The 144,179-nt window shown below is 40.2% G+C and overlaps 1 protein-coding gene across 1 annotated transcript; it reads left to right on the top strand.

The window, feature by feature from the left end:
- Positions 1-24,435: 24,435 nt before the first annotated feature.
- On the top strand, positions 24,436-99,206 carry pcdh1a (protocadherin 1a; the record flags this gene model as incomplete). The annotated part of the gene is made up of 4 exons (XM_080040409.1): positions 24,436-25,245; positions 25,881-28,067; positions 80,071-80,290; positions 98,821-99,206. Exons 1-4 carry the CDS (start codon positions 24,451-24,453, stop codon positions 99,204-99,206), a joined length of 3,588 nt encoding a protein of 1,195 aa, XP_079896535.1. The 5' UTR covers positions 24,436-24,450.
- Between the last annotated feature and the right edge of the window lie 44,973 nt (positions 99,207-144,179).

The following is a 144,179-nucleotide window of genomic DNA, read 5'->3' as shown; positions in this document are numbered from 1 at the left end:
AGCTAGGGTTTTGACACCTTGCCAGGCATCTCTTGGCTTACCCTCCAGCTTGTTATTAGAAAAAAACCTTAACAGTCTTAGTAGGGACAACCATTGCCTCACATAAAGTTATGTAGTCAGTTACCACATCAGTAGCCTCCTCTAGTCTGTTGCCCTGCGTGAGCACCTGCCAATCAGTGCACTCGAAGCAGGCCTGAAGAGTCTCGATTGCAGCAGAATCCCGCTTTTTCACCTGCTTCTTTATATCATATGAGTAGTTTTGCAGATGATGGCAATTCTTGCTATTTTTTATACACATTAGTATTTTCAAATTGGCCACCCATTTGTCTGATTCACCTTTAAAAAATATGCTTTGCCAATAATCTGATATACAGTCACAGAAACATATCTGTTTCTGTTTCTGTTTCTTATACTAAAATATAATTATTTGTTTGATGTGATATGCAAAGTAACTTGTCACGCATGCAAAATAAGAATGAAATAGTGTGATGTATCGCTGCATAACTTGTCCTAATCATAATCCGATTTCAAGAGTATCATTGGGCAATGATACGTGATATGCACATTTCAAACAGCTCCTCTGGTGTCACCATCCATCCAAAGTTTGACTTGTATTCTAATTTGTCGTGTCATTTATCAAACCCCTCCCCCCATGGATCCAGTGAACTATCAAATATGATACACATATTAGCTTCTTTTCCTGAGAGGAGGCACATTTTGGATGCATGCCTTTCAGCGAAGGTATTTTTATGACATGCATATACATTTAGCAGCATTTCTGTCTGAAAGCAAGGAGACTGAGATTAAATTCTTGGTTTTATCCTGTGGAACGTTGCAAAAGATTTTGTGTCTTTGAACGTTGGTTTTAATAAGCAGGATAAGATACTGTGTGGTTAAGCTTATGTATGGTTGGCCAGTTGGGGGCTTAACACAATAACAAGGGAAAATCCAAGTTATTTTATTGTTATACGTTATATGTCATATCTGAAGCAGTCTTTGGCAATGATATTATTAGTTCTCATGCTCCCACCATCAATGCTTTTCAAAATGTTAAGAACATTACTCAAGTGGCAAAGGGAATCTAGAACATAACTCATAACCAATCAAAGTTTACATAAAGGAATACAAATCACCAACATAAAACAGAATACATACATACTGTAAATTAGAAGAGAATACTGTGGTAGACAAGTTAGTATACTGCAAGTTGTGAAGCTATGAACAAGTATATGAAGAGATGTACAAACAGATCTATTCACTTTAGCTTCTCACGTCAAACTCTTCACCAACTCCAAATACATATATCTGGGTCTTCAACTGCTTAATGGTTCCGGAGCTAGTCACTCGTCTGTTTTGTGCTGAGTAGGTACAATAGCATAAAGTGGGTCTGTTTATCAAAGGTTTTCTGCCAACAGCCTCCTACTGTGGCTGGAAACAACATTGATGAGACCTGTGAGACTGAACCAAACTACGGATATGTTGGCTGGAAAACCAAAACAATGAGCTATAATAGGTCATAAAATGCATATAAAAGGGGAATGGCAGAGATGGGCGATAATTCTCTAGGTTGGTCTCTGAGAGCAACTTATTTACCGCTGTATTTCATTTCACATTAAGATTGTCCCAGTTTTACTTTAGCCCAGACATATATCACATGTTTTTATAGATTCCTTTCAAACCAAAAGTGATGCAGGCTACGTAGAAACAATAAAAGGACCCTTTAGGGATTCGCTAACAACAATGCCTGACAAAGATGCCACGTTGTCCAAAAGCCGTTTTACTGAATAAAGCTGGCAATATACTGTATAGCCTGGCTCCGCCCACCTACCTACTTCTGCTCAAATTTCATTTTCCCTTCGGTAGTCAGTCTGGGGGTGCGGTGAATTTCTCAGTTTTCTCAGGAAAATCTACAGACGTCCAATCAGCGAACAGAGCGAGTGGCTGAGAATGATGACGTCGAAGTCGCGCTCCAGTTTCAGTTGAATGCTGTTCCTTTATACTCGGAGCTCGGAGATTTCCGACTAGGTAGTTCCGAGTTCCGACCTGTCTGTGTTCCAGTGCATCTGCTCGCGAAAGTATGGACGCCGAAAACCTTTCTCGTCCAAATAACTAAACGTCAGGCTCTAGCAAGTTACCGTTGCCAGGTACCGGTAGATCCATAGACCACAATATGTAGTGAAGTTGGAAATTTACGAGTTCCCTGTTCAACTGGAACGCACCGTCAGAAGCCGGCTCTTGACACACGTGACGACCAAACGTTATGCGATTGGTTGGCTAATCCAGAGTGGCACTGGAGTGGCCAATAGTTTTAAACTTCAACAGACACCCGCCTCCAAATGAGTGAACATTTGCCAATTACAGCACTTCCAGACCTTCTGTACAAATGAAATGCAGTATGATGGTCTGGTTGGACCAGGCTAGGCAATATATACAGGAAAGAAACAAAAGGGACAGCAAAACAAAGAGTGTGATTGGGGAGGCATTGAATTTGTGGAAGCAAATAATGAACAAGACTAGAAGAGCGAACAAGGAGAAGTGAGCAAGGAATCGTTGATGTTTTCAACTTGCAGGGCAGTTCATTAAAAATGTATTAGAAATGTTCCAGCTACAACAAACCTCCCTTTATCTTTTTCTGGGCTGTGCCATTCCCCCGTTTGTTTATGGTAGAGTGACCACAATTTTTACTCTATAGCATTCACAGTGTAGACATGCCCACTTTTCACTGCACATATCTGCTAACACTATAAGCTGTTGCACTTTATTCAGAAATAATTCCCTAAGTCCTCCTGGCAAAATTGCAACCAGTAGTTACACAAACGGCCAGGATCTACAATTTAATGCTTCATCTGCATTCATAAATTCATTAAAAGGCATAACTAAATGAGTCATCTTAAGTAAGCTGACAGCAACAATTAAGAGATTTGGCCTAATATAATACACCGTTCACTACTCCATTTTCTATACCATAAATTATAAGACTGTTAAGTAAACTTACAGCTCGCGTTAAGAATATTTATGACGTGACATGAAACTACTTTGTTCATTATGGAAGACTTACGGACTAGAAATCATTAAAAAAAGTGCTACTTCAGCTAGTTCTAGTTATTTTAGCCATTTATCCATCCTTCCTGTGCTGAACCCTCAGAATTACGGAGAAGACAACACACATTTCATGCCACACTACCTCTATTTCACATTCTCTGGCCTGCTTGTCTGTTAGTGTTATGTGTTGTCTCTTTGTTGGAGTTGGTGATTTAAGGCTGATTTACTTATTAGACTGGTACGTCTGAGGGAAGCCGTCTCTGATCTTTTAACCTGAGCAAGTTTGCAACCTGACAATCTCAAAACCCCCTGACCATTCTGTAGTATTAGAATGAAGCCCAAAGGAAATCTAGCCTTTGCTTTCCAGCCCCACTGGCTTTTTAGTGCATTCAACCTGAGTCTCATGGTTTTTGTATTAGATGTATTTGCACAGAGAATAGTATTACATATTTAATAATTTTGTAATCATAAGGTATGCAGCACTTAATTTTACATTTGTTTCTTAAATAAGAAAAACAGACCTATCTATTTATTTAATACGCATATGTAGAGTCCAATTCGACACAAAAAATTATCAAATTACAAATTACTCCACTTTTTAATAGTGCATTACTGGCATACTTTGAAATGTTTAAGCATTTTACCCTAACAAAGCAGAAAATTAATGATTTAGCAAGTCGTTCTTGAAGAAAAGTTAAAGGTGCTGTAAGCGGAATGGTTCTTTTAGCTAACTTCCTGTCAGTTACTGCAGTTAGCAGTCCCCTCGCTCGTCCCTACGTCACCACATTAATGCACTGCGGTCTTCAAGCAGCGAGTTATCTAGCATCATCTCAGATCCATAAGTGTGATAAAACATGATAAAAACCATCAAAACAGACATTGAAAAGGATTTTTACCTGCTCCGCCATTGTAGGCGCATAAACATTCACCCATATGTCGCTCTGGCGTGCACCAGCAGTGAGACCATGAGTGAGACGGGTGTCAATTTGTAGCGTTCTCTCTTGTGATTGGATATTAATTTTGTGATCCCCGAAAAGTTTATTCGCCGATTACATGCAGAGCAGCTGACTGAGAGATCGGCTTTATGAAACACGCACATTATGTAAGTGATCAGTGTATGAATAAAGAGCGATTTAAAACTATAATAATAATAACTATTATATTAACATAAATAAACCGCTTACTTCACCTTTTAAGTTAAAAATCGTATTAATACATGCATATTATTTTTATTTTATTAGCATAACCATATTTTAACCTGGTAAGTACAACGGAAATATGTAGTCCATTAACAGAGCGCGACCTGCCAGGGCAATGGCAGATCATTAACAAACAATTGCAATACAATAATACATTCAATAAAATATTGGGTTTAGAAGAATGACTGAACGAGAACAATGAGACACCGAAAGGAACTTGCATAATTTTAACAACTGCAGATTGCTACGGTTGAACTCAATTTGGATTTCTCTTCACTTCTGTGTACAGAAATATAAACTATAATGATCCTGCAGCAGTTGTACACTTTCCCCCGTTTTTCATAGAAACAATTGTGCTTACATTGTACATATTTATGGAGACAGTGTCCATGCTTCAGGCTTCTGAGAGGGCATTTCTCATATGAGCAGATGACTGACATCTCAAAGCCTCTGATGCTGAGAGACACACCGTCCACTCCTGTCGTCCACTACTGCTTAAGCACTGTAGAGCCCACAGATAATGATACAAGATGTTTTTAATAATGTGTGGCTGGAAAATGAAGTGATTTGGCTAACTATTTTAGATGCCTGCACACATATAGCACTTATTATATTAGAAGCAACATTCAGTCAGTTGGAACCGGGGATTAACACCCTTTGGGTAACACCAGTAAGGTGCAAACAAATGACTAAAGTTTGTTTGTATTCAATTGATTTAGGTTTATGTTTAACAATGTTTACCATGTAGTACAAAAGTCCTAAAAAAACATGTTATATACCGATTAATTTTCATTTAAACCTCACCTATTATGCAAAATACACTTTTTCATTGTTTTTCAACTTTTATATGGGTCCCTGTTTTGACTGGAGACTCCCAAAGTATGAGAAGAAACAACCCTCTCTCTTTTGCTGCACCTTTCTGAATACCTTCGTTCAAACAACCTGTTCAGATTTTTCCCCATATGATGTCACAAGTGGAGAAGCCACGCACAATCTAACTGGCAGTTAGTTTCAAACTGGCAGTTAGATTCAGGGCGAATCAAAGCATACTGGGATTTTTTGGAAAGTTGGGCTTAAAGCGACAGGCACTAAAACGGAGCGTTCCAGAGTGAGGCTTGAAGGAGGAGATTCAGTAATTGCACTGTGATAAATATGAAGGGTTTTATGGACACTACACTCTCCCTTTCTAGTAGAAACCCAAATTACAATTTTGAACCTGAAAATGAGCATAATATGTAATATAATATGTAAAAAGTTCATCGTTTTTGGTACATTCATTATCCGCAGTCCTAATAATGGCTTTAAAACACATTAACTCTTACTTAAATTTCAAGTCCTTAGCAGGTTATGGTAGAGTTAACAGATATAACAAGGGATTTTTTACTGTATGTCTGTAGCTTGAGTCAGCAGAAAGAAACGCAACAGACTTTGCACTACTGAGCTGCACATTACAGCCTAAATGGTAAGGCTTGACTAGTATTCTGCTTTAAAAAATATATAAAGGTGTGCCATACTTATATAAGGGCAGGACTGTCCATTCCTGAGATACAATGTAGAGGAGTGAGTGAGAGACTTCCCAAAGGATGGTCAAAGAAAGATTTATGTTTCAAACAAGCCCATTTAGAGCAGTGAAGCAGTGTTTCCCCTTGTCTGATGTGAATTCTCTCTAGGGTATGTTCTATAGATAAGAGTACATTTTCTGCTTCAGTGCCAGTTGAACTGTAGTTGAACTAGTTTAATTTGAGCATACAGAATCTCAAATCAAATAAACAAACAAACAGTCTAAAAATCTTTTCTTGCTAAAAGTGTAGCTTCATAACGATTAAATCTATTTAATGGACTCTAACTCTGCAACATCATTTATTATAGCATGACGAGATTTTGTCTTAGAATTGCTCCTCTAGAATGTTCTAGACAGTCAAAAAAGAATTATAATTGAACCTGAATTTCTAAATAAGTGGTATTACATTTTAAATGAATAGTTTATATGTTATTATTTTATTTCACATCACGTTGTCAAGTATTCCTTAAGGAAAAGCCTTACCCCAGTACGTAAAAATGAAAGAAATCCCAATGGTAAGTCTAATTAAAATTTGGAGGCCAGATGTTTTGCCTTCTCTCTTTTCCCTAACGTATTCTATTGGCAGCCTCTAGCTTCTGTATTTTTCAAGAAGCTATTTGGATGCACAATAAAGCAAGACAAACTTCTTTCATTTTCAGCCAGTGGATATTCCCGTATAGATGTCATTTGCTGAATGTTTTTCATTCAGAATGCCCTGTAAGACCACAAGGGTATACACTATTAAAGGCCTTCCCTCATATTATTTTTCCGCTTTATTGCCACTATGGTCAGCACAAGTAAAAACACTGAATTTGTGTCTCTTCTTTTGGATGCCTGCCATATTGGCTCCCATTGAGGAGAGAGAAACAACTGACACAAGATAGCACACCAAGGCTTTTGTTCCTCAAGCTATGGGATTTAGGGGGAGAGCTGCAGCTATTATGTTTCACCTTTTCGCAAACATAAAGATTTGATTATGTTCAGCACTTTAAAGCTGAGGTTTCTCTTCCATTTTGAAAAAGCACAAGAACACTGCACAGATGCTACATTAAATAGCACCTACAGTTAACTTCCTCCCATCAGTCCCCATAGTCATCAAAGCTTTTCATAACAGAGTTCCTTTATTAGACTCTGAACATTACCTCTCATGGTGACACCAGAGTGAGTAAAATCTATTCATTCATAGTTACTTTCCATGTAAAGTCAAAATGCAAATACATTGTTCCACCACAGACTGTATCTTACCTCCCTAGTAATATACAATATATATTATCCAAAAAGTTCCACTTCATGTACAGAATCAGATTGTGTACAATATAATGGAAATGCCTGATGAAGTATACAATCCAATACAACATTATTGTAAACCATATAAATTCTCACAGAGTTTATTCACTACCTCTCTTACACAAAACAATAGCACACAATGCCAAGATGGTGTTTGTTCAAGATAATTGGATTGCAAATAACTGTTAGTGTTATTTTGTACATCCCCTATATAATTTCTGCTATGCTTGAGGTGTGAAGTGCCATAAACCCGGCCAGTTTGTACCAAAATATAACATGGAATAAGTCAACACATAAAGTGCAGCAAAGATTTAAGTAATATAACACATACATTGATACAATGTGTATGCAATTCAAACTCAAGGACTGTACATGAGCTTAGGAGCTTTAATAGCATTGACAATTACTTTTGATTTATGGATTTATAGTCCCAGCACGTCTATTGTATGAAAAGCTGTAGGCGTACGCCTCTTGAACTGTATAGGCTTTACCTTCAGAATAAAGTGAACATAATGATAACCTACTAACATATGTTGCACTGTGCTCTGTCTAGACACAATCTAAAGCAGCACAGGCAGTGGATTGTTGAAGGAATAGCAAGTACAACTGAATGTATTACCAAGGACATTGTTTTTTTAAAAATTTAGAGCAGATTGTTATTGAATGGGTAATAAAGTGTGGATGTGATGTGCAAAACAATGTAATATTCTAATTAAGATGTTTATTTAGATTGGGATACAATCAGGATAATAAAATCAAAGGTATTATTTTAGTGTTAGACATATTGTCTGTGCATGTGATGTACTTTGGATGATAAGTATATAAGCTGCTAACCTAAAATAAGATTTCTGCTTGGTAATTTAGATTACTTTATATTTGTATTTATTTTAGAGTGCAATGGTAGTTTATTAGTTCACACACTACTAAATATTATTATTTTTGTTAACATTGTTGTTGATAACACCTTGAAACTATTTGGAAGACCTGTGGGTTGAAGTCTAATTCATATTAGCGTAATCAACAGTTGGTTGTGTAGGCCGCCTGATAAGTCAAGATCATGTCTTTGAAAAAGTAATGTCCCCTTTTCCTGGCCTTTTGAGTGAAGTTGCGTGGGTGAGCTTTAGTAATCATCAGATAATTATTTCTCTTATAACTTGTAGCGCAAGGTCTTGGCTGCTGTTCCCAAGGAAACACCTTATCTATTAGTGTTGGAATGCATGCATAGGGTTTGTGTGACAGGCTGACTGACAGTGCTCGCACACAAACACTCCCTTTTATTGTTGTACATCCAAATGGAAAGAAAGAAACACATTTTCTTTTGTCATTCTCTCGTATGTATTATAAATATGGTGTTCATTAAGTCGACTGCAATCATTTGAAAAGAAAGAGAAAAAGTGATATCCTGCTGTAGCCCTTTCTTTAGAGGCCTGAATCTGATTTTGAACATTATTAAATTCATGGAAATGAGAATCCATGTATGCCATATTCTAATAAAGAAAATATTAATACAGTTAATACAGAAGCGTTTCATATGTCCACTGAATTCTTTTGCCTTGCAACCCACATATCTCTTGACACATTTTATATGGAATAGAAATTGCACTAAATAGAACCTTTATGCATCATCATCAAATCTTTAGTTATATTGGATTTTGTTGCCAGTACATGTAGACATCTTTAATAATACATGTGCATGATCCATATATTACTCACTTGCATTCTAAAATGAAAGGCATAAACCCTTTTGTGCATACAAAAAAGGAAAGAGTACAAGTTTGAACCTCGGGTCATGATATGTGCTATGTTGATTGCTTCTGATCTTCTGAAACTGATCTACTTCTTAGATATGTATTCGACATGATACAACTATGAAGAAACTTCAGAGAAAGACATCCGCAGGTCTTAATGAATCTTATTAAAATAATTTATAGCCTATTTATTTTCCGTAATGCACAGGACAAACATTGAAAAAGTGTATCACTATTTAACACACAGTAATAATTAGCCCCCAAAAAGTGTGCTTAATTCAGGGTATGGTTGAATCCCAAACTTAAATCTGCTTTTTTATTGTATTACTGTGTGAGTGCTAACTCTGGCTTTGGGTCTATTTTTCATATTTGGGTTGGGACCAGTATGAACAAATATAGGCATCTGCAGCAACATGTCGAATGCATTAACCACTTTCTATACACTTCTTCCTTTATTCATCTTTGTAAGGCTCTGCAGTTACCCAGTGAGAATTAAGCCAAGTGGATGGTACTCACCTATATTAAAGCTGTAAGAGCTAAGCTGTTATTTTCCAACAATTACATCAACTAGAGGATACAAATCGAAATTGAAACCCTTCCACTGCCATTAGAGTGATTATGTAATCAGTGGGAATGGTTTGGCACAATACCCAGTAAATTAAAAATAAATAAATAAATAAATAAAATAAAAACTTGACACAATTCAATTATTCTGTCCTGGATATAGACTGCAAAAGCCGGTGAATGCTACCATTTGCTAATCCATTTGAATCCATAATGTATCCATCACTTTGCACATAACATAATGTAATCTTTTTAAAAAGAAAAAAAGAAATGCTAATTGGCTTGATTTGCTCTCACTATCTCCTTTCCCCTTTCTTGAGATGGCATAGGGTTAGCAGCTGTGCTTGTACGGCAAGTAACTGCGGGAGTGTTTAAAGCCTACTGTTTCACCATCAGAACTGGTATTGTTGCTGTGATTGGATGCCTAACTGCCACCATCACTTGGATATAATCCCAACCCAGTGGCAAACATAAACAATGAGCATTGAAAAAAAAAGGATATGCAAAACTGGTATATAGCTCCTGGCATGGTTAAACACACTGCCGTTGCCGCCAACAACACCCACCCCCCACACTAACCCGTTAAGAGAAACACTGACATCCACCACTGCTGCACAGAGTCGGGAGTAAAGGCACCGAATTAGATGAGGAGGTATGAGACATAGAGACATGTTTACATGACAGTAACAGGATTACTTACCCTTACAGTGCAACACACACCTCACACTCACTTAATGTGTAAGAATATTCATTTAAGAAAAATGTATTCATATGGTGTTTGTTTGAAGTCCAGTTTTGCAAAGATGAAGGCACTATTTCTGAAGCACCTTGTTTTCCCAATTTTAGGTATTGCAATACCAGAGGGGGAGGAGTGCTGCAGATCCTCCCACCTATTAGTACTCTCTGCTTGCTAGAGTCCATTCTGTTAATTAACCAAACCACATGGGGCCAAACATAAGTCCAAACTCTCCCTCTCTTGTTTTAATTTCAGTTCACTGGATACTCTCACGATGTCTCGGAGCTAGATTAAAAGGCTGTGCATGAAACAAAGGGAGAAGAAAAAAGTGTACATAATACCTGTACGTGCGCCGCTAAAAGGGCAATTGACGGTCAGACTTTATACAGAAAGAATAAATATGACGGTACAAGTATAGTCCTAACCTATTATCATAGCCATTCTCATCTACCCACTCATGCCAGCGGTTTCACCTTACTGATGTGTTTTTCTTCTCTTTTTTTTTTATACATCAGGGCTTACTGATCAGCCCCACACCTGCATATCTCTTGTATGGTATTGCCTGGGAAAGAAAAGACAAACAAGTGTGCAGGAGGTGAAGGGTTAAACAAATTGGCAGCTGCTGGTAGAAATATTTGCGTGTAAATTGTTCAGCCTTTGTAACTGCCAATCAGAGACAGGCACAAACAGAGAGAGAGAGACACACACACACACACACACACACACACACACACACACACACACACACACACACACACACACACACACACACACACACACACATCCACCCCCATACTCACAACAAGCTAGCTAAATAATAACCGCAACGATGGCGGGTTGTTCATGTGTGGCTGACAGCTTTACAAACACCTCTTTTGAATCTCTTCTGATGCCAGAGCCATTAGGAAATCAGTTGTCCATCAACACATTTCAGTCATTTTACCTTGTCAATATTCAGAGAATTGTGTTTTTCTTAGGTTTATACACGACGAATGTCATAATTACAGGAGTGAAGTTTTGAAAAGAGAAACTTCAACATTGAAACATCCAAAATGATGTCATGAGAATCAAAGCAGGTGTTTGGTGAAAAATTGTTGAAGTATTTCAGTCTGGCAAAAGTCCTGTTTGAGAGAACATGGCATATGTACTGTCTGTTTATTGTAACATGAATACTTAAAAATATATATCATCATGTTTATCAGAAGGTGAACAAAGCTAAACCTGCTTTGCACCAAATTAAATGTAACGGTAAATGATCCTCACTTCTATCTCTCTAAATGTGTGGAATGAATACATTAAACTAAAATAAAATCACTTTCATTGTGATATCGTCAAACCATTTGCTCAGCTGAGAAAAAAAAAAGTTTCTATTACACCACGCACGATTACATTATTTCGAAGCCATATAAATTGTGCGCCGGAATATGGAAGTAAAGCAGAAATTAGTCATGTAGGAAATCTTACTGAAATTGAGCAGGGGCACAAAAGAGGGTTGCTTTTATGATCAAACGGTTACCGCTGATAAAATCTCAAGAAGTGCTAATAAATCCTCATGGCAATTAAGTCTAGGAATTTAAATGGAGTATGATGAATGGATGTGCATCCCACTGAATTCAACAGTAGCCCTGCAGCAGTGGGTTTCCAACCTTGTTTCTTCTTCACATTCCCCTACAGAACTGTTAGATTAAACTCAAGAACGCATTCATCGGCTTAATGGAATGTGTTCATCTGAATTGATTTTAAACTAAGTGTATTGAATTATATGAAACAATATTTGAATGCAGTTGAACAGCCAATATGCTTCGGTCTGTTTGATCAGTCTTGCATTTGTAGCCAACTACCACTTGAATTGGCAGAAGCTGGACTTTTCAAGCATGTGTTTTATTGCAACCACTTATCAATTACCAAACTATTTATTAAGAAAACAATAACATTAATCTGATTAATTTAGCTTTTAGCAAACAAAGCCGGTATTAGATAGATAGATGGATGGATGGATATATACTTTACTGGTACCAAAGGAAATTCTGACATCCAGTAGCAGCATTCATACCTCGAAACAATCTCATCTCCAACTACCACTTGACTTGGCAGAAGCTTGACATTGATTACTTCAATTTAGCAATTTAGTTTAATTATCTTTGACATTACTCAAACAATGCCTGCATTAAAAAAACACTGAATTTCTAATTATTATTTTTCTTTTGTAACCTATTTTTTTAACAAGGAAATAGATATCTAACTTTGATAGTGATAAAACACTGTCTCATAAACTGTTGACTTTGTGTTGCTGAGCTTTTTCCCAGAGCTGAACAGTTCAAAAATCAAAGAGATTCCTGTTTGCATAATTTCTCCTACTGTTCCTGGATCCCATCTGTAACTGCTCCTGCTCCACAAACCGTAAGCGCCGCAAACTTCAATTACAACATATTCTTCAACTCAAGGTCTGCCTAAGAAAAGAAACCAAAATCTACAAAAGGTAAGGGATGAAATGAGGATGAAATAAAGGTGCTCTGAGGAACTTTCAGTTTTAGGCCTTTCACACCGCCGCAAAATCGGAGCTAGTTCTGGGCTTGTTCGGAGTTAGAGCCAGTGTTTTGGTTTCACACCGCCAGAGAGCCTGCTCCGGGCCGTAAAAACCGGGGGAACTCATACCCCAGGATTGAGCAGGGTTTGATAAGAACTGCTTGCGCGAACGGTTGGGGGAGGGATTATCCTGACCAACCAGAGCAACTCAAACCTCATGCCCGCCATATTTAAAAACACCGCTACTACGAGACGTAAACATAACATAATTACCGAACGTAGCGATCAAATTGACCGGCGAGAATACGCTGTATGGGTCCTGTTTGCTTATGAAAGCAAAGCGAGAGCCAACAAGTGTAAAAATAAGACGTATTCGCCGCTGTTGTTGTGCTTAAAGCTAGCGGTAGCTTTAGCGTTAGCCACAAGAGCAGCGGCGTCGGGTGACGTACACACACGTTTACAGTGACGTCATGACGTTGCTCTCTTGCCGGCTCCATGGCTGTCTCCGGTCGATGTGAAACCAACCGGTTCATAACTGGGATAAGGCTGTAACCAGTTTTGAACTGACCCCAACACCAGCCTGGAACTGACTCTTGGTTCATTTTGGTGTGAAAGGCCTATTAGTGTTTATTCTTGCACCCCCTTTGGACAAAAGTGGTAGTGTGTTTATGACACTAGCTGTTGTTCCTGGGTAAGCGTCTCCATGACAAAGGCCTTAAGAAAAAAACTATATACAAATTGCATTCTTTGCACTGATGGTCTTGTTTGCTGTTAGATGTAATGATCATCAGAAGAAAAGTGAGACTGTTTCAGAAATATTTAAAAAGTTCCTCGTAGCACCTTTGAAGAGTAAATCCACCTAAATCAAGTGACATTAAGATTCTGCTGGGCTGATGCCCGTGGCCTTAAATGTTTTTGTGCATCTTGCCACTGGGAGTTTTCAATCAGCTGTCAAAGATAAAGAACCTGCTGTGACATCACTGATGGAGATGTGCCCAAAGGTGCAGCATCCTTTAACGTTTGCATCTACAGAGAGCAGTGCAGCAGACCATTTGTACCCATCTTTCATTCAGGGTGGATTTACTCTACACAGTCTTTGCAGAAAACCTATGCTGCAGTTTGATTTTTTAACCTGTTGTTTTTTTACCTAATTTCTGACTCTTCTGATGCATCCCCATTTGTGTTTTCTATGGGTGTGGGACTGTGGGTATGTGTGTGTGTGTTAGTGTGTGTGTCTTCTCACCTGTCTGTAGTGTCTTTTCTCTGTATACATATACCTCCTGTGAACGTGTGTGTGTTTGTCGGAAGGGGGGAGAAAGGTGCTCAAGGTGTGGTATGTGATAAGAAAAAGAGATGTTAATGTATACAGATCACATTCGCAAGCTGTGCTGTTGTGTGCAAGCAATAGCAAACAAAGCATGAGTTTAGAATTACAACATTTGGTCTGCCTACAGATTATTCAAGCAAGCTGAGCTTCAAAGTTTCCAGCGTCATCTGACATCAATGGAGTTGTCTCAGACACATATTTTATTGAGAAAAATCCTGCCAAACAACTTAATTGATGCTTGCTGAATGTTGTTACGCGACTTAAGTCAGAGTCGGAGGGGGAAAAAATCTGTTCCTCATCAAAGTAGAAAGGCTGTAATATTCAGTGCACCCGCCACAGACAATGTGCTGGCCAGATACCGTGTGGCGAGCAGACTCTTTGGGGGGAATTTGGGATGAGTTTGAGGGCATCGGCCGCCTTTTATCTGACACATAGATTCCCCGTTCCTTGTCCTCGTTTTAACTTTCTCTCATATTCAAATATGGCCACCAATATGGCCACCAGGAAAGGGTAAGTGGGAATCAAACAGGCCCACGCTCTCTCAACGGACTAATGAAGACATCAAATGAAGCAGTATTTCAGCCCCACAATCAGTTATTCCTGAAACGGACAATGCCACTGTTGAATCGTGGGCCCCGGCGTGTCTCTGCTGCCCGCTCTAAAAGAAAGGCATGAATTTATATAAATGTCTTATCCGAAACCCACACAGCTCATGAGAATCTTCTGATTGAAAAATTCAGAAGATGAAAATGCAGGTAAGTCAGTATAATTCTTACCATCAATAAAACACCGCCTAAATCCTACATTTTATTTACTACTAATTACGAAAAACCTCTGTTTAAGTGAGAATATTTAATTTAACAGCGAACAATCAGCAAACTTCTGTCCAGAAATATGAATTTATATAGTTTAAAATCACATTGAGCCAAATTCTATATAGGTTTTTTTTTCCTCATCTTCCCATGTGAACTTCTGTTCCCCCTATAACATGTTCTTCCTCTCCCTCTGACCCGCTCTCTCCTCAGACAACTTTATGGGCCCACCTGTGAAAACCCTTAAACCGTTATTAGTATGGCTCGTGAAGAGCAACATAGCGGTGTCAGTGTGTGGGCGGGAGCTCTAATATGATTGGCTCAGGGACACTGTAAGCCTGAGTGGCAGCCCTTAATGGGCGCCCTGGAGAGGTAACCCAACAGCTGTGTGTTTGCAGCTAATGAGAGGTGGGGGAGGAGTAAAGGATCACAGACTGGAAACACTCAGATAAACTCTTGCCGGAGAATGGCTGGTGGAAGAGATAGCAAATCAAGTTTTACCTCCGGAGGACATTGCTCAAGGCTTTCCTCTGCGACAAAGCCCCGTGTTTGACTCATTGCTCCTGGTCCATTGCTTGTGCTTTAAGCACTTATGATCTCCGGCATCAGTGTTTGGGAAGAAAGGAAGATAATAACTGTGGCATGGGATGGATTTCACTCCCCGCTGAGCCCTGCTGATTTATAGCCCCTAGCAAAAAGCATTGTGTTTTTTTCCTTTAATTACACTGCTACAGTTTTAATATATGATGTCAGACATAACTAGAATACACCACCAGCAGTCTCTCTCTTTGAAATTGATATATATTTTTTCACATCCAAGAAACCAGCATTATAGCCTAATGTGCATTACTCCAACATCAAGCAATGTTAACATTCAATTCCCCCAATTATTTCTCTTCTCAGCTGATGCAGAGGACTGTTACTTCCCACCCCTTAGCCTATATTATAACCGCCTGAGGGTGGCGCCAAATGAATGAATTGTGGTCCAAGAAGCTTCCATTTTAAGGCCATTCATTTTTGCTACACGGAGTGCATATCAACAAGTAAACTGTCAGTGCGCCGGGCTACCTGTTACATCAAATTTAGACAGGTCGTGCACAATAAGTGCAATGAATATCCACGGGTAACGTTTTTATAGCGATAATCAAATGAGTGTCAGCCAGCCATCACCATCCACAGTGGATGCTTGCATGATACTCGTATTTAATCAGGTACCCAACCCCCACCCCCCACCCCCTTCTACTCTATTTGAAGTGACCCAGTTTGATGAGATCTTCTTAAACTGTTAGGAACCACACAATTTCCTGGTAGGCTCGGCAGCCCGGGCATAATGTGATGCTGCTGAGTGTGAAGTTGCTGTGTGCTGCGGTGGATGGGAGCCCCACCTCCTCCCACGCTCTGATGAGTAGAGAGGGAGAAAGAGAGAGATAGAGAGAGAGAGAGGGGAGCAACTAACCAACCCACAGAATCCCACCACTTGCCTCTCTGGAAATGATTCAGATGGGCTCCTTGTTTGGGACCGTTTAGCTATTTCTTTCTCGTTTTTACGTCGCTAATATCACATTAATGTTGCAGTCGTTCAGACACCAAGCGCGTCCCCTCATTCTGAGTGCGCTCTAGGCTTCTTCTTTTTTTCCCATCAGGGGGAAGCGCGCGAGAAACTTGGACCGAAGGGATGCGCCAGCGAGTGGGCAGCGATCAGTTGTTGAGGATTGGAAATGGCACACAGTAGTAGGCTATCCCAACGGAAGGAGACTCTTCGTTTTCCAGCTCTATCCTAAACGAATCTAACACCAACCAGTTTATAACTTTTAATATTTTTCACGGACAGAAATCTGTTTTTGAGACACTCGCCGGACGACGGTGGATGGACACGGGATCCCGAATTTTGGTGCGGGGAAGTTGTTAATGCTATGGACGGATTTTGTGGCTGCTGAAGTCATTTTGGTGTCAGCACTGTAATGGGGGTCTAAGGGGTTAGACACCTGCCTCTGGGAATCACCGGTGGACAAACCAGCTGCGGACGGATACGCGACAAGCGCTCAAAAAGAAGTCTCTGGCTCAGGTACAGAAAATAAAATAACACAATTAACACATTAAAGTTGTGTTATCTGCACGACACTGTTGTAAATATGTGTTGCGCTGTGACTTAAGTTTCTTTTAAACACATTTCTGACTTGTTTGAAGTGGTATCTCTAGTATCGCAGGCCATGGTCCAAATGGACAATCCTTAGCATACATTTACAACAAGTTGTCCGTGGTGCACTTTATAATAGCTAAGCCCGATAAGATACAGCAGCAGCTCAGCGTTACAGGTTGATAGGATACGCTGTTGATGGAGATATGTCAGCCATAATAACGATCGCGCTGCATGATTGATAAGGCGATGCGTTGCAATTAAAGCACGTCCGAGTGGTCTTGACGTCCAGCCTGCGTGAGTAATGATATTAAGTCATTAAGTCTGCATATCATTTCACTCCGCCTAGGAGTGCACATATAGGCTTCGTGATCTGTTCTGGCGATCGGCTAATTGCATTTTATTAAACCATTATGACTCTGTTAAGCAGAAAACGCGATCCATTTGTATCACCCCCCGCTCGCCATTTATTTTAATACTAGCTGCAAACATCATACTAATTGCCTCTATTAGTGGATCTTTATAATGGGCTGTTTACTGGAGAAAAGCATTTCTTGATTTTCTTGTGTAAATGATTCTGACGTAAGGGCCTATAGCCTGCCATGTTAATAAGTATTCGGTAGTTTTGCTATGGAGAGATTGGTGCTTATGGAACAAAAAAAATATAGATCTTAGATCAGCGCATCCGCACGCGTAATCTCCTCTGCTCTCCAGTGAGAGTCTGGGGTGTTGTTTCTCGCCACTCCACCGACCACCAGGCACATTTTAATAGTCTGCTCCACTCCAAGTTCCCACACACACTGTGGGCTACAAGACCGTCAAATGAGACTACATAAAAAAAATGCCTATTAATCCATTTCTGAACAGAACTCTATCTATCTATCTATCTATCTATCTATCTATCTATCTATCTATCTATCTATCTATCTATCTATCTATCTATCTATCTATCTATCTATCTATCTATCTATCTATCTATCTATCTATCTATCTATCTATCTATCTATCTATCTATCTATCTATCTATCTATCTATCTCAATATTTTCCCTCACACGATTGTATTCAGTTGCCATTTAAACAGGTCAAACAATAGTGAAGTTTACATTTCTACAGAGTAATAGAGTCACTGAAGGAAGGCCAACTGCTTGCCATTTGGTAAACATCTCAAATCAGTGAAAGGGGCGAACAAGGATTTTCTAACATGACAGCTCAACTATTATCGAGTTTGAAAGAATGAACCTTCGCAAGATAATACCACAGCCGTAAAATACCCCTATTAAAACACTCTTACTAAACTGGTTACAGGTTATAATCACACACAAAGACCAATAGGGGACATAAAGTATATGCTCAGAACTCTCTTTAAACACTCTGGCAATGTCTGAATGAAGCCTTTTTTATGTTCTTTTTGTGTGTGTGCCTACATGAATAGCTAAATGAAATGGCCATACCCTTAGCAGTTTCTCAGTGTTTCCAACCAAAGGCTATTGCTTTCTCATGGTCAGGGTCTACAGCCACCAGAGGTGTGTAGAGTAACATTTTGCTGTAAATTCTATTGGTAGATCAGCTGTATGGAGGCCTAAGCGGTGATACTACCCATCATAAATCATGCTGGTGGGAGGGTAATGGATTTTACCTGTTATACTTGCTAAAGGCGCCGAGTCAGCCAATATATCAAATCACATCGGTTGAGAAAATCATTAAATCATCCGCTATCTTTACACACCCTGGCAAAGCAGGGAAAGAGCACATCTCACAGTAGAGAATTTCACAGGCTTGATTTGCACCAAGTAACGGGTGAAAACCCTGGTTCCGCAGACTGGGTGGTGCTGCTTGATCATAGTCTTCTCTGCACTTACCGCAAAGCAATCAATTAGTACGAAATAATCCATCTCATTCCTTCACTGTATTGATATTTCTTCTGGACACAAGCCTAACCCTTTGACATATTAGTAATTTACTCTTATGCCTCAGATGATTCTTCACTTGAGTCATTTGTGCTGGGCCTGCTGTGGAGGAGCCAACTTAAAGAGCAAGTGTCACACAGTCAGTCAAGTCAGTCACTCAGTGCACTCAGTCAGTCTGTCTCTATGGTAACCGGGAAGGGGCTTCTTCTTGCATGCTCCGGACCGCAATTTGTTGTTCTGTTATTTGTCCACGTATCTTTTATATTTATTATAGCATCTCCTTCATGTATGTAGCCACACACTTAAATATCTGACGATTTGTATATTTAAAAAAAGCACAACCACGTTCGATATACAGTATTTTAATCACTTACGTTTCAATACATTCTGAAAGAGTATTTGAGTATTATGTTTTAAAAAAAATAAAATAATGTAATGATCATTTCACACACAGCTATTAAGATTCAATGAATATGGATGCCTTGCACCCAAACATGTGTCCTTTAAATGAAAATCACAACACTTAGTTTAGAATGCACAAGGTAACAATGCATTTTAGGCGTGGGTTTGATGTGTTTGTACAAGGATTACATTTTTCAGTGGTCACTGTGACGCCATCCCGGTCCTCATTAAGACAGAAAAATCCATGTTGGCAATGAGACCAACTCTGCACAATTAGCCACAGGTGTGTTCAGTATTTACAGACATGTAGAAGTTGAAAGGTTCTTTGAACAGTTGGGGCAGGTGGGTGGTGCACTGTGTGAGGGAACCAGGTGAGACTCAATCAGACCTTGCAGTTTGACTGATGTTCTGCCAGATAAGTCTTTCACCTTCTCTTCTGTGAGAATCAGAGCAGCAGCACTGGCACTGGGAACTGAGCATTAAAGGAGATAGGGAGGGATAGAGGATTGCAGGCAGTTGCTGGGAGGAAATTGGGAGTTCGCTGTCATTCAAAATGGCATTGGAGGAAATGGGTGGATCCAAGAGGTAAGGGAGAGATCAGAATAAAAGGGAAGGAGCCACAAGGTTAAGGGACATCCCCTTATTGCTTCATCCACTGTTGAAATTCACATCTTCATCTTTTCCTCAATGAAGTTGCTGCCACTAAAAAAAGAGGACAAAGCAAATATTCACAAGCGGCGTATTGGAATTCTGATTGTGAATCTTTGATTTTTTCCTCTTTTTCATATATTTAGTTTTCAAACTTAATGACTCCACTTCCATTAAATATTTTAGTTTTGATGCAAACAAAACATGTTTTACTGGTTGTACCAGATATTGGTGCCATTTATTAATTAAAAACATTTGGATATTGATTTTCAATTTAAATGCTATGGCTGTATTATAAAACACACTCAAAGTAAAGCATATTCCAGCAGTTCTTTTGAAAGAGATTTGTTGATTAGTAGTTTAGAAAGGTGTACAATTGGTCATAAACACTTTTTTTCAACCTTTGGATGAACAGTCAGGAATATAAATCACAGCACTTCTTCATTTCAGTGAATTCTAAATAAATGACAACAGACAAAGTGAGCCAGAGTGAGAACCACTTCCCCCTCCTCTCTAAGAGCCACCCTTGTCTATATAGGTCATTGGCAGGTGAAGGGTTATGCTTGGGTGAGCTTCTCCTGCAGGTTGTCAGTCTGTGGGGTGACGGCCATGCTGAGCACGAGTCTTGAAACATTGACTCTATAGCCCGGTCTTGTTCTTAGACTTGGCACCCCTGGTGGTGTTAATAAGTTGGGTTATGGCCTGGACGTGTGGCAAGCCTACTCTGTGATGTTCTACAGGATCTTCGACTCAATTGATGAGCAGTTTGCCCTGGACTGCATTTCTTTGTTGCAACGTTAAACATCTTCACAGGAGATATAGCAAATAGCACACCCATCAGGCAGTTTGAGAACTTCTTTCAAGGTCCACCTTCATACTGTGATACAGGCTGCCTTCAGTTTTTCTCCATGTTGGAACCATCTGGACCATTGCGTAGTCACAGCATGACACTATCCGCTGAATGCTGTTTCTGGTAAAGTTGAAGTTCTCTCCTCAGTCAGACTGTGGATGCCGTCATTGTATTTAGAAAGATATTTCTTGATAACATTTGTTGCATAGGAGCACATCCATGAGCGAATGGCTCAGTGTATGAGTTGGTTTGCATAGTTGTGCAGGATGCTTTCTTTTCAGCATACAGCACTTAGGGGAATTACAGTATTATCCCTTTAGGCTGTGTAGAGCCGCAATAGCTCTGCATAAAGTAAGCTCAGCGTGTACTGCACTCATACAACTTGCACAGTGGGGGTCACTCCAACATTAACTAGGTCTAAGTTGTCCTATTCCGTAGCTACTACAAAGTAACTATGCAATGTTAAAATTGGGTAGGCACTGTACAAATACATTTTCTGCTGTGATTCTATCAATAAAACACCACTGTGCTGATACAGTTTTTCTCTGTTGAGAGGGTGAGTAGGACTTTATTTTCTCAGTCTAACACTTCCTTAAGATTTCAGTGTTGCAATGCCTTATCCAGTTCTGGTATCTGCCCAACTTGTTGGCACCCTTACTGAAGAATGCAAATCAAACGAAAGCCAATAATTTAATTATGGAAACCACAAGAAATCTAGTTGACTTTAGAGTGTTTGGCCAGTATTGTAATATAAAAGACACATTTTCAACCCACTGGAAGAACTAAGAACTTGTTCCCTCATTTTATGAGGAGTTATGTATCTCGATTTGCCTGGATCAGCTTGTAGTCTTGTGGGTCTACCACACCATCTGGGATGGCAGATGATAACCAAGTTATTCAGACTAAAGCGCTGAGATGCAGGAAATATCTCTTAGTCTGTGTTCAGCAGATCTAATCCATTTTGCTGCCTAGTTAGTGAACATTAGTGAGGCGTTAAGTAGTTCAGCAGTGAAAAAATCTCAGATCAGGTTTCCCTTCTCCACCACCTGAGAGTGCTTGATGAGGAAAAAGAAGTTGATACCGTTAAGTTATTGAGGAGTGTGATATTCAAATTCAAAGACAATAATATGTCAATAATATTCAACTAATAAGATATTGTCACTAAGTGAAGGCAAAACCCATATCTCTGTAGAAAAACCTGAATGTTAATGTAAATGTAAACAAAGAAAAAATAACACAAATTCTCTATGGCTGCAAGGCACGGTGCCATCTGGAAGACAGGCATGAGGCCAACTGGAAGACATTAAGTCATGAGTGTCATCAACCATAACAATCATGTCACTATCAAAGCACCCCTATTCATTCTAGAAGTAGCTGTAATGGCAGGGGGTGGTTACAGCAAAAAGAAAGAAAAAAAAATATATAGCCTATATATATTATATTATATATAATATATTTTCAGTTTGAATCAATTTTGCAAAAGTAATTTTGCTAAATTAAATTCAACATTGAATATTTCCAAGAAAATAAGAAAGGATGATGTATCATTAACATTAACTTTGGATGAGTGTGATGCGATTATTCAGAGGACAATGCAATCTTATGTTATCGGTTTAATGTAAGTAGGGACAGAAATATGAAACATATTCAATGTGATTAAGAATGACCATTACTGTATAATCATATCACAAATGAGGATGTTTAAGTTAACTGTCAGTTGGAGTTGTAAGAAATGTGCTTGGTGTGTATCTGCTGCTTTTACTCCTGTTGCCTTGTTTTTTTCTGTGTGCGCATGAACACACAGAAAGCACACTCACTCTTCACACCTCATTGACTTGAGGCTCCCCCTGCAAATGTAAAAAGGGACACATCGATAAGGGAGCAATTAGTGCATCAATAACCTGCACTTCCAATTTTAATGTATTCAAAAGAAATTGGATTTTTCATTGGATTTCTGTATATTTGTGTTTTGCTGTCTAGCTTAATACACATTTGCTTTGCTCCTCTCTGGAACATTGTTTCATGCGAGGAACTGCAGATTCGATTGATTTGGCCTCCGTATTACACACTTACTTATATTCATGAATATTTCTATCTTCCTTACTCCACAAACCCTTGGGATGTTCCAATGGAACTTGTTGTCCCATATCTAAACGCAGGGTTCCAACAATACTATATCTAATACCTGTACCTATATATTTGTTCAATCGAAATTATTTTAAGTAAGGTATCATGATTCTTAAACTACTTGTGTTGTACGTTAGCCTTCTTTTAAGGAATGTTCACATTAAAGTGTTTTAATTCAAGAACATTTAAAACAATTTAATTGTTTTAACTGACTGAGAAAAAACTATTTAATACAGACCAGTCTAGTCTTGCTAGTATCTGATCCATTTAGTAAGAAGACAGTATCATTTTACTAACACTACAAAATCACAACAGACTCTGTACACAACAGCCGGCCCTAGAGCACACATAGAAACAAACAGTTGATTTTTAGTGGGTAGACAATACATGTTAAGATGCAACAGACAACACTGGTCAAATGTTTCTACCATTTAGTTTTCCAGGGCACTGAACCTTGATACTTAACCTCAATGTCTACTCCTATTTCAATTACCAATAGAACTCTACACACACACACACTCACTCACAGGAAATAATTATAGTCTAAAATCATTGTAGCATGAAAAAGCCAGAATTATTTAGCTAGAGGGACTACAGATCAAAGAAGACACTCAAATAATGGGTCGTAATTACATAGTTGAAAGGTTCAAAATCAAACATAATGATTACGGTGTTTGAGCTAGCCAGTAGCAATCGAGCTTGGATGGAAATGTCTGCATTGTGCATTGTTTCGAGCTGCATTTGTTGATAATGGCCAAGTTGCTTAATCTGCTTTGGAAGAAATGTCCTTATTGCCTCCATGACTCTTACTGGGCAAGTCCTTGTTGTTAGCGGCCTCTTTAGTAATGAAATGGATCAAACAGTTGGTCTTTGTCAATATCTATTGTTTGATACTGCTGGTTACTTTTGAGCTATATTACTTCCCCGCTCAATGTCTATTAGTGTAATACTAAAATAATGATTCTCTTACGCTATGTGAATCTGATGTTGTATTACATTTTCTTTATTTGATTAGGCAGCTAAAATAATCCCTGCTGGCCCCAGGTTTTACATTTATTTTTATGTGTGAGCTTGCAATATATAGTTTGTTCCTGCATTAATTTCTACATGCAATGTGTATAGCCGAGACATTCATTGGAGCTTTGAAGCTCTGGGACAGAAAAATAAACCATACTCGGATATAGTTTGGTTGCATTCAAAACAAAATGCATATTTCCTCCTTGTTGTTGTCGTCGTGATTATTTTGTGCTTTTAGGCCTGCTGTATGTTTTGTTTCAACCTATTGACAAAAAATATTAATTTTAGTTTTTAAGCTGTTAAATTATAATTCCACTATTCAATCAGAACCTTTAAAATGTTCTGCATACTAAATGTATCACTCTGTTCTTAGTAATTTGTTGATGTGAGCTCTGTGTTTTGACTGTTTTCATAATTGGATTTAAGTTATTATTGTGTTTGTGGCTTTGTACATATACTGCACATTTTATTGCTGTATTTTTAAACTTGTTTTTCAAAGACGAACAATATTTTGACACAAATGCTCTGTCATTTTACAGGCAGATCTTCTGATGACCTAATGGAACTGAATGTCCAAGTTGTGCTGCTTTGGGTCCTGGTGCTGCACTGTGGTTCTGCTGTAGGCAGTATCCTGTACCGGGTGCAGGAGGAGCAGCCTCCTAACACTCTTATTGGTAGCCTGGCCGCAGACCAGGGCCTGCCTGACTCGGGTCATCTCTACAAGCTGGAGGTGGGTTCCCCTTATCTTCGCGTCGATGGAAAGACGGGAGACATTTTCACCACAGAGATTCCTATAGACAGAGAGACCCTGAGGGACTGTCGTTCCCTGGTTAAGGGTAAGCCCTGCTATCTGGAATTCGAAGTATCAGTGACCGATCTGATACAAAACCAGAGCCCACGTCTCATTGAAGGGCGCATTGAGGTGCAAGACATCAATGACAACACCCCACAATTTCCCTCCTCTGTTCTCACCATCTCTGTACCTGAGAACACCATCATGGGGGCGCTCTTCTCCATACCTCTAGCTACAGACAGGGACTCAGAAAGGAATGGGGTGGCAGATTATGCTCTGACTGCAGGGCCAGATGCAGCAACCCTATTTGGTTTACAGGTGGCTGAGGACAGGGGAGGGAAGCTCCCACAGCTCATTGTCCTTGGCAACCTAGACCGTGAGTTAAAGGATTCCTATGACCTCACCATCAAGGCAATTGACGGAGGCAACCCTCAGCGCTACAGCAGTGCTTTGCTGAGAGTGGTAGTCACTGATGCCAATGACAACTCTCCCAAGTTTGAAAAGTCCACGTATGAGGCGGAAGTGGCAGAAAACAGTCCAGTGGGGCACTCGGTGTTGCAGGTAAGATTGTAATGTAAATATACTTGCTTTTGAGAACTTATTTTAAATCAAATTTCAATTAGAAGTGAAGAGTTATATCTCATCTACATTTGTATGTGCTGCCTGATACTATACATTGTATTGTAAACCACAAAGAAACACAGACATTCTCATCTGATCTATGTTTTCAATTTGTTTAGTGCAGTGTAAGTAACATACATTTTGGAGCTGCTTATTTATTTTGTTTTGCTATTTTACTTGCAGAAATGGAGTTAGAGATGTCAGAGTGTAGCAGTAAAATACTCTGTGTAGGATTTTCTCTACATACCGGGAAATTGACTGTCATGAAACAGATAGTGACCTTTTTTTGCCATATGTTTTCATGTGAATCTTTTGTCTAGCCCATTTGCCGGAATACATGGGTTAAGAGAGAAGAGAGAAAAATGTCAGTGTCCATCAAATGGAGAGTGTATGGGCAATAATGAAATAAATATATTATCATACTGTGCTTTGAAGTGATCAGACATCTATTGATTAATTTATTCATTCAATGACCAATGATTAGTAGAGAAAATCCTACACTTGGCGACTTTAATTTTATCCCAATTTTTTGCAAATAAGTTGTGTCTCTAACCGAATTATTATTTTTATTGTAGGTCAAAGCAAATGATTCTGACATGGGCCCTAATGGAGAAATAGAGTACACCCTTCACCAAGCAGTGGACCCCGTTCCGAGACTCTTACGAATTGATCGTTCCACTGGCATCATCTATGTCAAAGGCCCTTTGGACAGGGAAGAAATCAGCAGCCTCTCCTTCTATGTGGTGGCGAGGGATAAGGGTCCTCAACCTAAAAGCTCCAAGACATTTGTAACAATTGAGGTGACTGACCAAAATGACAATGCTCCAGCTGTGGAGATCCGTGGGATTGGCCTCGTGACACACATTGAAGGGGTGGCTAACATTTCAGAGGACATGCCAGTAGGAACAGCAGTCGCTTTGGTGCAAGTGTCTGACAAGGATGAAGGAGAGAATGCTGTGGTCACTTGTGTGGTTGCTGGAGATGTGCCCTTCCAGCTCCGCCCTGCCAGCGACTCATCCACTGACAACAAGAGGAAGTACTTCCTACAGACCACAACTCCTCTCGACTATGAAAGGGTTAGGGATTACAGAGTAGAGATTGTGGCTGTGGATTCTGGAAATCCAGCACTGTCTAGTACAAACTCTTTGAAAGTACAGGTGACCGATGTGAATGATAACTCACCAATATTTTCCCCAACCTTGTTTGAGGTAGATTTTGCTGAGGAAAACCAACCAGGGGAAAAAGTTTTGGATGTTACAGCTTCAGATGCTGACAGTGGCACTAACGCAGAGCTCCTCTATAATATTGTGGCAGATTCCTCCATCAAAGGTCTGTTTGAGATTGACCCAAATACGGGGGAAGTGAGAGCCCGAAGCCCGCTTGACCGTGAGCATAAAGAACACTATGAGTTCCGGGTCACAGCAGCAGATAAAGGGTCCCCTGTTCATAAAGGAACAGCAACTGTTGTAATAAAAGTCCTGGATCGCAATGACAATGACCCGAAGTTCATGCTTAGTGGCTACAGCTTTTCAGTTTTGGAAAACATGCCTCCCCTCAGTCCAGTTGGCATGGTGACTGTCGTCGATGTGGACAAAGGTGAGAATGCTCGTGTTCACCTCTCCGTAGAGCCTGATGGAGGGAAGTTTGTCGTTCAGAATGGCACCGGCACAATTCTTTCAAGCATCTCATTTGACAGGGAGAAAGAAAGCAGCTATACTTTCCGTCTAAAAGCAGTGGATGGAGGAGAGCCACCCAGGTCTTCATACGTGGGCGTTACCATCAATGTACTGGATGAAAATGACAATGACCCTGTGGTCACCAAGCCCTCCAATTCCTCCTTTAGGCGCTTGTCCCCTCTGGCTTCCCCAGATAGCCATGTTGAGGTAGTAGAAGCTGAAGACCTGGATAGTGGGCCTAATGCAGAGCTGGTCTTCAGTATTGCTGGTGGAAACCCTTATCAGTTATTCCGCATCTCCCCCTCCAGTGGGGAGATCACACTAGCAAAGGAGATGACCCGTAAACATGGTGGACTACATCGCCTTGTGGTGCGCGTGAGTGACAGGGGGAAGCCTACACGTCATGCCACTGCCCTGGTCCATATATATGTCAATGAAACCATTTCAAATGTCAGCTTAGTGGAGGCCCTAGTTGGACACAGTCTTTACACTCCACTGGACAGGGATATTGCTGGTGATCCTGACAACGGTTTTGCTGCACAGCGTAGTAACATTTTGTTTGGAAGCCTTGCCGGTGTGGCAGGTGTAGTGATGTTGATCTTGATAGTAGTATTTATTCGACACCGCATCCAAAGAGAAACTAAGAGTGGATATCAGGCTGGCAAGAAGGAAACCAAGGACTTATATGCGCCTAAACAGGCACCAAAGAATGCCAAAGGCAAACGAGGAAGGAAAGGCAAACCCCAGAAGTCCCCAAAACCACTCGGGGAGGACGAGGAGGTCAGCCTTCAGAAGAGTCTAAAGTTCAACCTTGATGGAGTCAATGATAGCCCTAGGATACACCTGCCCTTAACATATTCTCCAGGGAGCCCTGATATAGGCAGGCACTACCGCTCCAACTCCCCCTTACCCTCCATCCAGCTACAGGCCCAATCCCCCTCAGCCTCACAGAAGCATCAGGCTGTCCAGGACCTTCCTGCCGCCAACACCTTTGTAGGATCAGGAGGAGATGACAACTCAACCGGCTCGGACCAGTACTCAGATTACAGCTACAAGACCAACCACCTGAAGTACAACACCAAACAGGTAAAGTTTAGTCTTATAGAATGTAACTTCTTTCTTAGTATTGAAAAAATATTATTTATTTGTCATGCAGGACTGTTGTCAGCCACGGAAATGGTCCACTTATAAGACAATATCAAAATATGAAATATTTACTAATTTGAATGTTTTTTGCTATTGGTGTGCCATCGCCTTAAAATGTATGGCTGAATTATTACTTTCAAGTATTTCTTACTCACAATATCATTCTCTTTAGAAACTGCACATAAAGTGTGAGATGACATATTAAGCAGTGACAAAAGGGTACTCCCATTCGAAAGCCATACACACTTCTAACTTATGTGGTCACATGGGCAAAATGTACATGCTTTGGATATGAACTTTGAGTTTCTGTTGTGTTCAGTTCTCAACATTATAGAGTATCAATTATGTATTGTAATATTGCCTACAGTTATATGCTAAAGTGACTATTTGTTTTGCTCCCATATAAAGCGGACTATAATTAAGTATTATTTCCTGGAGGGTAAGTTGGATATACAATGATAGTTGCTGAAAACATGATGAACTAGGTATGTGTCCAACTGTTGCACCACTACAAAAACTTAGATAGTTGTTCATATATTTTTTTGCCAGCAGGTTAACAGTGGAGTTGAGCAGGAAAGGTCCATTTCTCACTGACTTACTTCCGCTCTTCGGCCTGACATCTAGTGCTCTGATCTCTGCAGGTCACTTGCTCTTATCTCTCTGCTCCTTATGCTCTTATCTCCTCTTATCTGGACAACATTTGGCAAGGCTTGAATCGCCATGGAAACAGAAATATTAATAGACTCAGAGGGGATTACGAACAGAAAGATTGTGTAGAGTCTAGGGATAAAAGCTAGTGTGTCTCTAGGTTTCTGTGTCATCCGCAAGTGTGTGGATGTGCGCCTTGGACAAGTAAAGATGTATATTGTGTGTGTGTGTGTGTGTGTGTGTGTGTGTGTGTGTGTGTGTGTGTGTGTGTGTGTGTGTGTGTGTGTGTGTGTGTGTGTGTGTGTGTGTGTGTGTGCGTGTGCGTGCGCGTGTGTGTGTGTGCGCGTATAAGGGAATAAGACAGATTACCATTATCTTAAAATAGTATAACATTCTGAATGCATCTCCCTTTTTATGGCAACTACTGTACTGAATTTACAATATACATGAGAAAGTAACCACGCAATGTCTTTGTCAGTAGGATGTAGACACGGTATCACATAACTTCAAACAGACCCCAAATCAATAGACTGGTTTCTAAAGTTTTTATATATTTTTATCTAGTTTCGGCCTTTTCTAAATTTTCCTTGGCAAAACAGTTTGTTAATCATACAAATAATGATTTGTTCTAGCGATGCGATACTCATGTTGCTTGAGAAGTATTTGAAAATGTCCCTTTTCATTGAAAATATTTGACTTTGATGTATACAATTTATTTTCCCCTGGTTGTGTTGACGTTGGCTTTCAGACTGCTTTCATAAATCATATCACAGTGTCAAAAATACACAAAGTTTGACAATCTTCTCGGCTTTCCAGATAAAGTCTGCCACGGAAGAATTACACAAAATAGAAGCGGAAGATGTGCCACTGAGTATTGAACATGTGTAGGTGACACATTTTCTGTGGAAAAATATCTTCAGAGTCAGTATCACAGTTGGCTGGTTGGTAGTTTCAGCAGATGTTGGCTGACAGCTTAGGTGATCACAAGCCTTTGTGGGTGGAGTCAGTTTAGAGAACAGTCACCACTGTCTCCTTGATGGACAACATAAGGGACCAAAATGACTGCAAGCCACAAGGTGTGTCTGGGTATGTGTGTGTAGTGCCAATCTCTGTGTATATGTGTAGATTAGCTGCTTTGTAAAAAAGTATTAATTGTAACTGGGGCACAGATGTAAGCTCTCAGATAACACAAGTGTATGAGACATGTCTCAAGTGATTGACAGGCTGTGTGAAAACATGGACAGATGTTGAAACTCATGTGACATACCTAAGCAGATGTTGTCCAATGTATCGCATCCCCTCTCACATCAGGAAGAACAGATTGACCAAAATATATAATTAAAGGAACAGCCAAGTTATGTGACAGATGTAGAGTTGTGCCCTTGCTTTAATTAACTGTGTTTTTTTTTGTTTTTTTTGGGGGGGATGTGGTTGGGTATCTAGTTTTAAAAGTACTATCATGTCTGAAAATTACGGCTTCCAGTTTACAGATTATGGGCATTTTCTTGTGTGATTTTCCACAAACAGCTTTTCTCCAACTCCCTCAGGTTTTAATTAAAGCCTAAACACTCTTCTATTGTTGGGGTGAAGTCTGAAAGCAGTCTGATCTCGGAACTGTATGTGTCTTTTAAGGACTTTGGTTATAATGATATTGGGTTCTTCAGGCTAAGTTTTAGGGTTAGACATGTCATTAGGGCTTAAATCAAAATGATACACTAGGGAGTGCATCATATCATGGGGGTATATACTGTTGAAAAAGACACATTTAAAAGCAGAAAAGGCTGTTATTTAGATGTGCAATGGAGTCTTGTTTATTATCTTAGCTTTATATACTCTTTATAACACACATCTATTGATATTTCCTTTGGCATGTTATTTATTTATTTATTAGATACTTTTCAAATTTTTGTTTTATCTATTATACAATCGACTATAGAAAAATCGTATACATGCTAACCTTGCGAACAGTCTGAGGCTGAATAGCAGAATACTTAGATGGGGTATACTTAACAATGCTTGGAGATGGTGCTTAAACCTTAACATATGTTTCAAATGTCCTAATTTGATCACAGCAATATTTAAGAAAGTGCCAGCTATATGGATAAACATTATATTTGTTGGGTTTCTTACACCAAAACTTAGTACTCGTATAAATTAAGAAATATTTTTGATCAACTCCCAAGGCTCTGTCGAGAATTTTTCAACTCTCTAATTGTTTTAGATTAACCCACTTTGGCTCAGAATTCCTGAAATGCCATTCCCAGGACATAGTATATTATAACAGACATATTGCCTCTAAACACAGTTGAAGGCAGTTGGGTTAATACATATGCATTTCCTCACAGCAATTTCAAAATAAATACTTTTTCTAAAAAGAACTGAAAATTACAGCAATGGACTTAGACACCCTTTACCACAGTGAATCAGTGGTTGCCATGTTCTGTGTTATATGTGTCTAGAAGCAATGCAATTCAGTACCATGGACAGCGCTTTCTGCTTTACAAAAGCCTCTGTGCAGATGGAGCACTGTGCGTTATCAGCACAGAGAAATATGATAGGTCCCTTGTGAGGCTGATAAATACAGATTCCGGTTCCTTTTGGTCCTTTGTATAGAATGATACCAAACACTAATATAAATATGTAATGCTAAATTAAAAAAATATGTATTTTACTAAAAGTGGTGAAAGGCACACAAAGACTTAAGCCACCCTCTATTTTTCTTTAATTAATTCTCACAAGAAAAAGCCTAAACAAGTGCAAATGTACCATCAAACAAACCAACACTGTTTCTCCTACATTTAAACAAACAGGATAAGCTCTTTGCATGATAGGGATGTAGTAGCTTTTTCTGTGCTGAACAGGGGTCTTTTCAATTAATTTCATAATGCTTGCACCTGTTTGGGTAAAATTGTAATTAAAGTAGGGACATTGGGAATTTTCCTCAGGTTCTTGGCAAGTTCAATCTGTCTCAGGTGCATGTCACAATTGTGATATTGAGCCTGGATAGGCGTTCACATACAGGGAAATGTGAATACTTCAAAGTGATAATTATACATATGACAAAGGATGTACAGCATGCAAGTACATAGCACATCATAGCAGTTGTTTCTGAATAACGACTTACATTTTTGCACACAAACATGCAAACATTCTCTGATTTAAAATATGGTGCTATGAAAGTTGGATGATTTTCTTAGGAAAGTATTTGCGAACCTGTGACTTATTCTGTTAAATTCTTATGACGTCAAGTTAAATACTTGCAATTGGGTTATGGCGATTAAACCCTCTATCTGCAATTGAAGGGATTATTGGCAATATTTTTTTTTTCTAGCTGATGCTATAAGAGGCTGTGTGCATAGTGTGCAGTAGTCTTTGTGCAAAGAGAGTGTACAGTAAAAAGAAAGAAAAAGAGGAACAGAGAGTGTGTGATCTTTATAGTTTTGATTTTTAATTTAGTGATCATCACTGACTTTATTAGGCTGATTATATTATCTAACACTGCAGCATACACTGTGCAAGCCTTCTGCTGCTGGAGACCCGTCTGATCGGAAACAGAACATGGAATCAGTCTCAGCATGGTAGCCTGACTCTTAAAGAACCAAATGACCTGCTTTAACAAATGTTGTGAGGTTATCCACGGAACATCTTAAAAATATCAATTCCCATGAGGCTGTTCAGCCAAACCGGCAACGTACATTTTTTCTTTGGCACCATAGTAGTCCTTGTGATAAACATACACTGACATACATATTACACCTAACTAACAAGGTGGATCAGCTGTTAATTAAAATACAATTTTTAATTTTTACATACAAATAAATAATGATATTGTTACTAAGCACTAGCCATCATGGAAGACAAATGTCTCACCACAGTTGCCACTCTGCTGCTGAACAGTTGAGACCAGCCTGATCTCGTAAGAGCTTCACATTCATTTCACTCCCGCCGATCTGGACTTTCTTTGATCTCTGTGGGGAGTAGCCCAGTCACACAATGAGAAGTGGGTAGGGTATGTGAAGCTCGCTCGAGATCGGGCTGGTCTTGCCAGGCTACAGTTATGAAACTTCATGGCAACTATCTCAGTAAGTTGTTTTTAGAATGTGAATGTGTGATATTGCATGATGGTTGCTGGAGAGACCGGTGACTCACAATAGTCATTAGAGCTGATAATTAGCCCTTTTGGGTCCAGGAGCTTGCACCTCTTTTTACACCTCACTTAATGAGAATCCTTCATTTGAACAAAACACAATGTCATCCCTATTCCCCACTGACAATGTATGTGCACAGAAATCATGACTGATTTACAAGCTGTTTATTCTTACTCTATATACTTTCACAAGTTTTAGATGCTTTATTTGTTATAAAGGTATGTGTATATGTTTCCATGTGGGCCACTTATTCATCACCATTCCTTTTTACTGTTACCTATAGCCACTCCAGTGGATTTTTCAGAGCAGCAAAAGGGATAGAGCAAATCACTGTGAGTCTTAATTAACCTGCTTCTTTGTTAAACAGGGCCGACACTTTGTGAACTTTAGGCATCCCTTTGAGCTGGGATTAGCCCAATTTTGCCCAATCCTGCTGTTTGAGCGCAGCGGAGGTGTATTATAGAAGAGGCCGGAGGCAACATTTAACTTATTCTACCACACTGTTAGACATTATTTCCTCTTACCTTTACTCAAGAACAGGGAAACCTACAAAAAAAACACAAATATGCCATCTGCATTTAAGTGAATAGTTGGGAAAGCAGAGAGCGAAGAGACTTCTTTCTCCCTATCTTCTACTATCTAGGTTTCCAATCTGCCTTCCAGTATTTTTCAAACAGGCACAATACACACACACACACACACACACACACACACACACACACACACACACACACACACACACACACACACACACACACACACACACACACACACACACACACACACACACACACACACACACACAGCTTTCTGGCTGATTACCCAGAAAAGGAAGGCTAGAAGGAAAGTGTGGTAAAAAGCTTTGTCGATGCTAGAATAATTTACCCTCTGTGTACTGCACATTTTGCTTGCCGTGTTCCAATACATTGTGTTGTACACTGCATCATATTGAACATTGGGTATGTTGTTTAGTCACCAATACTACTGCCTTTTCACATCTTAACAACACTATTTCCAAATGTTGCCAATACTGTGTTTTCCTATGTATAGACTTGTGGCTTCAGTTAAAAATACACCATACCATACTCAATGTATTTTTTTATAATTACAACACATTACCATTGAGAATTGCTGCTAGTACAGTTATGTAACAAACTTCGTAGAAAACACCTACTATTTTCCAGTGGATTGTTATATATACACACACACACACACACACACACACACACACACACACACACACACACACACACACACACTTACATACGTCAGTTCAATCAGCTTGTGACACCATTCCATATTTCAATTTAAATTGTGTGACCTACAGGGGCCCTAAAATGACTTCAGGTATTTGTTTAATTGTTTTATTATTAACATATTGTCATTATTAGATTACCCTATATTTGCCCAACAGATGTGGCTTCAGGCTGAATAGTCCTGTCTTTCCAGTACCAATACCCCTACCAATTAATCACGCCTATTTTTTCATAATGAAAAAAAAAATATATAGAATACTTATCATTGTTAAAGCGGCTATGAGTAACTTTTAAATATCTTTAAAACAACCTAATTTTTCCTCTGATAATCATAAATTACCTTTAACAGCAAACAAGACCATCAGTGCAAATAAAGCAGTTTTTATATAGTTTTTATTAATGCTTTTGGTCTGGTCGCACAACCAGTCCGATTTTTGGCCTGCCGCATGCAGGCTCTATGGTCACATATTCGTATTGGTCGCATATTTCAGTGTAGCGCAGCAACTCGATTTGAGTAGCCTATCCCTCCAGGTAAGGGAAGGGGAGCCTTGTTTGAGATAGTTATTTGTTGTCATAATGACTGATAACGGGGCGTTCAAAGAAAAAAAGAAAAATTCAATGAAGAAAAGCTGAAATGGAGAGTGAAAGACGGGCGGGAGGAGGGCGTTGCCAAGCAACGTGTAAACAATTTAAAGGGAGTGAACTAGTCCTGCAGTGTTTACTCATAAATGAATGAACGGTAATAAAACAAAGTTTACTTTGCTTCATCATCATCATTTACCATAATTCATCTAAATTAGTAATTATTTACAACAATATAAACACATTACCTCATCGAGATCCATAATGCCGTCTCTCGTTCATTCGATTTCTGTGAGGACACAGAATCTTTCAGCTCTGTGAGAGTGGTTGGAAACACTGCATCAACTCATTGCAATCAGGTGTGTGTAGCACTGACTGGCATTAGTTGATGCAGTGTCACTAACCACTCTCACAGAGCCGAAAAGATTCCGTGCCCTCACTTTCAACACGGACATGCACTATATTGCGTCCTAATCATTTGACACTGGCACCAGCCGGCACGTGCTAGAAAACAGCTTTACGACAGCTGGCGTCATACAAATACTACTGCCAAAGTTCCTCATAGCCACTTTAAGAATGTAAACTCTGTAATGAAAGTACAGTAAGTATTGGACTACTAAAGAGTTTCAATCCTGCAAAAGTGGCGTTATTAAATGTATTGATTCTTGTAGAGATGTGGTTGAAGCAACTGCACAGGGTTGGTGAGTCATGTGGTGGTGGGGTGGTTGGTGATATTTTTTATGCGACCCAAAATCCCTGGTGGCATGCCTTTTTCTCATAGGTTTCAGTAACTTTTAATAAGGAATTATGTACTATCAGAGAAAGCACATGATACTGTATGTGTCGTGAGTAAAGAGCAAGGCCTAAAGTGGCCTTTCTTAGTCACACATCCTCCTTCCGTGGTAGATATTGGGTCTGATGGGTCCATAGTTTGGGCAGATCATACCGTCACCATTTCGGTTACTGACACCGAAAGCTGGACTCAAATGTAGACACCAATTTACTAGCCCTCACCAGTTGAATTGGCAGATACCAACAACTGGAAGACAGGTATACCGGTACTGTAACAGAGAAATGGCTGGACTGAAGATAACGTAACCTGGCAGTGTGCAGCCGTCCATAGATACTGGGACTAATTGCTGATGAGGAGCGGCTCGGTAGACAGGCGACAGGGTCAGGCAATCTACAGTGGAGGGAGACTGTGGAGAGGAGAGAACTGACAGAAAAGAGAAAGATTCTTGAATTTGCCAAGACAAGACAGAGACAGTATGAGTCTGTGTCTGAATGTGACTCTGAAAGAGAGGGAGATGATGCAGGAAGCACTGTGACTCTTACTAGATTTATCTGGGTGTGTGTATGTGTAGCTGTGAGTTCAGACAGCATTCAGAAATGTGTATGTGAGTGACTGAATTGGAATGTATCAGAGATACATTTTGAAAGGGAATATAGCTTTATATATATCGATGTGTATTCAGTTTCTGGTGAAGGCCTTGTAATACAGGATAATATAAAGTGGAATGCAATGTGTGCTTGACTGACTCTTGGTAAAGTACAACTTTGTGTCAAACCACAGGGCACTTGATAATAAAATGTTTGCGTAGATTGTCAGCACATCAATAAGCTTAGTGCTGAGTGTCATCCACAAGTTGCCTGTAGGAGAAAGAGAACATTTTAAATGCCGGCATTTAAGACACTAGTGAGGTCTTTTGGGTCGTTAGTGTTTGAACTGCTCCTATGCAGACTTACACTTTCTTTCTCATTTTGAAATGAAGCCAAAGACTACAGAACTTTTTAATTATTTTCTGCTGAAGCATTCCCCTTAAATACTGTGTGTATAATTACATTGTGTTTAGGATGGCTGAACATGAAGACTGAACTGGCAACTTCACCTTGGCACATAAAGTTAAAGTCACAATATGTAATGTTCCGCTGCCAGGAGGCTTATGGTCAATACAATAACAAAAGTCAAGTTTGATGATGTCATGAAGTTGCACGCGATCATGTGAAAATGTCTTCATCCATTGTATTGGAATTGTTGTTCGCATTAGTGGTACGATTTTGCTTCGTCGCGGTAAGAGCCACGGTGAGAAAATGCACAGAGGATGGCAGGCATAATCCTGTTCCAAAACTATGCACTGCTATGAAGCTACTCTACTCTCGCGCTTTGGTGGAGTGACTAGAGAAAAAGCGCTATATAAGTCCATATCTTGAATTATTTAAGATATCCTAACTATTCATAGAAAGCTTTACATCAAATACATAAATTAATTAATTTAGTACGTTTTACACTGTACGTTATATACACATTATGATTGTTTAGGCAATTGCTTTCCCTTATCTCTCTATTGATATTCATTATTAAATGTGTGCATCATAGATGGCCTGCAAGCATTTGTCATAACAATATCTGACACTGGATATTCACTATATAATATGCAAAAATGTCCACGTTCCGTTTGCCAAATGATGAATCTGTCCTGTAGTCATCTATTTCAAGTATTTCTGAACTTCCATCAGTCTGGAGCACTAACTGAATCAAGATTGGAGCTGGGGACACATTTTCTGATCCAATTTCTTTCTCGTTTGCCTTATATTCGAAAGATTTTACTCTGTCCTGCATTTTTTTGAACCGCTATCGTAGCTCCAGCAGCCAAACCCGTACAACTGCATTACAGACAGCATCTTATCAAACATTTTGCGCATTGAAAAAAGCTAGTCAACATATCAAAGCCAGAAGCAGAACTATGAATACATACCACTAGCTTTAGAAAATAAACTTTTGGATGAATTAGAAAAAAAACATATAAGAAGAGAACAATGTCTCAGCCAATGATCAAATTCAAACGCATACGATTAATACAGCCGCAACAAACTGTTCCCTCTTGGAATTTAATTTAATTTTTACTGGCCTAGAAATCTTACTGGAAAAGTTGAGTGGGATAGTGCCTAAAATCCTTAAACTCATATCATATATTTGGTGGGACTGCTCATTGCTATTAAAAAGTGAACTAGGCTGGTGGAGATTGGGGCCAAAAATATTCACATAACATCCTCAGACATCCTTTGAAGTATCTTGCCAGGTTCGGAGAGGGTGTGTGTTACCTTGAGTTACAGTAGACGGAGACGGATGTCAGCTGTGCGATCTGGCTCTGCACAGTATAAAAGATGGCACAGCTCAATAATCAAGGCTTATGCGGAAATGCTGGGCGCACAGACAGCCTGCTATACTCAGCACATTTTGAATTTTTTGGCACCCTCCATGTACCCCTCTGATGCTGTCTTGTTTCATGATGACTTAAAGGCTGGAGCGCCTAAATATCAGGATACATCCTGATTATTCAGAGGCCAATCAACTGTCGAAACTCGGGAGGGACAGAGTTTCTTTAAATTATGTGGCTGAACGAGACAAATCCTGTTTGATGTGTGATGCTCATTAGCATGCAGATTCCTAGTTTAACACTAGACCAATGGCTGTGCGGGCCTGTGCCAGACTTATTGGAGGGTTTCAGGCAGTTGAGGAGAGAAGATTAAAATTTGACTTAAGTCAGAGTGAGAATCCATGGATCATGATGTGAAGTTGGACACGCCTGGGTTTACATATTCAGCACCTCATCAAGTCTGGCAGGAAGTTCAAGTAGAAGTGTAAAGTTGACTTGTATGGAATTCAGTCATACATTATAAAAGAGTAGTAACAACATTGTATGAATCTAAATGACGTATCTATAGACACATAATTGTAGTTACATACTCTTCATTAGTTTATGTAACCCAGTATGTCTTAATCTGTTTAATTATCTTAAAGACATGAACATTTTTAAGGCATGTGTATGTACGTGTGGGAGAATATCTAAACACCAAGTACGATTGGTTTCAGATTAGTACTATAACTGATTTGTATCGGGAGCAGTGACCATGTTTTTTTCTTACTCTGTCCACAGAATGTACCCAGTACCCCGCATATTGTCAGACCTGATAGAGGTTCCCAGCAGATCTCGTCCCTTATTAAGAAATTAGAATATGATGGAACTGAAGTTACTAAAGTAACACACATTGAAATAAACTAATGAAACATATCACCAGAAAAAAAGGAGATGGCATTGGATGATAAATGATTAGCAACACTGTTGTGTGAGCAGATAATATTTAGAAGTTCTCCACTATTGGTAACAGAGGATGTATTGATTCTGAATTAAACAGCTTCTAACTAGAGGGATGATCAACATGGCGAGGGCAGGAGAGACTGCAGGGAGGCAAATGACTTCAATTAGCAGGCTTGCCCTAATGAGAGAACCCTTCTTTGAACTAGGACATACGCATTGATTTAATTTGCAACCTCCCTATTAGATTGAATAATTAGAGCTGGCTGTCTGAGATTGGATTGTGCAGTCTTACTATGTCAGGATTGACAGGTGCAGATAATGGGATTAGACCGTGTCCAGGAGCGAGGAGTAAACTTCTCACTATGTTTAGCATGATCATTGTACTTTTCTAACAGGAGAGCCTTTTTGCCCAGTTACTTCTAAAAAAAGCAGAAAAATGTAACGTTCCACACGTTGTTCTCCACAGGGAAAATATGTGATTGCGTTCGCTTTTCTTTTTGCAAGACTATACAAAACTTGGAAAAATGAGCAAGTGTGATACTACTGTGCTTATGCTGCTGATTTCTTTTTTTTTACATGAAATTAGTAAGTGTGAAACTTGTTACTTCCAGTTCGCCTGGTGTTTTGAACAGATGTTCTTGGGATTGTACGCCAGGACTGGTGAGGTGATTAACACTACAACAGCATGGTGTGGAGACTCTATCCAAGCAGAGGTTTTCATCTAATCCAAATCTAGTAGCAAATCCACGATCTGAATCCTTTGGAATCCCTTATTGAATCTCCTTAACGTTAGCTTTCATCATTTACAAGTATCTTAAGAATTGTAATAAATAACAACGGCTGAATGATTCAATTTAGATGTGTGATAAGCTCTTGGTGGATGAGAAGAAAGAACTGCTTCAGTTGTTAGTGATAGCCACTAAAATTCATGAACATTAACATTAATTAGGCTAGCCTGATTTATTTTCACAGTCCGTTGGTACAACCAGAAAATGAGTCGAACAGCACAAGATATGAAATGTTTATTGGTATTGATTGTTCCGACCTGCTGAAATAACAGCTTTATCATACTGACTTCTAAACCAGATTTTTCATAAATCATTTGATCCAAATATTGGAGGTCCTATCAGGTCAATGAGCTTAAATTACTGTAAATATATTTGGGCTGAGACTCTGCAAAATCACTGTTCACTCGCGGTGGTAGAGCAATTTTCGGGAGTGATGGGTCTTTCCGCGAACAAACAGTATTTGGCAGACTACGGTCAGTGGTTTGGAGAGAGCTCATTAAAACGTCAGACAAAAGTTCCTGTGTAGATGTTACGGAATAAACATTAATTAGCTACAGCTGGCTGTTAACATCTAGCCCCGGTGACATTGGTATTTTTAACCAGCAGAAATAATTGTCAGCACCAGTTATAAAAGAACAGCCTTCTGATGTTAGTTGAATGCCTTTAGCACCTGTTTTTTGCTATTAAAAAACAAGAAGGGAGAACATGCTCGATAAGAGATTTATTTGTGACTGAGCTTAACCTATCCAGGTAGCCTAAATGCAACCCCAAACCAGGCCAGTTGTCCCAGATTTGAGGTTTGTTAACTCCGACAAACGTATTCCTGGTAAATATGTGACGTTCCATTGGAATTTTCTATTTGCCCCAACACCCCAAAACCAATATTGTTAACCGTTAATGGCACTTTTCATGAACACTGTTTCATGCAGCCCTTCAGCTTTAATGTACTGATATGCATAAAACACGTTTAATAATGTAATGATGTATTGATTTAAGAGTGAAAAAGGCCTGTGACAAAAGTCGTCCTGATGGATGGCAATTGTAACTGAACTTTCTGTGCAGCCAGCTCTGACTGCCAACCATGAGCCCTCTTGATGTCATCAAAATGGCCAGCAATGCTGACTTGCTCTTTGATCTAGGGGGAAAATAATTAAAGTGATGCTAGTGATCTATACACGCATTAAAAAGTGATGCTCTCTCCCTATCGATCAAGTCTGATGAAATGTCTGATGAAAAGCCAGCGGTTCCCAGTGATCTGCCCTCATTTTTTCCATCAGGCCCATATGCGTTGCAATTTTTATGTAAAAAAAAGATAAAAATAAAATGAGTAACTCCATTAGGTAAAGCTGTGTGGAGGCTCAGCTTGCTGATGGCATTGCCTTTAGCTGAGATATTATATCACCACACATCCCAGCCTCCTTACCTTCTGCCAGGCAGATTAGTGCTTTTATCAATAAGCAGCTTAGCACCAAAGTGTCCCTCAATAATATGCCATGGTATTTTTTTTTCTCGCTGCTTAACTCCCAGGCTTCACTATCCTGGTGTTTCACTCGTACACATTCTCACAACCTCACATTTCCCCTGTTTTCATCCCGCCAAAATGTTCCACTTTCTTTAACTCTGGGTATTAACCTTAAACTTAGAGAAACAGTGATGCATTATGTATTCACTTCTTCGGGTCACTTTAGGAACCTAGACAGGGCCCAGGAGGACCCGAGAGCAGTATCCCATCAGACAGACTAGCCCATTAGAAGCCTGCAGTGCACCATAAAACCCATTAAGGGCCATTAGGAAAGTGCTCTGGCCCAGAGACACCTTTAAGGCTAGTCAGCCACAAAGGTGCACAGTTACAGATTGTGTAAAACTTATTTGATTTGTCTCCGAAACACCATCTTTTCTTTAGGATATTTATTCAGCGCCACACGGCGTGCAACTGTAAAGCCTTTCTGCTTCATGGTTGTATGTGGCCACTAACTGCTGGTTTGAATATACAAGTATGGTATCCCTTTGTCCGGTTCTCAGACCAGCATATAATGATCAGAATAAATATAATTCAGCAAGGACATTTTTGAGCTAAAACAAATCCCTGCTGGGATTTCACTCATTCTGCTCTAACTACTACCTGCACATGCTCTTCAGCAAATGGCAGTTCAGTCACCCTCCTCTGATTGGAACAATTGCCTACAGCTGAGAGGTTTCAGCATAATACTGCCTCTCATGTGATGATAGCAGTGCTTATTACATTTGATGAGCCTGACCCAAATCTTCCAGTGGCAGACACATTTTCCATAGCAAATTCAAACAAATCTAAATCCTAGATCAAGTCACAGGTGAATCTCTGATGTGGCCATAAATTGCTATATCTGGTGCATTTGGGTACAACAGGACTGTAATTTGGTCTTTTGGAATATTTTCAAAATGTGTCAACAGCCTATGCACATTCACAATTGTATTACGATATTATGTGTCACAGCCACCCTCCCCCAGTCAAACCAAAAGTTTGCCATTCAAAGTTTTGGAGCACTGCCTAATGAAAGGTTTTTAATTAGCTATGGGAAAACGTTTCTCTTTGGGGGTATGATTTATTTCATGTTTCCCAAGATTTTTTTTTACATAGTTAACAGCAGCAAATGGGGGAACTCATAGATGAATGTGTATAACATGTTTTTGTGTGTTTGTTTGTGTTGTATGGCTGTAACGTAATTCTTTAAAAAGAGGTAATGATGGATGAACCCATGAAAATGAAAAACGTTCTTTGAATTATAATTATGTTATACAAGATTGTATAACTGGATATTGTACATGGTACATGTAATTGCCTTCTATTGCTTTGGTTTCCCATTGCATGACTGCAGCTTTGAATAAAGGTCTGCATTTTTTATAGTGGAATTATTCTCTGTATGGTACGGGTACCAATATGTTTTATATATTGCAAAGTTTGCCCTTTGGGGTTACATGGCAAAATATATCCTGTATATATTCATATGAACATTATTATTTCCAAAACAGTAATTGAGATGAATTACCTAAGAGGGAAAACGACTTGAAACACATTTCCGTAAATGTTCAATGCTGCAAAAAAGAATTCTAGCTTCCTCCTTTCCACACCCACAGTGTCTCTTTAAGGGTAATTTAGAAATCATTCTAACTCATTAACCTTTTAATTGCGTGAATATTTCACTGAAAAATAAATGAGATATTACCTAGTTATTAAATAAGTTAATATTTAGCGTTCACAAAGGCCTTTTTATAGTTTAAATCTTCTAAATTGTAATGCAAAGTTAATTGGCTAAGAGCTTACTCATGAGTGAGCGAAAAAAAATCAACAATGAGGTGGTCTTAGTCCAAGTTTGTTTGCCTTGGCAATCCAGGTAAAAAGTTAGAACAATGAGGAATGGACCTATCAAAAGAGTGTTGAAAAACCAACATCTAATCCAAAGACTGAAGTGATGTGGACATGGCAGTTCCATTTTTGATTAGAGACCTCACTGCTTCTTTGTTTTCAACTGAAGTGAGGAAAGATGAAAGGAAAGGAAGAAAGGGTAATTGTCACAGAGAAATAACTCATTATCTTTGATGTGCTCAACAGTTTCAATGCAAATCAAAAGGCTACATCAAAAATTTATTTCAAAGGTTTTACTTCATGAGTGGAACAACCAAGACTTTCATTAACATTTGTGACACAATTATGATTGTGTCAAATGTTCATTTAACTGGCGAAATTTTGGACACATGACAACTATTAAGCAATTAGAATCAGTTCGCTTTACATTGAGATACAACTGTTAAGTAGTTCCAATGTCCTTGCGTGAATAACTATCACTTTTTAACTTGTAAGAACTGCCAGAGCAGCTCCTGTGAACAGGCTACAGCTTGTCACCTGTAAAAACCTTAAAGGAATACGTAGATATTTTAGGGTTGTTTTTATTAGCTGTTTTTCCCAAGAGTTAGATGAGAACGTCAGTGTCACCTCGTGTGCGTTAGTAGCAGAGGAAGCGCTGTGATGTGTTAGTGTAGCTTCTCGCTATCACTGGAAGCAGGGGAAACAGCCTACAGCTAATAGCTCCAGAAGCTGTCTTGTTTACACATTGTGGGTGTGCATTCAACATATGTAGAACAAAGGTGAGAAAGCTTCCGGAACACCATGGAAATATATCGCTTTACCAACAACTGCTGGATCTTTCACATCCTGTCCTTAATATGTAGCCGCCACTTCCAACAGTTTTCTTACATGTGAAAAAAAATAAAGCTGACTGTTAGATGCAATGGTTGTATGAACATCACTCTCATCTCCCAAACTGAAAATATATGTTGAAAAGCACAACAATTTCAATATAGAGAAAGTTTGAATGCCTTCAAACAATCGAACCAAAAAAAATACGCCTCATCCAAAATCCCTCGCTCTGTCTCTGAGTCAGCTGTCCCTTGATACTCAATAGTTTAGTGATTTGTTTTAGGAATATTCAACACTGTAGAGAATAATTTTTCGGAGGGCAAATGTTGTGTACAATATAGTGGATAGAGTGATTTTGGACAAAGAGCTGATGGTCCAAAGCATGCATTAGCTTCCTATTTTAATCCCAAAATGCAGTACATTGCATTTTTTTGATACAACAATGACAAGTACAACTCTTGAAGAGTTCTTTTGCAAAGGCAATGTTTATTAATTGTTTGAAAGCTCAATTTAATGTTCGCTATAAAGTAAGTGTCTATAGAGAGTTGTGAATAAATTGACGAGGCAGTCATTTTGGACACAGCCAAAGATTAAATGTCCCCAGTATTGATCACACGAACAAATACATGTATGTGGCTCGTCCAGTCTAACTCTCAATAACCAAGCAAATATCTTAGAATGTTGCAAATTCCTTAAATATTTGATATGCTCCCATGGACATTATTGTAAGCCTTCTCCAGTTTGGTGATGTGTTATACAAAACTGTTGTTTGTGTAGAAAAATAAAAGCTAAAGAGATATGAATGAAGCATCCATCACACAGTAGAAACTAACTTTGTGAATTAATAATGAAAAGAAATAGAGTAACAAAGGAAATAGGCAGATCATATGCAGCAGAGTGAATAGTTTTAGCTGTCAAAAGGCAGAGGTGGCCGCAGGGAAACAATTGTAGTAAAAGAAAAGAAAAACTCCACAGTAAGAAATGGTAGGTATTCTCATGGAAACACTCAAAGACAATTCACATCACTTGGAAACTGAAGTGCTTGTCAGATAACTGCACGAGCAGTAGAAACATCTCTCAGTTTGGGGCAGTAATTGCAGACTTACCTACACACCATGGACAATTCAGGTTAATTACACCTGGTGAAGGGATGCGTAAGACACATTACCCACCGGGGAACTGAACATGGGATATGATTGCCAACGACACCACGCTTCCGTAGCCAAAGAAGAGTCTTTTAACCTCCAATGGAGCGATTTTTACTGAGGGACAGCCACCACGGTACTCATTACAGGGATCAAGTTGGTGTGTAGACACTCAGCTAATAAAAGTTTGTCGAATTCTGCCTGTGATGCATCCAGGAGTGCTATATCAGCATGTTGCCTCTGCCTCATTGCGGGAGGTACATATGGAGAAGAAAGGGGGCCGTGGTCAAACTGAGCTAAAAGCAGCCTCACTGTATTCATATGATAATCAGTTTAAATCAAACCTTCATCTTCTATTTAGAATGTGTGCTTTGTAAAACAGATAACAGTGGCGTGGTTATGCCTCATTACGTATACATTCTTAAAAGAAATGCTAATATCATTCAGACATGCCTTTTGGATAGATGGGTGTTTTACCCCAGGCTATAGGTTGCTACTGTTACTGGGACATACATTCGATTAAGCTCAGTGAGCATGTCCACGGAGGCAGACACAATTGTGTGTGTGTACAGAGTGCACTGTAGCGTGGGTCGTCTCTCTCATCTCGCAGCGATTGGAGAGAGGGCAGGTGCTGGCAGAGGTTGGAGGATAGATGGTGATGGGTGGTTGGCTTGAGAACGGGGTAGGATTGGGAGCTGGGTTGTTGGGCCAGATCCCGTCCTTGCAGTTATGAAGGAGAAACAAACTGATCTGACAGTGACAAATGAACCATCTCCTCTGCCCCAACTGCCAGTTTTATTCCTCTCAAACTCCTCTCTCGCCACCAGTTTCCTCCCTACTATTCCACCATTTTCTTTTTGAGCACCCCTCCCAAAAAAAAAAAAAAACCCTATTGCCACTGTTTTCACCTATCAAACTACTTTTCAGCATTGGTTTCAACGGTCCTACATTATTATTATTTTTTTACTTTACTTTATTTCTTCCTGTCCCCCCCCACACACACACTAACCTTCCCCTATTGTCTATTATTTCTGTTTCTTGAGAATGTTGGGAGGTTATTTGCCTCTGTAGTGGTCCTGCTGCATGGTAGGAAGTAGCAGTTTGTCTGGATTGTTTAGTCATTTCAATAGAGAAACTGATTCTAGCACACAGTAATGACTTCCTTGCTTCTGCTTCATGTCACTGATGTGACTAACCTGGCATTTAAACAGTATAGATTGCCATCGGTGTATCAAAATGTAAAGCTTTTGAGTGGAATTGTCATAGCCAGGTCCCATTAAACAGGAGACAGTGAAGTAGCACGACGGATGAAGGCATAGCTCAGCAGTGATTATTGTTGAGGTTTAATGACTGTCTTGCTCCTGTAATAGACCTTCTGGGGTGTTGAAACGAGATGCCAAGCCGAGAAGACAATTAATTGCTTGGCTTCTTTTTGTCCCTGCCCCCCAACCGCCTGTGTATTGGACTGAAACCTGATAAGATAAAGGCTTGGGGCCACCTTAATACCCTAAGAGACTTGTATGACTCTTGAGCGTTTATTTTGGGTGCATTGTGTGAGGTTACTTGCCTTGTGTTGGTAATTGACGTACAGAATGAAACTTCGATGGCAAAAATCGATAACAAGCAGAAAAGGGCAAAAAGAAGGAAAAGGCATTGGATAGTGAATACTCGCATGTAGAGATGTTATTTACACCGATTTATGGAAAAAAATATTTTACCAAGACTATTGAATGTTTGCATGACTTATATACAGTATATAAATGACTGGTAAGTTTCTCGTTTTGTTTTCTCATTAGTGACGAGAATATATTATCTTCTTTATATAGATGTTGCACACGCATTGATTGAAGGATCAATGTACAATGCATGGTATGTCCTTCCTTACACAATCTTAAGAAATGTACTACAGTGACAGGTTATTAGTGTATGGATAATCAAATGGCAAGTATAGCACCCCCTTTGGGACCATCTGTCTACATCTTAAAGTGCTCTTATGCAGTGTTGATATGCATCATTTCCCTAAGTTTTGTTAAAAGAAAAAAATACCCGGTAGTATCCGATATTATGCGTGACACTTGGAGGAATGGATGAATGTTGAAATGCCCCCCTTGAGCTAATCAGTGTAATTTAAAAAATGCTAACGCCCAGCAGTGACGTGCATAATCCCCTCGAATCTTTTCGGAAGCTGATCACTATCAAAACATCAGGTCTCTGAAACTATGATAAGCGACACACTATTAATGAGAAGTTTTTCTTAAAGGCAAGCTTACAACCACGTCATAGTTGCTCCATAGCTACGTTCTTTTTTGTATAGGCTATTTTTTAACGCTGCAGCAAACCTCACATTTTAGTTAAACGTCCTTCTTTGTTTCACCAAAAACCCATTTTCATAATGATTACTCTCATACCCATGCAAGAGCAATTTCATACCAAGGACTTGCTACAAAGGTCAAGACCATACACTCAATTAAACGATGGAGTAAACATATTCTGTGAAAGAAAGAAAAAAAACACAGTGCACACTCTTGTTCATGAGCATTAAAAATGCATTGGTGTTCTAAATCATTATAATGCAAATTCTGAGTCTGTAAAGACGCAGCACACTGCACACATTAGATGTGTGCAAATCCATCAGGCAAAGCTAAAAAATACTGTGGTGCGATTGTAATTGGAATAACAAATAGTGGGCTATATTATTCAACATATGGTCAATACCATACAGATTGGAGTCAGAATGGGGGGAAAAAAGCTAAATGTGCATGTTTGCCAAACCATTTCCTTTGTGCAGGCACAATATGCAGTGCCATTAAGAGAGCAGCACGCTACAGGTAATGGAAAGTATAAAAATTAATATAAGCTGAAATAAATAATGTCAATCAAATGGATGTAAAGATTAATAGCGTACAAGGCAGCTCTTAATGCCTTCAAGCAATTTCAATCTGTATCAATGTTTTCACATTTATACAGTGTTGTCATATTCCGTGCAAGAAAAGGCTGCAAACGAGATCGATTTGAAAATCTGATTTCTGTCTCCTCTTCCTGTCTGCTAAGTGTCAGTGCAAACAAAGCACTTAGACTGACGACTAAAGCATTGCAGTGTGGAATTTCAGCTCTCAACGTAATGACTCTCGGAGGCTGCAGCAGCTCATACAGGGAAGGATTGTTTCTGGTTTGCAGTCATGTGAAATGTCATCTGGAATTTGACAAGATATGAAGAAGCAATCCCCTTTGAGAGCTCCACTGATCCGCACATTCTCTTATATTGTTCTCGCGTTATAATCAAGCCCTTATGGGTGACCCGTGTCATTGTGCGATAAAACTAATTATTTGCCACAAGAATTATAGTGGGCTCTGCTGTCTTGAGGTCACAATAACTGGCAGCCTTCTTATACTATTAAACTGATTGTACTGTGTCACTGGCCAAGAATGTTGTAACAAAGTTGATTGCACGCAGCCAGGCAGATGCAATGCCTGTTTTTTTTGTGTTTTGATTAGTTTTTAATGTGTTTATTAATGTACGCTGGTAACAAAGGATTAAAAATATGTCCTACAAGTCTGCGAATGAGCAGTAGCGTAAACAAATTTTAAACTGTTATTTTAGCCTTTGAAGATGTCACAATTAAAACATGATTTCACTTAGTTCAGATAGACTCTTTGTGTAACTCATCTGCACATTTATCTAATTACCGTTATCAGGAGTTTGCACACATCTGGCTAATGTTTTGGATGAAGCCTTTTTTTTCTTTTTCTTTTAAATAGAGCACTGCCTAAGGCGCTCCACTGTAAAAGGGCTCCAAAAAACAAAACAACAAGCAAAAAAATAAAAAATAAATTAGGCAAAGTAATAAACCTCTACAGTTTCCTGGTTACATTAACTTTAGCTACAGTCCGTACTTTGGAATGAGTTTGTCAACCCCTGTTAAAAAGAGAAGGGATCAGTAGTTTCCACTTTCACTTTTCCATTTCTATGTCTTACGTTATTACCCCCTTTGTCTCTCCAGGTTAACTTATTCCAATTGGAGTTAGCTAGCAAACAGAATGGCAAAATGTAATTTTTCTTTTCTTTTCTTTGCTTAAGTTTTACTCACAGTTGTATTTTATATTTGAGTATGAGAAATGTGCCTTGATCATAACACACTGTGGCATTGTACCCACTCTTTCTTTGATACTTGCATCGACGGCATTCTCTTAGTTCATAGACTGAAGATCTATCGTTTTCAGTGATCAAACCCTTTTTTTGTGCTCTTTTTTATTTGTTTTATAATTCATACATTCAAAAACTATCTTTGCTCTGCCTGAACAAATAAAACTATGCTTCTTCAGCATTGGATTGGGAATGAAACAGGCCAGCCAAGGTTGGATTGTTGGGTTCCAGCTGTTGATAGGTTTGGTGGCGCAGCTGGAGTGGGTTTTCATCTAAGGCTTCTTTTGCCCAGCACAATGATATTTCCATGGTTGCACAGCTTGAGCTCCAGGGTATCCAACAGTAGGACAATAGTCCAGCTTCCACTTCACTTCAAGCAATATGCATACACTGCAGCTGCAGTCACTGTTGCGTACTTGATGATACATTTGTGAATATTTCTGTGATAGTCATGGCAAAATGCATCTCATATCGTCAAAAATGTCCTTAAATTCCAAGCCCATGTGTTCGTTGTCTATGTGCGTTTGAGTGCAAGGAACGTACTGTTACTGTTTTTCACTTCAGTACTGCGGAAATTTTTTCAGAATCCCATAGCACCTTACATACCCAAATTCAAGTTAAAAGGAGACTCACGGGGAGATAGAAAATTCTACCACAAAACAGCTTGCTACGGCAGCAGTTTTCCGCTTCTTTCATAATGTGCTGCACAAAAAAGTCTCTTTTAAGCCCACAGCATTCATGAAATGAATTGTACTGAAATGCTTGCCACATTTTCATCATTTTGAAAATCTTCTGTCGTGTGGAAACAAAATTCACCACAATTGAGGATCAATTTGTTAATCACATTAACAGTGAGATAGTTGGCATTTTGCATTCAGTCTTGTCCAGACTTTATCTGCCGGCACAAAGAGAGCATATTATGACACTATTTAAGCTTACTTTTCTTTCCTTTTTACTGCAGCATATTTAGGGGAGTGTATCCCCCTGAACTCAGCCTCTAAGGGAGCACTTACTTTCTGTTTTGCTTACCATAGTCCTAACACAATGGGAGTAAGTGCCTTACCATTAAAGTAGCCCCAGAGCCCATAAAGACAGAATAGATATCTGGCGAGATGGAGACAGAAGTACAATTCATTTGCTTGTTTCTTGACTTAAATATGCATAATCATTTAACCTTGACAGTTCAAATACAGCCTTATACATTCCTAATTGACTAATGTCCAATACATGATGCTTCATTGAAAAGTGCTCCATCGTTCTGGGGGACAATCCAGAGTCATTACACTGGTACAAGATCAAGTTACAATTTAATTAACTATCCCATTAATCAAAGGGAAAAGAAAAAGACATTTAGCCTTAAAATGCTATTTTCCCCTTTTTGTAGGTGTTGCATCAGCTAGCAGAAGCTACAGTCAGATAATATGGCCCCTCGATAAGACCGTGGGTAGGCAATATTATCCAATTTGAGTAAGGAATCACATAGTAGATTACATAACCTAACAACATGTTGTCTTTCATTTGTGTGGCTTTGGGCATACAGCTCATGTTCACACAGGGTTTGATTAGGGTGAATTGATTTGAATTCATAATAGGTGTGCTTGTAAAGGTTGTTTAGTCATGGCTGTAACAATTGTGGCCAATCATGTTTGCTCCTTTGTCCCCCTTCACAATTAATACTCTCTCAAGATGACATACTGAATCTTTTGTTTATGGAATAGTGTCAAAACCGCATTCGCCTTTTGTTCTCTTATAAATACAAACAGAATTCCAGGGGGACATTTACAAAAGTCAAAAAAGGCTGCCAAGGGCAGATGATGTGTGTTTTTTAAGTTAAATGCACACTTTACACATTCTGTAAGCTGGCAGTCACCAGTTTTTTCATGAGTAATGATCCGCCTGTATGAGTGTTGACAGTAGCTCAGGTGGTAGAGAAGGTCAACCTCTTGCATGGCAGCTCCAACACCATCGCATGGATGCTTGTGTGTGTGTGTGTGTGTGTGTTTGTGTCTGCGGGAGGGGGAGTTCAAAGTGCCTTAAAATAGCATTGTATACTGTTATACATATTTATTTTTGTTACAATATGTTATATAATAGAGAGTGTCTCTTAGGGTCATTCCCTCTTGTTTGAATGCAACCTTAACACTCATTTGAATATTCAACAAAACAAGGCCTTGCATCTTTGTAAGAACCGGGATTTCCTTCCATACCATTATGAAACACACCCAAGCACAACATAAACAAACACACACACATTGCCATTTGCCCACTACATGTCAACTTAGTTACAAATTGCAATAACATGTTTAAAATTGACACTTCAATCGCTAGATCAATAGAACAGACATGCCACCCACCTTTGACACTCATTGATTATCTGCCCCTAATGCATTAAAGCTTCCACTAAAGTCCAATCCGGTTGAGGTAAGAAAAAAACCTGCTCTGCACCTTGAAAAACTGCCACTTTACCACATTACTCTCCTAAACATCTGACATTGAGACATGCCATGCCCAATTCAGCAAGCTGGAATAACACACCTGACATGTAGAGAGAAACCTTGATTTTCATTTAGCAAAAAGACTTGTGGGCCATTCATGTCGACTGTGCTTAGGCCAAAAAGTAGTATACTACAGGCTGGAAGCTATCACCAGTCATCAGGTAGTAAGTTACTGTACCCCACACGAGGGGCAGCTTCAGTGCTTTGATGATTACACAAGTTATTGAATGCTTCTACTACCTCCAGGTGAACACACGGGCACATATTGCTGTTCTCCCGATGAGGCTTGTTGAAGCAAGAAATGCTTACCTAGGAAATTAACTCAGTAATTTGCCTTGAGCTCCTGTGAATTGAAAACGAGAGAGACAAAAAAGATAGAAAATACCCACAATTTCATGATTTCCACTGGTGATATACTCAATGTCAAAAATACACACTCACCACAGCACATTTGTTATCTGACAAAAGCTCCTTATACCCACTCTCATAGCGACCTTGTTAACTGGGTAGCAGACTGTCTGCAGAGATGGATAAGCACAAATACAATATAACAGAAACGTGAACATTTCTGGCTCTGTTTGAGAAAGCCCCCCAACCCAAGAATACGTTTCCAACGAGTCAATGCATTTATTAGTGTTTCTGTATGTGCTTGATAAGCATATGTCTTAAATCAATTTGCTGCAAATGTGTGATAAGCCGTACATTTGACTATAGCCCTCCATGAAGCCAGTGCCTTTGATCTGGTGTGGTCTGTGTGCCGAACACTATGTTATTCATCCTAACTCTGTGTGCGTTTTTCTTTAAGCTTCTGGATTATTGTCTGTGGCAGAGAGAAGCGAGAGTCTTGCATCATGGCTGTGCTTTGAACCGAGCAGAGACTTGGTTGCATTTTTAGAAAACAAAGTTGTCCTTGAAACACTGAACCTGCCTCTCCTGGGGCATAACATTGCATCTGACCAAAGATTATAAATGTGTAGCAGCAGAATACTGCACCTGTATGTTCTCCCTGTGACACCTGTGAGGGCCTCGGAGAAGAGCCATCTTTAATTGAAGAAAGTTTGCTGCTCATGTGAGCTCTGCCCTTGGCTCAGCACTGTGAAACGTATATATTTTATTCCCTCCCAGGGTACAGCTAGTGTTACAATACCAGACGTTTTTTTTTTTTTTTTTTTTCATCATGTATTTATACCTGGTCAAGCCAAGATGTCAACTTTGCACAGGAGTACAAGATGTCTGCTTGTGATAGTGGGGTCGGGATTATTTCATGCAATTCATGGTTTAGATCATATCAGATAAAAGCCCAGGGATAGTTGGAACACAGCGTGATTTTAATGCTGTCAAGGTATGTATTTGATTATAGCCATTTGCAATTAGCTTGGTTCCGTGAATCTGCGCATATATATCTCTCCAGCTGCGAGCTTGTTTGTGTCTTATAGCTTGTCTGCCTCCCCGTCGGAAACAGTCATTGACTCAGAAACAATTACCCTTACGACTGGAATATAATTCAATTAATTTCCTTCATTTCACAAGTAATAACGCATAACAGAGTTCCTTTTCTTAATTTCGATGAAAGACGCATGTTTTCCCCAAGAGCATGTACCATTGCCGTTGGCTAGGATTTCTTCTGCTGTCTTAGAGACACAGTAACATGAAAGTCCTTCATCTTCTCCACTCATTTGAGATGATGTATACATTTGCAGTGAGACCTTATTTGGTTTATCAAAAGTGCCCAGTGAAGAGCAGGACGATACAATAAGAACAATATGTGCGCGGTTTTATCTGTCTCCTCTTTGTGTTTTTCTCCTGTCAGTCACTGTAGGGATGATTGAAGCTATAGGTGGGGAAAAGAACATGCCTTACACATTGAGTTTACATGTGACATGTATGTATTTAATAATGTGCAGCAACCCCATTTCAGGCAACTTGACAGATGCAATCTATATCTCGTTTGCTGTTATGACAAGCATCCCAAATAATCTGATTTTCATTTATCTTTGAAAACATATAAGATGTAATGTATTGTAAAAAAATTATACATATAAAAAAATTGTTTCCTCCCTGAAGCCAGCCTTTTCATGTTCTCGTCAAAATGGTCCCCTCTGATATGTCATTTTCTCCAGGATAAGATCAGAGGTGATGTCAGTAGTGTGATGCCCGCCAGTTTTACAGTTTTCCTTGTTGCAAAGGTTCCTGCGAAGGATTATGGTCCTAATTGTTCCCCTGCCGTGAGCATTTATTTCGCAACATATTTTTCCTCTGATAATCAAGGGATTCTGTGATATCTTCAGCAGATAGGTCGAATCGTATATATACTGTAACCAGAGCTTCAGGAGATGTAGGGATCTCACATAAAAAACGTAACGTAAAACATGCATGACAAAAGTCAGTGCTTACGTGTACGTGGCCCTCATTTCAGAGTGGCAATATGATGCTTCTGCTGCAACAATGCCACTTATAAATGTTGCTCATATGCAGTGATCATTGTACATAAGAAAATTGTGTTTCGGAAGTTCTATGTTTCCCCTCAATGAATGCGACAGGATGTGTAGTTTATGATGCTGTTCATATCTGTAAGACATCAAATGCTCATGCAGTTATGTGAAGTTATCTGAAGTATGGTCACAGTATGGGAAAAGTTACCAACTGTACTTAGAGACATTGTGGGGTGATGTACAGGAAGCAGGTGTTGAAAGTAGAGGCTTGTTAGCCGCCGTCTCGTTAGCTTCATAGTGATATCTTGCTGTCTGACTCTGTTTGGAAGTGTGGACGTAGCATTCTCTCTCCTGGATTTGATGTCAGCGCCTCAGCACTGCTGACACTGAGGGCCTGATGTATCCACACTCAAGATGGGGAGAAAGGGATATCATCTAACTAAGCCTTTCTCCAAGTACCAATTAATTGTCTATTTGTGTTATCGATCAAATCTATTCAAGTGTTTTTTGGATTAAAACAGCCTCAATTAAATCCGTAATTAATAATAGTAAGATGATAAAATAAAATGTTTTCGTAATGTGTTTTTATTCTTCAAATAATAATCAATTACCAATGTATTCAACTGTGCATATTGATATTCAGACACACGAGCCTCATATTCACACCTTTATATAGTAGTGACTCAGTTTGGCTTTAATTTCCACAATACAGACACTGTATTCTGGCAATGAGTTTCACTCCTTTAAATGAACAGCATACACAAACTGGCATGGATATGTCACGACATATGCTTGTAGAACTATATTTCACGTATAGAACATAGCAACAAGAGAAAGAGAGATTAAAGCAGTCTGTGATTTTTTCTTCTACTTTATAAATGTGTGGCAGTGAAAAAGCACAGCAATGAGTGGGTTGAGGTGAAAGTGAAGAAGAAGTCTAGTAGGAGGTTGGAGGAAGCATCTCACCTGGGGATTGGGTCAGGTGCAGGGTGCAGAGACAGAGGGCAGCGAGAGGTACGTGGGTTGGGGTGTGGGAGGATGTGTGAATGTTACTGTACCGTTTGAAATGGAGGGGGGTTGCTAGGATACCAGGCAAGAGATCAGATGCTCTTGGAGAGTGAGCACAATTTGTCGACTGGAGGTGGCATCAAAAACATTTAATTTTTTTTAAATTAGAGACAATAATTACTTGTTGAAGAGAAAACTACCGAGGGGTAGCAATTTTGTGATCACAAGGCCCACGTGGAGAAATCAGCAGTTAACCGACCTAAACAACATATACTGTCTATTGTAAAGCAGCGTAAAAAAAAAATCACCAACCCCGCACTTTTTACACGGAAGGTGTTGACTATACAGCTAGGCTTGTGGATGCAGGCTTACAGATGTCCAATATAATTGTTAAATGGATGTGTGAATTCAACAAATATGTGGCTCTCTCTCAATGCTCTCTCGTTTTGAAGAAGTAGGTCTGACACAGCAGAAGACACTGCGACGTGTCAAAAGGAGAAATCGCTACACACAACCTTATCAGCTCAGTGTATGCATAATTTAAAGGGGAGATGTTCAGTAATTGGCAAGGTTTAAATATCTCGAGCTATGGTAATTGAATAGTCTCCCCCACTAATGGAAATGTGTCAGACATGCTCTTACACCCAACAGACCGCAGACAGTGAGTGACGGAGTACCGGGGCAAAGAGAGTGAGACGTGGAGGGAAGAGGAAAGGAAACTCTCCTCTATTATTGTATTATATGTTGTAGGAGAAGAAGGAGATGTCACCATGGTAAAAGCTTGGCCTGCTCATGTTGTTCTGCTGTCGTTTCGAGCCGCTTGGAATTATTCCATCTCTTTCTTCTAATATTTATCTTACAATAAACCCAATGTTAGCTGCAGGGCTATCTGAGTCCTTTTCGGTAATGTTCTCATCAGCACCCTCTGGGCTATTTAGTTAGGACTGACTGCAGACTTTCTGCGAAAAAGCCATCTTCATATTCTTTCCAGTGGGAGTTACTTCGAATGAGATTTCTTTTATTTTTTTTTAAGACGCTTGGCTAATCTGACATTCAATTTAGCACTGCTACAGAAGTTCTGTCAATGCATATCTGAGGCTGTGATTTGTGAACCGCAACACTGCATAATGTAGTACTATAACTGGCAAACAAAGTCAAAAGCTTTGTGCCGTCTTCGAGTAATATTGCCTTTTAGTGAACCAAACACAGACCGGTCCATTTCGATCTTGATAACATTATACAGGATGCATGTCTTTTTCTCCAAATGCATTATTTTGAGGGTTTGCATCCCCAGCTTCCCGCAAGCCCATAGCTTATCTTTTCAATTAACAGAGCCATAGAGGTGTGTCAGAAAGCTTGAATACTCCATTTCATACCTGAGTGTGAAAATCCAAGCGTAATGAAATTATTATTTCCTGGAAATCGTTTTAACAATGTCAGACATGATAATGGGAAGCAGAGGTGAACAACCTTGATCCACTGAAACGTGAGATAGACTTGTGATATGTCATGCTCTTGAGTCCAAATAGCCCGATTTGACAAGATTTGACAAGGACTGTTAGATAACACCGCAAAATTAGATTAGAATGTAAAGCATATGTACAGAACTGCATCTGTTTTCTCTCGGATCAGCTACAATGGGGGAAAATGTTGTTTCTTTTCTTTCTTTTTTTGTGGGTGTGTAGGCATAGATCTTCCCTGCAGTAATTTTCGACCAGCCTTAGTAATTGCTAAGTCCAATACATCTTGTTCTTTATAAATCAAATTAACACATTGATCAGCCTGGAAGCTTCCTAATAACACTGAGCTAGTACAACACAGTGTCTGTTGAAGTCTGCAGTTCTTACTTTTGTGTACTTTTTCCTTGGACCTTTAGAAATCTGTTGAATAGGTACATCTCACTGGTTGAGTCCAGCATTGAATAGCATATTGATTCCTTTATGCCTAGCAAATTGGAAGCCAAAGTAATCATAACGTTATATAACGGTCTATGATTAATATAAACTTGCTCAAGGATGAGCCAACGATAAAGGAATTGTAGCTGGAGGTCTTTGTTAAACAATTTGTCTTTGCGGAGGTGAAATGCAAAATGTCAGCGGCGCTCCCTCCTGTCAGACAGCAGGAGTTGCTTCAGAATCAATGTCGGGAGGGACGGTTGGTTCAAACTATTTCGGTTGTGATTGACTGGCATGTCAGCCAGCTGAGCAACCATCAACAGCTGCAGAAGTAAACCCCACATGGGGTTAGCACTGTTTGTTTTATGGGTTTTGATTCTTTTTTGGGTCAGAATGCAGAAGGAACATTACATAGAAAGGAATATTTAACAATCTGCCAAAAGTGAATATCAAGGGACACATACTGTTGAAACCAGGACATATTCATCTGTTTCAAAGATTCCTCTGGACACCTACCGTGTCACTGATACTGGAGACGTGCTACATTTCAAAACTAACTGTCTAACACTTCCAACTGTGATGGGAGGTGGCATGGTTTTTCTTTGTCCTTTAAAGCATTCAAATGACAAGGCATTTTTAAATTTGATCACCAGGATGCTGCAGTTTTAATCAGTGATCAAGACAATGCCCAGATCCTTCTATAGCCAGGACATAGCTGAGCTTAGCTATACGTTTTAAGCACCGCCAGATATACTGTTTCATTCCCTCTTTAAGCCTTTGATTGCATCACTGTGTGAGATAATAGGTCCACAGCTCTTCCTGCCTTGGTCCACTGCGCAAGTCATGAAACCCTACGCTGTTCGTGCTTAGATAGCAAGCTTGGATTTGACTGGAGGTATCTATAGTACATTGTTACCACCAACATCATACATAACATATACTACAGTAAATGAGAGGGTTGCTCTCTCCTAATATTCAAGGCCATTTGTCAAGCCCAGGACAAATAATTGTGCCTCACGCTATTAAACGAAAAAATGGGAAAGTCATTGTAGATAGAGAGCAGGAGAGAGAGATGGATTTGATGGGGTTTGGGAATAACAGTCTGACACGAAAGAAATTAATCCTCAATATCCAGCGCTCCCAATGCACCTCCACAATTGCAGGCTCAGGCTGTCTGGTCCATTCATGAATCACCGGGCCTAGGAGACACGCATGCAGGAGAAAACCCACCAGCTCTCATAAATAAGGCAGGAACCTACTACTGTAGTGCCAATGAGTCATCCAGGTCTGCTCTCATTCAGTTTTGGAAAGAGGGGAAAAAAAAGCATGACAAACCTCCCTCCCTGCCATGACTGTATTTACTCTAAAACTTAACCTCCCTGGCACATGCTTCCATCAGCCTGGAAGCCGCGTTAGCCTAAAGCATAATGTGAAGAAAAACAAACACTTTTGTTATGAGGGGGGGGGGGGGGTGAAGATTAGGTAAAGAACACCGATTTAATTTCCTCTTATTGATCCTGGAAGTGGTCATCTGGATTTTGGCTTGAGGGATCGATCTGAGATAGATGGCGATCAGCGGCAGGAGATTTTTTATCTGAACATATAGATACTGGATTTCTGCCCAACTCACCAGGGACGCTTCACATCAAAATGTCACTAAAATGCCACCAGGGAAATGGAGCTATTTTTTTTTCTTCTTCTTCTTCTTCTTCTTCTTCTTCTTCTTCTTCTCATATGCCTCTAATGTCTGAAGGAAGAAAGGCACTGGCTTGAATTCCTGGAGCGGTTGTTGATTATCTCCATCAAATAACACGGCTATCAGCACCAGGCCTATCTGATGATCCACAGGGTGAGCATTTCAACGGCAGTAAATCAGTTTAGATTTTAAATAAGGAAAACGTAGCTTTATTGTCCGTGAAGCTCGGGGTATGATGCCGTTTACCATTTTGGCAGCATGGGTAATCTATTGCAGCGTGGATTGAAAACTAATTTGTCTCGCGTGTAACATTCAACAACAAGACAACTTTAGACGTTAGTAAATGGAAAACAGACTGTGAAAAGACGTGAAAACCATGTTAGATTCTCCTTTAGAGACATGAAGAAATGGTGAACGCAGTTACATAGGCCAATTTAAGTACTTTAGGTTCAATCACTATCATTCATACGTTCACATTCTTGTATTTTCTCTCAACAAGGCCTCGTGATTGCCATGTTCAAAGACTTAAGGCACAATTTCATTGGTTTTGCAATGCTAAACTTTCTGTATCTATGATTCATTATAGAACTGTTCCGTGCGTTTGGTGACATGCTTAAACCTCTCAGGGTTTTATGGCTCAGTCACTCCGAGATTTTTCTTTATGCCCTGCGTGAATATGTAGAATTCTTTACTGCATAACTATAAAAGGCTCAAACCAAGGACCATTTTAAGGCTTATTTGAAACCGTTTCTGATCCCAAGATCTGGCAACAGTCTTGGAATTGTATGTGCCTTTCTTATTTAGTGTGTGTGTGTGTGTGTGTGTGTGTGTGTGTGTGTGTGTGTGTGTGTGTGTGTGTGTGTGTGTGTGTGTGTGTTTACGGTTGTATAGGTATGTTTTTTTTTTCATTGCACTTTTTCATGCATTGTTTAAAAGTCCATCTTGGGACCCGAGTTGCTAACTATAAATGCCACAGTGCATGACATAACTCGTTGTCTGCTCATGTTGGTTGGATGTTTCCCCATCCACTTTAAATATTTACCTCCCCCCTGACTGTCCAATGTGGCTCTCCATCACATGAACTTAAACGGATGCATTGACTACACTATAATGAGAAACAAATGGCAAGTGTGTCCTGTATTCAGGCCAGCTCATTTCATTGTGTGAATGATTAAAGTCAAGGCATGCATTATTTGCTACTGTTATGTCAAAACCAGATCAATTAATGTGCGTTATGAACGGGTACACAAACGGTTAGGATCCGATCCGCGGCCATTCTTCCTGTTTGATTGTGGGAACAATAAAATATTTCGATTCAATGAAACTTCAGGGCTGATAAAACCACGGACTCACCTTTTAAAAATCACTTTGGTATCCATTCATTATATTCATTTACAGCTTTCAAGAATGTTTTCACTCCGGGAAAACCGAACTATGAATTCATAAACAGCTATACAATTTGAACCCAATGGTAGGGATAGATATTCATTTATATAGAGAGTATTATATTGTGCAATAAATGTTTAAACTGCAGGTTATTTATAGACACAGCCAATCAAATACTTGGTATCTTGTTTGTATCACTACAACTAAAAAGCCCATTGTGACACATTGGCTCAATAAGTCCACAGGTTTCATTTTACCTCAGGAACATCTAAAGAACACACTGTAGGCTATAGGTCTTAGCAATAACAATATGTCCACTGCTAGAGGGGCTTCCAATGGATTCCTGTAATCTTGCGGAGTTAATTCCTTTTCGGTCGGTACTGAAAATGTCTAGCAGATGGTGATCAGTATTGACATTTAAGGTGGTTGTTGACTGTTATGAGGGATCAAATATGGTATGCTGGCTTTAGCGAGGCCTATCGATCTGTGTGTCACACAACATATTTCACAACGAGCCCAACATACTGGATTTTTTCAAAAACAAGTCTGGGATTTAAAATCGAGACAGTGTTTTCATATTTTTCTTCTTTTTTTTTTCATTTGATAGATCAAATAAAAGGTCAAATAACTGAGAGATGTTCTGGAAAATTCAGGAGTCATAGCTGACTTGCCACCAGTTATTCCTGGTGGCTGTTATTTAGAGCAATTCAAGGGTTGCCCTGTGTGTCTGTTAGTGACAAAGTGCGGTTTGCGGCTCTATAGTGTAAAAGCCATGAGCCTTTCAATGCTCTGATGGACAGGGTCAAATACCATGATCTGTATTTATCAGCAGGGTGCTGCTCCTGTGCTGTAAATGTGATTTTAAAGCCTCTTTATCCTCTTTTTGCGGATTTGCAGTATAGCCGACCACATGTGAGTCGCTGCACTTAAGCTACACTATCATCCGCCCAGTAGGCTCTCCATAACACACACACACACACACACACAACATCCTTCCATTTTGTTGTTTGTATTTATTGAGGAGACATACTCATTGGATACCATTCAAAAGGAAGCAATCTGCTAAGTGCCTTAACGTTACTACTTTGAGCCAATGAAAGTATTGTGTGGAGAAATATCAGCGCAGCATTTATCTTTTGGTGCCCAAGAAGCTCACGAGTAAATTACTTGTTCGAAAAAGATTAGATAACAAAGGATAACACACCAGTGCACAGATAACAGCATGGTGTGGTTGTATTGAAATAGGGTAAATATGTATGCATTCAATTTGCAGGTTCTTTTTCAGAAGGTTTGTGCCTTCTATAGAGTTTGTGAGAGTGCACAGTGAAATGAAAACAGATGGAGACTGATATGGGAGCAGCTTGTTAATTCATATGACATTGGAAGCATCACACACACACACACACACACACACACACACACACACACACACACACACACACACAAAGGAAATTGACAGTTTGTCAATATTATCAGGGGATACTCCCAGTGTGGTTGAGGTTCATTAATAGTTAATCAAAGACTATGGTTTACAGATGTATAGAAAGACAACAGCTGAGATCTCTAGAATCGAGATCAAATCAATATCCTGCTGGAAGCACTGTAAAATCAAATGGAGATCATATGCAGGATTGCGGCGCAAATATACAGCATTCTCATGGTAATTACACAGCATTTTATGCTAAAGATATACTAATGAATTTCAATTTTATTAAAGCATCGGGCGATAGACCACCTGCTCTTTTCAATGGGAGCATATTCACTGATGGCACATTGTGACTGGCCCAAAAAGAAAAAAGAAGAACAAAAACACATTTGAATTATAAAGGTTGCATTTGAATGCATTTGATGGCCTGGTGGTTTTATGCTGATTTGGTGCTCCCATTATATTTCCATGAACCCAGGGTACAAATGTGAATCTCGGATAGCTGGTTAAAAATACACCTGCTGATGTCGGAAGAATATGGAAAGCATCGGAAAGAAAGAGTTTGTTGATCAGGGCTTGCGGTTATTGTTGTTACATCTCCCCAGCCTTTCTAAAGCTCCTCAGCGTTGTCATCTTATTGTAAGGATGTCATTCTAACATGACATTATACAAGCTTACCAAAAGCAAAAGGTAACATGTAAGTGGATCTATTTTGGCAGCGTGTTCTGTAACCACCCAAACAGACTTCATAGGGAATAAAGAAAGTGGGGGAGGGGGGGGGCAGTGAGGAATCATGTGCTGTCAGAACCTTGTCTGTCTAAGCTTCAGGAATGCAGGAAGCTAATGCCGTTTGATGTATTAACCATGATGGAGGGGGCAGTCTCTGTGTGTTCATGCGGGTACATAGTATCTGCGCACGTGCGTGCGTGTGGGGTTGTCCGTATAACCATGTGTGTGTGTGTGTGTGTGTGTGTGTGTGTGTGTGCGCCCATTTACAAGTGAAAGAGGATGGAGAATTGATGTTGTTTGATGTATTAATCATGCATACGTGGGATTGAGAGGCTCTGTGACGGGTGGCTTGGGCACTGATTGTATCTTCAATCAGAGGCTCATTTGGGTCCCTTTGTGTAGATGCTTAACATTGTTTAGCGGAAAATAAGCAGTCTGCTTATAAAACATTCGTGTTTGTGTGTATGTGTTGTTTCAGACGAAGAGGAGGGGAGATAGGAGGGGAGATGGGGGGGGGGGGGCAATCGTGTTTCTCAAATTTCTCTTCTTGTTCATACATTAAGTATATTAGAATCCTTGTTTTTCCATGAACCCCCTTTGATGTGATATTCATCAAGCGGCTTTAGTGGCCAAACGTACCAACAGGAAATGTGTTTTCAGACAGCAGCCCTGTGTATGGGCTAATCAATAATTCAGAGGAAAAAGGTATGACACTGATCTATATGCTATCATGATTTATCAACCACACGTCCACCCTCGTGATATTTCATAGATTCCGGCTGAAGGCGAATGAATAACTGCAGCCATTAAGACGGCCCATTTTAAAACTACACAGTTAATTAGTTGTGCTTATTTTGTGCTCGTTCGAGCATTCTGCATTCGGGAACGAGTCTGCTCTCCTGAAAGTTATGAGGGCGCAGAAAATGGTTTGCCTTTTTACCCCAATTCACTTTGCCCAAACTCAGCCATTGAAATCTTGTCCGAGAGAGGCACTCCGACTGTTTTAACATTTAATCCATGTTGCCTTTGGATTACAAATGTATTTCGTTTGACACTTAAATTTCACTGCAGAGCTCCGGTTCTGTTGCCAGGCAACTCTGTTAAGGTGCACACAAAGGATCATTATAGATTTCTCAGGGTGCAACTGTTAACGTGTACTTCTTTAAAAAAAAAGATATTGTACCGTTCTGTCTCCGGATAAGGCTGCTGTTTGGTGTGTCTTCCAGTATCCAGTATATCTCTGTCCCTCATGTGTTCCCTTCAATATAAAGCTGTGATTTTTACCCCCCCCCCCCCCACACACACCCCACTCCTCCCCATTATACTAAATAGGTCCCGCTCCAAAATAACTCCTGCCAGCATTGTCACCAGCTCTTGGCTCGAGCTTCTCTGCACACACTTTGAAGGAATCAAGTTGAGTGCCTCTTCTTATGCCTCTATCAGACATATGTTACTAACAACACATGACAGCATGGCCCACAGTATTTAAATGGTTCATGGTGCCCGCGCTGTGATGGCTACGATATGACATGATGAGCCACAAATATGTCAGATATGACTCAAATGAGCTCTGAAAGGATATGGCAACACAGTATTCATACTAGATGCTTCTGCTTTGGGGCTCTGTCTAAAGCCCATTGTGGTGCACTCCACCAAAATTCCATCAGTAGATTAATCAAATATGTCATCAATATCATACCATATCTGGATCAACTGTGCCTAGTGTTTTGCCCCTCGCAGCGGTTGCCAAAGCCGCAGAGGGACTGTGACAAACATAAATCAGCTCTTTTCTTTTTTTTTTACGAGATTTCAAAATGAGAATTCCCTACGTTATAACAGCGGAGGCAGTTTTCTGACTTTTTAAAAATCTCTCTTCTTGGGTGATAAACATGGTATTTAAAACTGTGTAAACTTAATTGAGCTTTGATAATGTTTGCTCAAAATCATGCATGCATGAATGCGAGTTGGAACATTTGTGAGCAGACGTTCCCCTTGGAGATGGTGGATCTCTGTGTGCTTCATCAACATTTATTTTTTTCTTCTGGATGGACGTTGTTAAGCTCTATTTTGCGTGATGCTTGCAGAAAGATCATTGCTCAGACTAGTGGAATTGGATGGCTGGGTACTAGTGGGTGGTTGCAAAAGGAATAGAGATTGGAGGTAAGATCTGGGAACGAGAAATGAAGTAGGATTACATGTGCATGTCTGGCAAAATGGGCATTGAGACAGAGGGCAGGACTTGGTGCTTGTGAGTGCGTTTGCTTTGCATGATGATTGAGATGCAGTAGGTGGATTACTGAACTCCTCTTTGCCGCAACACGCTAACTCCTAAAGGCCTCAACACAGAAAGCAAAGCAGCTCCCTCAGACAGAGTAATGTCTCCATCTGATGATTTTTGATATGTTGTTTTTCTGCCTCGTTTCACTGCGCCGCGGCTCTTTCTCAATCCCCGGGTCTGCCGAAAGATCAATGTTGAGATCACGTCCTGCTTTGGCAGTGACTGGGCGCTGGTAGCCAGAGATGAAAAAGGTCACTATGAATCTAATTAAGCATGATTTTCTTTTTCAGTTTTCTTGATGAGATGGAGGAGCATGAGGGCTCCCCATCTAGTTGCATGGCAAGGATTACTTAAAGTGCAAGAATGAGATGCAGACACACTTCCAAAAAATCGCCCAGCTCCCGGAGTGTATTGCCAATCGGGACATCTCGGATGCAGGCTAACAAATCAAGACAAGCGAGACCACGAGAGATGCTAATAATAGCAACGAATACATGTGCATGCGCAATGTACACGCGCGCACACACACACACACACACACACACACCGGATCTTGTGCGCATATTAGAGGATGGCCAGAAAAGAAAAAAAAAGTTTTAAGTATGGTTGAAGGCTTTTTCATCCCTCTCCGCAATCCAATTATGTTCCAGTTCAAACAAATGGAAGTATATGCATGCTTCTCAGCCAAAGGAGATATTAACTCTGAAGATGGTAAGTTTGAGAGGCAATAAGGTGCACAGCAGGGAGTGGAAATTGAAGATTAATTCTTCTCATGTCTGATTCTTTACGTCCCTCATCAGCCCGTCTTCTTCTCTGTCTCTTTCCCTTCTGGCATTATTAACTCCTGATATGTCTCTCAGAGAGACGGTTTGAAAGATGCCTGTTTGATTGGATATTATATAAAACGGAGAAATGACACAGACAAATAACTATTTGATTGTGTAAAATCTGCTATGACTATGAACTTCAAGAAGTATCACAACATTTAAGTGGGTACTTGACATGAAACTTGTTCAAATGAGCTTCCCCTCCCTTGCTGAAAGGAGTGCACTAACAAAGTGCATACCGGCCCACAGACAGCTATTAAGGTGTGGTGACTGTGCAACTTCTGCTCACGGCTTAAACACGGTAAATATTGATTGGTTCCACAGGACTTGGAAGTAACTACTTGCAAGCTCAAACAAATAGAAAATGTATTGTAAACTGCAAATATCAGCTATAATACATTAGTCTCGCAAAGCCAGACCAAACTACAGCAAGTAGTAGGGTCTGGAAGCACTCTGTTTAGAGCCGTCTATTCGGGTGGGGAAACCGGGGAAACTGGGCTAGCCTGTTTGTATTTGTTTAAACCAATCACAATCATCTAGGGCGGGGCTAACCCCGGGAAGCAGCAGCGGTGTCCTGCAAAATAGTGCCGGGGGGGGACTTATTTTGATGGAACGTCTTTACGTCCAGAGACTGTCAGAGAAATGGCTAAACCCGCAAACGCCACACAAAAACTATTAAAGACAAAAGGAATATACATAGTGTGTTGCTTTCTAACCAGCATGTCAAGACACCATACACTTTAGCCCCCGAGGAGCTCACGGGATAACTTAACCGGAGTTAACTAGCCACCCACGTAGTGTTATCTCTGGTAACATTATCATCGGCGGTTGAGAGGACGGCTACGGCGGTCGAGTAGAATTTTTAGCATTCGAGAACTTATGTCACCACCTCCTATCGCTGTAGTCAGAGCCGTAGTCCGTCTGTTTACAGGCAGAACAGGGTTTTGACGTTGTGAGCGCTACACCAACTGCAGCAAGTAGCCGTAAGAGTTGCTAGGTGATAGTGGAAGCCGTTGGAATCTTTCCCCGTCGCTAAAACACCGCTGCATAGTCCCTAATTCACCAAAGAAAGGGAACGGCGGATCTTAATCTAGCTGGTTATAAGGTCCGGTGCTCAATTCAAACCCCCACGCTTCATTTTCCAGAGTTTATGAGGGTATTTCTGCCCGGGGGTAGTTGTACAATGAAGTTGGACAGCTAGGCTAAGCTAGGATGCATCCCGGACCGCCGCCGCCAATATTATTATCCCGAAGTATCGCCACACTTTATATCTGTCTACAGTAATGTGACTTCTCACACCCTGTGTGTGTGTGTGTGTGTGTGTGTGTGTGTGTGTGTGTGTGTGTGTGTGTGTGTGTGTGTGTGTGTGTGTGTGTGTGTGAGAGAGAGAGCGCTGCACATAAGCACACGGGTTGACTGAGCGAATTGTTTCCGAATTTGAGGGGGATCACAATAGGGGAAAGCCAGCAACCGGGGGCTGCGTAGCTTTTCGACGCAAGCGAATAGACGCTGGCGGAAGTGGTCATGCCAGACTAATAATACATTGTCAGACAAGGCTGTGAATTGATACCAAAAAGAAAAGCCCAGCTAAAAAATTATAATTACTTCAGCAGCACACAACCAAACAGTCCAAATGAGCGTGTCTATTTGACCTCTTTCTCATTACCGTCAGCATGGTGTGAAGTTGGTCCATTGACTTTAAAGTATTGCCTTTAAATTCTGCTAGCCTATGATTCAGTTTTTGTTTAGGAGCACAGCTGTTGGAGATTGAATTGGAAACTTGCCCTTGGGAAATTTTGTAGATACAAAATATAGTTGCTTATGACCATTAGAGGGCTCTGGACCATAAGGCCAAACACACGCACATATTGAAATTTGCAAAGCTGCCAAAGTGTCTGCTAACCAACATGAAAGGGTGTGACCAGATGTGGTCTGTCAAACGTTGGGATAAATTCCAAAAATGTATGTAAAATGAAATGTATCTTGCTTCTGGGAAAGTAAATGTGGGACTCCTCATCAAACTTCAAGCCTACATACTGACTGAAGTATAAGCAGTGTTAGATCATTCTTGTTTTACCAAAATATTTTAACCTGAAGTACGGTAATAGCGGCCAGATTAGGGTACATTCCTATGACATTTGTGGTTGTGGCATCTATCGTAGCCAATTTTATCAGCTTATTTTGCACCTGACAAAAGCACTGAACTTTGCAACAGCGTAGCACTGACCAAAGAGGCTTCACAAGGGAGGGAAGCGATGTTTTTGTTTCAGAGGTGCAGAGTCAAACTGTGCGGACGGTGCCAGCTTTGAAGTTGAAACCAAATTTCTGGAAGTGTTAAAATCACTGTCACCACATTTTCTTTCATGTGTTTTGATGTTATCCTTGAACTTAACTACACTGTTTCACGCAACTACTCCAATATGTGCAGTTTTTCCATGCCGTGCCATGGTGCAGTGATCAAAAGTGATCAAACAAGTCATACATGCCTTATGATGTATACCAAAGTGTATATAAAACCAAACATAGCATGCCTGAAGGAGCAACCGTTTACTCACAACCACATATCTCAAGCACTCAGCATAATACAGACAAAGATTAGTCCATCTTAGGTCAATAGTACAATCATTTGTCTACTTCCTGCTCCCCACTTACCCTGCCCTGCTGGCCTGACTCCAAGGTACAATGTAGTCACTCTAATTCACAACACTTCCGTTCCAAATGCAACTGTTGTTGCTGTGGTTTGCTGGAAACTATTTAGGCTGTGAGTATAGGCTCCAACTGAGTGTTAATGGCCGTGTCTAAGGGGCAACTAATCAAACTACTTTGTATACAAGTTAATCACTCAAAGGGAAACTGTTCAACCTCAACTCGAGCCCTTTACATTGGGGGATACAATGCAGACAAGGAAGGACAGCCATATAGATGTAAAACCGAGGTCACATCCCATGACTCATCAATCCGGTGCATTATGTATGCTCTCTTTCATGCAAGGGTCAAAAAAGTCCAACTCTTAAAATTCGAAAATCTTCCTCAGTTGTAGTATTTTTTTTGTTGGTGATTTATCTGGGCAACTTTATATGATCGCTGCTCTTTAGTAAAACTTTTTCTAACGTAGGACCACACTATTTTCTAACAAACAAGCAAAATGTCCTCTTCTTTCTTTCAGTTCTCTTTTTTTCCTTTCTTTTGAGGTTTAGAAAACCTTCAGCAGTTCCTTTCCATCTTAACATAATCCTCTGACTTTTTTCCTATATTTCGTCATCCTCCTTTCATCTTCTTCCTTTTTGTTTCTCTGTCGGGGGCGGGGCTTTGGGCCTCACTCACCTCATCCTGACTCTAGAATTGTTCACACCTATATTCTTATAATGACGACTCCCATTGTCCTCATAGGTGCATAGGTGAAGGCCCCATCAATACTGCAGGGCCGTGTGCACACTCAGACACCACACACAGATATTGAAAAGATAACACTTGACTTAACACTTAAATAGATACTAAAGGTGGGGTCAGCGATTCTGGAGAATGTCTGTTGACTGAATAACTTTTTTGTGAAATCAGTGAATACCTCACAATCTGCTACCACTCCGTACTGTGCGTGCGCTGCAAAAGGAAATTGTGTGTTAATACACAGCCTAGGCTCTGTAAACTGGTATGTGAACAAAGGAAATATAAACAAAGGGGGCCCACCATAGCAAGCAACATGCCTGTTTACAGAGCCCAGGCTGTGCATAAACCAGATTTTTTTCAGTGCACGCAAAGCACAGACGTATAGCGGATTGTAAGGAGATTTTCACTGATTTTGACAACAAGCCTTCACCAGAATGGCTTGATCCACCTCTGAGTGTCAGTGCTACTGCAGTAGATGAACAGGAAACAGACTCTCATACTAAGTGTTGTCAGGAGTGGATATAAAATAATAACCTAAAAAAAAGATGCATGTGATGCTATTACTTGTTCAGTGAGCACTCTAGTATCCACAGAAGGGAGCACGTCTGATGTAGTAGGAAAAGCTGCTATGATCCTAAATGAGGTTTGCTCAGAGTTATCTGAGCTGGGCCAGCCAAGTGAACCTGTCACCTCATAGCAGATACCTCCCCTGCAGCGGTACCTCTGTGCGTGCACCCAGGTCCCATTCGTCTGCGCCACGTCTGATCTCCGATGCGCTCCTTGACAACTGAGAGACAATGGGCCAGAGGCTGACACAGATAGCCTCAACCCTGGCCACAGTCACTAAAACATTCAATAGAAACTCCTAAAACAAAGAGAGGCACTGAAACCTGTTCTTTTTAAGCAATGCATTTCTCTTTTGAGATTTTAGTCGAATCATTTTTTGAAGTTTGTATTTATTAAACCAGCAGTTAATTGCTGTCTGATTTGGACCCATCCAGCATCCTTTGAGATGGCAATGGTGCGCTCCATGGTGGAGCAAATATTTGCATGCTGATAGCGTTCATTTATTTCAAAAGACTAGAATGATTTGGGAAATAATGAAAATAGTTATGGCAAATAAATAATAAAACATATGAAAATATTTAAATCCTATTACACAACTGTATCATTTCTGAAAATGCAACCATAGTTTTTTTGCACAAACATGTCAGCACTCAAATTTAGTTGAGAGTGGTCTGCGGTTGGTGAACGAGGCCCATTGATTGCTTTCCACAGTCACTGGTAGCTCACCACATGCGAACGGCCTACCCTGAAAATGGTCTTCATTCTTTAAGATTTATTTTAACCCTATGTTCTATTATTTGCATATTTAAGTCCCGGCAGTTTAAGACAATGAGAGTGTTGATAGAAAGACTTCACCATCTAAACCCTAAACCAATCAAAATTTTAATCCCGGGCCCTTCCCAATTAAGGTTCTACCACTGATCCTTTTCTATGGCTTTACCCAAAGCTTATCCCTCCTCGCCAAAAACTCTCTTGACACCACAGAATATTACATTTGTGTTTTCCCACTCCATCATCTTATTTAATTATGTCAGGGGAAAAAAATCCAAATTAAACAAAATATATTGTGTATCATCGGCCCACACTCACTATGTATATTGACTTTTACATTACACCTGCCTGCACAAACTCAGATACATAAAGGTTACAGATGAATCAATTTTAATTTGACTGAGTGCCAAACAAAATGATCATTTGATCAGTAAATACAGTTTGTTTAGAGTTAGAAATTGATTTAGAATGGTAGTTATTCTGCTAGTGTGTGCTGCATAGACACACTCTCATACTCAACCTCCTCTGCCCGTCAGAAAGAAGAATGTTGTGTCACACCCCAAAACTACCGAAGGGATGCAAGCACGGGGGAATACTTTTTAGTGTAGAAGTGCCCATCTTTCACGAGAACCGCTTTTTCAGGAAGAGTTGTGCGAACTGAGGTAGATTACTTTTTGGACTTTAATTTGTTTTTTCGACATGTGTGTGTGTGTGTGTGTGTGTGTGTGCTGGCGGAAACTAAATGAGTGTAATTTTAGTTCAAACCAGGTCTGCGAAGGCGGGAGGTTTATGAGAGTTTGCTGTGGCCCCGGTGGGACAGCTGACGGCGGTGAAAGCGACCCGAATCAGTTTCATACACTGACTTGAATTGTGTGTTCTTACGGCGAGAGGTGTTCTTGTAATGGGAAAAAGAGAGACATCCATAGCTCATTGGGGGGACAGAGGGAGCTGACGGAGAGCTTTTTGTCGAGGGGGTGATGCATTCACACACCAGCACTCCCACACCCTGTCATACGGAATGGCGTGAACAGTCAGATTTGTCATTAGATGTGGCAGCTATATTCACACATGGTGGCTCTTGGCTGCGGTAATACTTGGTTTTACTGTGACAACATTATGGTATTTCAAGGCCGGTGCTCTCCCCCATTGAAATGATATTCTCTGTGTATTGGGTTAAAAAAGGGTAAAAAAACTCCAGAATGGGGCGGCGGGCACAGACAGTGAAGAATGTGAATTCAGTCTTGCTTATCAAGACCATTAAGGTCTATGTGATTGTTTTTTAATGTATTCACTCCAGTTATTTTTTTTGCACTCTCTCTCTCTCTCTACATTTACAGTATATGTGTACAAAGGGGCTTCTGGTCTTTATCCATCCCCTAACCCCCCCACCCCTCCCCTGTCTGATCACTTCATCCTCCACCCAAACCCATGCTGACTCCTCTGCACTCTCTCTCTCTCTCCCCGCCTCCCGCTTATGTTCCTCCCTCCCCCTCTCCACTGTGTCCCCTAGTTTTTCTGGTAGCTGTGTCTCTTTGATAATCCAAGACTCTTTGAAGACTCCAATTCCACGCTGCTTGCCTTGGAGCTATTGCACCTACAAAAACAACTGTGTGTGGGTGTATATGTATGTGCATGTGTGTGTGTGTGTGTGTGTGTGTGTGTGTGTGTGTGTGTGTGTGTGTTTGTGTGTGTCTGTGTGTGTGTGTTTGTGTGTGTGAGTGAGGGAGGAGAGAGAGAGAGAGCAGTAGATATGATGAGAATGGAGGACATAATGGTGGAGAGTGAAAAATAAAAACACTTCCATGTGCATTTCCCTTTGCAAATGCGTTTGTGCTTGCTGCATACACTGAGAGGTGCACTCCTTCATTGTCATATTTGTTGGTGCAGCTCATTTTTTTCCCGGTGCCTTCAGAGGCAGCAGCTCATTGATTCCTGCACACACGCCCCAAAATGCCACAGCCGGTGTGGACCCCGCAAACATTATTGTGACTAAATGGATATTCGGAGGGTCTCTTCTTTCTGGGAACTGTCACGGGTAATCAAAGAGTTTACGTGCACATTTTGTAACTAACGCTACACGTAGAATAAAGCGCGCATATGCTTAAGGTCTACTATATACTAGTCCACTGACGCTTCACAAAAATGTCCAATGTGTGCTGTTAGATAAAACTAAAATGTCATTCTGTGCCAATACCATTGCTGCAGAGAAGTAATTAGAGAAACATTAGTTGGCTATACTTAAAATGCCACAGTGATCAAAATGAATGGTTACTAAAACAATTTTCTTCTATCCACTTTCCCTTTACTTTTGTATTGCCGTCTCCTCCTCTTACCTCTCAGTAAGTCTGGCTGCTCTCCGCGACACTCTCTATTTCTCCATTGTTTCATTCTCAATCTTTAGTCCCTCTTCTTCCATCTTATAGTCTCTAGCCCTCCCTCTTTTTGTCTCTGTCATCCCGCCTCTCTTTTGGCAGAGGAGCTTGCCATTGGGATTTAGGAGAAATTGAATTGAATTATGAAGGAATTTCTCTGCAGTACGATTGGCATCATTTCCTGCACACAACAGAACATCATTCTCATATCTCTCAGTGTGGGGGAATGAAAATAGGCCGTGCCCCATTCTTTCTCCCATCCTTTTAAATTGAATTTTTCATATCACAGGGGCACTGAGACATCAGCCCGTTTCCTTTAACATGGGCAGAAAAACCCATTTCATAATATTTGAGAGACACATAACTGTGATTCAACAAGAAAAGTCTGCCTGCCCCCCAGCTCCAGTTTACACATACACATAGACCATACCTGAACTCGTGGCTTGATAAACGGGGCCGCGGGTTTCTTGCACTTTGAAAAGTAGATGAAATTCTAGCAGAGTATACAGTACGGTTGTTGTTTGGCTTCACAGCCGGTTAAGGGCACTCCATTGTAAACTAAATAAAGAGCAGCAGCAAGCTCACAACCTTATAGATCCCTTTCCCCCCACCCATCTCTGTACAAAGCATAAAGACTGCTTTCTTTGCCCTCTGAAGCCTCCCATTTTACTTGTTTTCATTTATTAGAAGAAAAGTTTCAAGGTTTTCTTTTATTTAGTATATGCACAACATATACAGCATATACTATAATATAATATAATGGACAATACAATACTGTACAGTAGAATATCACCCTATTGTCATTGCAAGGCTGTATGTTCCACTAGTGAATGCACCAAAGTTGTAATACAACATAGCAGCAATTATGTTAGGTTGGTTAGCATCTCCATTTGTGTGTCTTCTCAAAGGGATGAAACTCGGGCGCTCGTTGAGCTGCTTATTTTTGCTTGTGGGGAAAATTATTTTCTTTTCATAGCAATGAAATACAGAGTGGCATATTAACTTTAGTTTCACTGCAAATAGAACATCCTACATTTATTTTTTCTACACCAATCCAGCTCGTGTTCTAAATTGTCTTTGGGAGAAAATAGATGATCACATTGATTAAAAAGGATTATATTTTGTGATTAATTCATCAAAATAAGGAATTTGCTTTGATCCAGATACATTCTAGCAAGCAGTCAGAGTAGCATATATGGAGAATGCAATCAAAATGGCATAAACCGGGTATCAACCACTTCCACTTAGAAATTCAGAGGTTAATGCCTCAAAGATTAGATGCTTCCTCCAGCTTTAAATCCCAGGTTAGATATTTAAGGACGTACCATTGCAAACCATAAAAATCATATTATATATATTAAGCGCTTTGAGTGCAAGAAAAGTGCTATATAAATTAAATATATATTATTATTATATTAAACAGGGGTTGGAAGAACCAACCTACCATTCTACTATGATAATATAATATTTACCATAACCCTAACCATCTTTATTTACTATACTTTAATAGTATGTTAATATGTTGCATCCTGCTGCTACTACAATATATGGAGCATAGTCCCACTATTCTGTACAATAAACTACTGTACTTGCTGTTAAATATAGTTCCCCGCTATGGCAACAAGGTAGCTGAAGTACAGCTTTCCAGCTCACCAAATGTTCCCACACAGATCAGTCAGAAACACAAATGCAATTTTAGACTACAGAACAACAACACTAAATGTAACTCGACTGCAGCTCTGCTGGAGGTCCGCTCACAAAGAGACAGAGAAGATGGCAAAGCGTTCCCCATCTGCATCAGCATACCAGCAAGCCCCCTTTGCACTGGCAATCAGTGAGGCTTGGATGGATGACAGGGCACCTGATGGCACAGTGGTGTCAGGTAGCTCTAGGGCATTCACAATGGGGCCAGGAGCTCGGTGCTCTGTGTGGGGGAGAGCACACCAGCAGTGGGGTCTGCTGTCCCCATCAGGGATCAGCGATGCAAGTCAGGACTGGCGATAGAGATGCTCCACACACAGTCCCCCCAACAAAATGCTATCCTTGTTGTTGAGGCACAGATATTTGCTTTAGGAATCCCCTTTTATATTCCTTCATCTAAGCTGCAGGCAAATACATTACTTTCTTCTTTCTTTTTTTCAACTCCAATCTTTTCGACAGACCGCCCAGACTGATATTTGCAAGTGATTAGATATAACCATTAACGTTAATCCATCTTCGTCAGTTGCCGTGGGAACAAACAACATATAGGTGTTTGAGAGTCGCATTTCGCAAAGCTGGTGGTGCACTACTTTTTCCAATACAGACACAAGAAAACAGGCGAGCTGCAAGCTGGGTGAATAATGGAGATGTATCCTCTCACTCTCACACCATAGCAATATCTTGTCTCAGCGCAGAAGTCCTCCATCACAGCAGACAACGTTAGTGACAGAGGTGGTTGATGAATGTTTCTTTTGCGGCAGTCGCAGCCAGATAACAGGCCTAACAGCTCCTCTCTGGACGTGACGTCACCGCTATGTGTCAAATTGCAGGTGATATAAAGGACAGTTTGAAAGGCAATTTTTAAATCGGATATCAAACCGCCCGTGAACGTGCTTTTAAATCCGATTTGATGAATGACATATATGTATTCTGATGTCTCAGTGTGCCAAAACAAATTTGATATGGGCTACCAGTTCTCACGTCACCTAAAATGCCCTCTTAAGACCAGCATGTGGTTTCTTCGACTCGCATATATCAGTACGTACCGTTTTCAGCTTTGGACTATTTCACTCCGTTTAAGCATGTGTTTCAAGCTACGTTATGTCATGCTGTGTTGTGGTGTCCCGTTGTATTAATATTTGATATAGGCAACTCAGATGTTGTACATTTTACAAACAACTGACGTGTGGTCTTTAAAATACACCCTACTAGATGTATACTGTATGTGTGTCTGTTTGTGCATACATTATGTTGGCTTGTACAAACCAATTGGAGGATGAGTGGGAGAGAATGTCAGTGGTTATTAAATGTCTTTTCATACCAGTGTTTTTACAACAATAGTTATTTGACTTCACAATGAGTAGTGTCAACCTACATAACCTCAAAAACCACCCTATCAAAGAGCCTTAAGTGTACTTTGGCATGCATACAAGTGCCTAACATGTACATTGCAACACCATGGCTTCTTTGTATAGAGCATAGTTTGCATACGTTTCCAACACTTTTTTGTAGAAATGTTCTTATGCCAAATGCCAATATTTGGAGGAAATGTTGTCAGTAGTCTATAGAATAAAACACAAATGTTAATTGCACTCAAACACATAGGCTACCCTATCCAGATATACCCTATAGTATATGGGACAGTACAGTATATCTGGTATATATATACGATAGGCAATTATTGGCCATGATGAGATGCAGAACTTTCTTTCACCTTTTAAATCATCTTTCATTTCTCTTCTTGTACGTCTGAACTTGAATCAAGGTGATGTGGTGTGCAAACCTCGCATATAAATGTGATTCATAACGAGGAGGGACTGATTTGTTCATTCATAGTTGACTAGCTCAGGTACAGGCCCATATTTCTGAGATAGCACCATTATGTGCCTGCAAGGTTGTAGACAGAAAACAAAGGCTCAGAATGTCATTCAGTGTAGGTGTGGGTACAGCTGTTTTTTTCAAATGCATTTATGTTCAAAGCAGTAACCGTCACAATCTCAGCTCTAAGGTGATTTGGGTAGTTGGTGTGTAGATAAGGATAAGATCCATTGCATTGAATAGCCTCAGGAAAATAGATGGACATTGGACATGCAGCAATTATTTTATTTTTGGTTAATATAATGCAGTGGTGGGGAACTGGTTTGTCACTGTATAAAGGGAAAATCATGCATACAGCATTTAATTGTAGAAACAACTTTGTTGTTGACTAGCTGGCAGCCTCTCTTCCTGACTCTGCCATATACATGTAGCAAGGGAAATATTTTGCTCTAACCATGTGTGGCTTGAAATTATTATGGGGTAGTTGTTCATAAAATTATATTTCTGTCAGTCCAAAAGGAAAAAAAAACGGGCTCCAAGTCCAAAGGGCTTCGGGTAGCTCTAGGTACAGACAGTGAATGGTTGCTGTTTATCACTATTAAAATATGCCTTTTGTTCTGAGATAGAATACCCCTGCTGTATCTCCCTTCCTCTGCAACGGTATTGTAATATTAGGAAGCGTACAAATGGGGGCCATTTTTTTTCGTTGGCCCATTCGAAAATTGGGGTTATGAATTTCAGAACGATGTCATCATAAATATCCCCCTCTTTCATTCTCTCAGCCCTATAGCTTCATACTGCTAGCACAATGCTGCCCAAACAATCCCCCCCCCTCTCTCTCTCTCTCTCTCCCGCCCCCAAGTCTCCCAGCATCTAATCCTTCTGCTTGTCCCCTCCAGCCAAAGCGCCGTCCGTGTCTGCCTGACCAACTCCCCACTCCTTGCTCAGCCTTCCCCCCTTTCCTCTCCATCCTTCCTTCCGTCTTGCCGCATCCCTGCAGCCCCCCAAGGCCTGGCAAAGGGATTTGTTCTCTGACTAAAAAAGGGAGAGAATCTATTTCCCCATCTCTCTCCATCCTTATAGCTAGTTATCATACCCAGGAAACATTGCTGACTCTCTGGAGTGATGCCTCCAGGAGAGAGGTTTAAGCAAGAATCCATATTTAAACAACTAAATGCCGCCCCTTACATTTTAAAAAAGGCATCAGAGCCTCAGAGGCCCTTCAATCATATTCTTAAAGAATGCTCCATTGAAATGTATAGCCTTTGTGTGGTACCACCGTGGTAATGAAATATTACAGAAGAGAAATTGTAAAATAATTGAATGGTCTCTATTGAGACCTGCTGTTAAGTATGGTCCATTTACACACTCCGTGCTGTTAGAATTTGAATTACAATAATCAATGTGATTTATATTCTTCATGAGTAATGATACACTCTGTGTGCTCTTATTTTGTATTTTTAGCTAAACGCGTAGCTTATGAGTCCTTTTTACAGTTAAAAGGTTTTATTGTGTATTGATGCACACATATCAAAGAACATGTTTAAGAGAAAGAAAACAAAGGTCTCATTGGTAACCCACAAATTGTATGCTTGGTCATTTGTGCACCAAACATACCAATGACTTTCACAAATATAGACGGTGGGTTTTTGTAATGCAATCTCTAAGCAATCTTTCGTTTGTGTATGAAAATTCTGCTTTTGAATGTTATAGAATACAGAGAGGTCCAAGACACCTTCATTACTGTATACCATGTGTGATGTATGGATGTAGTGATGTAGTAACACGGCTGGGAGAAAAAACACATGACGCAACATGGAACTGAAGTTATCGCTATTTAAATGAAAGAACCAAGAGATGCAGCATCTGTGCTGTGAGAGTAGAATATATGATTTGGTTGAGAATATGTTGGGAAGAGGAGATGATTTTTCTGGAACCTATTATTGAAGCCCACTCGCAGTATTCAGAACACAGCGTTTATAGTACTTACCTAAGCTCCGAAAGCTCCATTTTCTCAATATGTGGTGTGTGTACGTACTAAAAGGCTGATGGTTCCAACGATTTCTGGCATGGATTTGTTTGCCAGAAAAGTGGTTGAATGGTAGAAAGCACAGGGCTGGGGTATTGATCTGGGCTGCCGAGTGCAGCAGAGGCAGGCCTGTTCTGCTGTATCAGTGCTTTCCTGACTTTTACGAGAGGTGCTCATGTGTGGGGGCGGGGCCAGTGGGGAAGAGAGTGCGACTGCATGTGTGCACTGTAAGGAGTCATCTTTCTGTTGTGGATCGCTGGTAAGTAGCCATTAGTAAACTGATCTTTTGGAAGAGGAAATTTAATGGTCTCCTAACTGTATTTACAAGCCATTCAATTTGATAAAGGGTGTGATCTTGAATGATTTATAATATGGCGCTTTGCTCCACTTCAAAAAGCATTGAAGTGTAGGACATCATGAGTATTTTCATTCATTCATTGACTCCCGGCTAATAATGTATTCAAATGCTGGCAACGTAGTGACACGTCACAATTTATATTGTCCAAATATCTGCTTTGTTCATTTTGTAAGTGTTATTTAGACCTCCTTTGGATTCATTATTAGTAAGACTGTAGAAATATTGTCTGGCTTTCCACTCGCTCGAACATCAAAAGCTGTGGAAAAGGGATAATATTATGAAATGGAGATAGGAAGGAGCTCACTGAGACTACTGATTAGTGTACCAATCTTTGTCATCAGAATTCATTTGGCGGTATCAGATTTAGAAAAATGAAACGTTGTCAGAATAATAATTCTCTCACACCCCTCTGTGACACCCTATACAAAACTTGTTTATATTCTTTGCTCTCACAGCTGTCCAAAAGTATAGGCATACTCCCAGACAATGTGCATTGTAAATATGGATTAAAAAAACCGTCTCCATACAACTCCTTTTGTATTGCTTTACAGACTCTACTTTTATCCAAGTAAAGGTTCGGAGAATAATTGTGAGAATGACAATAATGTGCATTGTTATGCTCTCTGTACACGCCCTCCTCCGCCTCCATCTGGAGCTCTCGATAAGATGGACGGTCGGAAAAAAACTGAACAAACTAAAGTGTTCCCATTCTGCTATTTAATTATCTTAGATGAGGTGTACAGAGTTGAACATTACATATGGTATCAACTTGCCAGGATTTGTTCCGTAGAGAAATATGTGGCAGTGTAGACACATTAATCTAAACGCAACTTCTTGGAACATACACGTAGTACAATTCCCATATGCATTGTACACCGCATACAAACAGATTTGAATCATTCTTTACACAAACAGCACAGTATCATACAGCATATTTAAAAATGCCCCCCCCCCATATTTGAATTCTCTGGTACAATATGGGACATTTTAATAATTTATTTGTAGTAGTAGTATATTTTTTGGGCAAAATGTATTCCATTTCTACCGCTGCTAATTTGCACAATCCCTGAAGTCCCTAACCTCACACTGTTCATATACTTCCACCTTATATAATCCCCAGCATAATAATAGTGCAAAAGACTATTGAATATTTAAGAGTGTTTAATATTTAATACTATTTTCTGACTTTTGAAAAGTGAACTTTATAGGGCCTGGACTATTCAGACAGTAGTAATTAATGACACAGTTTTGAGCTGGGTGTGTCCATGGAACCGTCAAGCAAAAGGAAAAGTGTGCCTTCGTTCCAAATGGCATACTCTTTCTTGTTTCTATTCTACATAGAATAGAATATAGCTGATCACAAAACAAATCTATTTAGTATGCAGCAGGCACACAATGGTGAAATACTTTTACTTATTTATTTCATCATAACATTGCACCTTGATCTTGCCTCTTGCTTATATATCTGCCGCATTCCTGGTTGTTTTCATATATGGAGGCTCCATCGATTTGACGTCGCTTCTGGTGCTCACAGGATTGGTTGGGTGAGAATTGCCCAAAAAGCGAGCTGATTTCCACACTACAATTCCCTACTTGATGTAGTAGGCATCCGGGGAGTTTTAAGCATCCTGCATCTAACCACAAAAATTGGGACATCCTAATTATCTTTTTATCAATACTAAATATCAGGGAAGTATGGGTATTGGAACACAGGGTAAGTATAGTTGGAGAATCCTTTCCTCGTGGTGCTGAAGATATGCATTTTGCTGCCTCTGTTCTCTAGCACCCCCATCGGAGAGTGACCTTCTCCACCACCAACCCTGTGCAGGATCTGCAAGACGCCTCTCAGCACAGCTACTATGACAGCGGCCTGGACGAATCAGAAACCCCCAGCAGTAAGTCTTCATCCGGTCCCCGCATCGGACCCCTGACCCTGCCCGAGGACCACTACGAGAGGACCACTCCAGATGGCAGCATCGGAGAGACCGAGCACCCTGAAAATGGTACGATGACAATCCCCCTCCGTTATGTGGTCGGGTTCTCCATGAATATGTATTTAAATGTAAATGCCTCTTAATAGGCTTTCTCTTTGTGTGTGTGTGTGTGTGTGTGTGTGTGTGTGTGTGTGTGTGTGTGTGTGTGTGTGTGTGTGTGTGTGGTGTTGTTGGCAACGGAGACATTTTGGGGGGAGATTTGTTTTTGTGCGCGCTGGCTGTTTTAGAGTGGAAATGTTGTGGCACCCGTGACGTTGACTTGCTGTGTTTGTCGATGACTGTGTGAAATGTTATTGGATTTTAAGCAGATCTCTAAGTATGTGTGTGTGTGTGTGCATGTTTGTGTGTGTGTGTGTGTGTGTGTGTGTGTGGTAACTGTGGGTTAGCAGTATCTCCATCCTCCTCATCAGCAGGTCCTCTGTCAGACATCCTTAATGACCCTCTCTCACAAGTGTGCTAATTAAAAAGCCCAACTAATGGAGCATTTGCCCTCTAAATAAATCTGAACCATGACATCTGTGCAGACAACACTTTGTTTACTCTAAGCATTTCCCTTCGCCGCTACCTGCACCCTAGTTACACTGCAGCTTAGGAGTGGAGGACGCATCATTTTCTAGGCACAGTAATCAATCCACAGGCTGAACACTGATGGTCTCAGCATAGGTCCATATTAAAAAATAAATAAAAAGCCATAGCCCAAGCTGTAAATACTATTCTGTGAGCTGTGTATCATAATAACCATTTTGCTGCCTTAAGCTGCCAAACATAATGCATTACCTGCCTTGTAAGACACTATGATAAGTGATTCACATGGTGCAATTCCAGTAATTATATTGCATTGCGGTGCACTGCTCCCTGGATTATACACTTTTACATGGTGGTAGTTTGCATGTTGTATAGAACCTCTCACCCTTCCCCTCATATTTCTATATTATTAGTTATCTCAGGAGCATTTTCTGCATAGAGTAGGGTTATTAATGGTTAGTAATAAGGCTGTTACTGTCCTATACAAAGTTGAGAAGTTGTATCAGCAAGGGCTAATGTTGTCACAGTGTCAGTGAAAATTACACCAATGTTCCCTTTTGTCATCTTGTCTTTGGAATTGTTTTTTGTGTTTTTAAATAAGTATATATACGGTATATATATACGGTATATATATATATATAATTTTTATTTTTAATCAAGCACTCACAGTTGCAAACCATTGTAGGATCAAAGGCTAGAATGTGTCACCGTCACACCAACACAGCAGATGACAAGGTTCTATTATTAGTGTTGTATCTTGTGTTGTGATGCGCTGCCTAATTATTAAGACAGTTGTGTCAGATCTCATCTCAGCAAACTTATTTACCGCTATTGCAAATGTGTAGTGTTTATTTGTTGGTCCATCACACCATCATTCAAGGATAGGAGGGGGCGAAGGTGTGTGTGGGCAGGAGAGAAAAACCCCTGCCAATATTGTACCTCCCTCTGGCCCTTTAGAGGTCATGGATTGCTTTACATTTACATGTAATACATAGATTCAGTCACCTCATATACAAGTCAGCTGTTCATAGCCAAGGAGCCAACAGTTGACTATCTCCATTTGCTCTTTGCACTTACGATTTTTATTATATGGATTTATTTTTTTCTACTGTTGTGCCTCTTTATTGTGTTTTTCTCATCTGCAGAAAACGGGTTTTGTCAGACAGGGGGCTCTTTGTTGTCCGCTGCTGGAGAGCAAGATTGTGAGTGGAGATGGAGGGAGCAGTTAAAGAATGAAAAGATGGCACAAGATGGTGGCAGATGTTAGTTTGTGACAGGGAGCAGGGACTGTGAGTCCCTGACAAGGAAGCAAAGCCCATAGGATGAGCACATAGGACAGGGGAGATGTGAAGATGAACCGCTAACCAAGGATAGACATAATTAAAATGTGATTCCCCCTTCAGGGAGATAACAAAAAGCCCACATAAAATGAAGGATCAGAAGGAAAAATCTAACGAGACGTAGGAATACCTCCCCAGCTCAACCTGGATGACGACGCCAAGTTATTTTTTTTCTTTTTTTAAGCATTTGACAGACAGAGTGACAGGTTTTACTTGTGCGGGGCTTTATTCATTGCAGAAGAGATGACTGACAGGCCAAAAATTGGGAGGTGAGCATGATGTGTCACTCCATTTAAGTTGGATAAAAGGCAATACATGAAGCCCCATGACTGTCAGCTTTTGCATCACTTGGCCCCGGAAATATATCGACACGGATGGGTCTTTTGTTATACAAGTTGAACTCTTGACAGTGGTAGATTTACATGTTAAGTCAGTGTCAGTGGATTGCAGTGGAAAGTGATGGCGTTCATGGTCAATTCTAGGTCAAATCTGGATATTTGTTGAAATGATGGTATTAGTCAGACCTTTACCTTGTATTTGACTGGTATAATGTCAACTTGTGGAGCCTGTGTGACTGCATCCCAGTGCGTTCAACTTCTCTATTTAAAATATGCAACTTTTAAGGATGTTAATACCAGACAGAGGTTATTAGAAAATAATGTGTTATTAATTTGTACATTTAAGTTGGTGAATTTTGAGTTTAATTCTGTATTCTTCAAGATTATTGCAGACTATACAGTTATACAGTGTGACCTTGGTTTATTAAACTAGGTGGCATAGAGGAGAGAGTATGTGGTCTGTAACAATCTCCTGGTTCACTGGAGTAGACATCAACATATTCCCCTACGCTGCTCAGCTTTGGAATTAAAAGCAGATTCAAACTACAGTAATAACATTTCTGATATGTCATGTATGCTGCCTGATCTGCAGCAATTAATTTTCTGGAGTTCCTTTTTATTCGTACGCCTGAGCAGCTGCTCCCTCCTCCCACTTTTTTTTCTAATTCCTATCTTCAGGCTGTGTTAGAGTGCACTCCATTTCACTTTCCCCATGCGTATTATCCACTCGTATGTGCATGCGTGTAGCGTGCACACCGCTCAACTGTTGGTTAATCTCATAGGAAATGTTTATCCGTGGGATGCATGCATGCAGGCGCACACACGCATGCACACACACACACTCGTTTGCATTGGGTGGGTGTTCCATCACACCCCGAATCTCTAAATCATTTTGATTACACTGCTGTTTTAGGTTGATAGACTCTCATAATAATCACTGAGCTCTTTAATTCTCTTTAAATGGATTGCTTCAGACGGCCTGAAAACTGCTTATTCTGTATATCTGGTTGTCCTCAAGAAGCATGATTTGTCCTGTACAGTGAAATCAGAGGAGGAGGATGTGTATCCTTCTGTCTGTCCCATCTGTCCATCCACCGTATCTCAGACACTGCAAATCAGATTTTGAGTTTAAGTCAAAGTGATTCACAGTGTTTAATATTGACTGGTTCACACAGATTATGCATCATATAGAGGGGTTTTTTATTACATGCTTTTCAAGTAGTCCCCAATATCCAAGACCTATGGATCGCAAACTATGACATCAATCCACTTTAATGTCTTGTCTTGAATCCATGAGTTGACTTGGTTAGATTTCGAAGCTGTTTACTCTGCAAAGTTTTTTAACATAATATGCTAAAGTATTTTTACGTGCTGGCAGTTTATTCACATGACAACAGTATTTTTTTGGGGGGGATCCAAATGAAAACCCTTAAAACTGGATACCACTGCAGCGTCGCTATGTAAACAGGCTCCACTTTAACAAGTGCCATGTTTTTCATCACCAACTACTGGCCTGGCATGCATCATACAGTGGTTTACGTACATATTTTCAGAAGTGTGCACCTGGATCATATTTTTTTGAAAAATGGCGTCTAAACACAGAACTTTTTTTAAGCGTAAATATTCCCGTTTTTAGCGAGACAATACTTCACATACTGTAGTATCTCAATGCATTCCATCTTAATGTTATGTTGCCTAAGTACTCTGGGTGTGAGTCATCCAGGACCATTGATAGACCAGCCTCCTCCCTTTTCTTGCAGACACAGGTTTGACCAGCATGTCGGGACCAACCTAGACAATAATCACTCTTCTGTGCATCAGTGGTTAAGCCCCTATCTCACTGGGCTGCGACTGTTTGCGACAAGTTGGAGACTTCATTCGCAAACGAGTCTCTAAACTGTCTCCAAACGTTCGCGGAGGTCTCAATTTCCTCGCATGAGTCGCAGAGCCGCGCAGTCCTGTCGCATGAATTTTGAACATGTTCAAAAAAAGTGTGCGACAAATCTGTCTCAAAACAGCCTCAGAGTGGTCGCAGGTGTCTCCAACGCGTCGCAAACCCTTCTCAATTTAGTTTCCGCGAGTCAGAAAGTGCGCCAGACGTTCGCGAGACATAAATGTGACCTCCTGGCAAGTGTTGGGCATGGACCTTTAAGGTGTTGGGCAGGATATTCGCAAACGTGTCGTGAGGAACCAACTCAGTGAGACTGCAAGTGAAATTTGTCGCTAATTTGCATATTTGGTCGCAATTTTGTGTCTCCAACTTGTCGCACACTGTCGCAGCCCAGTGAGATAGGGGCTTTAGGCATCTTGGCTGTGATATAAGGGTTAGTTACTGATAGGACACAGGTGGATTGAAGACAGGTACTAGTCTGCGTGGGAACACACACACACACACACACACACACACACACACAAACTCAATTGACTACAGATGGAGGAAATCTGATGGCCGGTTGCCCAGCGTGAGGTCTCCCTGTGTCTTCCTCTGTGTGGACTCATTGCCATTTGGGTTATTGAGAAGGTTGAGATAAAATGGAATAAATTTAATTTGCATGATAATGAGGTTCTTTAGTAATGCTGTCTGATTTTTCCTGCCTTAGATCTCTCTGACGATGCATGGAGGGGTAGTATATTTGTTCTTTTTGAACTTCTGTCGGAATAATTTTTTTTTTCCCCCTCTGCTTTCAGTTCTTGCCTTATCAGTATGATTCAGGGTGACACTGCTTTAGCTATTGCAGCCTTAACATCATGATTCCCCTGTGAACATTTGATTTTTTTGGGTACAAAGCATGGGAAACACTTTAAAGCCCCTGTAAACCCAAATCCACAAAATCCTTCTTACCATGTCATTTTGGGAGCTAGGTCCATGATAGTAAGCATCCGAAAAAGAACAAGGCATATTCATATCCAAATGAAAAAATATTGTCATTTAAGTGCGATAAGCTTCACAGAAATTCAGTTTCGATGAGGTGGGCTACGCTCTGGCTCTTATTACACATTAAGTATTTTTGAATCAATCACGACAGTTCTCTGCTCGAAAATTCTATAAAAACTGTTGCCATTGGGTCCTTTTGATACAGCCACGCCCGCACAGTCCTGTCAAACGGTCTAGACTCCAGACGGTAAACAAATCCTTTTTTTCTAACACAGTTTTATAATATTTCAGCAAATTTATGTTCAATCTGATTTTTGCAAAAGCTGATAGAGACACCCAACTTTGATATCATGTATTGGATGTTTGTACAATTTTGGACCATGGCTTCCAGAGTCTTTAAAGTAAGAAGGATGTGGAGGAAGAAGTGCAGACGTAGAGGCAGAAAGTCAGACTAATGGGGCTTGTTTGTCCTATGAGTGCCAGCTTGGCCCCCTGCCCGGGTGCCAGTATAGCCTGCTGATGCGACGGTGTGGGGATTCCTCAGACAGATGTCATTGTGCCTTGTCAGAGTCCCTCCCTGCTATAGTACTACAGAGTGCAAAGAGGCCACGCTATCCTGTACTAGCAAAAAAGGAGCCAATGCTAGACACTCCTGGAACTGCCGCCACCACCCGGGAAAGGACAGGTCACGGAACTGGCACTTTTATGGATGCTTCTGTGGAGACAAAAAATAATAATACTCGCAATTGTTCCCCCGGGGCAAGTTGTCATGAGTAATACGCTTATAATTCCGAGCTCATTCTAGCACACGCATTATGCTGTGCTCACATCAACCGCTGCTGCTTGTTACCCTCCAATTGTTTGTAATTGTATTTTTTCGGAGCAAATAGGTCACTGGAAAGAGCCCTAACTGGAGCAGAATTAAACTCTCTAACCTGGATTAGGCTCCGACACCATGGACAATGGTTGACTATAGCCCTTTTTTTACAAATGACTTTATGCGACAATGCAGCTGAATCCAAAGTGGAACTGATGATGTGGCGACGCATCAAAGTTGTGAATGTGTCTCGATTTCCCTATGCCCAATTTGAATCTGAGATGTGCTTTCGCTTATGTGGACACCAACAATGAGAACTACACACCCCTGCCCACAGACTTTGGCCACACACATTGTAGTGTTTCATCAAATGACTGCAGACAGGCCAGACCTTTGAACAGAGCCGTATGAGAGAGAAAGGACACGGTATCACAGCTCAGACCATTAAGTGTTGCAAAGTATGACATTGGCTTATTGTCTCTAAAAATGAACTGTTGTATAATTGTGTGCTGCAGCGAAATGTGAAATCTAGTTGGTACCAGAATAGAAGCCTCATTATCCAAATGAAGCCACACCTTACATTCAATTTCATACTTACCTCATTTTTTACACAGCGATTTCTCTGTAGTTTCATCATTGTGTCCAGCTGACTGGAAGACTTAGGTAGCATCAGTGATACTCACATGTCGTGGTTCTTTCAGTTTGAATACGTAAGAATCAGAAGAGGTTTTTAAGTTGAGGTATTTCTTATTTTTTACTATCTGTACGTGGGTGTGAGTTAGTATGTTAAACAAAAACAGTAAACAGAAAAAAATATGTAATAATTTAGAAAATGTGGTATGAATAATGAAAAAAAGAGGAGAGGGGAAATTATTTAGTAAACAATTTCCTGAACATTTTCTTTTGACAGATTTCCAGTCCCTCAGTCATTTTAATTGAGACCTTGCTACTCAGCTCCTACCCACATGTACAGAACATGGATGGAAAGCTCGATAAGTGTTTTGAATTATGCGCAGAATGAATTGTACACACATATATGAGTACACGTAATGTGTTCCATACATAGTGCTTTTAACACCACGCAGCCACTGAAAATGTCTGGTTTTAGCACTAAGCTTGTAAAATGAATGAGTGAGCCAGTGTGCCTAAGCATGTATCCCTAAGCTGTAGATGTGCTCATGTATTACTCTAACAAAAGTGGATGGCTCTCTGTACTTTGGGAAAAATTGGATAGCAGGCTGCCTGCTCTTGTCATGCCAGTGAGTCCGGGCAACAGCATGCTGAAGCAGCAGGTTTGGAGGTGGTGGTCTAAGTAAACGTGGGCTTGAACATACAAGTTTATAAAGACACTTGGAGAATGTTTAATTAGCCTGGTGTAGCTCGAGGCTATACGAGATGCTCCTTTCAGAGTGTCCACTGGCAGGTCCGTGGCACACGTGGGTTGACACTTTAAGGATAATTAGGTATTCAGAAATAGAAAATGGTGGTAGAGTTGTGTTGCTCTCAATGGGTCTTACCCAGTTTCACCCCAAATGTGATTCATAGAGCAGGTATAGAGCGCTGTGCAACCTGGGCGGAGATGCTGGCTATGGACTACATCTACTTCAACCCCTCAGTCGGTCTGGGCTGCTCAAGCCGCTGTCAGAGAAAGGGCCCCGGGGGGTCATCTCTCCATCATAGTGTGATGGGGACGGAGGGAGCCGCTGAACCTCACTCTAACTAGTGTTCTGCCCTTCAATGATGGATGGCACTTGAGGGACTGGAATCGTAGTGTATGGAGCTGACATGCATTTCCTTATTTTCGGTGAGTTACTAGAGGAATTGAGCCGCTCCCCGCTTTTAAAGGCTCTCTCACAGCCAGTCGAGGGTATATCTCAAAATTCACTGCAGTTCAAGGACCTTACAAACTCAATGACTACTATAAAATGTCCTCTTCACGCTAAGTGGAAAGCAGCAGTCATGTTTTTTTGACGAATGGAAATATCCTCCCGGTGAGAAGGGATCAATTCTTAATTTGCAGTTTTGTGTTAACATGGTATATCATGCAGTCAATATTCTGCATGCCTTAAGCTGAATAGAAATGACTTGAATTAGTCTTGCTTAACCTCGTGGCCAAGCATGTTACAGTGTTATGCATTTAAAGTGACATAAGTAGTATTTTTCTGCCCTATTAAGCTAAATCATCATCATCAAGTTTGGACAGGGCTTTTTGATCGATCTTCTCAGTGACATCTTCATTAGTTCTACAAATTCCTGGCATTTAAAACTCGCTTTATGGCTCAAGCTTTCCTTTAAGAGCTCCTGTTCTCGAGCCAAAAGTAAAGTAATTCAAATTATGAAGGATGATCCACCATGCATTTCTGCTGGATCTCTACTCTAATTAGAGCACAGTTGACTTCATTCTAAAATTGTGATAGATATTTTGCTAGCTCCAAACTGTATCAGAGTCACACAAATATTTATGCATCTCTTTCAGGTCAATTTTGCTTACCTCAATTATATGTTCTTTTATTTTTTTTATTTTCCCTTTGGGTAAGTTCCTTTCAAGATGGTCATGTTGCAAGGCCCCAACACTTGTCACTCATCTTGATGAGCTGTCTACTTTGAAGAAGTATCTAGCCTGGAGATGAGGTACCCATCAAAACACGCAGCCACCACAGGCACTGAAAAAAAACAGATGGCAAGTGCAACCACTTTCAAAAGAAAGAAAAAGCGACAGCAATCTTCACTCTTAGTGTGCATTTGCGGTTTTCTTCCCCTTCTCTTGCTGATTTTCTGCTTTATTGCTATAATTGCTATGACACAACATAGCCCCAGTGTAGCTCACCACAAGCCACAATCACATAACACAAAAACTTGGTGAATAAGCCCCAAATTGTTAAAAACAATCTCATTGAAAAACTTCCGTGCATTAGCCAAATTTGCAGATTCAGCCATGCACACACAGGGTCAATGACAGACCCCAGACTTGTGCACTGTGTACTTGACCCAATTTACCCATCGGTTCATTAAATATTAATTTTATTATCTCACCATGCAGTGGATGTCCGTTCCATTTACGTTATTTTTAATGCGATAAAACATTTATATTGCCGCCTTAATGCTCCTTTTTATACACAAGCCTTGTGGTCTTCATTCAATTATCCAACACACTTGGCCTCCAAAATATGCCTAAGTGCTCCTGCCACCAACCCCCACCCTCTCTCTTATCTGAGTAAATATTAGGTCAACAGTGTTATTGTGTTAGATTATTATTTCTGTTGGCGCCGGGTTTAAACAACATCAAACGGCATGAACGTTGGCTCGTCTTCACCATGCGGAAAGCGTGGAAAAGTCAATCAAACGTTGGCATCTGAATGCTGTGGATCAGTCAGGAGCAACAGGGGGGGGGGGAGGGGCTGGGAGGGTGGAATCATGCTGGTCTCTAAAGCCGACGCAATGACCCCCTGCTGCCTCCTGCGCTTTGCGTTCCTCTTAAGGTCCATATTTAAAGGCTGCAAATGTGCAGTTTCCCTTAATGACTCATGCTCCATCCGATTCCATGTGATATTTTTCCCCCGTTCCCTTAATCAAAGCCCTGTCAGAAAAAAAAGCTATCATCTGGGCTGAGGGTGTATACGGGTATACAGAGCAGCATTGGGAGATTGCTGCCGTTGCTATACACAAAAGGCAATTTTCATATTTCATCATGTCATAAATTTGAATTGTCCTAGCTCCAAACGAATAGCTATGTTGTTCAGAGCAATGTGGGAACAGAGCTTTCCGTCCGACTTGCTTGAGTACGCTGACTTTCCCCGCAGAAATTGTCAGTCATGCAGCAACTCTCTTTCTGCAGTAAATGGTCAAACAAAACTCTCGCCTCTCCAGGGTCATTACTTAGCCACTGCATGGGCTGTTTACATGATTCTAAAGATCGGATTTTCAGAGATTATGTCGATGTTTATCCATACTTGGCATTAAAATGAAGTACACTCCTGTGACTGTATTATTTAAATCAGTGTGAATTAATGTTAATCACGGTTATCTATTTATAACACATGCTGATAGATGCATTTTGCCTGGATTGCTTCCAGACTGCATAATACTCTGAAAGCACCCTGAGCCCTGACCACTTTGGTTTTTTCTGGTTTGAGAACATGATGTACGATCAAATGATAAGAGTTGTCCTGGGGAAATAACATAGCCATAGGCAAGGCTATGTAGCCCACAAGACATGGAGAGGTGTAGACAATATTTCACTACAACCCAGAATGCACTCTCTGAAAATGTGTTTTTTTGTTTCTATTTTCTACTCTAGACTACACAGGTGTTTCCTAATTAGCAGCTAATGTTAGCACGCCCGAGTTAGCCACTTCTTACAGCAGCAGACTGGAGATCAAAGGTAGAATTAGCGAAGAGATAACGCCCTGATTGAAGGAGGAGAAAAAACAACAACTAAATGGATCATGGAAGACATCCGTGTCACATGTCAATACTGTAGGATGAATGAGTGCACACATAACGAGCATGAAAGTGGTGCATAGGAATGAACTCCAGGGGAAATTCCTCTGTGGGGAACAATTCCTTCTTTGATAATTAGTGCTTTAGATCACATGTAAGGTATTCTTTGATTTTTTCTTATTGATTGAAATAAAATGCCATTGAGTTATACCCACATCAATTGGTGTGATTCCATTATAGAACCAGTAACGTCCAGTCAACACATTGGGTTTGCTAGTAAGTATATTTTCTGATTTTGTCATCCCTCCCTGGGTCTAAGTACAAAAGAAAAGGCTATTTCTACTGAAATCAAGAAAGTGCATTATGTAAGGAGCTAAGTGGAGGCTCTTAGAGACAGGTAAGTATGTGGGTGACAACGCGGCAGTAACTACTAGATCCTGAGTAGAACAGGCCATTATGTAAGTGTTTCTTAAACATTTAAAAAAAAAAAAAAAAAAAAAAAGTTTAGAGCAACAAACATTAAAAGTAAGTCTTAAAATGTCCTTTTCTGCAAAATTATACATTTTCCACCTCCTTAATATCAGGCATTGGAGTGTTGCCACCATGGTATAAATGCCCATGGAGTGCAAATGTGAAAGCCTAAAGCAGGATGAAAGCTTCAAAGGCAGCGACCAAGAAAGACACATTCAGACAAGAGGAAGAAAGGAACGTTTGGGTGTGAGACAGGAATAGACAAGTGACTCTTCCAGTAAATGTCGCACACTAATCAGAGAAGGGTTGTGTGATAGCAGAGTCTGTCTAATTATCATCACAATATTTCCCTAAGAAAACATGAGTCGTAAACTTCACAAAAAAAAAAAAGTATTTTTGGTGTGCTTTTTCTCGACTCCATACTTCACTTTCAACCTCAGCGCTGTCACCAATTATCAAGCCAAATAGAGACTGGCATGTTTTATATAAGCTAATCTTTCCCGTACTCTGATGTCTGCTGCCTGTTGACATACCCATCCACGCACAGCAGAACTAAGCAAAGCAGAGTCAATCAAGTCGCTCAGCTTATGCGTTCTGAACCTTTTAACAAGTTATTTTTTTTCTCCAAACTAATGAATACCCTTGTCTTCTTCTTCCTTGACCTGGGCAGAAATTGTAATGCAGTAGTTTTTTTTTTTTTTTTTTTTTTTTTTTTTTTTTTTTTTTATAAATCATTGGCCTATTGAGTGTCCAATCCCCACACCACAGGGATTTAGTCTACATTTCTTTGAGCTTTTTCTAATTAAATTACACACACACAACTGAATGAGAAATGGGAGGTTTCCTATTTCAGGACAGAGGGAGAAGAAGGAGCAGAGTCGGCCCAAATGTAATTATACAGGTTATCACATGGCTAGTATAAATATATGATAGGATTATAAAACCCCTCACAAAATCAGTTTCCTGGTAAAGCTAAAATGTCAATGCATTCATTTTCTTCATTATTCAATAGTGCTTAAGTGTACACTGTCACTTTACAATTATTGTATTGTATTCATTCCCTATGCCAAACAATTAATACTGTCCATGTACATGATGTTCAATTGTAGGGTCCTTGCACAATAGCTGTATTTAAATTCTAATCAGCATGCCTCTGTTTAGTATTGCACTCTATGCCTCCTGTGGCCGGGCCAACAATAACGATTTAAATGAACAGCATTAATAAAATACCTGCTGTGGCCTAAAGAACAAATGCAAATTTCTAAATTTAGGCACTGATGTCTAACTTGTGCTTTTCAAACCGAACATGCACATGTTTTACTCCCTGAAGTCCCTGACGCCCTCTCTGCATGAATACAAGATTGGAGAAAGCGTACAAAGGAATGCCGTTTATTATCCGAGTCGACTGCTCTAATAAAAGATTTAGTCAAAACGATGTAGACATCTTTTCCCTCCGAAGCAAATGAAAACGTGAATAGCAGTAGGTCTGTGGTCAAGACGTACTGTACTGGAGGTTGTGTAATGGCTTAATGCAAATGGATTTGTGGAACATCTTGGGACTTTGTATTTATTCACCGTAGTGTTTGAACTGAGTCAATCAAGGGGTAGTCAAGGGACATTGACTTATATGATAATCATAAACTTGACTCTCCTATGTTCATGATACATAATTTGTTTTTGTTTTTATTGCATTGGCGGCAGCCGCAGATCAATATTCTGCTGTCAAGGGTTCAGAATGCAATTTCCAGTCCGTAATTGGCCGGTAAGCCAAACATATTGTTGTGGGCAGATGCATGAAGCTGCTCTCTACCCAAGCATTCCCTCAAACACCTCCCGTGCGCCAACAGAGAAACGATTATACAACACGCAACAAGCAACTATATCATCATTTGGAGAGCTGTTTCCTCCCAGCCCTCCACCAGTGTTTTGAATCTCTTTCATCTGAAGATGCCTTGTGTGTGTCACAGTTTGACAAAGCCTTAGTGCGCGGGTTGACATTTCACACCGCATATCAACTTCTCAATTGGAGGAGCCGGTGCATAGCGTGTGATCTGTCTGGCAGCAGGTGCTGAGGCTTTGTCAAAGGCAGTGGTACAAACGGCACGTCTTCAAATAGAAGGAACTCTGAGACAAAATGGTGGACGGCGAGAGAGCTGACAGGAGGTGTAGCATCACCAGCCAAAACAATCTGTAGCGGACTTCTCCTGACGTGCCTCTGGCCGACATGTCCACTCATCAGCCCTTGTCAGCAAGAAGCCCAGAATTCAGACCTTCCTCAATCTGTGAAGGAGACTCTTGACACACACACACACACACACATACACACACACACATACACGCACACACACACACACACTCTGGCCTTAGACCTCAATTGCATTTCTTATCCTGGCATCACCTCATGTGGACAATTTGACGGTGAATTGATAAGCCAGCTTCCACCAAATAATTTAAAGGTGGAATCAGCGAATCTGGAGAATGGTTGTTGTCAAAATAACTTTCTCAAAATCAATGAATATCTCCTCACAATCCGCTACCTGTCCATACTGTGTATTCGCTGAAAAATCCACAAAATGACATGTCCCTAGCTAAGGCGGGACCCTTTGTTAACATACTCTTTGTTTACATACCTGCTTTACAAGGCATAAGCTGTGTCTTAACACATTTCTTTTCAGTGCTTACACAGTACGGACAGGTAGCGTATCAAGGAGGAACTATTCACTGATTTTTACAACAAGCATTCTCCAGAATGGCTGACTCCAGCTTTAACCGTTTAGATTTAGAGACACAAACAGAGATAGAATTGTGGTTGCCTCCATAGTTGTGATGCATTCACGTGTAGTATATATTTTGTAATGAAATAAGTCTATCTGAGAAGGCAGGTGATGCTGTGTATGTGAGCAGTTGAACCATGGCTCAACAGAATAACACCACAGCACTGTTAACTTAATGGCAAACTGCAGCCTTTTCCTCACTTATCGCTTTTTTTATTATAGGTGAGGCGACAAAGCCGTCAAGCCCACACATTCTAATTTTGCACTTGAGACGTGACAGTGCATGTCTTAGGTTACAAACTCCACCATTGTTCTTTTGTATTCCATTACAATGAGCAAGGAAAAACTGTGCATGTCAACACTATGCTTGTGCGCTTGTAGCAAGTTTTTCTCTCTTAAAAAAAGAATGTTCCCCTCCAGAGGCAAAGAAAAAAAAAGTGTTTTTGGTGGCTTCTGCTTAGTGTGAGAAACTGTTCTGAGCACTCGGATAACAAGACTTGACATGTCATAGCTAAAGAAATACAAAACCCTGGGTTCTTCTTGTTTTTCTTACAGCAGAGTATGACAACCCACAGAATACATTCACACCCAGTTATTACACTGATAGCCAGCGCCAGACACTAATGTCTACTCAGATGCAGGGCATTTCTTCTTTCTTTTCCAACCCTTTAGATTCATGCAACATTTTAGTCATTTTACCACATGAAGCGTTTGCAGGGGTACCACAAATACACTATTAATACCACTCACAAAACTCCCGGACGAGAGTAGCTGTTTTTCCCCATTATACCTCTTATGAGCTGTGGGTCTCTCCTATATTTGCTCGCCATCGATCATAGCGGCGTGGCGGTGCACACACGCTGGATAGCAGCCGGTGGGGGGAGAGGCAGCATTTGCAATCAAACGTAGAGGGAGCCGGTGTGAAATCTCAGGAAGAGGCAGCTTCCCCCATGCCCGTGGGCAGGGGATCAGACGATGAGGAAGCCTGCCGCAGACACTCAACACCTCCCACTGGCACCCTGATGCAAGCAGCATGCAAACCCACCCTCTCACATGTATCTGTCAGCCAGGGGGTTAAGCTCTCTGTGTGTGTACCCCCCGACTCCGTATAGCTGCAATGTGGAGTTGCATGTTACGCTAGGGCTACTGCAGTAGGAAAAGCTTTTTCTTAGCATTTGCAAAAAGGTTCACCGTTGAGTTGCTGATTTTGTTAGTGTGGTAGAAAGGTGAAACATTAGTTTTACTTTCTCTCTCTCTCTCTCCCTCTCTCTCTCTCTCTTTCTCTTTCCCTCTCTCCTTGTGATATTGCTTTAAGCAAAAGATATATATGACTGACCCATTATAAAAGGAAAAAAGCGTCAGACGCAATCTATCTTCAGGTCTAGAGGAAGGAAAAATAATTTTGCTGTGCAGAGTGAGAAATGTCATTGAGGGACCGGCTTCTTCAAAAAACCAAATCACAAGCTCTCTAAATCCAGTCAGCCCTGATCCAGCCACTGGCATTATAGTGTTGGGGTTTTTCGCCCCATCTGTTCTCCATTGTCCACCTTGGCTCTCCAACCATGACATACAAGACTATAAACTCTAAAGGGGTTTTGCTCCAGACCGTGAGCAGATTTATTTCAGGTGTAGGTACAGGAGGAAACAGGCTTGAGTGGGTTGAGAAAATACCAATTTTTACCACCCTGCCTTTTCAGCTGCTCTGTCACCCCACGGTTCACTCATTGTGCTTCATCCTGCCCACCCCAATATTCAAACAATGAACGGTTCCAGCTAAGTGTGGGAGTGTGTTTGGATGCGCAGAGCAGACTGTATTCTGCCACACTGTAAGTGGGTACTTGAGCCGCAGATGGCTAATAGCCACAGCAAAAGGCAGATGCAAAAGTATAATTATCGGTATTGATTTTCTTTTCTTCTTCTTTTCATGTAGGGATTTGAGTGTGACGGAAAGGTCAGAGCGTGCAAATGTAAAAACATGTGCTTTGAGAAAATGTCACACCCTCTCATAGCACTCAAACGCATGATAACCAATATATTGTTATCATCCTTCATGTTTTTGATGTGTGACTGGACATGATATGCGGTATGTAGATGAGTAATGACAGCATGTGGCAACACTTGCTCAAAACACGACAGGTTGCAGTTGAATATATTTCATCACATGTCAAAGCTACTTTATAAATAAAAGCATGTGATATAATGATGAAATACTAACAGACAAGGTAATGACCCTAAAATAGCTGGCATTAGAGCATCTTGTGTTCTCTCTGGCTGTCGTGTGATGTGTGCATTGGCACTGTTGGAAGAAAATGGCAAGCCAGACGCTGTATTTAGCTGTCATTGCTAATTGTATGGAACTTGATGGCGGTAAGCACGGCTCAGCATGTGCCTCTATTTCTGTCACCGGTGCATGGTATCAATTTTCATTAATGTTTTTCTTATAGTTGGCAATACATTACATAAATCCAAAACATATCATGATAATATATTATTATTTCATTTTCTTAAACAGAGCAGGCCTAAAGTCTATTACAAACCTGACAGTCTCTGAGGATGTGGCAATCAGTGTTAACCTTCATGTCTTTATCCCTTCTTTTTTGAATCTGAAATAATCCAAAGGCAAATAAAACATCAGCTATAGGCCCATTTCTGCTTTTTTTTCTGGTTTCGCTGTTTGCGTGCATTTCTAACAAGCCCTTACATGCACACATAACGATTGCACTTTCTAATGCATAAACAAAGGAAACCTGCTCCATTGGGGCATGTGAAGTTTTTCTTTCGAAAACAGGCGTAAATGGAACCCTTTTTTCAACCCCCGCACACTGATTGTTCGTCTATGGAGCCACGCCGAATTTTACACGAATCCGCTTGGTGTGGCATAAACCTCCTGGAAGCTGTGGAGAGGTTTTAATCAAGTGTGAAATCCTTTTGGAGGAGATGCCTACACGACTGTGCTTGTGCTCAGAAGCGTACTCTTCAACCCTCTCCTTCCTAACTCTCTTCACATGAACATCTTTTGTAGCAAGAGTCCATTTCACTGCAGTGATGCATACAGACAATGCTCTTAGCGGAGAAAATAAAACTCCAATCATCATGCAAGTGCGCACACACACACACACACACACACTCACATATTCACGCTTGCCCCGGTCGTCTCTCTTTTCTCTTCGAAAAGAACTCCAAACTCAGTTTCTTCTTTCCTAATCAGGCATAAAAAGTGTAGTTCATCCATTTGAAAAGAATCAGTGACTTTGGCCGGGTAAACAAAGAGAAGAATTTGCCACTTAAGCATAATGGCGTAATTAAGCATGAACGAGGCAGAACATTGTTCAATTGTAAAGTAAATGCATTAAATGGTCGAAACAGCTAGCAATTTGGGATTATTGGAACAATGAGATTAACGGCGACAATAGATCAAGCTATGCATTCTTTAAGAAACAATGGGACAATTGTATATGGATTACCCATAAGAGATGATTTTGGGGCATAAATAAAGAAAAATGAGAACAAATACCTTCCACAATTTTTTTATTAAGCGGTTTAAGTTGTGCCTTGCAATTCACACAAGCTGTTTCACTTTGTCTTTGGATTGATTGAAGCCCTGGTGGGGCCGGATGCCGTATCTTTATCAGCCTCATAGGTCTGACATTTAGTTGGATAATTATCGCGCCACTGGTCACGAGCACAATGCTGATGGTACATCTCATAGGCCACTGTCAAGCTGGCATTTTCATGTATTAGCAGTGAACCCTCAGCACTGCCTCTTATACGTCATCTCTCGTGTTTGCATCATTCTCATGCAACAACATCTTTCTGCTCGGAGCTCTCTGCTTCCCCTGCCAACACATTTACTCTCTTTCACACACAACCAGCCACAAAAACAAGACGGTGATGGACGCATTTATTTGCGGTGTGGACAGCATTGAGGCAGTACAGTAATGCAGTTATCACAGCAATCAGAAGTTTACATTTGGGGCGACATCACAGGATCTTAGTTGGCTGCTCCTCCTTTTACAGACATTGATTTGGCTGTCGTAGTCTGAGTCTGAAGGGATAACAAAGATAAATTGAGTGGTATTTCCATTACGTCGTCTGGGCTGTATGTTTAGCTTGTCAACAGGTGGGCTGCTTAACAGGTCTGTTGGCTGCCAGCTGCACAGTTCTGGTAAACAAACGCGTTCTTGAGTGCAGTTTTACTTTCACAAACCCTGTGATTCTCTTGACTGTAAGCTGGAAGCAAACTTATTTTGGAGCTTTCACAGCCTGTACATTAAAATGAGGTCACTGGGTCATGGGCCCATTTATTTAATTAGGAACAGTTGAATAGAAAATGGATGATAATCAAGGGCAGGGAACTCATTTCAGCACTGTCAATCAATAGCTCATTCAACAACAGTTTTGCCCAGAGGGATCCAGCCATTCTCTCAATAACCAAACGCCGTAGCTCCACAGTATGTGTCTCAGTGGTGTGCTGTCCATTCTTGCAATCTTTTATTTTGACACATATTTTGGAGCGCCATTTACAGAATACAAATCACATGTAATAAAAATCAATACTCTGCCGTTTTAACAACACAGTGATATATTACAAACATACCTGACAAACTGCTGTTGGATACTTCTAAATGACATAGACACAGCACGCCATCTCTCCTCAATGTATCACATCAGCTAGTGGACTACACACACACACACACAAACACACACAGTAGTGCTCATTACACAGTGCATAGCAACAGCTACATAGCAACTGCTGCTGACTGCTTAGCAACAGCTGCAAAGACATCAAGGAGGGGTGGGGGGGTGTGTGTTTCATGGGGTGCTTCAGATGGCACCATGTCTGTTCACAAATGTCTTTTTATGACTTAAAAAAAATAAAATGAACAAATGTAGTTTTGATTAGTATCCATACGAAGCTCTCTGACGGTGCTTGTTTTCCCTCTCTCCTCTGCCCCACAGACATCCGCTCCATCCCTGATGTGGCAATGACCGGAAATTGTACCACAGAGTGCAGCGAATTGGGCCACTCAGACGCCTGCTGGATGCCCGGGCATCCCTCCCCCGTACGCAAGACCAGGAACCCCCCCAAACTCTCCACCTTCGTGCCTTACCAGGAGAGAGGGAGCCTGGGTCGCCTGGCCAACGGGAGCGCCAGGCTAGTGGGTGGTGGTGGCGGCGGCGAGGAGCACCGGTCGCGCCTCCCGCCCTCCCGCAGTGCCTATTCCAATAGCGGTCACGACGCCAGTCAAGACTGCCCCTTGGAAGAGATGCCCCTGAGTGTTGCCTCCGAGTTCCCACCCACCTCCCCTCCTGCCCACACTCCAAAAAGAGAAATTTACCTGTGAGGGAATTATCACCATCTGAAAGAATGAAAAACAGGCTGTCCACTAAACACACGTGCTAAAGCCAATGCCCGTTTTTGTAGGTAACAATAGGCTCTGTCTCATTTAAAATCACTTGGCATGAACACTTGATTTTATGTCATTTCCTTCCTTAAATTATTAATTTATTAGCATATTTATTAAGAATTCCACATGGTTAATTGATGCACTCGCTCATTTATTTATACAAAAATCTCGATGGGTGAGATTGGAAAAAGATGAAAAAGGAAATGCAGATGGTGATTGCTACTTTTAGTACTAACTAATTATTGTTGTAGTTAGACACACAGTGAAGTGGTCTGTTGAATTGGAAAGTCGTGATCAGTGCTCTTGTGCCATTATTAGATATGATTTAATAGACAGCCAGTCTGGCCCGATCGGAAGGAATACCATTTTTGACCAACAATTAAATGGAATGGCCTATCTTAATGTACAGTGCTGTAAATACATTTGAATGGTGTGTTCTACATATATTTTTGTCTGGTGTGAGCTGAAAAAAAGAAGAAAAAAACATTAAAAAAAATAAGCCTCAGAATTTTTAGCATATTTAAGCTTTTTCTTTGCTGCTGCTGTTAGGAGCTTGATTGAAACCATCTCCTTGTGTGGAGCTGGATATATTGTGGTGGACATTTATCCCTCTCCACACAATCACACACACCTTTCGACCCCTAATCATAGCAGAATGGCCTTTACCTCTGCTCCCCGTAGAGCGCTGCCACTGGTGGAGAATGCTGTGTGGCAACATTTAAACTGACATTATGTTCCACTGACTCGCAGCACTGTGACCTATCGTTCATCATGAGAACGGTTGACTTGGCCACAGCACCCCCGAGTCACAATGACCAAACGCAGAGCACTTGCCGGACACATTCTGATTGGCTTTCCATATAAAAACCTTGTGACTCACTCGGTGGTTAAATCATAGCAGTGTATCAGCTTGAAAAAAAATCTCTCCTATATTGTGACAATCAGACGGGCTCTATAACGACCAATCCCTTCCCCTATACTAAAGCTCAAGGTCCTTTCACCCTCACAATCTATATGATCTATAATAACATTTGTAGATCCAATAATATATAAGCATAAGGAATTGTTTACATGAAAGGGCACGTAATTGTGAAGAGTCCTTCAAGAGATTGAGTACGTATGGACCTTATGATGAAGCGGAATGCAGGAGAGCTTTACGTTGAGAGCTCTTTCCTTTAAAGATCTCACTGGATATACTTCTTCAGAGGTGAATTCAAGACACGGTGCACTCACTGAAATGAGAAAATTAATAGACGGTGACGTGTACCTTCAAGTCAAATAACTTTTTGAAGAAATATTGGGAGTTGAAGTCAATAACAATGAGGGAATGCAATCCATGTTTGATTTCAGATGTGTACAATTATTGAGCTCAAAGATTGTTTTTACTGCAACTCCTGTTAATTATAATATTCCTTGTATTGAGGACAACATGCTTAATAATATATAAGGCATCTTCCCTCCTTTGGCTATTGAACAGAGAATAAAAAATAGGGCATGCCCGTGGGCTTCATTTATCTCTACAAAGATCTTCCGAGTGAATCTGAAGGATATGTCTGAAGGACACTATGTTTAAGTCGGTAATTAGATCTTAATGATGACAACACTGGCCTGCCTCACAACATTGTAGAGTTCGCCCAGTATTGTTGATTTAAACATTGATTTGGTTAGATTCGTAGATACCTTTCACCTCTGCAGAGTATTTCCATAGTGAGATTGTGTCTTTGAGAAAGGGTGAAGGAGCTTAGAATGGACATTTCCTAATTAGGGTGAGTAATGAGTCCAGAGCTGGGGCATGTGTGTGCACACCCCCAGGACAAGGCACCAGCCAGATAATGCAAATCTACCCACAGAGTTTACAATCGGTAAAAAAGGGGTATTTTTATCAGCACTTACCTCATCACACCGCCATCGAAAAACTGCGTCTCCAATAATTAAACTGAAAACATATGGAAATTACTGGACATGGCCCGTGATTAAATAAGGTGGGCGATTATGCTGCCTGAAGGGGGAGAAAGCACATTATGCCGTTTTTCAAAGCCATTTAGCGACTGAAATAAAATTGAAACAGCAGCCATGATACACTGTGATTAAGCCCCCCTACGCGGCTCTCCCAGGCAACCCCTCTCTGAGCTGTGGATAGCCGCTTCACGAACTCAAAGTAGCGGGGTAAGATTCGCTGACCTGGAATTAATGACAAGTGAGAAGGATGGCGATGAGTGATAAAGACCAATGTCACATAGCCTCAATCACAACTTTTATCTGTTTGAATGCTTTGACTCAGTTCACATCCGCGACTGCTTTGCTTTCAGATGTATCTCTGGGGTCAAACTTTAGCCCGATTCCAGCTTAAGTAGTACTCTTTATCGCTTTGGTGAATTTGAAATGTATCCTCAGATATGTCTCACCGATTACATGAAATAAGTGGGCTAGCTCCGAATAGAATGACATGATTTAGTGAGACCTCTGCATAATAAAGAAACAAACAGACAAAAAAAATGGGCCTATTTCCCCCTCTCTTAATGAGTTGGACTCTTTTACTCCAACCGATAATGACCTCCTGCTTCTCGCCCCTGGAACAATTTATCACCAGGTTTTGACCTTTCTTTTGAACTCATGCTGAATGAACTGTGTTTGCATCTCTCTCAAACACACAATGGTCCTCCTTGATCAAAGTAAGAGGACATCATGAAGCACCTAAATACACTCTAAAGTATGGTGAATAATGTTTAATTTGTACTTAGCATTGATTTAATGTTGGATTCACTCGAGTATCTTTTGCCTCTCTGTGGTGGTGTGTATTGTATGGTGATCATTTCCGTGGACAGATGGACAAATTATTGTACTTAAATTGGCAAGGGATTTTTTTTTTCTTACTTAACTGATCAAAGACTATTGTATGAAAAAAATTAAGAAATCTGTTGGTGGTGTAGTGTACATAGATCTCCACAACCCCTAAGTCTGCTCTCTAGCAGGCGATGATTTTAGCATGAATTCCAAAGATAATTGGTAAGAAGCTGTTTAACTCTTTTTTTTTCTCTTCCTTTAATTTTCGGAAATGTCAGTGCTGGTTCATATTCAAAAGGCCCCCCTCTCCCAAACGAACTGAAATTAACTGAACATTTCATCTTTTTCACAATTCATCTAGAGCAAAGACAATTGCCTTGAAAATATGTCTTTGCAGGAGAGAATCTAGTTGTTATCCTAATTGTTGGTATATTTATATAGGATAAAAATGCTTGTGATGCCATGTTTTTGTACAGTTTTATGTACATACAAGTGACGCTTTCTAAAAGTTCTGAGAAAAGCCGATGGCATATAAAAATTGTAACATGTTTTTTCTTGAGATGTGCACATCTTGCCTTGGTTGGATTGACCTTTGCTGAGTCAGTGTGAATGTGGCCGTTCTATGCCTGCACTGTAGTCATTCACCGGCTCCCACCTCCTGAGGACTTAATCAGTTTTTATGTTTATTGTGAACAGTGGATTGTCTTACCTTACCGGTTTGTTAAACTTCTGTGTTCTGCTTTGTTCTGTTTTCGCATGTTGACAAATTCTCTTGTAATACTGTAAGTCCTCATGAACTTTGTAATAAAATCACTTCAGGGAAAAACAAAAAATTAAGCTGTCGAATGCTTTTTTATATATTTTTTTATTATTATTCATTGCTTTTGAGCGTTAAACAAGGGGTTCGGTTGTTCCATTTTTATAAGAGGTTCTTGCAGCCTTGGAGTTACAATTGTGCAAAATGTGTCTCACTCTAAGACCCAGGCTCATTAAGGCGAACTAGTATTCTTGTCATGTGGGGCACCAGCGCCTCATTTCTAAGTCAGGAAGCCTCAGAATGTTGAGTGGGAAGCATTCCAGGGCTTGAAGTAGGAAAATCCCAGGACCTGTGTTCACTACTTCAACTAGAACAACAATGTGCCAGAAGTACACAGTCCCCGTCACGCACTGACATTAATACAGGACATTTCTCTAAAGCATTGACGAGCTGCCCATTGCTTCAAATTCAGTTCAAGGCGTAGAAGACCGCTGTCTTGTGATATTAATTTTGAGATGTCTGTGTGCCTTTGCTTAAAGTCAGCATGAATAGAATTGTTTTAATGGACACTGAGCCACGGTTGAAAGCATTCAGTGAAAGGGCTAACTCCTTCCATGTCTGGATGTTCACGCTCTTCGCCTTTCTACTGTGTTTGATCATTAGCACATAAGCTGTGAACTTAATTGACTTAATCATTGTTGCACAGATATCATATTATTTAATAATGTGTGAACTACAGTTAATGTAACATGAGCGATTAAGCAATGTTAGGCCTATTTCTCAAACAGTACCCAAGAACAAGTCTTGAGTCGCTTATTAATAATGTAGTCCCTGTCCTACTGTACGTCTCTGTCACATGATCAGAGCAAATACAACAATACATGCCACTACACTGTCTACTCTTTGTTGCTTTCAGTTTCTGCGCTCAGGGAATTTTAAGACAGCATCCACATCCATTCCCCTTGGGGTTTAAAAATTACAAGAAACATCTTTGTTATATTTTGAATGGCCTCAAATTGCAAATATGTATCTAAGTTAAATATAAAACACAATATCAATCAAAGTCAAGTTGGGGAGGTGGACAGCACTCTGAGTAACTACATCTATGGTTACTTCCAACACCCAGGATATTGACAAGGGGGTAACTGCAAGGCTAAATGAGAGATCCACAACAGCAACAAACTGCAACAACAGTCCATAGCCATGCTAGAGGCTGTCTGGGATGCAATGCACATTGTAGAAAAAGGTGTCAGATATGAAAGCTGAGGTCCAACATTTCTTTTTGATCTTGAGCAGTCCTGGGGAAGTACAATCAATTGGCCTTAGGAAAGTGTCAGATTGAAGGACGTTGGCAACCATTGGACAGTGGCGACAAAATAGAGCAGTGTGGGATTAGAAGAAAGTTCATCACGTTATGTCACTTGTAAAATGTTACGTTATATTAAGTGATAGGTAAGCAAATATATGTAGGCCTAATAAAAACTTTTACATATGAGTTATATTTCAAGTCAAGAGATGCTTGAATAGCCTAATAGTCAGTTATCATGGTTTAAATTTATGTTAATGAGGTAATCTGGAATTAAATATAAAGTGCTTTTCAAATGCCTTGTTATAGGCTATATAATTTACAATTGGTAGACTAAGTTTGAGAAGGACATGTGGGGTCAGAAAATTTGATTTTGGTTTGATAATTGGATCATTCTCGCTAAATATTTCATTCACAAATAAATTCCATAAAACTATCCCCAAATTTACACATTTCCTAAAAATAATTATCTCTCAATAGATTCCTTAAAACATATTACATCTACAAATGCATCTAAGCTTTGCAAATTTTTATATGGACTTTCATTTAATCCAACCCCGGACAGAAATTAATGATGTATCAAGATTTTATTGTATTTTATTTTTTGGTATCCTTTCATTGTCTCTTCTGCACTTTTGTTCGTGTTGCGCTATATTACTGACTATTCTGCTCAGTTTTCAAATGTAAATGCTTTGAGAAATGTGTTATGCTTACAAGATTTGTATTGTGAAATATTGAATAAAGAAAAAAATACGACCCTTCCGGTCCACCTGTCAGTGAAGGACATGAAGAAGAAGAAACTGCGCGCTGTTGAGCGAAAGGATACTTTAATAGAGAATATGCTGTGAGACAGACATGTAAGCCTCTTTAACAGCGTATTCACACTGCCATGTTTATTGTGTTTTTATCCTTCATGATTATGAACTGTGCTTAAGTTACCACGCGATTCATTGTGTTAGTTTGAGACTGTTTGTGTGTTTGCTTCAACATCAGGTAGCTGAGTTAGCCTAGCTGTTACCATCGTGGAAGATACTTTTTCCTCTGTGTGAAAGTCGGAACCGACGCGTCGCAGTTGTGCTGCTATGGAGGAGAAACCAGGTAGGAACAGTAGGCCTATCCATTGCCCATACTGAGGTATTCTCATCCTATTTCTTTATGAGTTCCAATTCTAAAGCGTGCCAATAATCCAACAATGCAAGCTTGCTAATATAACAATGTAAAGTGCACTCAGAATTCATATTAAAAACATTAATATTATTTCATTTTTTTCATAAAAGGGTTTTGCATTGCATTTAAATATTTGTTAATACATAAGCACTAAAATATGTGAGATAGGCCTGCTGTGTTTTTGTGTAATTGCTTTGCTTGGTTTTTCAAGGTTTGAAAGACCAAGATAAATCCTGTCAGCCTCTTATTATGTATAGAAAAATAGGAAATTATAAAAATGGAGATTTCTATGGAGTGATTTTGCTTTAAACTGTACAGGGTCGCGTTGTGGCAGTAACAATCTTTCTTCAGTCGGAGCTGCAGCGTAAAGTGAAAACAAACTCAGAGTAGGTTACAATTCTGACCAATTAAATGAGTTTGGGGCGTGGCCCCATTGTGCTTCCGGTGGAGGTCCGTTTCTCCATGGGTCTGCAAATAGGTACTATTGGAAAATGCGGCAAAAAAAAGAAAAGACAATGAGGCACACGGATTACTGTCGAGACTCAATATTAAACTTGATATAAATCATATGCATCATAAAATGACATGAAAGAACTTCATATTAATGGGAATTATCTATGAAAACTCTATGTAGAAAGACAGGGCTTTTAGAAGCAGCACTGCAGCAGCAGTTGAGACGTTCAATGTGTGGCCGAAAAATGCGAGAGAGAGGCAGCACTGCAGTAAACGACGGCGACGCGCTCCAGAGGTAGACGCAGGATGTGTGTTTCAGGGGTTAGAAGCGGGGCTGGTAGAAGGAGTGCTGGCCGTAGAAAGATTCTTGTGGATGCAGTGGTTTCCAATTCCTCTGGTGATAGTGAAGAGTATTAGTCTGGAAATCCAGACCCTGATATCTTGAACGATAGAGGGTCTGGCGACGATCAATTGTAATTTCCAACTCAAGGGGCGGCTCCTACTCGTGCATTTCAAATGCCACTGCACGCAGTTGGATAGCACTACAACCAATCAGAGCGATGCACAAGGCGACATAAGCCCCTTTCGTTTAGCGAACAGCTGTTAAACTGTTAAATTAAACGTTTGCCGTTGTCGGTCGGCAAAATAGAACATTCCACTTACTTGCTAATGAAAGATTTGAGTGCCGTCTTCCAAATCGTTAAGGGTCGAGGCCAAAGCAGTCTCAAACTCACACAACATATCTGCAGCCATCTCTGATGTTTACTATCACGGCTTCGACGTCGCATGCACGTCACTGTCGTCATCCGGTTACGTCCTCCCCAGAGTACCATATAAAGGGCTCTGGCGCGCCCATATTAGATAGAACCAATTGAAACGTGAGCCCAGATTTCTGGTCTTCTTGATAAAGCTTCAACGGAGCGTGTCCAGACCAACACGCGCAGCAAATTTAATTTGCCAGCGCCTAGTGGCAGGTCTGGGAATGCCAGGCTAGAAGAGTATCAAAACAAAGGGAGAAAACTTTGTTAAGATCAATATGAATATTGTTTAAAGCGCAAAGCAGTACACTATGAACTATACATTAACCAACGAGTGTCATAACTTCAGCCAGTATTTAGTTTGTTTTCATATGTCTGTTTTCCTGGTTTCCTTTCTAACTTTCATGTCATTTCAGAACCGGCCACTCCCTCCTGCTCTGCACTCCCTGTTAATTGCATTCACCTGGCTTGCCCTTACTCACCTGCTCCCCATCTGCTAATCAGCCCCTCAGTTTATATACCAGTCCATTTCCCCCCGTCACTTGCCAGATTGTCCTAGTGTCAAAGTGGAGTGCGTCCACCGGCAGGACACAAATGAGGCCTTCAAAACGTTACATGCAGAATACAATTCCCACTCAAGAAGGTAAGAACCAGACTAGTTCAAGTTTTTTTCTACATATTAATTTTAGAGGCGGCCGCCACTGCCGATTTCCAGGCCACCACCACTGGCCAATGGCGGCAAAAACTACCATTCTATAATCATTCTACTGCTTCACTAGCCTGGACATACAGACCCATATCTAGAACTATAGAGGGTCTGGCCACGATCAAAATACCTTCCCCCAGTCTACGTGCAGCATTGCCATTCCTGCAGCCACACAGCTAGTGAGGCTAACAATATAATTCAACAGTGTAGGATAATCAGCATTTGAAATGATACATCACTGCCCTGTAACAGTGTACTAGTGAACTGCACCTGCAGTATATTATATTTACATCAAAAGTTGATACTAAGCGGTATGGTCTCCTGAGACTGCTGTATTGCACTGGCCAACAGAAATGTGGGTATTAACTCTTCTGGAAATAAATAAAGGCAATAATCTCCCTTGTATAAGCCTGGTAATCTGCATTCATTAGGCACATGGTCCTCCATTATAGCTGCCAATAAGCATTACAAATTTCAGCCAATGTATGGCTTTGTTATATAAAGATTTGTATGGAGTCAATAATTGTATGCTTGCTCCGGCTTCCGACACATTATCTCTGAACACAAAAAAATGGCATTAAGTAAAAACCGGTTACACAAAAATGGCTCATCACAGTTAATTGGATATTGCAGTTGTTAATGATCACCATTTTATGAATTTATTTCAAATACAATATCACATTTAGTTGAACATTGGATCCCGTCATGTTTACGTGATTGGATATAACCTAGAAAACCAAACAGTATGTCCATGACATAGTACATTGAAAACAGGCTATTCCTTATCAAATGTGGCAGCTAACATTACATTCTCCATTTAATTTGGCTGTGGGCATCGCTGGGAACAATGGGCACTGGAAATGGGGGCAACAGACAGACTACAGCTCACCCCTCCATAGATCACTCGAACCAGAGTTCAAAAATAGACCTTAAGAGAGACTTCGACACTGCAAGAATATATAGTAGAGGCAAGGTGCTGACCACAATCTGCTCTAAACAAACCTGACAAATGCCATCGATCAGCCCCTTGACCATTACCACTGACAGCAGAACAGACCAAGAGCTGCCGTGGATCATGGAGCACCTGTTTGTTACACGTAACATGCTGTGGCAAGCACACAGTATAATTGGGATGCATGTTTTTCTCCCTGTGGGATGAAAGATGAAAAGCTTCCTTGTGGACCATCCTGGAGCTCCCAATGCTTTGATAGGGTTTGCCTCAGCAAGGCACAGTTCAGGTCCAGTCAAATGAATTTGTGACTTGAATGGACCAACACCTCTGACCTTCTTAACTGATGTTAAGGCAAGCAGTCACCGTGTCTTAATAGACAGCAGCTAGTGAGGGATTAAATTGATTGGTTCAAAAGAAGTAGTCCCTAGTGAATGCCTTTAGGCCCAGTGCACATTGAAGCATCTCTTAACACACTCAAGATAAAAGCATTTTTTTTAACCCACAATAGAATATCTGAACATTCAAGATGTACTGCAGTGGACAAATATTACATTACTATCGTAAGTACATTGCCACTAATTACACACTAAAATAGTTAAAACCAAGTCATATTTTAAATGACATTAGCATTACATTGCAATTGTGCACCTACATAAGCAGCAGTGTACTTTTAACCAGAAAAGCCAACACAATTATGCAGCAACCTAACATGAACATCAGCTTATCATTCATCTTGAGGGGGCATGAGGTGAGATCCTTCGTGATTACACTCTGTCACTGATCAACAGCAGATGTTCAGCTAATCCTTGACAACTTTTTGACCAATTTGTTATTGTTGTACATTTCAGTAACATCAGGAATCATTTTTGCATACACTCTGGGGATTAGTTGAACTGAACATTGCATAACCGGTTCCTGGTATGCCTCTGCAAAACTTCCACACAAGCTAAAGAAGTAATAACCACAGATACAAGTGTTCTACAGGCCAAAATCGAGGTCGGTGTCCTTACAACTGGTAACAATAAACTGGATTTTCTCGTCATAATTCTCGTTGAAATAATAGACCTCTGTTGAAGTCTCAAATTTGCCCCCAACTACGCTGAACCATTCCCTACAGGCCACCCTCGCTTATCCAAGGCATCCTCCCTTACTGACAATACCTCTCTGCGTGCCTGTCACTTTGCACCAAGGTCAACGTCTTGGATCACATCATGAAACAACAGAGACAAAACATAAAATGTGTATATTTGATTGTGAACACATAGGACAGCTTTATCTGACCCCAGTATAACACCCACAAACACAAATACACTTTACTTAAGACCAATATTTACCAGGAAGCGTCATCTCTCAATCACTGCCACACTTAAATTCCTAAACTGGAACATACACAGGATTGTTTGCTATAAGGAATCAAATATTTAACTATTTAAATAAATTGAACCACAAAATGTGTCTTCTTCAAGGAACCCACATATTGATTTCTAACAAACTTAGATTGCATACAATACAAGGCAAATCATATATACAAGGATTATATCACATCCTCATGTCCTAAAATGTAACAGATTCTAAAATAATCATTGTAGGACACTTTAACACAGTTATTACCCCGGAATAGAATATTCAACAACAACTGGAAATGGCAATATATGGAGGAATTACGACTTGGTGGCAGTTGGTGTATAAATAATCCAACAGTAAATTAATATTCATATTTTTCACTGCAACATCACTCATTCTCCCTGCATTGACTTTTTCCTCACTAGTAACTCAATTATGCAGGACACAACTGATACATCAATCCATTCAATTATAATAAGTAGCAAGCCTACATCTCCTTAGTTCTCCACAGTAAGCAATTTTACAAACAACCTTCCAGATGGCGCTTTATTGTTTCACTCCTCGGAGTACCAGACTTTGAGAGGTTCTTAAGGAGAGAGTGGCATCCGTCATGATCATAAATGACTCTGTGAACAGCTCACCAACACAATTGTAGAAAACTGCAAAAACAGTAATACTGGCTAAACTAATCTCATATTCATTTTATAAAAAAGAGAAAATAAATAATGATATATAGAGACCTGGAAGTGCAATCAAACATTAAAAAGAAGTACCTGTGCAAAAAAAACAAAAAAAAACACAGCAAAAATCTAAATAAATCGACAGAATATAACAACAAACTACATATCATCTTTCAAAACAACTTCAGCAAAAGAAAGTAGATAAACATGATCTCAGCCATAGAACAATCTCTTTGGGAATAGAAGACCTTCAGTTTACCAAGAGATAAACAATGCTTTCAAAAACATAATTTGCATAAGTATCAAAAACTGTGCAACAAAATATAAGCACCAGACAATTAACCACCGGTATACTATGATAGAAACTTTTTCTTAATAACAGACCTTCTGCAACAAAAGACCAAATGGAATCCTTGAAGAAAAACATTTACATAGGGAAAATTACTTAGAGCACTTGCAAATACATTCAATAAAGCACCAGGTTCACACGGCGTCCCTGCTAAATATTGAAGGTATTTCCGGCCGAACAAATCACCCTTATTTTTCAGAATGACAGAAGAAATTAAGAAATCTAGCAGAATCCCACCACATATGAACACTGCTTATGTTACAGCAATACTGAAACCCAATACAAGTTGCATCCTCCCTTTCTGTTATCACCCTCTATCCCAAACCCTGTCTTTAATAATACAATTACAATCATCCTCAAGTTAAAATTGGACCTTCAATTCCATCAAGAATACACATTAATTACCCAGAATCAATCAAAATGCTTGCAATAACATGAAGATGATTCCAAATAACGTCAACAAGTTTCACATCATGCACAGTTAATGAATCCCACTCTCTTCTCGTCAACATCTTCATCAAACCTCTTCCTGCAGCTTTCTGCCAGAGCTATGGAATGAAATGTATACACTATACAGCCATACACCATATAATTAGTCACACATGATATTTCACTGCTTACAGAGCACAGCAGTGTCATTACGAAAAACCATTAAGAAAAGATTCTCTTTCAAAAGGCATCATAAAATACCAATGTGTTAACATTTCCCCCTAACCTGTCAGAAGTGGTACTTCCTAAAAGTTCACCTACTGAAGCTACAGTAGGGGATGATATGAACACATGTATGAAACTACCAATTAGGGTTGCCGCGGTAGTAGGTGTTACCGGTGTTACTCGGTGTTGAGGCTCACACCGGTGGGAGCCTCAACACCGAGCAACACCGGATAGTCTAGACATAGATGCCTATTAAAAAAAAAATAGACATAAAAGCCAATTGGTTCAATTTTGCGTGACGGCGGCAGTTCATTCGGCTAAATAAAAAACTAGTATGTCTAAGGCTACTCTAAATTCTAAGTTATAATAAGGCTACTCAGAAAAAAATGAAACTGAAAGTGTCTGCTCCACTCCGTGCAGCGCAGAGCCGCGTCACAGCAGCGGAGTCTCCCGTAGAGAGTTTATACGATGGCGGAGGACTTGGCTTCAAAGCCCAAAGCAAACGCGCCTATTTGGCAATATTTTTGATGAAACCCTATTACTAGGGAACCTGAAAACGTAGGCTAAACTAGGTAGTCTGCAAACTGTTGAAGATTCAGCAACGGGAGGTAACCGGAGGTAACACACACACACTCACACACCCGCGCCTACACAGCGGCAGGCTGTCTGTGTGCTGCTGCTCCGTGTCGATGACAGCTTGCGGTGAAAAAAGTATTAATTGTAAAGTGTGTGTGTGGGGGGGGGGGGGGGGGAACATGTTAAGTCCCCAGTGGAAATCACGCCGCAAATATAGGCCTATCGGTGGTAGCTTCACTCAAAACATTTGGAGCTAAAGCCCCGGTAAAATGACGTCGCGTCACCGACACACCTCAAAGTGCACGACAACAGTTATTGACAACACTGTAGAAAGTTCATATGGGTTGGTATGAGTCAAGGATCACACCGAGTTTAAACGAGTGAATTTAATCCAAGCATTCAATAAACTGCGCTCCGATCATGGCTCTGATAGCCTACAGACAGGTAAAAGTGAAGTAGCCCACCAGTCATTCTGATTCGATGAGGCAACACAGTACGGTGGCTCTGGTGGCTCATATTGAACAAATTGCATAATAATTTAACCAAATGATCTACAAACACTAAGCATTTGTTTTGTTCAAGAATAAATTGCGCGATCTAATGTTTAAGATCAAAGTAAGCGCCTACAGAGCCGACGGACCGTCTTCTCTTGAAATCTGCGGTGAAGCCTAATAATATATATTTTTTTTAAAGACCCTGTCTGGTGGTGTAACCGGTAACACCGGTGTTGACGCACGTGTATTACTCGGTATGAAAATGTCCACACCGCGGCAACCCTACTACCAATCTCATGAGTTGGAAGAATTGCAGTCACAAAGACTAACATATTATATTACCAGAAATAAAATGACACATTTCCAATGATTCAAGTGCACCCACCTGCTACATGGTTTAGCACTTTCGATTTAAGTAAACATATTGTAGTATAAACCCATAATCAAACTGTTCAACTTATTAAAAAACACATCTTACGCCAAACTTTCTCATGTATTTCCTCGCTAACCAATTACAAGTTGTGTATAATAGATCCGCCCCACTGAACAATGCCATCCCTGATTGGAAACAAAAAAGTGAAACCACTTAACTCAAAATTGTCACTCAACACCTCAGTAAAAGCTGTCAATGCTTCAATGCCTACTGCAGCTCTAACAGAATAAAACTTTCACACAATTTAGACATGGGGGAGGAATAATTTATCCTAGACCTACACTACGACTGGAAACATTCATTAAGTTAATTGGAATTTAAAAAATCTGGCAATTTTTTAACACACATTTTAAAGCTCATCACCTCCCAAGCTCATCTCATCAGCTCACCACCTCCCTCCCAAAATCTTATCCTCACACCCACACAGACCCAAACAATGCAGCAGGTGGTTTGCTCCCTTTAAGTCACTTCTCACTCTACACCCCTGCCACTTCAGATGATTACACCCTCACAAGCTGACTGCCTACCTACCTGTGCAACCCTTTTGAGGGAAATCGCTGACAAATTGTCTCTGACCTTGGGCTGCCAGATTCTACTCCCACCATCTCTTTGTATACTAGGTGACCTGTCATTAGTCACACTTCCCAAACACTATACAGAAGTAACACTGATTGTGCTCACTGTCGCCAAGAGGAATACCTCTTAAACAGGGAAAAAAGACAACAATTCAAGTGTTGAGGCAATGCACAAAGCAAAACAGCAAGTCACGACTAACTACAGTGCACATATAAAAAGTCTTGCTTATCCCTTCATTTCCAATCTTTCACCCCTAAAAAGAGCTTTATCTTAATCGCATCTCTAATATTGTTATGATTAGTCTAGAAGTTGTTGTATTTGCAAATCATTTATAATTGTTCATATTTCTCAATAGCCCATATTGAATTCATATTTTTATTTTTAAATGTTTCAAATTCCTTGCATCGGGTTCCTGGCTATTTTAATTTCTTTCCTCTTTTGTTTCCTGTTTTCTTTCACTTAGAAATCAAGTTGTAAATAAAAGATAAATGCAAAAAGTGAACCTCCACTGATCATACTATTCGAATGGGGCATTTTCACCCTGGCGACCGCTCCCATCACTATAGAAATGTGTCTTCATAGGATAAAGGCGATCACTCTGAACAACTTTGTATTGTGGACCTTAACCCTGCACCCTATGCATAACAAAGCCACCAGGTCCCCTCACTCTAATGCCTCGTTTCCAGCGAGTAGAGCAGGTCGGGTCGGAGTGGCTCAGAGCGGGACAGCTCACTTTTAACAATCTTGGTGGTGTTTCCACCGCCGACCCGACCCTTACTGGTAGGGCGGGGTTTAGGCTGGACTGCGATAGCCGCCGCCAGAATATGGGTCAAACTATCGGGCTGTGGAACAACTGTGGTCAAGCCAGCGGTCTCTCGTTTTTGCTCGGTCAAACCAGCCACTTCTTTATTTATTCCCCCCGTGTTGTTGTGAGCTTAAACCCACAGAGACGGCTCGGTGCAACTGATAGACAGTGAGCGAACAGCGCTGGCTGCGGCAGCTACGTGACATCGTAGCAGTGGGACACAGTGTAGCCAACTGATTCATTTAATGACGAGGAAAAACACCACACAATAAACAGTGCTGCGCTCACATTTTCGCCAAAACACAAGACTCTCTTCACTCCTGCCGAGGTGACTACACACGGCGGAAATGATTATTTCGACCAATAAACAGACGGCATTTGTAGCTCCGCCTTTACGGCACCCTTTCAGGCGGCTGGTACCCCAACCATGGATATATAATGAAATGGACACCGTATTGAAACATGGCGCCCATTCATTCCCATGAGAGCCTGGCACGCCCCTAAAGCATGACGCGAGCAGTGTAACGTTATAATATATCCGTGCATTAAGCTAAGCGGGACGAGCACAGTTGCATTGTTTATCGACCATGGAAGTATAAGCTACTAATCCCCGATGATTCTCTATATGTAATCTTTAAATTACACCCCGTCGTTTTAAAGTAATATAGTGATAAACAAAGATTCCTCCCACCATCGGAGGCCGGGCCGTCCGAAGCAACGGTTGTTTCACTACGACTCCTTTTAGCGACTACACGCCTAACGGCTAAAACTGAAAATAAAACGACTATAAAACGCTTTCGGCGGCGTTTTGAAAAGCGAAAACTTCCATTCTATTAGAACATGGTCTAAAGAAAAGTATGAGACTTTGATTGATATCCAGAAAAATTTAGCGGAGATACATTCTTGTTTGACGAAATTGTATTGGGAATGAATGGGGCAGGGCCACTATGATCTCCATTTTGTTTTACGGACCCGTCCCAGACGGTCTAATGCGTGTAATACCAGGCGTGGCCACCTTTCCATGCTGGCTGCTCGGAAAAGGCACAGTCCCGGGGGCCTGACCCCAACGGAGGAGTACTGAGATTAGGAGCGGCTCGGAGCGGTTAGGTGCGCTTAAACCGTACCCTACCCAACTTTTGGTAAATGAAAAGCCAAACTACCCGGACCGAACCGACCCGCTCTACTCGGTGGAAACGAGGCATTAGGGCCAAGTTCCCTCACTCAAAGGGCCAAGCACTAAGGCTTCTACTTGTACGCAACACATGCACTCGCCAACTTGGGGGAGAACATGGTGAAGGATAACTAATCAGACCATATCATTTTCTCCACATCTCTTCAGACCGGTTCCTATTGTTTTTGCATTACCGAACTCTCAAATATGCATTCATCTTAGTAATGAGGGCTGCATGCACCACAGCCCTATCTTAATATCCCTCTCTATGTAAATGTGGACTAACTATTCTTGCTTATGCAGTCCGACCGCATCCTGCATTGACCCTCAGTCACCTGGGAAATAGTTGCTTCTTGGTTTCTCCTTACATATTGCACTAATGCATAAGCATCACAGTCACACAATTGGGACCCTCTTTCTTGACATATTTCGCATAGATCTAAATGTAAGCGTAAATTCAGTTACAGTTACTATTGCAGCTGAAGCTCCTGCTATCCATTCCCCAACAGTGGATCGTCTTTCAACATATCTTAAATCCTTTCCTCTTGCCGACTGCCGGCACAGCGTGTTTTTACTATGCAGTGCACCTTTGTATTTGAATTTGTCTTTATTTCAAAAATGTTATTAATACGTCTTCCTTACTTTTGATTTTTTTCCCCCCTCTCATTTTGCCAAATGTCAACTTGAAGAAAGCGCTCCACAGTTCTCTTCCAACACTCTCCTTTCTTAAGGAACTTGCATGAGTAACTTTACTGAGTTTATCAGCTCTGATGCCATGCTTAACTTGCTGCTAATGTTAGCCTGCCCTGCTTCACAGGGAGTGAGAGGAAGCCAATATTATCAATAGCATGCTGTAAATAGAACATCATCTTCTCCGGTGAAAAAAAGGAAATATTATCTCTTTATCTCTATGAAACTACAGCAAAGAGCCTTGTAGACGTGGACTGCTTTTCTACAGCTTGCACATACCCAGTGCACCGAATGTTGAAATACAAATGAATAAAGTCAACAGTATAGAAGGGGACATATTATGAAAAACCAAACATTGCAGGTGTTTGGGCACACTGTTTAGGTTATTGGCGTCCCTACCAGCACACACAAGCTTCAAAAAAACAAATGTGTCTTCAGGGATGCTTTTTTCGAAAAAAGGGGGATATGAAGGTTTCTTCCAAAAAACACCGACTGATGACGAAATCGGTCGGTTTTCATTATCATAAATACTCCCACGGGAAAGCTTACCAGAAACTTGGTAGTTGATTGGCAAATCAGGACGCCCCGTTGGTAACCACACACAGCTGAGCCTCCACTCACTCATGCAACAACAGAGGAGAAGCAAGCTGCAGTGTTAGCTCATCCTCAAGCTACCATCACACCCCAGCCTCGAAGCAGACAGGGGCTGAATGGATTTACTTCATTTTTTGTTTGGCTATGCCCTGCAAAGGTTGGCAATCTAGTGTGATCTGCTGTTATACTGGAGTGTGGAGGAGATTGTGCCTGGAAGACAGAGAGACACCATCTCTCCTCTGGAAATGTAAGTAGTCCTATTTAAAAACAAATCTGTCCGTTTATGAGTTCAATGTGTGTAATGTGCTTTAATTTATCCCTCCTATAATAACCAACGCCGACTGAAACGAGAGAATGTCTCTGGGTTAAGTAGTTAGCGTTAGCGCCCGTTAGCTTTTATGCTAACGGTTAGATCTGTGAGTCTGTCCGTGACAGCCCCTGTGTGAAAACAGACGGTGAAACTGTATGGTGTGTTGGAAACTGAAGGGTATTTGTTTGTTGTTGACAGTGTGTAGTTATGCAAGCAGTCGTGGTACATGCAGCAGTAGGCCTATTACATCTCCAGTGTCATATAATAGACAGGAATAGCCTACTGTAAGTTGCCTCTGCTGCTGTTTGTTTCCTGTCCATTATATTTCAAAAAGCACACAGTATCACTCAGAACTCGTTTCTTCTTGAGCAAGGGCTATACTGAACTTATTAGTGGCCCATCTTATTTAATAATGGAAGAAAAAATATATTTTCATTAGTTTGTAGCTTTGCCATAACTACAGATGTATCATGTATGTAGGCTACACATGATGTAACATTGAATGTGCCATGTTTTACAGCTATCTGGGTGACCTGACGGAGCGTTGACCCACAAGGACCGTCACACTATCTGTTCCATCAGAGGACTGTTCACTGGATGGAACAGGTGGTCTTCTTCAGGGCCCACCAGCAACAACTGGACAGTTACATACAATATGGCTTTGCTTCTGTTTGAATTATGTACACTTTATATTTCCATTTCACTGGCTATGAATAAACTGCTTTATTTTTAAGTATGGTTTTGGTCATTTTAAAATGTAATGATACTGTTTCAAAGAAAAAATCTTCAGAGAGATAAAGGGTTGAATTAAAAAACGTATAAGTCAATGCATGTAGATCGTTCTGAAAACTAGTCCAACATCCTGACTATGAAAATGTGAGTTTCAAGTAATCCTTTACTACACGAAGCAAACAGTGACAGTAAGCAACACAATACATGTTTTAACAGTAAAACTTTATTATAAATGAGTGATCACAATACAAATGATACATTACCTACTAGATATTGAAAGGGTGTCAGATAATTTGCAGCTCTGACTGTAATTTTTTCTATATATTTTTTTTTTTACAAAAGATAATGTCTTTCCAGTGGATCTTGACATGATACATTCCTTTCCTGCCACGTTACTGTACATTTACAGCATGGCTTCACAACCAAAGCTTTTTCACTCCACTGGGTTGTAGATCATTCCCCAGTTTAACCTGTAGAGACATACATAAAACGTTGTATGTTACAAGTTTAGAGAGTTTATTCATAAATACTTAGCTCATATTCTGTTACTGACTGTGACATATTTAAACTGTATTTACCTGAGGATAATGTCAGGGAAACCAGAAATCTTGATGCAATTTTCACAGTTTTCAGCTCCGACTCCTGCCTGACCAGGTTCAGTTGTAAAGCTTTTGGTTTAGAAGTGATAAGTGTGCTGATATTTGCTGTAGAAATCAAGGTAAACATGGTAACATCGATCTCCATGCTGCATTGGCCAAAAGTAAACAAAACTGACAGCTGGGCGTGTGCCATGCCCATATAGGTTGGTATAGAGTAAATGAGCAGGGCGGTGCATTCACGCCCATATAGATCTGACCAGTCAGAGCAGACTAGGATTTGTGCGAAGGGGGGTAAGCTGTCAAAACCTACCTTTTGAGATAGAGGGCAAAGAAGGCTGGAAAAGGCGATGAAGAAATGGGAAATGGTAGAAAACTATTGGGTTTTTTGAAAAATAAACCATGAAAACCTCTCATAGTAGACCTTGGAAATACACCTTTAAAACCGAGATTTAGCATAATATGTCCCCTTTAAGTGCAGGACGATTTGACCAAATGGTTAACTGTTGGAGTAACCCGGGTTTAGAGGCAGGAGCTATTTTACCATTAGCAGACATTTTCAGTATAGCTCTGTTTAAATAGTTTCTAATCATCAGATTTTAACTCGGGGTTAGGGGCTCCATTTTCTAAGTTGTAAGTCTATTAGACTTGTTCTGCTTTTCACTTCACTGTCGTAGTGAAATATGACATAACTGGACCGCACCTTCAGGACCTATTTGCTGTTGGAAATTACTCCTGTGATAGGAACCGGGCAAAATTGTCATGTAGCGCTGGTTCTCTATCTATCAATTATAAATGTGTCTACATTCTCCTGGAGACCCTCTTACTTGAGGGATATGCTGTCTCAGTATTATGGTTATTATCTGCTTTTTGACTCATGGACATGTTTGGCTATTCAGGAGAGTCACCTAGAATTGGACGAGAGATGTCTGAGACCATGTGGTAATTTACAAAGCAATAACGATGAGGCCAGGCAGATAATGAATCGAAGATGTTAAATCAAGTCAATAATTCCGTACATATCTCACGAGCAGGCTCACACATTGCTTTACAATTTGGTTGATTGCATCAACTCTGTTAACATACGAGTTAGTTTTAAAGTAAAAAAATTGTTAATACTGTACTAACTGAGTTATATCAATGAATATATGAACCTTCTTGCTATTGGAGAGTGAACTGAATATACTTTTGCTTTTCCTTTTTCTGGTACAAAGAAACATCCCTGATCTGAGTAACACAAACATACAGTAATATACTAAAACACAGCACGTATCTTATATAAGCTAATAAGCTCCTCTTCCTACAGTATGTTACAGTGTAAATAAGAAGAATTGCAGCCAGACGGGACATACAACTTATAACGATAAACCATCTACCATCTGTCATTCACTCCTCTTCAGAAATTGAAAATATAAATATACTGTTTCTTCTAACAATAGGTTTGGGTTGCAAGAGTTTCGGTTTAGTAGGAGAAGCAGGATCAACTCAGTAAACAGTAATGGTGTAGATGTTGGGGTGGAAGATATTAAAAAGATACTTTTTCAGCTGGAAACTAGATGTAATTTAAAATGTTAAAGGCTGAGGAATTTAAAAAAATAACTAATTCCCAATATTGCAAATTGCAAAATCTTATTCAATGACTAGCATTCATGTTGTAACACACTGTCTCTTATGATAGTAAAACGCTTTAAATCTCCTGCAGCCAAACGTATATCTTGGTCTTAAGTTGATAGCCACATGACCTTGTTCTCTAAGACTTCCATTCATTTTTGAGTGAGTAGACTACAAATGATCAGGTAGGTTTGAGAACTTGTTAGGCCATATGAAGTTCAACGTTATCTTTTTCCAGAACTGGCCAGAACCTGTCTTGTTTAAACTCTGAGTGTATTTCCCAGCTCAACTTAACACTTCTATGTACAGTCATGGTTGTGGATTGTAGAAGGTCATAGTGATCCTATGGCGAACAAGCTTTCCCTGAATCATTGGGATCATGAGATGGGCCCTCTTGCAGGTTTTTGCTTTAATCATCCTTTACTGACCGTTAGGCTAATGCAATACATCGGCTACGCTCTGCCTCTCTTTCTTCCATCCTGCTGGGCATAGTGTGTCCTACTTGGAATACATGACACATGGATGCAGACCATTGGCAAAACAAGAGAGCAATTTCTTTATAAATGATATTTGAAAATAACATGAACACAACCTAAGGCTGGAGTCTAACAATAAACCGGATACTGTGTCTGGGCTTTGGGCTCTGGTCAGTTTGCAGAACTGCTCTGCTGGGGTAATGATGATCCGTTGTGGGATGCTGTGGTTGAATTGGTGCAAATGGGACAATTTCTGGATCCCAAAGCAATTGCATTGACATAGGTCTGTAAGACAAGTAGGGCAAAATATGACTAGCCTTTATTTGTCTAAATCTTAAGGCACAAAGCTTTTAAAGCCCTCTCCGCGCAGAGTTATTTTGAGCTGGTGCAATATTGCATTTTGGAAATGGCCTACACATATCTTATACTGAGGTTTCGAGGGAAAATAGTTACTCTGGTGGATTGTACTGTAGAGGGCTCTACAGGTGTTCGTACATTTTTCAGCTTTTCAACATTTCCAAGAATATATCTATTAGCGTATAGATATTCATTATAGAGCTGCAGGAAGCACTGCGGGGAAACACTGCTCTCCTGTAGCCTTTTCCTCAAGATGAAAACACTACTCGGCTACCGCTGCTGTTGCCTTGGAAACCTGGTCATTCTCACTCTTTTATCCACACTCTTCACCACTCGCTTCATTAAGTGCGTTGCTACTGACAATTAGAATAAAACCACCGGCAGGGCTGGCTGTCTTGAAATGCAGTCTCCAATTAAATACTTTCAAATAGCAATGTTTCTTCAAGCTACATCTGCTCTCTATATAATAAAACATGCACCTGGGAGATGTGCTTTTCAAAGCCTGCACTATGGCTACGATACCGATGAATGACTTGAAAATCCATGTCTTTTAGTTGCGTGAATACAAATGTAACACAGATCAGACACGGCTGTGTTACCGGGATTATGTTTCAAGCCTGCTTCGTGCAGAAATAAGCAAAATAATGTTCCAGACATTGCCACGGTTATCTCGCAGGAGGAAAGAATGTGTGATCAGTTCAAGTGCAAGGGATAGAAAGAGAACATGTTTTGCTCATCCGTTCAAGGCCATTTCTATATAAATGATATATAGGTGGAGAGTAATACAGTTACAAGTCTGATCACACTCACATTTATATAACTACCCAGCACTTTGATTAACTGAGTGTGTTATTACAGCATTAAAATGTATCAAGTAAATTTAAGCGAATCATCATTACAGAACGTTTGCTTTAAGTGAATAAGCACTCTTGAGAAGTGCACTTGGTATGTTTCATGTAGAACATCATCATTAATTTAATCTTGCCTGTCAGTTGCTTTCACACATACTAAAACCTGAGAAAAAAAGAGCATACTGTACTTGTATCAGCCGGCAACGAAGGCAGAAAGTGCAACCTGGCCCTACTCAGCTGAGTCTGTGAGGCTTTGCATCACTCATTTAACACTATTACTTCTCACCTGAGCACAGGCTCCGTCACCTACAAGCCATCCATTTGCATTGACAGAACTTTTGTAATCGAGAAACAAGCCCTCAGACTCGGGTCAAACACGATTACTGATTTTTAGAACAATTTTAGGTGCACAAAGTCCTGACATCGCAATTGACCATAAAATCTTACTGAATTAGAATATATTTGATGTTTTCATTGCTTGAATACTTTGACCAACTGTAGCTATTCATGAAATAAATGAATCTATCAAACTAGAGAAGACAGATCAACTTCCTGACAATTCTACTCCATAAAATGCGAACGCTTTAACCTTCCACACATCCTCAAATGTAGCTGTCACTTTTGTTTCCTCTATGAAGCTATTAGAAAATACATTTCAGAGTTAATATCTTCACTTCAATAAATCTTTGTCTCAATAAATCCGGCGCCAGGGGAGTGTCTTGGAATTAATTCAAACGATGAGGCACACAAGATCGACGGCTTGTTATGATGCGACAGCAATGAGTGAGATTGGATTTTAGTTTATTGTGACGATTTGTTTTACAAGGAAAGTGTGTAATAACTGTGGGGTTAAAGGACCAAAGGTTTACTTTAATCAAGCATTATTAAAAAAACACATCTTCAGGTCACAGTAGATCCAAAAATGTCTTCTATCATGTCAAAAAACAGGTCAGAAATCTTGCTGTGCAATTACTTTGCTGTAGATTGTTTGTCTTCAGTGTTTGCTGCTTGTTCCAAAAAATCCAATGGGATTGATCTTAACCTTTTGAGATATATATAAATCCCCTTATTTAACAATCATCAAAAACTCTAAGATAAACATAACTTACATTATCCCTTTCATAGTTTATCCCCAATAGAAATGCAAATTTATGAAATTAGTTTGTTTTTAATGATGTGCTTGCATTGGAATACTGAAGTACTTTTTTTAGGCAATTACACTCAATAATGAGAGATGTGTTACACTGGCAATTTCCACATGAATGGGACCAACAATCTACTATACAGTAAATTAATAAAACAACCCTATTTCCTTTGACATGAGCCAAACCTCTCCCCCATGCACCTGCTGGCTTTCAGGGTTGAGGCTGACAAGTTACTGCGGCTCAGGTGTTGTAATTGAAGATTGCTTCCAGCTGGTTGTGGTGTAGCTTGGCAGGGCAGAGCAGAGCAGAGTTGGCTGCAGGGCTGAACAGGTGAGCGGTGCTTCATTGCTGCTGGCCTATGTTCACAACAAGCCCCTTGTTCATAGAGAGGCACTTGTGTCTCCAGGCACCACATGCACATAATGGCTCGAACAGTAAAATAAAGAGAGGAGAACAAGTGCTTCATTGGATGTTAATTTGCATTTGAAAATACGATCAAATTAAAACCAACTAACCTCATTAGCATCATCTCACTGAACTGTTGAAGTAGAAAGAAAAAGGAGCCAAAATATCAAACAGTATTTTATTGTCCAAATACTCTCTGGGCTGTTCTGTTCTCTTGCACCAAATATTCACTTAGTTTAATTTAAACCACCCACACACTCATAGGCATGCAGAGTGCATTAGCGATGCGTATAACATTTGAGTCAGGCTAACATTCTGTTCCAAACTACACACAAGCTTACTGCTAGCCACAAAGAGCTACCTCACTACCTCTTTTTTAGCCCTAAAGGATACATTTAATGTTTTTCATTTTCATCTTTAAATCTAGAAAACATGACATTTAAGCAGTAATCTAATAAACCACCACTACAGGTCCAAATGGAATTAGCATAGTTTGCATCCGCCAAAGATGTTTTTAGCATATACACAGATTTCTTCAGATGTCTAAACTACATTAGCTGTTCCTCCCTTCCCTTATCCTCAATTCCATTAGCAGCCTAAGCTGTGCATTTATAATATCTGCTACTTCTCTCAATGAGATGTGAGGGCTGTAGTCTCCCTTTTTTCATGGTCAAACATGTACAGTGCTACATTAACGTATTCTTTAATATGAACGAGTGACAATATGCAGATACATTATTAAGCATATCAATAATGTTGCTTACACAACAGCGCTTAATAGACTATTCTGGAGTATGCAGGCACATAAAAGCCCACACTGTGTATGATTGCAAACACAAACAGCCATTGTCTTCACCTTTTTATTAGGACTTTTTTCGCTGCTGCTGCCAGAGGGAGAAAACAGGTGAGCTAAGAAAGAGCAAATGGCATCTTCCCTAGTGAAATGTTTCATGGTGGGGAGTTCAGATTCTGTGTTTAGGTGACACTTCGTGTAACCACGGACATTGCCCGCGGATCTCAAATCAATTTGAAATTGATAATTTAATTTCTGCACCGCTGCACCTCGGTGGGTAGGTGTGGGTGCTATCCCAGCACATTGTGCCTTTCAGACAACTGCTGTGGCACTGCCCCATGAGGGACGGCAGCACTGTGCAGAGAGATAAGTTAATTAACAGTTAGTCGGGGTGTTTGTCAAGTGCAACTACTGGAAAAATATTGTTTTTAACTGATTTGCGTATATCAAACATAGGGATCAGAATTGAAAGGAAACTTGAATGATTGGAGGGTGGATTGGACGTGGTGTGTGTGTGGCACTTAATACGCTGAGTAATACGAGCTTCTGCAAAGAACCACAAAAGGGCCAAAACAGGCTCTTCACAAGAGCATGGCGTAAATGAAGACGGGCTGACAGGGGGCCATGAAATATGCATGGTGGTCCTGAAGTAGGAGAGATAAAACCAAGGTATAAACAAGACGGCAATAAAGGGTGGAAAGAGGTAAAACATAAATAGTAACCATATAATGTGGTAATAGTTCAAAAGCATGATTTCGCTGTGCTAAAAAAACAACACACAAATAGGTCACATTAACAGAGTGTGTTTGTTCATTAAGATTCACAATTTACCAGAAGGTGAAATAGCATGACACATGCATCTTTATCTGCAGGAACAAAAGAAATCTCACAGCAAATTAAATGTTAAACAAGAGCTATGTGCAGAACACTGAACACAGACTGCCTGAGGGCATTACAGTATGTTGTTGGAAGATAGTCTTGCCTTGTTATATTGTACAGGCCACGATTTGTAATTAAAAATTAAGTCTAATGAGCAGGATCTTTCTTGGTGAGAAATTCATAGCATCGTAGAGTATTCCTCAGTAACTCAAAATGGTAGTGCTTATTTCATGTCAAAATAAAATAAGTTGTACTTCTCATTTATAATGTATTATGTTCATCTGACTGCTATGCACCAGGGGTTCTAGGTATTTGACCGAGAAACCTGCTTCACAATTTGGAGTGTTTAATTATGTTCAAGTAAAAAGGAAAGAAAGCTTGTTAGGGAAATGGTTCTGTTTTTTTCTCAGTGAGGAAATATAAGCTTTTCTTCCATTAGTCCTTGCACTAGTTATTTCAAGTGTAGAGTTCAGAGCCCAATCATCTGACACTTAAAACTAATCACCTGCCTCATACAATCCATCAACATTTTACAGAGGCCTTTAGGTGATAGAATAATTGGTTGCGGTTCACTTTGTTCTAGAAGGGAGATGTTGTAGCTCCTTTTTTTGTTTTATGTGTTCCTCTGCTTCGCCTCTGAGGGTACTAAGGTGACGGTGGAATCTTGTGCAAAACAGAAACACCCAGTGGCTATTTTTGCAGTCAGCGAGTTGACTTTTTCGAATGGTAGGAGCAAACTGTCACTTGAGCAGATCCAAATAATTGATTGGCTCATTATCCTACCGCCATAGTATCTCTGTGTGAGACTTTGCATTATTTGGTTGTAGCAACCTTTTATTTCAACGGGGGGGTTTTATTGCTGGATTAATTTGTAAGTGCTTACAAATCTCAGAATTTACACACTTTGCATTGTGTAAACACTGCTGATTGTGTTCATAATCCAATAATGAGTTTAGAATGGCCACATTTGAACATTAAACTTTAAAAGTGGGTATTTTGGGGCTGGATAAAATGTCCGGGTGCCTCTGGATTTTAGAGCTATTTTGACCAACCATTGTCCAACACTCATTGATCTGTGCTGAGATACGCTTTCGTAGGGGATCAATATTAGATTGTATCAAAGTGTGAATTATCAATTACTTCTGGACCTTTTACATGTTAATTGCGTATCTATTACAGTACACTTTTACCCTATAGAGCAGTCAGTACGGAAACATATTGATCTTATCTCCATCTTGGATAACACATGATTATGCATATGACACACACTTTTACATGCATTGTATTCCCACTCTGTGATGCTTCCTATTTAAACATTTTACTAGTGTGTCACATTACACACACACACACACACACTTCCCTTTTACAGTAATCACTAGCTGATTGTGATCCACACGAACAGCTGACCCTCTCCCCTGAAGTGACAGAATGTAACCTTTAGGAGGAACCGACCCATCCCCTCAGGGACAGTCAGTGTAGACAGAAAATTTACAGAAACCAAGTCTCCTAACAGGCAGCCGAAAGGGCACCGGGTTGTTGGGGGGGGGACACGCACACAGCTCCCGGATGTCAAAACCCTCAGAGCTTTGACTGTTCACCGCTTGATAATTGGTCATCCCTCTACTCTCCTGTGATCACCAGTTTAGTTCCAGCTCTGTGGGCCAGTCCATTTATTTCTGGTCTCATTGCTGCTTGTTTGTTTCCAGTTGTATAGTCAGCTGTTTACTTCTGGTCCTACGATCAGAAATGTATTTCTGGTGCTGCAGTCAGTGGTTTACGACTGGTTTCAAGGACATTGCAGTAGATGTGCGGTGTTGTGGCCATTTTCTGCCTGATTGTATTAATTGGCTTTAGACTTATTTAATGCAGTGTAAACAATGTGTTTTGGTCTTATATCCTAAACAGAAAGAGACACCAAAAGAGAGCCAGAGAATACACTATCTGAAGAAATTGCGGTGGGATTGCTGGCCGCTGAAAAGATGACGCTGAGCTAAACTGTATTGCCTGAAAAGATGAAAACTGGATTGTATTGCTTTGTGTGTATTTTGGGAGCTGAACAGCATAGCTTGATAGATAAACAGCAGTGCTGGCTTATATGTAGAGGAGCAACCGCAGTAAGAGTATGGAGTATGCAAAGTTAGAAAAAATTAATAATGGCAAAATAGTTCAGGGAATGAGCATTGCTAAAAGGAGTGTTTGAAGGAGTCGAGGTAAAGCAATGGGATTTTTATATTGAAAGTCTCAAGTGCTCATGAAGCCTGTTATAGTTCCTGTAAGGTTGTGCAGCTTTAAATCAAATACTTTACTCCAGGGCAGACCCAGCGGTGTGGGAGGGCCATAGGTTTAAGGCCTTCTGATTTTAAATAAATAAATCAAATACATTGTGTGTAATATATAGACTATTTGTGATTGACAGATTAAGACCAATCACTATTCAGAATACATCATGCAAGCACGTTTGTGGTAGGTAGAATGTGATACTTGCTGCGTGCGCCTTTCGGCACTGTTGTTTGCTATGCTGTTGCTTTTGTGCGGCCATGCTGTTGCAGTTGTGTTGTATAACGTTTTTACAGGCGCTCGTGAAAATCACATCCCTCTATAGATTTGCTCTGGCTCCAGTGCCACCTGGTAGGCCTTTTGCGTCAGTGGGCTTTTATTTTGAAAACCCTGGTTACTCAACTTGTTAAGCACTGGATTACTGCCTACTCCAAGACCCCCGCTAAGCTTTCCATTACCATTGCCCAGCAATCCCAATAACAATGTTTGTCCTGTATATTTAGGTTATATTTTACTGTATGTTAATGTATAGAGAATATTTTATGTGTTTGCCTTTATGCCAGAGAATAAGCATGCCCCTGTCCTCCCTTAAAATAGTGAGCCGTTTCGAATACCTGTCCTGGGATTATGAACAATTTAAAATGTGAAAGTAAAGTTTACTAAGAAGTTTTGTTTCAGTGAGCGAGCTGTGTGTGTGAAATGAGGCTGATTCTGACACATGCACGACACAGAATGGAGTCATGGGAGTAGAGTATACAGTAGGTTCATGGCGGCTTGAGTCAGCTCTGAAAATGCAGAGAGAGAAGTGGGTAGTAGCGTAGGTATTGACTGGAGTAGATGTTGACGTCTGGTGAAAAAGATCTATATGACAGCAATATCTTGAGGCGCTTTGAGAAACTGTCAAGAATACAAACTGCTGGTTAATCAGTGGCATCTCCAAATATGCAGTCTCCAAGAAAATACATTGAGGGTGAATATTGGACCTGCATGAGAAAACAAATATTGATCAGCTGCCGCCTAGATTTTGCAATCTTTTAGTAAGCAACTTTATCAAACCTACTGTTTTAAAATCACTATGGCAGGAAGATCCCAATGTTTCATTTATATAAAGATTAATTCAACTTATAATCATTTCAAAATGGTTTCAAGAGAGATAAGGACTATATTAATTTACTTCAGGTATTAGCCAGTTTGACTGAAATCCCTAAAAAAAAATATTTAGACTCCATTTGAGAGGGAAACCAAAGTGAGACAGACGCTCTTTATCTGTCATGGTTTGCTGATAAGGGTTTAAGTCACCAATTCAAGATTGGTTTGTGAAAACTATACGTGTAAGTATCCTCACTCAGGTAGCCCATCCCCTTAGTTAATTTATCAGTGAAAGTGCTCTGGAAAAAAAACCTGCAAGCTAGCACCAAACAGAATACAGACAAAGTAAGCAACTAGCCAATTGAACACAGTGGACGATTTAGAAGCTAAAGGGCAGATATTTCCCCCAGGAGTTGGTCAAGATGGAAAACAGAAAAAACACAGGATACATATTTGACATTTAATCTACAGGTGGGTAGAAACATAACTCCAAAGAAATGTTAGTATTGCTTCATGTCTGATTCTGTAAATAGGCAATCAAGTCACAGTCAATCAACTTAAAAGGTAGTAATAATAATAATATTAATAATAATAATATGTGACTGTTGGGTTCACAGCTTGTTTCTGCTGTGCCAACGTGGCCAAATAGTCAGTTATTACAGGTAAATCAATAAGTGCACAGCGCCAGCTATAAAGTACACTGGCCTTTTGTGAGGATTCTATTGTAAGAAATATTAATGTGATTGATTGCACCTATTGCTGTGACCTTCCCCCTTTTTAAACAGTTCCTGTCTGGTTTTCTGTACTGTGATACAAACTCATGGCCCCTTGGTATCATGCCAATTAAATTGACAGGAAAATCCAACGCTAATGAAACAGACAAAATAACTAATCACTTGTTATCTAGAAATGTCGCCCATAGCGATATGAAAAAAGAAATACACTGTCCATCTCTCGCTTTCTTTTAGCTATAATGAAGTCTATTCTATTCAGTTGAGTGATCTCACAAAACCCCTTTTTTCAAACAAACCTAATTGGGACTTCACAACCACTCACTCTCGATCTTGTCTAATTAAAGGTCTCTCATTCTTCCTCTCACCTCGTGTGTCTATTACTCGTCAAATAAAGGTCTCGCCTTCTCCCTTTTTTCCTACTTCGCCCAACTAAATCAACTCACTTCCTCTGCTTCTCTGCTGCATTCACGTCTTAAGTAAATTAGAAAATAATTGAATATCACTCCCTCCTTAGGCTTTCAGCATTCCATCTGCTCATTTAACGCCCCTCTCACCTCAGTTCCCAGCCAATACGGTTTACTTGCTTGTTTACTTCCTCCCTGTAACTTTAAGCTGCTCTCATTTTGGAATTGAGCCTATTCCTTTAGATGTTTAAGATCTCAACATATTGTCTGTTTCCTGGATCGCTGCTTCAGGTTGCGGTTGCCTCTAAGGAGGCCTTTCTTGTGTTGCCCTACACATATGGGACGCAAATCTGTTCCAACGAGGGAAGCTCAAGCACCACATCTTAGCTTCTCCATAGTTCTTCCCTGCTGTGAAGCCTGAACAACAGTTTGAAAGTAAAATGTATTTTTTTTCCTTCAGTTTTATATGTTGTTAAAGTCTGATCAGAAAATAGTCTGTAGATAACCCTGATTCAATTCCCCCTCCAGTCATAGCTTCACATATTTTTTTCCAGGAAAGTATGCACTAGATTTAGATTTGCAAAAACGTGAAGAAACGGAATCAAATCCTTAGTTTAGTTAATTTTGTTTAATTGCTTTAATTTTCGTGTAATAACAATTTTTAAAAGATAGGGGTAACTGTTATAGTTCTTCCCTAAACATACAAATGCTTTGTAACTGTTTAGTTTGTCACACAAATAGTGTTTAGATTGTCTTAGGCGAGACAGTGCAGGTGAATATGGTAATACATTTTACTTGTTTAACTTATAGATATCACTCTGAAACTTTACCAATTGATGACTTACATTTAAACAATATTTTGTATAAGTATTTTTCAGAAATGTTATATATTTTTTTAAATTCTTAACAATCTACAAAACTAGAATCTAGATGTAAGATGAAGCCAGAATTAAAACCTTTATTTAATTTTAACATATTTGTGTCCGAAGTTTTGACTGAACAGATTTGGGATACAAACCTTTTTCAGTTGTTAAATCATAAATCGATTTTTAGCATGTTTTTAAGAAGAAAATGTGTAATAAATCAGACATAAGATATAACAAATCCTTCTCTAAACATATTTAGATTTTGCTAAGAATGATTATGGAAACACAAGTGATGTAAGAACTTTAAAAAGGGAGACTTATGGTTCGGAGTATTGAAAAAAAACTAATGTTGAGATTGCAGTTAATGATGGTTGTATGGTAGGAATAAACAGCCAACTTTAAGTAAAATAAACACCTAGATAAATATTTATTTATACATTGACCAGTGCTTGAAAAACTTGTTTTTGTGTAAAGTGTCTCGCCCTTTGGACAAGAAAATATATTTGTCAGATATTAATTAATTAATGTGTGCAACTTGACTATATATAAATAACATCCTCACAGAGGTGCCGCTTCTATAACCAAAACACTGTTTTTGCACAATCGCTTTTAAAGCTTCCATGTCTGTGTTGCCCAATATTCCCCATGGATTCTCGTAAAGCATACACGAGTCAAACTGCTAGGTCGCAAGGGATTTCATGTTTCACATCTCAGAGATGCTTTGATTGAGTATCTTTTCCGTAAGAAAGATTATTTTCCTCAAAGAAGTAATATTTTTAGTGGTATCAAAATCCATGCACACCTCTGTTTAAGTCTAAAATCAATATAAATCCTATTCCAAGGCTTTTCCTTTTGAGTTGTTTTATTTGGGAGATGACATCAATCTCTTCAGGTTTGCACTTCATGCTGTGGAGGTGTTGGGGGGGCATGGTAGGGGTTGCAGTCGCTGGGGGAATCAGAATGTAATGTTAGGCTGCAACACCTGCTCATGCCCTCTGCAAAAGCCTGGCTGTTTATCTCCTACTGAGCAATGAGTATTTCAGGAAAGCGATGTAGTCTCTCTAGCTGCCAAGTTATAAAAAATAAATAAAAATTGTACATTTGGCCCAAAGGATTTATTAAATATTGAAGAAAGTTTGATTTAGTTCCCCCCAATGAGACTAAATTAAGTTGTTGCTTATGCTTTTTCATAAAAGATTACTTGGTGTGATAGAACTTTCTTAAAAGCAAAATTGCTATGTTTGGTGGAGACAAATTCACACAAAAAGAAAAGGAAAGAAAAGCAATATTAGCTACATCTCTGCACGTTGAACAGTTGGGGACACTGCTTGCCAAGTCCAAAATGACAGCAGCTAATCAGTTTTGGGAAGTCTGGACTCGGTTTATTTACAAGTATCTCTGGAAATTCACGGCACAATTTTGAAGTCCTGTGCGCTTGGCAACAGCGCATTCCAAATGATGATAACTCATTACACAGTATTTAAGGGAATCTTAAAAACAGTGATGAAATGTGAGTGTAGCTGAAGAGATTTCACCACAATACCTGCTATTGTTTACTGGGATTACAGTTTGCTGTTTGGACTCACTCCTATTCTTATCCTGCCTAAACATTTTTGAATTGAGCAAAATGTCTTTGTATGCAAACACAGAGAGACTGAGAGAAAAACGTTACTACATTGTGGACACAATATGGAGGAGACAAACGACTACAAATTGGTTGGAAAGACAATGCCAAATCGGTTTATCCGCTGTTGATGATCGTCAGCTTGATATGTAAACCCTGGGAATTGTATTTTATTTTAACTTTTTAGTTACTGTGTGAAGCTATCTTTGCTAAATTGTGATTTTATTTCATTTAACATCTCTGAATTAATTATTGTGAGAAATGTATTTTTTTAATCAAGAGTCAACAGATTAGCCTGGCATTTCCAGACCTGCCACTAGGCGCTGGCAAATTAAATTTGCTGCACCTGTTGGTCCAGGCACTCTCCATTGAAGCTCATTAAACATGTCATGAAATCCTGAGCTACCAATCACATCGTTCTATCTGATATGGGCGGGCCAGAGCCCTTTGTATGGTGCTCTGGGGCGGACGTAACCGGATGACGACAGTGATGTGCATGCTCTGTCAAAGCCGTGATAGTAAACATCAAAGATAGCTGCGGATATGTTGTTTGAGTTTGAGACTGCTTTGGCCTCGATGTTTTACGATTTGGAAGACGGCACTCAAATCTTTCATTAGCAAGTAGTGGAATGTTCTGTTTTGCCGGCCGACCACGGCAAAAGTTTAATTTAACATGTACGTCACCTTGTGCATCGCTCTGATTGGTTGTAGTGCTATCCAATTGCGTGCAGTGGCATTTTAAATGCACGAGTAGGAGCCGACCCTTGAGTTGGGAATTACTATTGCTCGTGGCCAGACCCTCTATCGTTCAAGATATCAGGGTCTGGATTTCCAGGCTATCATCAGATGCAATTCCTGGAGAATTGGTCTCCTACATTAGGAAATAATAATATTGTTTCACATACCAATGCCTGGATATGCAGTCTGCTCCAGTTTGTATCAACCGCTTGACCTTTGTGTCAAATCTACTGCTGCTTTCCACCTATGCAAATCTTATTGCTTCTTGTAATTTTCCTATACCATATTAAACCTTTCCTGAGTAGGAAAAATAGCGTAGCCTTGCTCCAAGTAATCTTTCTACAGAGGTCATACTCATGTTTGATCCTATCAGATCAGACCATAAATCAGATCTTTTTGCACGCATCTCTGTTATGTGAGGAAAAAGAGTGCACAAATGCACCTGCAGAAGACCTACCCTTGACTTTCTTGCCATGATTAGTGATTTAGAAAGTCCACAATTGTAAAACAATGTAGTGATTTGAAAGAAAATAAAAATGTCGGTTTGGTATCTGCCAGTATACGACATATTTCACCTTCATAACGAGACGTTCTTTCACACATGACTAAACCTGTATTTCCCCCCCCCTTTACTCCTACAAGATGAAGGCCATTTTCGCTCTCCTTGGCCCATCACTAACAGTCAAGGAGATTTGACAAGCATGGCAGGTTTCTCCTTCTCCGTCTCGAAATGGAGGACTACAAAGCTGCAACTTCTGTAGCCAATTACTTAACTTTTCCCTGTTTTCTTTCATTCTTCTCTCACCAGAAAGGATTGAATAAAAATTTCCTGCAGTCCTCTTATCGTATGGTAATAATGTACCGTGGCCCGCATGTTTCTATGTGCCAAGTCATCCTCACATCATTTATTCTCTTTATTTTGCATTGCATGCTAATCTCCCTCTGTATGAAAAAAAAGGTACTTAGAAGATCCTTAGCCGATTTCTGTGCCTCTAAAGGGTGCCAACGGGGACATTTACCCAGAGATTCTTCGCAGTGTTTAGATAAGACTTTGGATGCTGGTGACGAATCAAATGCTTGTCTGTTGGAGTGTGAGAGGACAGCAATACAGCCAATAATGCAAAGCTGTGCTGCCTCTCCTGCCAAAATGAGAATCATATCGGGAAGGATTTGCTGTGAAAGCATCACTGAATAGTACAAACATACTCACAGTCATGATAAAGAAAGTACATATAAGTCATACAAATTATATAGTCAGAAGAACTAAGAAAACATACTAGAAATAGTTATATGTCACTTATATTAAAAAAAAAATACATTCAAGCGATACCAAAGCCTATTTAACACATGGCACGGCAGCACAATATGTTTCAGGTTTGTGTGCAGAATGTTTCATAATTCTAGTATTCTTATTAACCGGTTTTACTTGTAGTTTGAGGAAGAAAAATGGTATTTGTAGCTCCGGAATGAAATGTTTTACCTCAAGGAGTCTGTCAGAGGGCTCAAGTTAAACTGGCCCTTTCTCATTCTAACATGTTGTTGAAGTAGCCAGAGGGGAAAGCAGTGAAGGAATGGAGGAGGCAGAGCAGGTTGCATATCATTTGTCTGTGTCTTCCACGCTGGTAACAAACAGTCTCTCATGGTTCTCTGCATGTAGTTAAGAAAATCATAGCTGTGCCTCAAACAAATGACTTATGTCAAAGTGCTCCCAAGATAAAACTGTATTCTGAGTGGTGGGAAATTGCACTGTGATCAGTGCAGAGTACATGTTGATCGCAAGAATAGATAGACGTCTTGGAAAATAGATTTTTTTTATTATGTTTCATGATGGCCTCAAATAAATAGGTAAATTATGCTTTGAATATGACAGCTGACGTTATTTAGAGTGCGAAGTGTATCCGCAAACATTTGGAAACCACAAGGAAATGACTGAAGCTTGGATCATGTTGCTGCAGACAGATAATGCCAAACACGGTTTCAAGGGATAACATGTTTTTTCTTTCAACTTCAAAAGAAAAAAAAGGATGTATAGAGGTGGTAGGAGGTCTCAATGGGACTGACCTCACTGCAAATACAGAGAAAAACAACTTAACGCAGACGCTTAAACTGAAAAAAAATCAATGGTAAAGGGAGAATAAAAACCTTAACCACGTCAGGCATGATGCAATATTTGCAACATGTTTTCTACCATTTTAAGTTTGTGTTCCTTTGATGACCATCTCTGTCTTTGTTTTTCTTTCCTCTATCATTCCTTTTCCCTCTCATTGGGCCTCATGTATCAAACTTGCGTGGAAACTGGTGCAGATTCTGGCGCAAATATCACCCTACGGCAGGTATCACGTGGGATTTAGCAAACTGTCGTACCTCGCCAATCCCAGCGTACACCAGAGATCAGCGTTGATAAATGTGGCGGCTGAAAACTATCATAATTTGAATATCACGCCCCTATATTTTCTTGGTTTTGAGGCCTTGCACATAGGTTCTACGACATGAATATGCGCATTACGGCAAAGAAGAGGAACTTCTCTGAAGTAGAAATTGACAGCATAATAGCGAAAGTAGAACAAATAAAAAAAGTTTAATTTGGGAGCATAGCGGCATCAAAGAACGTCAGAAGGCAGCAGTTAAGAAGTAAATAACTGCTGCGGTCAACAGCGTTGGTGTTGACAAACAATCTCCAGCTGAGGTTAGTGAATTTTAGGTTTACATCAGTGTTATCGCTCAAATTACATAAAATAGCATCTACAATTTTATGTCGCTTTACATAGATGAAGAAAGGTGGTCTGATTTAAAAATCGCCACTGGAAAAAGCGTGTTGCTGCTCTGAAATGCAACACCAACTGGAGGTGCGGGCATAATATAAGTGGTAGAGGAGAAAAAGACGCACCAACTGTCCGATAGAGATTTGAAAGATTAGGATGTATTGGCCATTTCAGATTGCACTTCTCAAAATGGGTTTAAAAACTAAAAATAACACATTTTGCGTTGTACTGTATGAGAGATACGCTTGGCACGAGTGGTCAGCCGTCAGCTGCACAAGCCAGCACGGCAACCACCAGCTGTGAGAGTGCCCACCGTCCTGCCGAGGTCCCGGATCGGAAAAAGAAGCCGAAACGTGGCGGTTAATGGTGTAAATAAATCGCTTGCTTTAGCGATCAATGACACATTAAAAGAGAAACTAAAATCTCATAAGTGCGTCAAATAAATACAGTGTTAAGCTGAATGTTTTGCAGTGTCTTTTTATCATCAAGAGCAGCGTACTACTTGCATAGCCTACATGTTAAATACTTTGGCTAACATTTTAGAAGCGATGAAGGAATGCAGCCCCAATGCTGCAGAGTCCCCCCAGATGATACAGGACGGAGCCAACTACCTTTACGCAGTCCTATGCAGCACTCCAAAGTGGCCCGTGTGCGCACTATTGAATCATCACTCCTACTCAGTTGCACACCATAGGATGCACATTTTAAAATGATTAGTATGTTTTATCTCGGTCTGAACAAACACTGCATTTTTTATGATTTACTAAAAATTGTCCGACAAAGTCATCAGCTACATGGCACAGCCGGCACTGCAAGACCATGCTGGTTACAAACTTGCGTACACAAGGTTAGAGGGTACCCTACGCTCACGTCCAAATTGATAAATGCCGAGGTTTGCGTTGAAATTGGCGTACACCCACTTTTCTGGTCAAAGCACGGTTGATAAATGAGGCCAATAGTCTGCACCAAAAGTCTGTCTTCACATCAAAAACTATTGTATACATTACAGGTGGGCTATTTGCGTCAAACAAGTGCCATAAAAGCCAACAGAACAAACTCATGTGGCTACATACCGCGACATATGTGCCTTATGTTTATATTTTTCACATATGTTTTGTTCATGTTTTGGTCAGTTTCACATTTTTAATAAAACATTTAAGCTAACACTCAAAATTCCACCACGGTGCAAAGGTGCATGTGGGTCCATAGCATCTCCCTGTTGGGCCACAGTAGAGGCCATGCTGCTTTCAATAGCCCACATGATTAAGAAAAGGATCTCTCAACCAATTGTGTTCATATGTTAAGGTTTTATTACCTTTGCTGTCTAACAAAATATAATACAACATTATTTCTGAGTGTATTTGTTAGTTAACATAAAACATACTGTAAAGAGTAATGTGCGTGAGGAAGTCCAGCTGCACATGTAGCCGAATAAGTCTGATGCATCCCCCACAAGTAGTCCAGGATGTCTCTGCTCTTACAAACATCTCTGTTGAATGTTGTTTACATTGATTGATAGATGGCTCTAATAATGTTAAAGGCTCTCTTTTCGATCGGACTGTCACTCAACCTGTCACTTTTTGATTCGCCCCACTGGCCTGTCAAAATAATGTTCCTGTAGCAAAGTCATCCTGAACCATAACAAGAGGTGATCACTAAAATCATCAATTTCATAATGTATTTAAAATGTCCATGTTTTAGATTATACAGCATCAAAATACATCATACAGTTGCAGTGAAACTAATGCCACGACAGTATTAAAAAAATATTAAAGAATGTTGAGATTATTGATCATTTTGAGATCATAAAATGGCAAGAAGAATGACCACAAGGCACAGGCCAGCCAGGGCATCAAAGCCCAGCACTGCTGTCCTAACTTAAAGGGGAATGCCACTGATGCAGTTTGTTTACATGTCTTGGATAGAAATACTTCATATGTATAAAAAAAAGACTCTGTGAGGGAGCTTTGTGAGGTCTGGAAAAAAAGCTTCAAATGATGTCAAAAACGTCTGAGGGTGTGGAGCTACAAAGACCTGAGCACAGCAAACCTCTGTAGCTCACTTGAAGCTATAGCATCTTGAGTCTATATAAGCCTCTGATAGCAAATGTAGGCACCAGGGTATAAGAAGGAAAGAAGAAATACGTGGAATAACTAAGTCGATATTTGTGACTCGGCTTGCGTCGATTTTGAATGTATTTATTTTTTCATCATGACATGTCGAGTGAACAGACATTTCTTTCCCAGTCTTGTCTTATGACTCATTGACGGGGTTTAGTCACCTGTTGTTGGTATAAAAAAAGACTTCTGTGCTTGATGTGTGCACGTATATAAATAAAAAATAATACGTTCATGTTTTCTGTGGTGTATATTTCAGATTTCAAGAATGCACATTTTCAATCTCAGTGGGGGGAACAAAAAGCTTCTATGACATTACCAAATGGGCCAGTTATTTTTTTTTTATTATAAACTGACAGCCAGTAACTATTCTGACACAGTCACTAACCTTTTGTCGAACATGTACACCCAAATCATGTTTTTGACCTTTCCCTCATTTCACACAGTCTGACAGACACACTCTCTCTGAGACTCACACAGTCAATATTCCGATTAATTTGGATAGTTCTGTATCGGTGTCTGCAATTTATTCCACACATAGCCTCTCTCCCTACACTGCATTATTCCATCTGTATTAATTCAATAAAACTCTCTGCTTTTTGATACGGTTTTGTACTCTTTGTGCGTTTGATATCGCTCATTGTGCCTCAGCTGCCCTTCTAGTTTGATTGCAGGGACTTGACTGTGATCGCTCATTTCATAACAAAAGCTGTTACTGAAATAATACACTAGCGTCAGAAAGCAGACAGCTTTTGAAGAAAAAAAAACATATACCTTTACAAAAAATAGATACCTTTTCTTGTCTGTCGGGCGAACCTGTGAGATGATTGTTGAACCTCATCACGGAGAACATTTGTTTGCACACAAAAAATGCTTCCAAACATACTCGACGCACAGGCAGCCTTGAGGCGGAGTAGTGGCATTGTGTCTGAGATGAAAGGGGCAAACTCTTTTGCCTCAAGAGATTCAAACTTGGCCCGCAGTGGGCTGTTCCACTGTAATTAATTCAGCTCTGTATGCGTCAGTACTTTTCCAAAACTCCCCACATTAACTGCAAATGGATTTGAAAAACTTTCAAGCTCTATTTATGTGCATCAAGGTTCGTCAAACCTCTTCCCAAAATGTGTACTTTTCCTGTTGCATTTTGGCTCTGCTCGTGAATGCAGTTCTGTTTGAATTGCCTTTTCCTGCAGCATGCATATTCATGAATGCTGGGGGTTTGTGTCTCTCCAGTTTCACATCCAAGCATTTGGGGCACTGAAATACTCCGTCACATCACGCGGAAAAGACCAGTCACCTCGGTTTCACCCTCAAGCTCCGTAACAACATTTCTCTTGCTGACCATGAAACTAGTGATTTCCTCACACATCCCGCAGAATCGGGGTTCCGCTTCTCATATCAAATAGGTCTTCTCCATGCTCTTCTTCACATTTTCTTTTCATGCACCTCTGCAGCCATCGACCTTCAGCATTACATATACTTTTTACTTTGTTTTGGTGAGCTATATTGATAGATGTTACGTATTGGTCTCCCTCTTTACCAAGTATTTAAACGCCTGTTGGGTGAAAAGGTACCACAGTGCAAACAAAACAAAATGGTTGCAGTTGATGCAGAAAACAGGGCTCAATCCCTAGAGGTGGTACCTCTGACATGGTTGTGCGAATCCAGCAGACAAAGCTATGTTCTCTGGTGAAAAAGCAATAATCCTTGTTGTTTGGAAAGCGACTCCTTCCTGTTCATGAGCTAGTGGTAGGGCTGAACATGAGTTGGCAACAACCTGTGTATCAGAGGTCTGCTGCACAGTGCTCGAGGCCAACAGTGGGACACAGACGAGCACTGCTGGGGAATTGGTCATACCAAAACTGGGAAAGGAAAAATAATGGTGGGAGGGGAAATGAATAAACGGTTTTGGACAGTTTCACACCTCTGTTTGCGTTATGTGCACTGTGCAGTTATGTACTATGTGTGGGACAAGCAATCCAACCTCTGTAGATATGCCAGAATGATCTGACAACTCAAATCCATGCCCTGGGGCATGGCTAATCAAAATTTGTTATGGGCTGGATTCCACCTGTGCCTCCAATATAACATGCTTTGAATGGTGGTCATTCAAGGTTGAAAGTGGGGAAATTAAGATCCTACCAACCCCAGCTGAAAAAACAACAACAACACATATTTAGTTTGAATGTCAATGAAAAAATAATACAGTTAAAATAGCCCAGCCATCAGAATATATGTACAGACTTTGAGTATGAATTTTTATGAATGTAATCACTAATTTACATTGGACTATTGTTTAAAAGATAAAGCTGTCACTTTGTCAATGCTCTAGTCTGATGTGAGTGAGATGCCAGGGTAATCTAATGCAAATGTGTATGTCTTGTTGGCAGGCGAGCAGCCTCCTCTAATAGCCCTGCAGTGTTGTTTCTGGCACAGCGGCAGTACAAACATGTTGCTGTGGAAGAGGCTACTTCCACTGTAATGTATTTACTGTCTAATTTGTGTCTCAGTGAAAGACCATATATCCTGTTTAGGGAGTGACACCTCTCCTCCTCCACTTTATGGAGCGGTGCAGGCATTTGATGGGGACTTGAACATGCTGCGCTGATGGATGAGCTTGTCAAAGCAGCCCCATGATGCCCCACTCCCCACAGAATGCACAGGGCAGGAGAAACTCAATCATATAGAAAGGCATCGCTCCAAACATAGTTAATAACTCGTTCATAACACCTGAGGATAATCTTCTTAACAGCATATGCTTCGCTTGTGAAGACCGCTTTAGCGTTTATGGTGGGTTAGGGTGTCAGCTTTTAGAGCATATTTAAAAGCATGACATAAAAAAAAAAATATATATTTTACCGTGAAAACACCTTTTTTTTTAATGATAAACACTCCGGTTTAGGCTATATGCATGTCAAAAGGCTTTTTTTTGTTATTAAATGTTGTTTGTTGCTCAAACTATTCCTAGCCTTTACCAGTTTACCTCTTCTGCCAGTGTACAATTTTGAACACTCTGCCTCTGATGTCAGAAATTCAGCATGAGACCGAGAGTTTGATTCCCAGAGGCAGAAGTTCTAAGTTGCTGACAGCTGTTTCAAAGTATTCAATTTGTGGATGTTCTAAAACAAATTCGTGAAACATTGTGCTTTAATACATCTCTTTGAGTGACTTTCTGCACTATTTTTGTGCCTCTATTTTTGCTCCTTTTGTATGTGAATAATTCCAATCAACAGCATTCCTGAGTGAAGCCTGAAGCTATTCTAAGGGGCTGAATAATTGACAAGTAGCATTTCAATTTATAGCCACAAATTATTACCGTGCTCATGTATAACTTTGTATTGGATATATTTGAATACATGGTACTGTAGGGGCTGAGGCATCATGCTACAATATGAGTGAGCACTGATTTTAATGTTACCTGCAGTCAACCTGAGGCAAAGTCAGCAACACAAGTAACATAAGTAACATGTACAGTCCCCTCCATAAGTATCGGAACAGTGAGGCCAATTCCTTTATTTTTGCTGTAGACTGGAAACATTTGGGTTTGACACCAAAAGATGAATATGAGACAATAGCTCAACATTTCAGCTTTCATTTCCAGGTATTCACATCTGGATCCGATACACAACTGAGAAGATATCATTATTTGTAAAGGAACACCACATTTTAGGCGAGCAGAAGTATTGGAACAGATAGACTTTAAATAAATCAAAGTTAATAAAACGTAATATTTTGTCACAAATCCTTTGCTTGCAATAACCGCATCAAGCCTGTGACCCATTGACATCACCAAACTTTTGCATTCTTCTTTTGTGATGCTTTTCCAGGCTTTCACCGCAGCCTCATTCAGTTGCTGTTTGTGTTAGGGGGTTACTCTCTTAAGTCTCCTCTTTAGCAGGTAAAATGCATGCTCTATAGCAGGGGTGTCAAACTCATTTTCACAAAGGGCCGAATTACGACTTGATAATCACACGAAGGGCCAGACATGTAGCTTACTGACATGCCTTCTTTTTAATCCAAAAATCAAACAACATATCTAGGTATATAACCTGCGTACATACAGGGGCAAAGTCTGGAGATTAATTTAGCCAGTCTAAAACCTTCCACTTCTTGCCCCTGATTAACTCCTTTGTTGTGTTTTGGGTCAATATATTGCTGCATGATGGAGGATATTCCAATCAGTTTGGTTGCATTTTTCCTTAAATTGTCAGACAAAATGTTTCTGTAAACTTCTGAGTTAATTTTGCTGTTGCCATCATGTGTTACATCATCAATGAAGAATAATGAGCCCGTCCCAGAAGAAGCCATGCAAGCCCAAGCCATGACATTGCCTCCACCGTGTTTCACAGATGAGCCTGTATGTTTGGGATCATGAGTAGATCCTTTCTTTCTCCAAACTTTAGCCTTTCCATCACTTTGGTAAAGGTTCATCTTGACAACAACACAGTAACACATGATGGCAACAGCAAAATGAACTTATAAGTCTACAGAAACATTCGGTCTGCCAATTTAAAGAAAGATGCAACCAAACTGATTGGAAGATCCTCCATCATGCAGCAAGATAATGATCCAAAAAAAACTGCAAAAACAACAAAGGAGTTCATCAGGGGCAAGAAATGGAAGGTTTTAGACTGGCCAAGTCAATCTCCAGACTTAAACCCTATAGAGCAGGGGTGTCAAACTCTGGCCCGCGGGCCAAATCTGGCCCGTTTCGATATTTAATCTGGCCCGCGAACCAATTCGGCAATTCCATTAAATTGGGCCCGCATAAAAAAAAAAAAAAACATTTTTTTTTTTTTCTCTCATGTGGAGCCTGTGCCATATCCGCACGTCGCATACGCTCCCAACCGTTAAGACACTCGCATAGCTTACCACTAGGAATGTCTTCTGAAAGTTCCACAGCTCAGGATTTTAAGCCATGAATTGATGAACTTGCATTGAAGAAAAGATGTCAGTTTTCTAATGGCTGTAAATAGGCCAATCTATGTAGCTAAATAGCATGCTAATATTGATGATTGATTGTGTCAACTGTCTAAGGATTAATGCTAACATTATCTGGTTTCTAACTTTTGCCTCAAGTTACAATATAGCTCACTAGCTAATGTTAGATAGCCGCTGATAGCCCACCCCTTTTGTTTCCAATGGTGGCTTTGCATTTCATTACCAATGTAAAGTGTCATAAATAGTTAACACTGGTGCTACGTCATGATTCCTATAAAAAATGAAATAAAAAAACGTGATGTTTTGAATATGCAGAAAGTTTAGAAAAATCCAAGAGAAAACATATTGTGGCTCAATCCAGGATGCCTGAGAGCCTTACTGCATTATAGTCCTTTATATTTGTTTCACCAGGAACCTGAATGTTGTCTTTTCCTTTACAAAAATAAAGACATTTCTACAATAAATTAACGCAGAAAACATAAACAGAATAAACTACCAGAATACAGGAAATTGGAGCACCCCCATACCCCCCACCTATAATTTGTCCCCCAAAATATGTAAACAAAACCTAGCCTATGCCCCTGTATGTACGCAGGTTATATACCTAGATATGTTGTTTGATTTTTGGATTAAAAAGAAGGCATGTCAGTAAGCTACATGTCTGGCCCTTCGTGTGATTATCAAGTCGTAATTCGGCCCTTTGTGAAAATGAGTTTGACACCCCTGCTATAGAGCATGCATTTTACCTGCTAAAGAGGAGACCGAAGGGGGTAACCCCCCAAAACAAACAGCAACTGAATGAGGCTGCGGTGAAAGCCTGGAAAAGCATCACAAAAGAAGAATGCAAACGTTTTGTGATGTCAATGGGTCACAGGCTTGATGTGGTTATTGCAAGCAAAGTATTTGCGACAAAATATTACGGTTTATTCACTTTAATTTATTTAAAGTCTATCTGTTCCAATACTTCTGCTCGCCTAAAAATGTGGTGTTCCTTTTAAAAAAATGCTTTCTTCTCAGTTGTGTATCGGATCCAGATGTGAATACCTGGAAATGAAAGCTGAAATGTTGATTTATTGTCTCATATTCAGCTTTTGGTGTCAAACCCAAATGTTTCCAGTCAACAGCAAAAATAAAGGAATTGGCCTCACTGTTCCGATACTTATGGAGGGGACTGTAATTCCTGCTCTTGCTGCAGTGGCTGAAGCAATGAGGTATTTTATTTACAAAGGCTTGCTAGTAAAGACATAGTGTTTTTCCAAATCCGGAATGCAAAAGGATGACACACCAATCATGGAACTGGAGATAAACAAATGCATGCTCTTTTGTGGGCTGCACACAAAGTCACCATGTCCTATGCTTCTCATTATTTTCTATTATGGATGAGCAGTGGACGTTCTTTAGGAGTGTTCAGTCTTTTGAACACAAAATAAAAATAAAGCAAACATTTATGTTTTTTAAGTGACTGCTGAGTTAAATTTAGGTAGAATTTAAAACATCAATCCTTGTCCAATCTGCGGGAGTGAATCATAGCTAAACCTCAACTGAATAACAAGATATAATACAATATATACTATTGCACATGTATGCATACTACTCATAGCTAAATACATGCTAATCTTGTGTCAATGTCCTGTGAACAGTTAAAATGAGTAACATCATGTTTCTCCCCCTTATTTTCCTTCCACAACTGCAACTTTTCTTTGCACCAGCTTCAGTAGACTTCAGGGAAAAGATGCATAATTCTGTTGTTTCAAGGCTAAACGTGCGTGTGTGCGTGTGTGTGTGTGTGTGTGTGTGTGTGTGTGTGCGCGCGCGTGTGTGTGTGTGTGTGTGTGTGTGCGCACAACAGCACAATATGCAGGCGCTGCATTTGATTGCCGCAGGTTATACATATCAGTCTATTGCCTGGTCACACAATTTGCCATACATTGCAGTCAGCACATAGATAAAGAAA

Source organism: Ammodytes marinus (genome assembly GCF_949987685.1).
Source record: "Ammodytes marinus genome assembly, chromosome: 14".
NCBI lineage: Eukaryota > Metazoa > Chordata > Actinopteri > Uranoscopiformes > Ammodytidae > Ammodytes > Ammodytes marinus.
The sequence above is the reverse complement of the archived record's forward strand: the minus strand, read 5'-3'. Positions and strand labels throughout refer to the sequence as shown.